Source organism: Dendrobates tinctorius, unplaced genomic scaffold (genome assembly GCF_039654945.1).
Source record: "Dendrobates tinctorius isolate UK_male_01 unplaced genomic scaffold, ASM3965494v1 ptg000351l, whole genome shotgun sequence".
In the NCBI taxonomy this organism is placed as follows: Eukaryota; Metazoa; Chordata; class Amphibia; order Anura; family Dendrobatidae; genus Dendrobates; species Dendrobates tinctorius.
Window position 1 is genome coordinate 2,707,943 of NW_027362017.1, and position 144,179 is coordinate 2,852,121.

Sequence of the window (144,179 nt, forward strand, 5' to 3'; positions counted from 1 at the left end):
CAAGGGGGAGGTACTGTTGTGAGTTCATTTTCCCCTTCATTACTGAGGCCCGAGGAACTCCCTCTTCTGGTAAAGAAAGGTAGTGAGCCTGATTATCAAACACCTGGGGCTGATGATGATGACTGGCTGAGTGGAGTTACTGACTGGATATAAGGCTGCCGACGCCCTTCTGCCCTGAGGGTGATTTCTCTGTGGGATCCTTGGAGTCCAGTCTGAATTCCTGCTCCTCTCAAGCTAAGTTTGCTGCTCGGCTTTCTGCTTTTGTGCTTTACTTTGTTTTGCTTTGTTTTTCTGGATTTCTGCCATTCCCTGCTGGGGTGTGCTGAATTCCTTTAGCTCTGTCTTCTGAAGATACCTGAGTGCTGATTTAGTTTTTGAGGCCTGGCTGCTTCAGGGCCTTTTTTCATATCAGCTTGTTGGCTTATGTCTTTGATAGGGTTTTGGCAGATTGCAGACAGCAGCCTTCCTGTCCTTTCCTATTTAGGTAGTTTGGGCCCCTCTTTGCTTAGTCTGTCTTTCTGTCTGTGTTAGTGTTTTCATCTTGCTTCGCCGTCATTGTGTGTTGGGGGCTGCCTATTGCTTTGGGGTCTGCTCTGGGGCAGTTTAGATTTCCCCTTTCTTTCTTTAGGCCTGTTTAGTTCTCCGGCTGTGATCGAGGGGTATAGGGCTTCGTAGGAACCCCCCACGGCTACTGCTGGTTGTGTTGATAGGTTCAGGGGTCTGCAATCTGATAGTTGCCAACTTCTCTGGTTTTCGGGACTTAGCTTGTATTTCTGTTTTTGCCTCCTACGGTGACTCATTCATAACAGCTACCTTTTCTGGGAGTAGGTTAACCACTTTTAAAGCTGGAGCATGAGGAACTGGTTTGGGCTTACATTGCCAAAACAGACTCCAGCAAATATGCCCTACTCTCTCTGAAGTTTCAAAAAATGCAAGCACTGAGTCTTCAAGTGCTGGCTCCTGGTCAGGAAGAACCCCTTTCCTTGTGTCCTGCGCCCCCACCCAAAGTGAATGATGCAGCAGGCCACACTTCACATTAGTCCATGTAGCTCTTTCTATCATACCATGCCTGAGTTATCAAGTCAAATCGAGAATTCCCCAGTCCAAGATGAATCTGACATGGAGTGTGGGTGACCAGCCAGGGCAGTGGGGTTAATCGGCACCAGGCCGGTGTCTCACAGGGATGTGTCACGGTGGTGGTGACCCGTTCCGTGGCCCTGGGCATCCATGCAAAGGGGTGAATTATGTTTATAGGTGAATGATACGTGACGACACCTGTGGTTTCTGATTAGATTGAACAGCGCTGCAGTGGCGCTTCTCTGGGACAGATGTTGTGGTGCAGCTAAGATGTAAAAGCCCTGCACAGGTAGGGCCGTTGTCGCAGGGCAGATGAAAGAGTTGGTAGATGGTGTGTAGTGCAAGATGTAGCAGAGCCGTGCGCCAGGCGCAGGAGAAAGAGGACAGACACAGTCGTGCAGTTCCTTTGCCTGTACTTGGTAAGTGCCGTCCAGGACCCAGAGTACAGATGGAGAAGGAGTTGGTCAGCCTGGAAGCCAATTTGGAATTCTCTCTCTGTAGATAGGTAGTGTGGCCTCCGTTCTAGTGCTTATCTGAGGTACTCGCAGTGCTGAGTTCAATGAAGTTCCCCCTGTTACCTCTCTCTTGGAACTTTCTCGTATGGCAGGCAGCCGTAGCCTTTTCCTTCTGTCTCCCACACGTCGCTGCTGGGGCCTCCGAGCCTTAGTTGGGTACAGAGCATTTACAGCTGCTACTTCCTCCGGTTTCTGCTGCAGGAACGTCAGTGTCCCTACAAGCTCGGAGACCGGAATCCGGACCATGCGCTCCAGCTAGGAGTGAGCCTTAACTCTGCTCATCCTCCAGCTCCCCTTCTCACGTCCACACTTCCCCTTCCCTTCACAGACTGCCCTAACTTACCTCCTCCCGACCACAGAGAGCAGCTCCTCAGCAGTCAGGTTCAGAGGTCTCCCTGCTGGCCTGGAGTGGAAAATGTGTTGTGTGTTGGTTTAACTGCTAGAGAGATCCTTCGTTGCTCCCAAGCATGACATCACAGTCCCTAGGAGGAAGGTAATGCCACTGTGGCGACCGTACTCCTGGGGGCGCCACAAGTGCACTGATGCCCAGCCACTGCTAGATGATTCTGCTGGTACATTGACCCAGACGACTACATTCCCCTCGCACTCTACACAGTCAGAATCTGACCCTGATGAAACTCAGGTTACCCTTCCCATTTACTGTACCACCTTAAACGGTGACAAAGAGGAAGGTGCAGATGAAAGTGCAGGTTCGGCCCACGCGCCGTCAGACACACCGCTGTACTATGAGGGGCCCTGTGCCAGTGCCGTCGCCAATGAGTGGGCCCCCCTGCTTGCTCAGGATCACAACACTTGCAAAGTTGAAATACTTACCTCTCCCTGCTCCACCGCCATGATGTCTTCCGCGTTTCCTGACAGTGATATTCTGATCAGAGAGCGCAATGACATCACGTCTGTACACCCAGACTAGTACAGGGATTCCCTAGCGAGGAGACTTATTTGAGGAGACTTATTTAATTGTTTTCAATGTTGGGACAGCAACATTTATGGGGCCCACCATACACTGGAGCATTCCAAAGGTGGACATCAGACACTGGAGCAGCATTTACAGGGCCCATTAAACACTAGAGCATTAGAAATGGGGCCCATTATATATAGAGCATTATTTGGGCCCATAAGACAGTGGAGCTTCATCCATGGGGACCAACATATACTGTAGCATTATGTGGAGCTCATCATATACTGTTTCAAACATGATATGGGACCAATGATTCTGTATGGAGAAATATATGGGCCTCATTACTCTGTATGGCGCACTATGCAGTGGCCATAATACTGTATGGAGTAATATACTGTCCGTTTTTGGAGCTATTGGAGAATTTAAAATGGATATCAGTCATGAGATGTGGAAAGTGAAGTATTTTTCATTGTACTATACCACTATTTCTCTGCCGTATCGGAGCATCATGAGTTGTGCTATGTGTTAAAGGGGCGCTCTTTGGCCCAGGGCACATGAAAACCTGGAGCCAGCCCTACCCCCCCACAAATTTAGCAAAATAACCCCCATTTTTCAGTGCGTAACTAGTATTATGAAGTAAATTAAGGTTGACAAGCTTCAGTAATAAGAATTGATGTTTTTGGCATTCAAAAGGGCACTGTAGGTGTGTTTCCTGTCCTCGACTCACTGCCGACCTTGGTTCCCCATTGACTTCACGAAACCCGACTCGACCCGAAAAAAGGCAAAGTCGCTCATCTCTGTAGCATGTTGTATGTATGTTGTATGAATGTAGTATATATGTAGTATGTATGTATAATGTAGTATGTATGTATGTTGTATGAATGTAGTATATATGTCGTATGTATGTATGTATGTACAGTATGTTGTATGAATGTAGTATATATGAAGTATGTATGTAGTATGTATGTTCTATATATGTAGTATGTATGTATGTTGTATGAATGTAGTATATATGTCGTATGTATGTATGTACAGTATGTTGTATGAATGTAGTATATATGTAGTATGTATGTAGTATGTATGTTGTATATATGTAGTATGTATGTATGTATGTATGTAGTATGTATGTTTTTTTGTTTTTTTTTACATTCAACACATTAGCCGGATGATGGGACTACTACTGTTCCATCATCGGCTAATGTGTCAATCACTGTCATTGTAGCAGGCATCGCCCGATGGGACTTGTAGTCCCATCGGACGATGCCTGCACAGACCCCCGGCAGGCCCGCACAGACCCCTGGCAGCCCGCACAGACCCCCAGAAGACCCACACAGACCCCCAGAAGACCCACACAGACCCCCAGCAGCCCGCACAGACCCCCGGAAGACCCACACAGACCCCCGGCAGGCCCGCACAGACCCCAGGCAGGCCCGCACAGACCCCAGGCAGGCCCGCACAGACCCCCGGCAGGCCCGCACAGACCCCCGAGAGGCCCGTACAGACCCCCGGCAGGCCTGCACAGACCCCCGAGAGGCCCGAACAGACCCCGCTCGCACACACAGACACGCACAGTCTCCGCCCACGCACCGCCCACACTCTTCCCCCCTCCAGAACTGGATGTGCAAGGAAAGAAAGGGTTTTTTTTCATTCCGATATTTCTGTCCCATAGACTTGAATGGGGCTTCCGGTATCGGAATCGGCGATACCCGATACTTTTTTGGTATTGGTCCGATCCAATCCGATCCGATATTTCAGGATATCAGATGGTATCGCTCAACACTAGTTGTAAGTAATAAGTGTACTCCTCCCTCATGGTTCTCCTCTATCTCATTGATCCCTCTTTTATGTCTCTTTTACATCCTTGTCTTCTCTTCTTCACTTTGCCTTTGGGTTTCCTCAGAGTCCCATCCTCATTTATCTCCATATAGTTACTGTTAAAGAACAGTACCATATCTACAGTACACTGAAGGCACCAAATTATATACTTCTTTTCATGACCTCTTCCCTGCATTCCTATAAAATATGAGTGACTGTCTCTCCCCCTTTTTTTCACATTAAGCTGTCTTTTAATCTGATACTAGATCTTTTAGTACCTAAGCTTCTTAGATTTTTTACTTGTGATGCACCAGCTCTCTGGAATGCTCTATCCACAGCTATCAGGTAAATTTCCAAATTTCCAATGTTATCAGCTTTAAACAAGCCCTATAAACACATCTTTTCAGCTAGGTTTATCACACTTACTATTGTTAATTTTTCCTTTTTCATTTTTTTTTAGAAACTGGTCTTTTTTTAATAGTATTCCCCATACGCCATGTACTTAAAGGGAATCTGTCACCCCATTTTAGCCCTATCAGCTGCCGGCACCGCCATCAGGGGCTAATCTACAGCATTCTTTAATGCTGTAGATAAGCCCCCAATGTAACCTGAAAGATAAGAAAAACAAGCTAGATTATATTCACCCTGGCGTCCGATCCGGTCCAATTGGGTGTCGCAGTCCGGTCCGGAGCCTCCCATCTTTATACGATGCTGTCCTCCTTCTTACTTCTGCCGCAGCTCCAGTGTAGGTGTGCTTTATCTGCCCTGTTGAGGGCAGAGTAAAGTACTGCACTGCGCAGGCGCCGGACCTCTCTGACCTTCCCCGGCGCCTGTGCACTGCAGTACTTTACTCTGCCCTCAACAGGGCAGAGAAAGTACACCTGCGCAGGAGCCATGGCAGAAGTAAGAAGGAGGATGTCATCGCATGAAGATGGGAGGTGCCGGACCGGACCGCGACACCCACCGCACCCGCCCCTCGGTGAGTATAATCTAACTTGTTTTTCTTCTCTTTCAGGTTACATCGGGGGCTTATCTACAGCATTACAGAATGCTGTAGATAAGCCCCTGACAGCGGTGCCAGCAGCTGATAGGGCTAAAATGGGGTGACAGATTCACTTTAATAGCACTTTATATTAGCTGATGATTTGCTTATTTAGATTTACATGTGCTACTATATTTATTTGAAAAGATTCTTAGCAATGTAACTGTATCCAAAGAAAGAGCCTGACATCAAATGCCAATAGTCTTCCGTTTCCTACACTGCATTTGTATATGTATTGGGAAATACTCTCATAAATGTCATAATAATTATGAAAAATTAAAGGAAGAAGCTATATTGATGTTTATTAATCCTCCTAAACTCACACAACGACAGAATGAAAAGTGTAATGACAGTGGTGACACCAAAATAATCTATTGTAAACAGCCACGAAGTTCCAATTCATCTGTAAACTGGTCTAATTCATCACATTGATTGCTGTACTCAGGTCTCTGGCATTCCCGTTCATTTGGCCACATCTCAATCCATGTGTCTTTAGTTATCATGTAGGAATATCTGCAGGAAGACCATGTTTTTTTATACTATCAGTTTTGGATCAGACAAAAATATCTAGGACAAAGCTATCATACAAAGAGAATATATCATTACTTTGTGACCTCTCGGTCAACCATCACTCTCAAAAATGAATGGTGCTGCTTCACTGGTTGAGGGCTAGTTCCCCTTCAAAGCTTTTCCAGGTGGAAGGGATGATGCCGTTAGCCCTATTCTAGTTTAAGGGGTGGGCTGAAGATCCCCTTGTAGAGGTTGGCCTCTTCAACTTTAAGATCAATGGAAGTCTCTTATGTCCTATCATAAAGTAGATTAAGTGCAGATCCTTAGTTTTGAAGGATCACAGCTGTAGTGTAGCACTGTATCCCATCGAAAATACTCCCCGAATAACCATGTTTATGCAAAGTAACCTGAGCATATAACTACACTTGATTTTACTTGCTTGAATGGATCCAGTTCAAGCTTCCTGTGATCATAGATCTACTGGACAGGGAAAAGCAGTGAAGGAGTTACAGCACTAGTAATACATAATCGGTTTCTATAATTGAAATATCCATTGAACTCTTGAAGGACAAGGCCACGTTTTGACTTGTGCAATAGAACATCAACAATAATTCATTTTTGTCTGTTTCTATTCTGATGGTCATAACATAAATCTTTTTGGTTCAACATAACAATAGCGGGCTATTGAAGATTCATTTTTATTATGAGAAAAATGTAGAAAAAAAGCAATTTGGACTATTCAATTATTATACTTTTTTGAGATGGGGGGACCTGCCGAAATTCAAATTTCACATTTTTCTTGAGTTGGCCAGAAACATTCAATTTTCTTTGAAGTTACATGATTCAAATCAAATGTTCCCTATTATGCTCTGGGATCTAAATAGACTCTCATCTCGACGCTCAGCTGTCCTGTTATTGCAGAATGAACCCTTTTTGAAGCTCTGTTTGGTGTCTTCCTTTCTTCAGCAGTCAACTTCTCTTCTGGTGCTGAGTAGTAGAGATGAGCAAATTTGTTCGGATTTTGGCCCCGAATCTGACTTTGACATATTCGGACCATATTCGTACACTATTCATGTCGAATGTATGCTTATGATTGATTACGAACATATTCAGTAATTTCTACTCCTATTAACTCTAATGACGTTCAGCTGTGTTAGACGAATATTGCAAAAACAATATTCGATTCTGAACGTATTCGGAACCGAATCCAAACAAATTCGCTCATCTATACTGAGTAGGCCTCTGATGTCAATATATGCATTGGTACTGTCTAAGGCTCAGTCCGCACCTCAGGTGATGCACATCATGATATCACAAGCCTACTTGATAGCAGAAGCCGTTGAATAGAGTAATGATGCCTGAAGAGAATGCCATGCGAGCAAGGAAGAAAGAACTTCACGAATCATCCAAAGGAGGGCTGTGGCATCAGTGGCATAGGTGGGTGCCAAAGTATCAACTTTTTTAACCCCTTTCCTGGTTCTCTACAATTCAGCAAAATGGCAGGCAGTGCATAATGTGAATAATCAGTCAGTCCAAAATTAAGAATAAGAGGAAATATTACAGTAAAGTGAATCCAAAATGGACTGGTGCAGGCCTCCACAGGGTCATCTTAGGTGTCCGAAAAATATAATAGAAAAAAGGAAAAAATAAGAAGAATAATATCCCAGCAAAAAATCAAATGTAACTGTCGTTTATGGCAGCCAAGCCACATAAGACAAAATCAGAGAGGTTTCAGCTCTTTCATAGGGCTGATTAAAAAAGAAATAGATAAATGATATAAAGGTACAGTAGATCGATCTTGTGCAAAACTAGATAGGTCCACCAGGGTCTAATCTGCTGATATCTTGATAGCATCAAGCCATCAGGTTGCTGGTTTACCTCTTCACCTTGCCCCTTCAAGTCTTCCAACCGTGATGTTCTTTTTCAGTGCTTTCTATGTATGATGTGTCCTAAATAGGCAAGTTGTATCTTGGTGATTCTTGCTTCGAGTGACAACTCTGGCTTGAATTGTTCTAAAATTGGTTTGTCTGTTCTTCTTGCTATCCATGGTACTGATAACATCCTTCTCCAGCACATTTTGAAGGGGTTGATTCTTTTTCGGGCTTGTTTCTTGATCGTTCAGGTTTTGCATCCATAAATTATGATGCAAAAGAACAATCAATGTACAAGACATGTCTTCATTGCCAGTGAAAAGTTCCTTGATTTGAAAACCTTGCCCAGTAACTTAATTGTTGATTTGCCCATAGCTATTCTCAAATTGACTTCCTGTGTCCTTGGTGCATCTTGAGTTATCATGTTCCCGAGTAGGTTGAATTCTTTTACAACCTTCATTTCAATGCCATTCATCTCAAATGTGACCCGATCATACATGGCAGTAGTCAATATCTTCATCTTCTTTGTGTTGAGTAGCAGTCCCATATTCGAGCTTCTCAGCTTGACACTCCGTAATAAGTCCTACATTCCATCACGCTTGTTGCTTTTAATGTTGAATCATCTCCATATTTAAGATTGTTGATGATTCGTACAACAATTTTGATTACTTCTTCTTTTTCAGCAAGTCCAGCCTTCCTGAAAATAGCTTTTGCATATAAATTGAAGAGAAATGGTGACAGGATACCGCCTTGTCTGACACCTCGCTCTACTTTGCACCATGCCGTATCACCATGTTCTGTTCGGGCTGTTGCTTCTTGGTTGATGGAAAGGTTGGTAATGAGGCTGATCAGATGGTTTGGCACACAAATATCTTTCATGGTATTATAAAGATTCTTTTAATCAAAACAGTAGAAGGCTTTAGTTGATGAAGCAAAAATAAATCTCCTTGTTGTATTCTTCTACCTTTTCCTTTATGCATCTTAGGTTAGCAATCTCTTCTTCCTCTGTCTATTCTGAATCCTGTTTATTCCTCTGGCAGCTCTTTGTCAAACACAATAGAGCACAGTTTAAATTGCCAAAAGGTAGAACATTTTTATTATGCACAATATGCTACTGAATAATATCATTAAAATACAATAACATCACAGGGATACTGCTGTCCAAACAGGAAGCCATATTGCACGTTTGCCCAGGAAATAATCATTATCCATTTTCAAACTGGCCTAGCCAATGAATAAGTACATATAAGGTGCAATGTTAAACATGCCATTAATTAGTACATATAGCAACATTTATGGGCAAAGGTAATAAACAATTGAATAAATCAGCTTTGTTCAATTCAAGGAAAAAACCTTTTTGTTTCAAACAGGCATAGCCTGTATACAAGTCTCTAAAGCTGGTGATAATTCGGGGCGACGGGGAAGCCAGCGTGACTCACACACACTATGTAAGTGCCCTCAGGAGTTTCTCCTTTTATTTTACTTGTTCATATAATTAGTAGCACACTATTGTATTACTTAAGGGCTTTGGTTGCATCCACAAATGATCGCCAGCTTTAGAGACTTGACTCTTTATGTACTTGGACAGCACACGCCAGCGCACGACCAGTGTACCCAGCGCTAAATATAGGGTATGCTGATCGCAAGCAGCATCATGCGATCAGAGGAGGAGATGATCGGAGGAGGCGCGGCCGGGGGCGGAGCTTAGCAGCAGCCCTGCGCTGCGCCTCCTAACGCTAGTGTGAAACTAGCCTAAGGCAGTAACCGTCCTTGTAGGATTTTCAGTAATATTTTTCTGGCATAGGTATGAGCGCAAAAGTCCAATAGTTTCCACATTAGGTAGTATCTGCCTACTTCGGAATAGGAATAAACACTGATTTTGACCAGTGTTAGGCGTCGGGTTCCTGCCTCTGCACAGGAGGAAGCCTGAGCCTTGCCTTCTGCGATCTCCCATTCAGTCCCAGCCTCAGAGGAGGCTGCTCAGCAAAGACGTCGATCCCGGCGCCTTGCTCAAACTAGTGCTGTCAGGTTGGTTGCTGCTGCCATCCCTGGCTCAGCTATAGCAACCTGCACTAGCCAGCAGCCAGCAGTCCCTCTTTTGCTCCACTGAGCATGCCCGTGGCTCAACCTTTCATTGGAGTTCAGGGGTCACATGCTCAGGTCCCGTGGCTGTTCCGATTGGACCACAGGGAAGGTCCCGGAAGGTCGCCATTATAAAAGACTCGCATGGCTGCTCGGCCATGTGCTAGTATAGACTCTTATTGCTATTTGTGTGTGTGATGATGGATGCTTGAAACTGGTGACTGACTCATTAAGACTCCCTCCCTCTGGTTGTGCTTGTTTGTAGGGTTTAGGGTATAGCATCAGCGCCTAGTAGTGGCATTGTCTTGCGCCACTGTGCTACCTAGTCACAGCACCTCACTTAGCGCCACACGGTGCCGTTCAGCTCTACGCACCTCAGTACCGCATTAAGTACTTGCATTCACCAGTGCGGTGCCGTGTGCAAGTCTAGCACTTTCTTTCCCTAGTTTGGGTGGTTAGTGGCATCTGCCAGAGCGGTGCAGTGTGCACTAGGTGCACTTATATTTCAGTTACCCTCTTTCCGGCACCGCAGCTGCAGCGCTGAGGGCTAGTGGTTTAGAGGGACTCTAACCCTTTGCCTCTGGGGCAGAGTCCTGCCATTGTTTACTAGCACTCACCCGGCCGAGCCCTGTGAGGTTAATAGGCTTCGGTATTTATACTCAACGGCTAGGCGGTTCTGTGAAGCAACGGAACTCTCTTCAGTACACACCAGGTGACACTAAACCACGTGTGTTTGCCTGTTATTTTGCCGCGTAGCCTCCGCCATTACCGAGCAGCAGGAAACATCTTTGCATGGTGGACCCCGGGCTGCGAACGCACCTTTGTTACCATCCTTTATCCTAGCCCTAACAATCCTTGGGCCAGTTACCAGTTGTCCATATTTGTTGACACAGGCATGTGATGACATCTACTGCTGCTTCTGAAAACTTTGTTAACTCTATTGGAATATTGTCACATCCAGGCGCTTTGTTGTTTGACAGAAGCTTTTTAGTAGCAATGAATTAATCTTTCAGAATATTCATCTCTCTATCCTTCCCAGTCTCACTTTCTTCCCATATCACTGAGTGATTCTTGAAGAGGTGCTCCGTGTACTTTTTCCATCTTTCCTTGATCTGTTCTGGCATAGTTTGTTCCTGTTGGTATCTTTCAACATGCCCACTCTTGGTTAAAACTTTCATATTTCTTTGATCGTTAAGTATGCCTTCCTCAGATGTTCACTTTCTGTCTCTGTACATATCTTTTGCTAATAAAGTTCTTTGTCTGCTCCAATGTCTCTCTTTAGTCTTTTACTGGTTTGCATCCTGCTTGTCAGGGCTCTTTATATGAGCTTAAACTTCATGGTTTATTGCATCCAATTCATAGGAGTCACAATCGGCAGTTACATTGGATTCTTTTGATGGAGTGCTGCTCTTTTCATTTTTGATTAGTACAGTGCGTTACAGAGGTAGAATTTAGGGCAACCTAGCGACCATGCCTATTCCAAGGTTTGCTATTGGGTCCATGATTATCTTTCTCATGTATCCCAATATTATATTCTTAATTCACTATTTTTACTATCACTTACCCAGAAGAGCCAATGTTCCACAGATCTTTGTTAACTCCCCAGATAAGATAGTCTCTTCCTTTTTGCAAGTTTAAGGCTTTCCTACATTTGGAATGGCTAATAAAATTACGATTGCTATTAACGGCAACTATATCCGTCCCTGGAAATGGAAAATTGGAAAATAGTAAGTAACATATCCAATTGTGAACTTAATGTTATATTAGTAGTTTGGCTTGAAATGGGCAGCTAAGAAAAATAGGAATACACATTACTATCGATACAATTAAGGAAAGAATACAGACCTCTCATGTATGAGAGATATCAGTTAATATTGGAGATAGCAATCAAAACAACATATAGTGTACACTTTTTCTCAATGCTAATATTTTTACAGTAGAGTAAGGAGTTAGAAACAAAATGAAAGTTTGCAGAAAAGTAGGGATTTCTGTACAAGCCATGATCTTATTTTTCTTTTTGCTACTAATAATATATTTAAATATATTATTATTATTATTATATGCAGATAGTATAATTTACCTTCTTTAATGACCGTTTTGATTGTCATCACATAGTTGTCAAAGTTCTCTTTATTCTCTACGGCGGTCAGTGTCGCTTTAAAGACTGTAAATAACATAGTTGTAACCAATTTATACCATTTGATGAAGATTGCATGACATATATATTTAATCACAATAGGTATACTTCATACTTATGTTGACTTTTATAAATAATTTAGTTGTTGCATTATTTAAAATAAAACTTTAATTTTACAAATTGTTTCGATTAAAACAAAAACTTCTACGTCAGGGTCTGCTGATGTTTTGGCGAGAGGTCAGGCTCACAATATCCATTCTAGGTCGTCCCAAAGCTGTTGGGTTGGGTTGATGTCTGGGCTTTGGGTGGCCGGTCATGTTCATCCACCAAACTCCCCCAAGCATGTCTTTAGATACCTGCACAGTTATGGGGAAGAGAAAAGGGCCTTCTCTGACTGTTCCCAGAAATCTGGAAGCTACAAGTGTACAAAATGTTTTGGAGTGAAGCTTTAAGATTTCCCTTCACTTCTTCCACCAAACTGCACAACTGGCACAATGTAGACAGGATAGTAATGTTTTTATTAAACTCAACCAAACCCAAATTCATCCATCTTATGTCAGATAGAGAAGTGTGATCAGCCAATACACAGAACACATTTCCACGTTTCCCCTACCCTGGAGACTTGTGGTGGTATACAGCAGATATGACATTGAAATCGATCCCATAAAGCTTCCGAAGAATGTTGTTTATGTCCTGAAATTAAAGCTCGAGGAGGTCGCGACTTTGCAGTTATGAAGTTAACAGAGCGTTGGTGACTTTTAAGTACCCCAGCACTCGGCAACCCCTCTCTGTAACTTTTGTGGTTGAGTTGCTGCCTGGTGTGAGTTCAGATAAAACCTGAATTCAGTGATTGAGAAGTGTGACCCAACACATGCGTCCGTGTGGTAGGAGTCGTGGTCCTATTACAAATTTTGGTTTGGTTCACAGAGGCATCAAATACCCTTAGAATGGTAGAGAATATGTCTTTAGGGTTTGGCCTCACTACATTGAAAAATCCATAACTGTATGACAGTCAGTACATTTTCATTCAGATGCTATATAATAGACTTATTCTTTCTTATCCCTAAATGTTGCAGAGAAGAAGGCATTTATAGGATTATAGGATGCAAAAAAATATATATTTTTTTTCATTAGTGTAAATAAAAAATATAATTAGAGATGAGTGAATCTTTTAAAATTCAATTTTGCCGACTTAGCAGAATTTTCCACTAAAATTTGACTCATGGTGAATAAATTTGTGCGAATCCCAAAATTGGAAAATTTTGTAATTGCTCAGAAAATACATATGGGGAGAGAGAATGGAGTTTATGGAGTTTACCATAAGAGCTTACACTATATGTATGAGACGGAGAGAGAGCGAAAAAGGGAGAGAGAAATAGAGAGAGAGGACATCGCTGACCATGCACTCTACAGGAGAGACAGAGGAAGGACTTCACTGGTGATAAAAACTGGTGACCATAAGAGCTTATACTCTACAGGAGAGATAGAGGACCCACTGACCATAAGAGTTTACACTCTATAGGAGAGAGAGAGGGGACCCTGCTGACCATAAGAGCTTACACTCTGCAGAAGAGAGTGGACCCGCTGACCATAAGAGCTTACACTCTGCAGAAGAGAGAGGACCCCGCTGACCATAAGAGCTTACACTCTGCAGAAGAGAGAGGACCCCGCTGACCATAAGAGCTTACACTCTACAGAAGAGAGAGGACCCCACTGACCATAAGAACTTACACTCTACAGGAGAGAGAGGACCCCGCTGACCATAAGAGCTTACACTCTACAGGAGAGAGAGGACCCCACTGACAATAAGAGCTTACACTCTACAGGAGAGAGAGGACCCTGCTGACCATAAGAGCTGACACTCTACAGGAGAGAGAGAGAGGACCCCACTGACTATAAGAGCTCACACTCTGCAGGAGATAGATAGGACCCTAGTGACCATAAGAGCTTACACTCTACAGAAGAGAGAGGACCCCACTGACCATAAGAACTTACACTCTACAGGAGAGAGAGGACCCCGCTGACCATAAGAGCTTACACTCTACAGGAGAGAGAGGACCCCACTGGCCATAAGAGCTTACACGCTACATTAGAGAGAGGACCCCGCTGACCATAAGAGCTAACACTCTATGGGAGAGAGAGAGGATCCTGGTGATCATAAGAGCTTACACTCTACAGGAGAGAGAGGACCCTGCTGACCATAAGAGCTTACACTCTACACGAAAAATAATAAATAAGTGTTCAAATTTGTGTGAAAAAGCGAATTTCAGTAAATTCGACTAAAGTTTTATCCTACAAGAATCGATCTTCTCTTTGATAATTATAGTAATATTTTTTGTACTTATATTAAAAATTGAATAATACTTAAAGTTGAATATGTAACCAAGTAATAATATCATTACTATGATCTCACCGTAATCCACCCCGGGTTCACAAGCCTTGTTTAATCGAACAAGAGCGTCCACTTCCTCCAGCTGTTGCTGCATAAAGCAATTCTCTGGAAAGTGGAAGGGAAAATGTGTAAATACTTTACATTGACAAAATAAGTTTCAAATCTTAAAAAAAATATATGTATCCTTCATACAGTAAGGTAATGTACAAAATCTTTGGCCATCTAAACTATATCAAGTTCCAGGTTAGAAAGTACAACTGATTGCTGAAACCATTGTTTCCATAAAACAAGTCTACTTGTTTTAGGTTCCCTGTTACCTTCTGCACAGCGGCACACGTCTCCTTTGCAGATTTTGCCTAGTAGTTTGCTGCCTTCTTCCAAATGGTAGAATTTAGTACAACGGTTTTCTGTTGGGTAAAAAAAAAAATATATATATATATATATATATATAATAATACTAATTCTGATGAATCAAGATCATTTGTAAAAATAGGCTGATTGCTGATCATAATGGGATTTTCTCAAAATATCAATGGCTCTAAAAATGAAATAAAACAGCCCATTGATTTGCTGATTACCAGTGGTCCAAGCTGGGTAAGGCCATGCTTTATTACAGAAATAATGTAACACTACATAATATGACCTTTCAAAAGAATAGCCAACCGTGTAATACATGATCAAGCATGGTCAACGATGATTGTGGCTGAAATACATGATCGAATCTAGTCCACCGGAGTCAAAGTGGCTCATTTTTAGTTCTTCTTTTAGCTGAGAGATCTAGAATGGGTAAAGGCATTTTGGAAATATCTGTGCAAACAGCAGGGTAAATTCGAACCATCTCTGATATTATCTTATTGAATTGGTTTTGATGTTGAAAAATCACTTGGGGCCAATTCATCAAAACTGGCATAGGACATCTTTCCCTATGCCAGTCTTGACAAAGTAGGTGGCACCAAATTCATTGCGAGGTGCATATCACTTAAAGAATTTGGTGCCTTTTTTCTGCTTGTTTGATGAACTTGATGGGAGCATGATCACCCCTTGCACTGGATCCTCCCCATTTCCGCTGGGCTGATCCAACGTGGTGTGAAAACACCAATAGTCAAAACATTTTGAAGCAACTTCACGCTGTGCAAAAATTTAAAAAATGTCCAAAGCTTTTACGCCACATTTCTGGCTTTCCCATAAGGCTAAGCCATTGCAGTCATGCCCCTGCTTCTTTTAGAAATGCAATAAAACTGTGTGGCCATTACAATTGGCTGTGCGGACTAATAGAAAAGATGATTGTAATCTTTGGAGATTTAAATAAAAATGGCAGACTGTGGTGTTAGGTGGTATTTTACCTGGAGAGTAATAGTCGTAAACTGTAACCGATCCGGGCTGAATAAGTCCTACTTCAAAGTATTGATGAAGCAAGAATTTTAGACACTCATCTTCCACATGAGAAACCTAAAACAAAGTAATAAATTAAACGCAGCTCAAAAATCATACATTCTTAAGATATGGTTACGGGGGTGGTCGACTACTAGGACGAACCCTTCCAATTCCTCGTGTTTGGCTAACATTAAAATAAAAACACCTATACTCACCTCCTATGCTAATGCTGTTCATGGGGTTCAAGTGAGGTTGTCACGTCACACGAGCCCTGTGCCCTGTCAGCACCACCTTCACTCTCCCCGCCTTTGGACATGTTGAACTTAAACTGGAAGTCAGGGCTGCTGTCGCTCTCTGACATCCTCTCGATTTTTAATTGGCCTGAAGGGACAGTGACGCCAGGGTTGAATGGACGCAGAGCTCGTGTGATGTAACAACCTCACGTTAGCCCCAGAAATGCGAGTATCCACACCGCTAGAATGGCACCAGAATGGGAGGTGAGTATAGATGTTCTTATTTTAACAGGGAAAACTTGAGAAATGAGAAAAGGTTGTCCAAGTAGTGAACAACTCCTTAAAGAATTGACTACTCTAGATTTTTTATAACACTTCATTAAAGACATTTCTATGCTCTTATAAGTTGCTGCTGAATCAGTGTTTTTTTCATAATAGATTTCAACAATACATCCAAAAACATATGTTTTACCCCCTGTTACATAGAATGCACATGGTCACTCTTACCTCCCCATACCATTTAAAACAGTTTTTGGAAAATCCCTTAATATAAAAAAAGGCTAACCCAACTGGTCTATGCAAAAAAAAAACAACTTCTTACCCGATCAATGTACAAGATCAATGTGCCTTTATCAAACGCTCCTTTGTTGATCTCAAAGTTGGAGATGTATCTGTCCACTCCTTTTTTAAGCTGTAAATGGAAGCCACATTTACATTTTAAAAATCCTAACATAAAAACATCTAAAAATAACAATAACAATAGACTGAGGTAGTGTTTCACCCACGCATGTGATATAATAATCATATAAGCTCCAAATGTAAAATTGTTATATAAAGGGGATATATGGCATGCTATTGATTAACTATTCTTATGATAAATCATAAATCTCACATTAAATTGGATCAGCTCTAATTTGGTACTTGACATCAGCTACTACACATTGAATGGAGTAGGTGATCGGTTTGTGGCCTGAGGTGGGACCCCCATTAATCTGATAGTAAGAACTGTTCCTAAGGATCTCAAAGATAGATAATCAACATTACATGCCCAGAGAACCTGATTTAAGATAATTATATTAAGCTCTCTCCTACTTACGATGAATATATATGGCGCAAATTGGGAGTGGATGTGTGGTGCAGGCTCAGGCTAAGTGCACACATTGTGGAATTCCCGCAAAAACTTCCTCGGGAATTCCGGAATTCCATTCCGAGGAAAAACTAGTGATTTGCAAGCGTAATTAGCTTGCAGAATGCTAGCGTTTTCCAAGCAATCTGTAGCATCGCTTGGAGAACTGATTGACAGGTTGGTCACACTTGTCAAGCATACTGTTTGACGAGTGTGACCAACTTTTTACTATTGAGGCTGCCTATGCGTCATCAATAGTAAAAAGATATAATGTTAAAAATAATAATAATAAAAAAAATTGGGTTATATTCACCTTCCGGCGTCCCGCGCAGGCTTCCCGCCCTCAGCGATGGTCCCGTTCCCAGTAATGCCTTGCGAGACCTTTGATGACGTCGCGATCTCACGATACTCACGAGACCGCGACAGTATCGCGAGACCACGACGTCATCAAAGGTGTCGCAAGGCATTACTGGGAACAGGAGCATCGCTGAGGGCGGGAAGGCTGTGCGGGACGCCGGAAGGTGAATATAACCTGATTTTTTATTTTTTTTTCTATTTTTTACAGGGATATGGTACACAGAGCCTGGAGGACAGTCTCCTCTCCTCCGGACCATGGGTATCATCCGCAAATATTCTGCTTACTTTTCGCATGGTGGGCACAGCCACATGCGGAAAGTAAGCAGAACAATGCATTCCTATGGGTGCGGGATCGCAGCGATTCCGCAAAATTAATGAGCATGTTGCATATTTTTCCGCAATGCGATTCCGCGCAGCATTAGCACAGCATTGCGGAATCCCATAGGAATGCATGGGATGCTGTTTTTTGCGTTAAAAAAGCCGTGAAAACGCAAAAAAAAACGCAATGTGTGAACGCAGCCTCAGGGTCTGAAACCACCTCATATGCAGAAGATAATGGCAGAGATAGAAGGTCAGGATCTGTCTCTTAAAGGTGGAGCTAAGCTGTTAGCCATATTAATGCTACTGTCAATCTCTTTCAGCAGCACTTAAAGTGTGTGAACTGGGGGAAGGTGGCACAGTTCCACAAAACCATCAGCCCTCTGTGACATGATTTTGGAGGGCTGATGGGTTGCTTATGGTATCCGAGAGTCTACTGAAGACCTTAATGTCTGCCATTACAGTGCCCCATTGAAGCTAAGCCTTTGGCTGGGCTTCAAAGAATATTGTGCTTTTTTCTGCGTATAGTCCAAGCATTCAGATGATCTCAGGTTAAAGTTCTCTAAGGGGACAAAAATTAAAATTACAAATTAAAAAATATCATATTAGAATATTCATAACACCAAAATTGTTGTTTTTCGGTAGTCGTGATACCACAAAACTTTTTTTTTACAATCACACTTGCGTCGCGCCTCTGGAGTCCATTTTGCCGAACACCACCTCCTACCAGCCTGGGACCCACAGCATCGCCCCACTTCTACTCTGCTGAACAGCACCTTCTACCGGCATGGGGCCTGCAGCATCTCATGCTTCCGCCACCGCCAGCATCCTGTAGCAGCAACCCTGCCACCTGGGACCCTGTTCCACCACCGCCATTCCCACATAAGCTACCATAAAAGCGGATTATAAGACACACCACCATTTCATTAAAAAAAAATTTCCTCCCCAAAATTTGAGGTGCATCTTATAATCTGCAAAATACAGTAGGTTCTAAGTGGTAGCCAGCTAACAAACTGGTCCAATGAGGCAGACATCAAATCAAAATTATGTACTGCTATAGCAGGAAATGGAAAATAATATATAGACAGAAGGGAAATACAGTAATTAATCTAAACTGAACCACCAGGAGACACCTAAGGTGGGTCATGTACGCTTTCATTGCCCTGGACTTCCTGGTAGTTTTAGGCATTATTGGGATACTGATCTATATTTGTATTTGTGCTTTGTATGATAGAATTGTGTAGGTTATACATGGCTGAGATATGTGCCGACTAAATTATAATTTAGTCAGAGATGACACTGGAATAATTATGGGCAAATCAACAATGAAATTACTGGATAATGTCTTCAAATTTAGGAACATTTCACTGGCGATGAAGACATCGCTCCTACATAGTTTGGTATTTTCTATGGTAACATATGGAAGCGAAACCTGGACGATGAAGAAGCAAGACATTAGAAGAATTGCTGCCTTCGAAATGTGGTGCTGGAGAATGATTATATCAATACTATGGATGGCAAATGATGAACAAACAAATCAATTTTGGAACAAATCAAGTCAGCTATGTCCTTCGAAGCAAGGATCACCAATCTACGACTTGCCTACTTTGGATGCATCATACGAAAAGAGCAATCACTAGAAAAAGATGAAGAAGGGAAGGAAAAAGACAAAAGGGAAGACCAAAACCCAACGGCTTGATGCTATCAAGATATCTTGTCACAAAGCGGTCATCCATCAAGTCACCATGATTCGAGATCGAGATGAATGCTGTTAAATAATGAATTGTAATATTTTTGGAATTCTATGATGAGATATTAAAGTCATTGTATTTTGTAAAACATATCAATAATTGGTGGCTATTAGAGATGAGCGACTTTGCCTATTTTAGGGTCGAGTCGGGTTTCATGAAACCCAACTTTCTCAAAAGTCGAGTCGAATGAAATCGGCCAACTATCGATCGGGAAAAGACGGAGGTCCGACTGAAACACGAAACCCAATGCATGTCAATGGGGAAGCAAAGTCGGCAGGGAGTGGAGGACAGTAAACACACCTACATGCCGGACCGCTTTCTTACAGTGTGTGAAAACACTCTCTCTCTCTCTCTGGACGCTGCACGTGTCATCTCGTTGAACACAGTGTACGTCCTTGCTCTGTGGCTGAAAAAAGTCACGTGCAAGCATTCTGGGAAATCTGACTGGCGCTCGTTTTGCCGACCGCACGGCCGACTTCACGCTGTGGTCGGGTTTCGGTCAGCAAAACCCGACTTTGCCATAAGTCGGCGACTTATGAATCTGGCCAACCTGTTTCGCTCAACTCTAGTGGCCATTATATAGAACCTTTGGCTGATAATTACAGGGTTTTTTTTTTACATATTTTTCAGCAAGCTGCGTCCCTAATTGTTTCCAAGACTTAATTTCTATTGTTTGTATACATTATGCAAGCTTTATGTAGCAGCAACAAGAAAGGATTTTTCAGTTATTATTTGGTATATTTCATAATTACCACTATGTATGTTTGTCTGATTCCATTTGCATTGTTGTAAGGGTATAAACATTATTAGAGCTCCCTGAATTGTCTTAGGTACTTTTTATTATAATGAGACACATACTGTATGTCTTTTTTATTGCAGGATTTACTCTTAAGATCAGATTGGAGCACATTTTTAAGGGGCAAGAAAGGAAATCTTTTGATTTTCATTGTAACCTCGATTGGAGCTCACCTTATTAAGCTCGTTTGTATCTGGCGCATAGCCAGTCATCATGGAAATCTCTAGGATGGTCATGGTGGCATCTTGGTTCTTAAGGAACCTGCAAAGTAAAGAACAGATTCAATGTTTAGTCTATAGATATCAGAGCAACATATAAGTAAAAATGTACTCTCTTACTAAAGATATAAACCCTCTCCCCCAATCCAGCAAGTTGAACATTTTCTCACTGAGGAAACAATACAACTAAAAGTATATTTTTCAGAATGCTAATTATTTTTTTCCCCGTAGATCATTCTTTTGATTTGCATTATTGCAATGTTATATTCTTTTTAGATGACAGCAAAAAAAAAACCTTGAAAACAATATTGTGTGAGTATGATTTTTTTTTAGCTAGCTCCTTATGAACCTAGGAAAATAATCACAAAAAATTGGATTCGGGAGATCAATTCTAAACAAATTGAATTCTCAATAAGTTGTCAATATTTCAAGTTGCACTTATTTATTTGAAAGTCATTCGCAACGCAAAAAAGTGCATCGCAAAAATGAATGAGGGCAGCTGATAACATTTGGTCTCCACTTTTTTGAAGAATTGTAAAAAAAAGCCCAGGCGCCAAATACTCATATACGTCACCATCACTGAACCATCTGCCAAAAGGAAAAGATCCTAAGCTGCATCTTTGGTTATTATTGTGGATTAATGAGTTAATAGACCAGAATTAGTCTTCTTGTTTCTGTATTTTTGCCATGTTCAAATTAACAATATTAACAAATTATGTGTCACGATCCATTTTAGGATCTGTGTCAGAGTCTGGACTCTTGTATATAAATCTTTTTCCTTTCTGGTCCTCGGGGGTTAATATGGGTTTTTGCCCCCCCAGTGGCCGCTGGTGTTACTGCAACTGTAGTTGGTCGGCTGCTGGGTTTTCCCCCCCGGTGGCCACTGGTGATACTACATGTTTAGTTAGTCAGCAGGTGGTCACTACTCCCACTTCCTATAAAGGGTCATCAGGTGCTGCACTCACTGTTGGTGATATTATTCATTTGGAGACCAATCAAGCTGGACTCAGGAGCAGACTGTGTTGCAGTGGAGCTCCAGCTATCCACTTGTTCTTGTGCCTTACTCTGCTGCTCGGAGCATTAGCAGCAGAGAGAAGCTAAGTCTTGTTTTTTAGTTTATTTTACCCCTAGGTGTCTGTCGTATCTATCCTTGGTTGTTATTTGGTGTAGTACATGTTTTCCCTGTCTCACCTCCTGGGGAGGGGGTTGGGGCTTTAGCTCAGGGCTAAACAGGAGACAGGGACAGGTCGGGGACTTGGGCCTCACTACCATTAAGTGTACCCCCAAGTTAAGGAAAGTCAGGGCACCCCCCTTAGCCTGAGAGGCAGTTCAGGGGCCCAGGTTCCACATTTCCTGTTTTCCCCCTACTGCCCCGTGACATTATGTTACTTACTTGGTACAAATTTCCATAGAAACTGTCGACTTGGCCCCTTCGGGTCTCTTAACTGGGTAGAAAATTGAAGCATAAATTACATTTCACATGATTTCACTTACTATTGATCATACATAACAGCGGTCAGTTTAGTTACTAGAAATACAGCGTCTATTGCAGCCAATTTCCATTTTGCTCCTGGAAAGAGCAGACAGTGATAAGCAATTTTAGGGCCTATTGGTCAATGTAAAGATTTAAAGATTTTTTTACGCTGATATTGAAGATGTAACTAGATAAATATATATATTTAATTGAAAAAGTTGATTTAACCCCTCCCACATTAGTACATTAATAAACATCTGTTACGGATCTGCAACTCAGGACTAGGACAGAAGGGGGAGAAGCTGACCCTGCACTAGGACTAGGCTGAAGCCCTACGATGGAGTGGGCAACCTATTCCTTGTGAATAGACCCACCGACGTTTCCTAGACTAAACTCAAACAAAGACATGTAGGTAGGGAGAAGGGATCCCTGAAACAAACTAGGGACTGGGAGCGAAAAACAGGTAACCTCCTAGTAGGAAAATAGAGGAAGCTGCAGAAACAAAAGGAAAACCAAAAAACAAAGCAGGCCGAACTAGAGATCCCAGAACTGCACGACATCAAACACAGAACGCCATCAAATCTCCTAGCCAGAACTCTAGTGCATTAACACTGTTGTCCAGCAAGGACTGGGAGGCGGGTGCTGAGTAATAAAGGGTGATACAAACACCTGACCTCAGACAAACCCAGCACCAGGGGAAAAAGACCAGCGGCCAGGAGACCACAACAAGATGGCGGATGGTCAAAACGAAATAGATTCTAACAACATCCTTGGCAAGGGTCCCGAAGTGTAGAGGGCATTCAAGAGCTAAGTTCTCTCCACATGCAGTAGATAGCAGCTAGCTAAAATCACACACACAAGATCCAATCAGCCCCAGCGACATGTTCGGGGGGCATCGACGGGTTATAATGACAAACAGGGCCGCCATCAGGGCATGACAGCCCTTACATGTGTATGGGGCCCGGTGATTAGGGGGGCCCGAGCACGCTGGCAGCCTGGTCCGCGCTAGGGCCCCCCTAAATTTTGTTCAGGGTTCTCCAGCATTATTTATAATCAAAACCCAGCGCCTGCTGGGCCCCCTGGGGCCCCCAGGGCGGGCCCCCCCACACCATAGTCCAGCCAGCGCCGCAATCTCCCCCCTTCACAATGGTCCAGGCCAGCCACAGCGCCGCCCTCACCTGAAGTCACACACTGCTCTGCGTCTGCTTCACTTCCTCATTCCCAGAGCAGAGGAGCTGCAGTGTACCACCACGTGGGACTGGGAGGCCGTGGGAGCAGTTGGACTTGCAGAAGATGGTGGACGGCGAGGCGCAGACCAACGGCAGGCAGATCCATGAGGCAACGGCAGGGTAAATAGTCTGTCTGTGTCTCAGTCTGTCTCTCTCTCTCTGACGTCTCCGGTGGTGTGTGTGGGCCCAGGTTCATAATGGATGGGGCAGGAGTGGGGCTGTGGGGGACAAATCTCCAGCGTCCATAGGTATGCCGCATGTTGACTGAGTCCTACATGCCTGGTGCAGACACAGGCGAGGGCTCTGCTGTTGCTACCTGACACACACAGCTCTGCTACATGCCTGCCAGACATGTAGCAGAACTGTGTGTGTCAGGTAGCAGCTGCAGAGCTCTGTCCATAATGGGACAGGCATGTAGCAGAACTGTGTTTGTCAGGTAGCAGCTGCAGAGCCCTCTCTGTATAGGCCAGGCCAGGCATGTAGCAGAGTTGTGTTTGTCAGGTAGCAGCTGCAGAGCCCTCTCCATAATGGGACAGGCATGTAGCAGACCTGTGTTTTTCAGGTAGCAGCTGCAGAGCCCTCTCTGTACAGGCCAGGCTGGCCAGACTTTCTCCACCTGCAGCTCAGCTGTTGTCCTATCCATTTAGCCAGCACAGACTGTGCTGCACAGTGGCAACATGCTGACTGTCTCCACCTGCAGCTCAGCTGTTGTCCTATCCTTTTAGCCTGCACAGAGTGTGCTGCACAGTGCCTGCATGCTGACTGTCTCCACCTGCAGCTCAGCTGTTGTCCTATCCTTTTAGTCAGCACAGACTGTGCTGCACAGTACCAGCATGCTGACTGTCTCCACCTGCAGCTCAGCCATTGTCCTATCCTTTTAGCCAGCACAGATGCTGCTGCACAGTACCAGCATGTTGACTGTCTCCATCTGCAGCTCAGCTGTTGTCCTGTCCTTTTAGCCAGCACAGACTGTGCTGCACAGTACCAGCATGTTGACTGTCTCCATCTGCAGCTCAGCTGTTGTCCTATCCTTTTAGCCAGCACAGACTGTGCTGCACAGTACCAGCATGTTGACTGTCTCCACCTGCAGCTCAGCCGTTTTTCCAAGAAAGGGCGGTGGGATTTTGGAAGGTTCGCATAGTGGAGGAGGAGCTAGGGTGGAGACGGAACTGGGGTGGAGCCTGGGTGGAGTCTCAAGGGGGGCCCCATAAATTTTGCCAGTATGGGGCCCCGAAATTCCTAGTGGCAGCCCTGATGACAAACAGGGGCTTGCTAAAGATTTAAAAAATATAAAATAATAATTCAAAAATACAAAAATTGAAATCCCTTTTCTTTTTTTAACCCATTAAACTTAAGGGTAATTTTTAAAAAAAATAAACATACAGTATTTAGTAGCGCTGTCACCATCTGTAACAGTCATCATATAAAAATCTAAAACAATAAACCCACATAACAAACACTGTAAGGAGAAAAAAAAATAGACGCTCCAGAATTGCATTTTTTTGGAAACGAAGGTCAGTAAGAAAGGAGATCAGGGCTTTTTTTTTTAAGATATTTAACTCAATTTTTTGAGCAACTGACAGGACCTCTTCAAGAGGAGAATAATAACAATCATATGATACCAGTAATCTTACCATTAGGTTCTTCCTTAATTGTAACCGATAGATCAAAATTGTGGCATTTCTTCTCTTTCTCTGTCTCAAGAGCATGATAGACTGATAATACCTAGAGGTCACATGGAATTTTATAAAAATTAATCATAATCACAAGAATATAAAAAAAAATAAAAATAATTGCAATATTAATCATGATGTTGTGTAGAGTATCTTATTGATTATTTCCTGTAGGTTATCTAAAAGACCTGTCGGGAATCAGTGATAAGACCTCTAAACACAGTAGACTATGGTTGGGTGAACTCACCAATATTGGCAGGATCAATATATGGATGGTCTCCAGGCTCTCCACTGACAGATGATGATGGGGGAGATAAGGGTCAGGAAGCTTGAATTTTAATGCCTGACATATTTGGTACTCGGAAGATGAGCCGCTGCTACAGTTGTCTGGCAGTGGCTTTCCCCACTCTCCCTTTGAAAGATGTCAAGAGAAAGCTAATGGCCAAATAGGGTCTTGACTGTCAACTATCCCATGTGTATGGAGGCCCTTAATTTAAAGTCCATCTCCCATCTGTCACAAAACCAAAATGATAATCTTTCTTTTACGTTGTGTACTGTCACTCTACCTCATAGTCAATGGTGAACAACATAGCTGTCTAACTATACTGGTGTCATGTCGGACACGGTTCGCACCAGGTTGTCCGGCAGACAGCAGTAATACCCCATCCTACCACTTTATTCTCAGCGGCGCCGGTTGGTTTTCTGATCCGGCTTTGATTGGGTTAACCATGTTGTTAGTCTCGGTGAGGGCTTAGCCATGCCCCCTGCCTTTAAATTGTCCTGAGTGACTATGGGCGTCGCAGACTATAGCTCTTGCCTTGTGCTAGCGTTACCGGTCTAAAGGGGGCGTCTTAGGAGCATACAATATCTGGTGTAGTATATTCCGTTGTTGCCATTATTTCCTCCCTGCGTGGTATTATTTGGTTGCCCTTGCACCTTATTGTTTTCTCTTGTGTTGTACGCAGTGTGGTGCGTTTCCCTTACCCTTGTCCATACTTATTTGTGGGGTCTGGTGTTTGGTCTCTTCACTGGGTGGAGGGTGGTGGGTTCAGCTTAGGGCTGGACAGGAGACAAGGACAGGGTGGAGGCCCAGGCAGGCATACCTTCAGTGTAAACCCTGGGTTAAGGGAAAGTCAGGGTTTCCTCTAGTCTGAGGGACACCGCAGGGGCCCCGGGGTTCAGCCTAGAGTTACCTAAGCTTCCCGTGACAACTGGAAAGCGAATCAGACTAGGCTTTCGTATACAAAGGGCCAATAATCTGAAATGAGAGCCATGGGATATATATTTCTCCATGGTGGTTCACAATGGTGTACTGATGCCATGGCATCCATCCTGACTATGCACACTGTTGGGCACATACGTCCTGAGTGTATGCATATGACAAGGTGGACATATAGCGAAGATTAAGCCTTAGATTCCAATGTAAAGTAATAGAAGAGAGTAGGTAAATTGGGGCCCTGACTGTGTGACCTCTCTATGGTACAGGACAATGGGTTATGTAAAAAGTATAACTTCTTGTAACATCGGCATAATACACTTATTAACATTGAAATTGCAGCACCAAGAAGGAGAAGTCTTGGAATTATAGAAATCGCAGGATGGATAGACATGTTAATAATATGCAAATGGTAAAAAAGAAAATGGAAACCAAATTACCAAACATCCAGATTTATTTAGTATTGCGTCATGCGCAGATATACACTCCCTTATAGAGATGTTGTTTCCATGTGTTTATCATTCGCATGTCATTAACAAGTCTACTAATCCTGAGATTTCCATGACTCCATGGCTTTCCTTCTTGCTATTTCAAATTTTAATATTGAGTAATTATTTTTTCCTTACCCTCAAAGTGCCTTGACCCTTCCCTTTTGCACTGACTATAAAGTCTCCAAGTTGACTTGTCTGCAAGGTAAAAGATTAAGTTATGACAGTCCAGTTATGTTTTTCTTTTACCCAACACCAGTACAGCTTCAGTCACTACTGACCCTACCGTATCTTTGGTTTCTTACCTGTTCTGATCGGGCCAACAAAGCATTATTAAGATTAAGACGAATAGTCGTACTTTGGGATCTCCCAGGGAGCTTGAAAGAGACATCCATGTCCAAGTCTTTAAAACTTGGTACATCTGCCTGATACTGAGCAAGAGCTTCGAACTGCAGCATAGTAGACTAAAATGCAAGAGTTAGATAAAAATGTAGACATGGTCAATACACCACCCCTAATATCCAACATATCAAAAGAAGTTTAATTAATCAGAAAAAGCTTTTATTTTATAATGCTTGTGGACTGTCAGAAGATACTAAAAGCCCAATAAAAAATAAACCAGTTTAGAGTCCTACTCCTGTTCATTGCTTGGTTAATGACCCGTGACAGTCATAGTCATACAGGTAGTTCCGGTTTTACGAACACCTGATTTACTGTATGTATGACCTATAGTTACAAATGTAAGATGTAAGAAAGAGTAATACTAACTTAATCACTCACTACTGTTGCTCACCATCCGGTCGACTTCTTTTCACCATCGTGGGCCGCATCTCTGGCCTCTTCGCCATATACCATGATTTCCAGGACTCACAGGTCATTGCTCATCATAAGATCACAGCACATGTTTTGATATCAAGACCTTGTGATCTTACAACATGTCGTGACTCTTGAGACCTGGACACAGCTGGAAGTCCTTGTATGACAAAGAAGCCAAAGATGTGGCAAGTGTTAGGAGTCTGATTTCTCCCTTCCCTATGGTGAGATCTAGACCCTTACATGCTGCAGTCTCCTGCATTTCATCTGCAGTAGAGGAGATTGCAGAGGAGAGTGCCTTGTCCTCTGTTCCCTCCACTGAGCATGCTCATGGGACGAGCTCCCATTGGAGTTCGGGAGTCACATGCTCAGGTCCTGTGTCTAATCCTATTGGCTCCTCCTGGAGCCTTGGAGATTTCCGGAAGGTCCCGTTTGGTATAAAAAGCGCGCATGGCTGTTCCACCATCCGCTAGTATTTCAGACTTGCTGCTGTATGTAAGATGATGGATGCTTGGACTGGTGACTGACTTATTAAGAAATCCCTTCCCTCTGATAATACGATTGTGTGAGTGTTTGGGTTCAGCCAGTAGCAGCGCTAGCGCCAGCGCGCATATGCTCCATCTTGCTCAGCAGCTTAGCGTCTGCATTGCGCCAGCGTTATTGCAGCGCCTTGCCAGCGGCTCAGTGGTTGCCGCACTGCAGTTGCAGCTTTACTCTGCGTCCGCGGTTGCGACGCTTCGCACCTTGGTTGACGGTAGGTCTAGACGGAGTAGTCCTGCTGTTTAAGGCTACTCCTGTGACCGCGAATACCGCGACTGTATCGCTGTGAGTCTGTGACTCTGAACAGACTCAGTGGCTAATTCAAGTTTATTAGCCGCAGCTCTGTGACTATAACAGAGCTTGCTTTTGTGCACTGGGTGCCGTCTTACCCTTGTGCACATTACCGCCTTGTGCTCTGCCTCTCTAGCAGCGGTCTTTCCATCCACCGCACGGTGGACCCCGGGTGGCGAAGGCACTTTATTTATTTTTTATTTAGTGTCTTCCGCCACTCCTAACAGCAAGAAACGGCTGAAAAGGGAGGACTGGACAGCAGGCAATGAGCAGTGAGGCATCCAGAGAGTTCAGTGATGAGGTGAGTATTAGGGATTTTTTGTTTGTTTTTTTCCTGGCCCTATTCCAATGCACATATAATCCTTTAACAGTAAGGACGATCAATGAGTGGAAAAGGCTGCCACTAGAAGTGGTGAGTTCTCCTTCAATGGAAGTCTTCAAAAAGACTCTGGACAGAGATCTGTCTGAGATGGTTTACTAAATCCTCCATTGAGCAGGGGGTTGGACACGATGACCCTGGAGGTCCCTTCCAACTCTAACATTCTATTCTATGATAAATTCAGGTTACAAACAAATCTACAAAACATATCAAGTTTGTAACACGAGGACTACCTGTCCAGCATCCCATTATTTCTTTCTACATTATTACTCATGTGCTGCTCCAGAACATTGAGTTCCAGTTACAGAAAAAACTCACTGCCCTGGAATATCAGACTTATTTTGACTGGTAGACAGTACTGTACTATTCTCACATTTAAGAGTATCATGAAAATTTACATGTATGTCTTTCCTTACTTTTACCCTTAGCACAAATTATCCAAAGATGTGTGTCTCAGGGTTTAACAAGTAATAAAATGAAACATGACGGGCAGCAGTGGCAAGACAGTATTACATTTTTATATTATTATTTTTTTTTACAGCATATAGTAATTATGTTTGTGATCTGCAGAGTGACCTGAGCAGAACAAGAAACATTCAATTTGCATTGAATAACTTTGATATTAATCAAATTATCTGCCATTTTAGAACAAATAGCTGAAATCGAAATTCGCTCATCTCGAGCAGACTTCTTTCCTGTACGTTGTCAAATTTTGGCCAGGACCTTCATTCTTTAGATTGTCATTTCTTTTGGGTAGGGATGTCTTCTGTAAATTATCAGCTCTTATGGGCAGGTACTTCTCTACTGTAAACTATAAGTTCTTTTTGACCGAGACTTTTTTCTTATAGACTCCATGCTCTTCTGCTCAGAGACTTTTTTGTTATAGACTGTAAGCTTTTCTGGGCAGAGACTTCTTTCCTATAGACTGTAAGCTCTTATGGGCAGGGACATCTCCTATAGAATATAAGCTTTTATGGGAAGGGGCTACTCCTCAAGAATGTAAAATCTTATGGGAAGGGGCATCTCTCCTTTTGTCTTATTGTTTGCTCCCGTGTTCAGATTACTTGTAATTTTAGTTGTTGAACCTTCTCAGTTTTGTCAACCACTGCAGATTTTGTTGGTGTTATAAAATTCTATAAAACAGCATGATTGTAAGTACTTGGATAAGAATACAGTAATTAACCATAGTCAGCATGGGTTTGTAGCAAACGAGTCAAGCCAGACTAATCTAATTTCCTTCTATGATGTAATCACTGACTGGGTGGATCAGGGAAATGCGGTAGATATAGTATATTTCGACTTCAGCAAAGCATTTGATAAAGTATCTCATACTATCCTTATAGAAAAAATGACCAAGTATGGGATTGACAAGGATATGGTTAGGTGGATTCATAACTGGCTCAGTGATCGTATTCAAAGATTGGTAACAAATGGTTGTATATCCCACTGGAACAGTGCTTCAAGTGTGGTACCACAAGGCTCTGTCCTGGCCCCAGTGTTGCTCAACATTTTAAAAAATGATCTAGATAAGGGAACTCAAGGTAAACTAATCAAATTTGCAGAAATTGCAAAGCTAGGAGTTAGAGCTAACACTAGATAAGACAGAGAAAGGATTCAGAAGGATCAAGACAACCTTGAACAATGGGCAGCAACTGATAAAATGGTATTTAACATGGAGAAATGCAAGATTCTACATCTGGGCAAGAAAATTGAAAATTACATCTTTAGAATGGGAAGAATATAGCTAAGCAACAGCACATGTCGAAAAGACTTGGTTATACTAATAAATCTAAAACTGCACATGAGTCAACAGTGTGATACAGCAGCAAAAAAAAGGCAAACGCAGTTCTGGGATGTATTAAGAAATGTATAGAGTCTAGATCATGTGAAGTCATTATCCCCCTCTACTCCTCCATGGTCAGGCCTCATCAGGAATACTGTCTCCAGTTCTTGGCATCACATTTTAAAAAAGACGTAGAAAAACTGGAGCCATTTCAGAGAATAACTACCAGGATGGTGAGCGGACTGCAAACTATGTCATATGACGAACAGTTAAAGGATCTGGGACTGTTTAGCTTGCAAAAAAGGAGGATAAGAGGAGACTTAAATAGCTGTCTACAAATATCTGAAGGGATGTCACAGTTTAGAGGGATCATTTTCATTTGCACATGGAAAGACTAGAAGCAATGGGATGAAACTGAATGGGAGGAGACACAAAGTCTTCAAACAGAGGATGGACAGACAACTGTCTGACATGGTTTAGTGAATACAGGAATGAGCAGGTGGTAGGACATGATGACCCAGGGTTTCCCTTCCAACTTTAACATTTTATGATTCTATAAATCTTATTGTGGCCACATAATGCAAAAACATTTACTATGCATTCAGAGAATATTTTTTCCTGGTGGGTGCAGGTAGACAAGTGTAAACTATCTGCCAAAATCATGGCTCATGACTTCCTTCCTCATCAGTCATTTTAGTAAAACCATTATGGTAGTCAAAGCCTAAGGTGGACAGTAAGTTATTTTCACAACCATTGAATCACATACCTGTGTTGACCCCCAAATTTCTCCATAGTATCTCTGCTCTGTTATCCATTTCACCAATGGTGCAGCTTTCTCAAATTCCTTCAACTTCAAAAGTGTAAGAAGTGCATAGGAGGTGGCCTCAAGGGATAAGAAGCGTGAGCCTGGTTCATCCCAGTGAGTATTAGCTAGAAGAAAATAAAACAAAATAATTGTTAAAAAAAAACTACTACTATTACTCAAACTGATTATATAAGCCACTAAAAATCCAATTACATATAAAAAAAAGTCCATTAGAAAAAATTTGAGATAACAATGGCTATAAAATTTAAAAAAATATATGATTTTTACAAAATGGGAACCTTATAAAGACGATTGGTGCACAACTACTGATATTTTACCTGTTGATGCAGACAATAGTATATTGATGTCCTTGAGCTTGTCAGCCTTAGCCAGCGCATAGGAAGTAATGGCTACAGAGTAGGGTGTCTTCAGGGATTGATAATGCTCATTCAGATATTGTATGGCTTTGTCAATGCTTCCAGGTAGACTCTGTATAAAATAAGTGAAGCTGTTAAATGTATGAATATTCAATTTATGTAAATATTATAAAGTAAAAATAATATTTTCTGTAGATGATGAAAGTTGCTCATGGGTGTGTTTTCACTCAACAGCATACTAAGTGGTTGGGACTGGAATTACGAATAATGCATATTCGTGGTTATTACGATTTCAAAGGTTATTTTGGGGGATGAGTTGCGATAAGTAATAAATCAGCAATAAGGAAAATACACATTGACCCTTGTCTATGCCATGTACATTCCTTCTCAATAATATTGATATATTATCAACTATATTGGGGGTGTTCAATAATTCATCTACATGAATATGAAAACAAAATTTTCTGAGAAAATTGAATTTACTACTTTTCAATGTAATCCCTTCCTGACTTCATTCAACATAGTTATTCCTCTTCGCATTCAGTGATCAGATGCCCACAGAATAAAAGGAAACTTCTTGCTACTGCAAGAACCCTGTTTGACTGCATCATCATAAGGAATTTGTTGCCCGTAAAAAAAAAAATGTCTTCAGGTTTTGAAATAAAAAGTAATCAATGGGAGCCAGGTCAGGACTGTTGGGTGGATGGTCAAGCTCCATGAAGCCGCATTGCCTGATAGCAACTTGTGATTTGGGAGACTTGTGATCTGACAAATTCAGTGGAGATTTCAACTAATTCTTGATGCAAACCTTACATCATAGGTAAAAAAGCTGAAGAAGAAAAGAGGATGGCTTCTACAAATGGAAATGATCCTAAACACGCATCAAAATCAACAATAGACGACCTCAAAAGGAGCAAGCTGAAGGTTTTACAATGGCCCTCACAGTCCCCTGATCTGAACATCATTGAAAATCTGTGGGTAGACCTCACAATAGCAGAGGATGGAAGATGACCCAGGAATCTCACAGAACTAGAGGAATTTAGCAAGGAAGAATGGGTGAAAATCCTGAAGAAGAAAAGAGGATGGCTTCTACAAATGGAAATGATCCTAAACACGCATCAAAATCCACAATAGACGACCTCAAAAGGAGCAAGCTGAAGGTTTTACAATGGCCCTCACAGTCCCCTGATCTGAACATCATTGAAAATCTGTGGCTAGACCTCACAATAACAGAGGATGGAAGACGACCCAGGAATCTCACAGAACTGGAGGAATTTAGCAAGGAAGAATGGATGAAAATCCGTCAAACAAGAAATGAAAGACTCTTGACTGACTACAAAAAAAGCTGTAATACTTGCTAGAGGGGGTGCTGCTAGGTACCAACCAAGCAGGTTGCCCAAAGTTTTACACAGGCCCATTTTCCTTTTTGTAATTTTTAAAATGTAAAAGAAGGAAAAAATATATATATAGATATACAGTATATACATATAGCCTAAAATACCAACGAATTGTGTCAGCTTAAGGCCTTTCAGAGATCATTTCATCTTCAAATTGCTTAACTGTTCACAATAACAGTAATTTTGACCAGGGGTGCACAAACTTTTACATGCCACTGTATCTGTAATTGCATTACCTAATGCTTTTGTTGCTGAAGTTCAGATGTTTACAGCAATTGTTGTTTTGTGTGGCATGAATTTCTAGTAATAAAATGCCTTCTATATCCCATAAAACCTGTTACCATGATCTTTCCACTTGACTGCTGGACACAAAATTTCTTTGGAGTTGGTGACCCTTTGGTCTCAGGATTATGGTGGTAGACCCATGTTTCATCACTAATAATAATTTGAAATATTTTTGATTTTCTCTAAGAATGTCTAAATTCTCTTAGAATTGCTGCCAACATGTTTTTGCTTAGGCGTCATCATTTTTCTACAGGTTGACCTGAACAGGAGTCATCTCCAATTGATATCCTACGCTATTTAAACTGTTACTTGGTAATATAATAGGAAGGTGCACTATCACCATGTACAGCAATCATCGCTTCATGGATTTCTTTCTTTTCTTCCTTTAAGGAATTTAATCATGGAATGAAGCTCCAAATCAATCACTTTCATTGTAGAGTCGCAATGTACTGCACTTGCCATCCTGTCACTTCCAGTGCTTTCTTCATACCGCCGGTATGAAGCTCTACAAAGAAAGGGACTCTACAAAGAAAGTGAGGGATTTGGAGCTTCATTCCATGATTAAATTCCTTAAAGGAAGAAAAGAAAGAAATCCATGAAGCGATGATTGCTGTACATGGAGATGATGCACCTTCACTTTTGCTTGCTCAGACGTATCTCGACTTGCACAGAAAAGCTCAGCTCTTTAACACTGACAGAGCATGCTGGGATAGATAATTTATTGAACACCACTCGTAGTATGATTTTGAAAAAGTGTGGAAGAGGTGACTGTCTGACGGGAGGAAAATAGAAGAACTTACGTCAACTCGATCATCGCAGTAACGTGAACTTTCCAGTAGGGCAACAAGGACAAAGGATGTGAGACTAGAATCCAGCTCAGCAGCACCTTTTTTTATACCACCCTATGTATAAAAAAAGAATACAATTACAAAATATTGTTTAAAAACATTAACAATTGTTTCTTACAAAGGTATGGATTTATTGTCAACTACCTGCACCTAAAAATTGTGTGTCTACCATGTGTCATTCCCTAAACTTTTTCAAAATGTCCAAATTGTCTCCCCACAGAATCAATGAGCTCTTTCGTGTGTAATGTCAGAAAATTCACTGAGCCAATCTGCCATTCCTGTGGTCCCTCCCATCCTAAAACACTAAAATACAGAGAATCTGCAGCTACATCTCCCTCCTCCTCTCTGTGTTCACACTCTGTGGATTCAGTTAGGACATAGGCACAGACTTTGCAACTAAACTCTGAAATAATCATCTGACAATGCATGTGAATAAAATATACTAATAACACTAGTTATTCAATCAACATAAATATAAGGGTGAAGAAAATTGAATGAGCAGCAGATTTTAGAATCCACACACTTATAATTGTTGTTGAGGATTCTAGGATAAAATACCACGAACTGCCTACATCAAAGGCAAATGTGGCTAATCTGTACCCTGATCAATTAACCAAATCATTGATAAAATCTATGCTTTAGCTATGGGTTTCTCCAGCAGAATATCTAACAAAACCTTAGCATTCTTGATGTTAGTTCCATGTGAACACAGTCATGCTTTTATTATGGCTACAAAAGAGAAGGTTGACTCCTCCTACGAGGTTGTCCTTCCGGATTAACAATATTACTGGATTATAAGTCATGAGAAAAAAGTTCCAATGTAATAACAATGTAATATTGTGAGGTTTTTATACATACCACCATCTCCTGGTGATAGACATGTGCATCTTCTCTAAATTCCCCATCTGGATTTTGCTTATTTAAAATGAGCCACTTCACTGAATCACAAATCAAATTTTTCTCAACATCGACCAGACTTGAAGCCAAGGAAAACATTTTGACGACATAAGCAGTGAGCCTAAAAAAAAATATCATAATGACAAACAGAAAAAAAATAATAATCAGAACCACTACTTGGACAAACTCTTCTCATTCTTCATGTTTGGCCTCGTTAAAATAAAAACACCTATACTCGTCTCCGATGCCGGCACCATTCCAAGGGTGTCAGCACTTACATTCCTGGGCCTCTTGCGCAGTTGTTATGACATGTGAGATCTGCACCCAGTTAGTGCTGCTATCACTTTCCCCGCCTTTGGACATATTGAGCTTCAACAGGATGCCAGTATTGTGGTTGCTCTCTGACTTCGTCTTGATCTTCAATTTGTCCGAAGGCGGGGACAGTGACACCAGCGCTGATTAGGCATAGGGTTCACGTGTCCTAACAACCACACGTGAGCATCGGGAACCCAAGTGCTGACACCACTGGAACAGAAATTGGGTATAGGTGTTTTTATTTTAACGGGACCAAATATGAAGAATGAGAAAGGAATGTCCAAGTGGTGGAAAAACCCTTTCACAGATGGCACACTAAATTCCAAGGTGAAAATAATACTGGCAAAGCCTTAGAAAAATTTTACCATACCATGTACTGGAAGGTGTGTTGATCCAGGCTCCATAAGAAGCATCTGGTTTTGCGAATGCCAATTGTTGAATTACACCTGTCAAAGGAGGATAAAAATCAATTTTGAAATCAAACCCAAAGCTGTGTTATCATGTAGAAGAAAAATATTACACCTGTGTCCATGTAGGACATAATGTTTAACACCAGAAGGTCCATGCTTGTATGATTACTAAATGGTCTGACAAGTTTGACAATTTCTAGTAAAGTCCCAGTGACCGGTGAGAAAATTGCAAAATTTAATTTTTTTATTTTTACCATAGGCCATGATGTAAAAAAAAATATAAAAAATCTTTTTAACACAAAAACCTGTTGTTTGATTGTTTTCTGATAATAGCTTCCTTTTTAAAATCCGTAACATGTATATAGAGTTATGCTGGCATATGAAATTGATGGCCCATCTTTATAATAATTAATGCATGATTAAGTGATTAGCTTTTGGCATCTCCTATGCGCTAACCCTTGACCTGAACATTTGCCTATCCATGACTCTAGTATTTGCCATATTCTATTCTTTCTGTTCCACGAGTAGTAATCTACGTTTGGTACTAGTTGCGAATGGTTTTTCCAAATGTATGGACCTTTGCCAATATTAATAAGTAAAAAAACTTTAAAAGTGCCCTCTACCCAATAGTGATGACTATAATTTATTGTTAAAATTTACAAATATGTAAACGAACCTTTTTTTGGTCAATCATATTTTCATTTTGTGACGAAAATCAGCTTTTTTGTGTTACAATTTTTAATGTCTCTGTCATTTTGTAATCTGGCATTGTAATTAATATTTGTGTTGTATTATCATTTTTAAGTAATGTCATTAGTCATTTTCATTTTTATTTCATAAATCAACAGTACACATGAAAATGAGCAACTTTGAAATATATCTTATCAGAGAAATCTGCTTCTTTATCCACCAGGATTGATCTTTCATTTTCAAAATTCTCAATTTACGGATAAAATCAGTTTTCAATGAAGACAGATTTTTACATTACTGAGATAGGAGGTGGTAGTTGTTGCTCATAAAATTTTATATAGCGGGGAGGAGCTGTATAAATTGAGAATTTTTAAAATGATCAGTCCTAGCTTTGTCCACCCTTGTTTCATCATCTTTATCCTGGGAGATGGCAGCAGATTTTTATAAAGAATGCCTCAGTAAATTTGTCCATTCATTCTTTCTTCAATTATATCACGTTTATCAGTGCCGTATGCTGTAAAACAGCCCCACACCATGATGCTTCCATCTCCAAACTTCACTGTTGGTATGGTGTTTTGGGGTGATATGCAGTACCTTTTGGCTTCTAAACATGGCGTGTATTATGGCATTCAAAGAGTTCAATTTTGGTCTCTTCTGACCAGACTATATTCTCCATATATCTCACAGGGTTGTCTAAATTTTGTTGAGCAAACTTTAAACACACTGGAACAAGTGTTTTGTTGAGCAATGGAGTCTTGCGTGGTGAGCGTGCATACAGGCCATAGAAGTGGCGTGGTGAGTGTGCGTACAGACCATGGAGGTTGAGTGCATTACCTACAATTTTCTTTGAAACAATTGTACTTGCTGATTACAGGTCTTTCTGTATCTCTTCACAGGTGGTCCTTAGCTCTAGGACAACTCTTCTGATAATTCTTTTCACTCTTCAGCCTGAACTTTTACACAGAGCACCTGGTATTGGTCGGTTTATGGTGAATTTATGTTCTTTCCACTTTTGGATTATGGCTCAAACAGTGCTCGCTGGAACATTCAGTAGTTTATAAATTCATCTTTAACCAATGCCATCAGTATGTTTTGCAACCATAAGGTTGCAAAAGTCTTGAGACAGCTCACTGGTTTTACACATCATGAGATGCTTCTTGTGTGGCACATTGGTAATGAGACACTTTTTGATAGGCCATCAGTTGAACCAGCTGATATTATTTTTCACTAAGTGGCAGGATGGCTTTCTAATTACTGATAGATTTCAACTGGTGTCAAGACATTTCAGGGCTTTGTGTCCCCCTCTTTCTTTATGTGATCAATACGTTTCCCTGTGTCATTTCTCATTATTACACATAATTTATGGACATCTATGGTGATTTCTTTACCTGTGTAGATTGGACGGGTTGTTACCGACATCTGGTGAGAATGTCATATCAATAGCACCATTAGAAATAGATTTACTTAGAAGATTGGTGACGTGTTCAATACTTATTTCATCCACTATATATTACAAAGTTGTTCATTTTCACTTGTATTATTATAAATGTTTTACAAAGAGATGTATACAAAAAAGACCATGCAATTTTTAGTAATACACCCATAGCAAAGTATCAAAGATGAAACTAAAATAATAAACATCTCAATAAAACAACCGCTCCAGGGTTTCAATTTGTCAGGTTGTTGTGCTTAGCAGGAGGAGCTTAAAAAAGTTTGTCTTAAGAGCCACGTCTATATTATTGTGAGCATGAACCCATATCAGCCTGCATACATGCATTGATACATGTGATATAAGATGGAATAACACTGTCTCGAGATTGGTTTAGAATTGACATGATGGTAACTCTCTGATGACCTTCTAAATTTTTGATTCAAAAATGTTAACTTTCACCTGATAAAAGACTTGATCCTATATTTTATTAAAGAACTTAAAAAAATAGGAGAGTATCTTACCATTTTTGATGAACTGGGTGGCCTGTTCCCTGCGCTGTAGTCCTACTCTTTCCCATTGGTTGCTTAAATCCAAGTACTGTGTGGCTATCAGAGGACTTGTCATACTCATCATGTTTTGCTCTCCACATCCATGGGGGGCACTGATCAGGTGGTTCAGATTGATACCATCAATGGATTGCTCCACCATTTCACCAATTGGGTTTCCTGGATATTATAGACATATAAGGCAATGAGATAAACAAGAAACAGAACCATAGAATCGTAGGATCCTAGAATGTTAGAGGTGGAAGGGACCTCAAGGGTCATTGTGTCCAACTCTTTGCTCAATACAGGATTCACTAAAGCATCTCAGACATGACCAGTGTGTCACAGAGATTTTTCTTCATTGCATATGCCAAATAGAGATGAGTAGATCTTTTGAAATTCAAATTCACCGACTTTACCAAATTTTCCCCCCAAAAAAAATTAATATTGAAAAATTTTGCACAAATCTCAAAATTGGAAAGGCAGAGAACCTTGCTGAGAATAAAAGCTCCAACTCTACAGGAGAGTGAGCAAGAGGACCTTGCTGTCACTAAGAGCTTCCAGTCAACAGAAAAGACTTTGGAGATGTAAAACAACTCTGCCGTACAATCTGTGCTCCACTGAAAATCGCTGATCAGTGATGGTCCAGGTACTCACCACCTCTGTACAAGGTATTCTTAATACAATAGATGTCATAGGTTCAAGGCATTATGGAGAGGTCCACATGACCATGAGAGTTGACGTTAACCCACTCTCTGAAGATTCAGGGTGGTTTTTGTTTTACAAACCTCAAATTGAACTCAAAATGTTCAAATTCGTGTGAAACCATGATTTTCAGGAAATTCGACTAGCACTCGATCCTCCACCCATCTCTACCCATTATATATAACAAGTAGGACAGTTGGCCAGCTCAGCACTCACCTTGGATGGTAACAATCGTCTCAACATTTGTGTTGGGGACAATATTTACGGGATCTACGGTTGTGATCCGTTCTTCCTGTACACCACCTTCATAAAAAAAATTAGCAATTAGAAGAGATTCAAAGCAGTTTTAAGCTTTAACAAGAAATCTTTAAAAAAAAAGCACGATATAGATATCAGACATATTAATTTCATTGAAAAAAAGTGACTAATTTATATGTGTGTGAAATAACAACATCACCTAATACAATATACAAACCTCTTCCTTGTGGCTCCAAAACAACTGATTTTAGGGCCTGGGTCAGACGTCTTCCTTCTGGCTATAGATAAAAGAAGACAGTAAATGGAAATTGAATAATCGCTTGTATATTAAGAACCAAAACATGACCTGTGTATAACTAATTATTATTGCACTTTACTTAAAGTCTCGTCCAAGGACAACAAATGGTGCCTAAATTCTCCTTCCCACTGCAGAAGTCTTCACACTTGTACACAGAGGTCAATGTGGCACCAAACTACAAAGTACGATGCCCATAAAATTCAATAATGCTCAAAAACACAACTTTACTACTAGTAGGTTATGTGGCCATGTGCATGGGGAATTAATGTTGATCATGGTTGTAATTTGTCAAATTCATTACCCAACTTTAAGCTCTAGAGCATTGAGGGATATTATCAGGATTTGTTACTTACCACGACCTTTATTTTTTTCTTCACGCCATCAGATACAAATTGCCCCGCCGCCTTTACTTCGATGTCATGCTCTCCCAAGTTTAATGGCACAATAACAAAGGTAGCAGCCACCGATGAAGAAGGTTGGATCTTATATTCTTGACGATATTTCTTTTTGGCAGTAGAGTAACTGCAGAAATTCTCATTGTAGGTCCAGTCTACCCGCACCTTAACCAACGAGAACAAGAGGACCATGTAAAGATGTTGGAGATATCGGGTCCTTTAAAGAGTAAATATAACTTTTTTTTGCTAAAATTATCCTTTGGGTATTGAAAGTTTTGATTTTTTTTAATGCTTACTTTTCACCCAAACACTATATTGCTGTGCTGTTTCCATGCCATGTTAAGCTCCTGTAGAAGCTGCTCAGCAAGATCCGTACAATACAGTCAAACAGCTCGGTTACAAAATCCCCTGCAAGAATACATTGGTCGGGAGCAGAGAGGCATAAAAAGTCCCAAATACAGACTGTCTGGATGTCGTGCACAGATCTTTCTGAGCAGCAGTTAGAAGCAGTTTATAAAGGAGAACAACCTGGTCACTGATAAAATACTGCAGAATAGTGATTAGGAGAAGAAAAAAAAAAAAAAAAAGAAGGCAATGAAGTACAGTCTGAAAATTTTTAAATTTGTCATGATTGATTTTCTCATTTAGGTTTACTCCACGTTTTTCACTTGCCTTAATTTCACTGTTGCCGTAATTATAGAGAATCGCCCGGATCTCTACTTGCTCATTTCTCACCACGGAATATGGAAGCTTCAGGTCAATAAAGAAGTTCATCATCACCTGAATGTCATGTGGTTTAGACACACAGATACCTGTCCAGACAAGAAAAAAGCAAATGAGAATGTCAAACCCAGTTTGAATGATCACAGAGGCAGCAAAGGCTAAGGCTAGTTTCACACTAGTGTTACCTGGCGCAGCGCACAGCCGCCGCTAAGCTCCGCCCTCGGCCGCGCCCTCTCCGGTCAGCTCCTCCTTTGATCGCATAACGCTGCATGCGATCAGCGTACCCTATATTTAGCGTTGGGTACGCTGGTCATGCGCTGGCATGATTTTGTGCACAAAAATGCAACACAGTGCGTTTGGCGCACGTTGTCGCAGCGCCAAAAGGGCGCATTCGCCGTCTAAAGTTTACCAGCGCATGATCAGCGTACCCAATGCTAAATATAGGGTACGCTGATCATATGCAACGTCATGCGATCAGAGAAGGAGCTGACCGGAGGGGGTGTGGCCGGGGAGGAGCTTAGCGGCGGCTGTGCGCTGCGCCCGGTAATGCTAGTGTGAAACTAGCCTAAATCTGTCATTTGGCACAATTCGATGCAGTTTTTTTATACACTCCTCAACATTGAAATTGCAACATCAAGAAGGACAAGCCCTAAGGGTATGCACATTGGAGAAAGAAGATGGATAGACGAAAAAAAAACCTGAAGTCTAAACTGAGGAAATAAATTAATGTGTATGCACAATGTAAGTGCATATTAACACATGACCATTAACCAGAGAAAACAAAAAGCAAAAAACACACAAATAAAAAGTAAAAAATAAACTGCAAATAATGCATAAAGGTAATAATAATAATAAGGCTATTTAGTAAACATAATTTTGATCAAAATAATGTACAAGCCATCCCGCCACGTCACGGCAACCCTTGTGGGACAGTCCTACTAGCCCGATCAATGAGCTTATGGGTGGGGGAATTAGAGGATCAGATTAGAGACAGAACCCCCAGAGAGGAGATCCTAAAATCACTACCTCTCCTGAAAATGGCTACTGACTTCATGGCGGACGCTTCGGCGGAATCAGTCCGGTTTGCCGCAAGAAATAATGCCTTATCTAATTCAGCAAAGCGGGCACTGTGGCTGAGATCTTGGACAGGAGACACTCAGTCAAAGAACAAACTGTGTTCTATACCCTTCTCTGGGCTCCACATTTTCGGGCCCGTATTAGATGAGCTGCTCGAGAAAGCTTCCGACAAAAAAAAAGGCTTTCCGGAGGAAAGGCCTAGATGAACGCCTTTTTTTTGGAGGACCGGGCAGGCAGGCTAATTGTGTCAGATGATTCATTACTGGTTGGAGGGCCTCCGGGTCCTGGGAGACAATCTTTGTCTTCGTCCGGGTCCCAATATACGGAAGACGGTTCAGATGTCGATGGGATAGGCTCCGGTTGCTTCGGGTCGGAGGAAGTACATGGGCGTAACATATTACGATGCACAACACGAGTGGGCAGTGTTTCATCCTCTTCAGGTCGTATTCCGTACACCGGTCCGTCAGGATGGATACGGCGTAAGACCCGATAAGGACTTTCTTCCCAACGCGGCTCCAGTTTGTTCTGGGGGCGTTGATCTAGTACAAGCACCCGGTCCCCGCTTTGGAGGTGAGGAGGCGGGGTTGCATTCTTCCCTGGGTGCTCCCAGTCTTGGAGCTTGGTGTGTACAATCCAATGAAGAGTTTGCAGCCGATGGCGATGATTTTGGACCCAAGACGACACTCCAGTCCAGGGCTGAGGCTCTTCAGGGTCTAACTCCACCTCCGTGATCCCTTTATCTTCCCGCCCAAACAACAGGGAATAGGGGGTATAGCCAGTCACTCGATGTACCCTATTGTTATAGACCCAAACTAATTCGGAAACATATTCGGGCCAACGGGCCTTCTTGTCACTCTCCAGAGTGCGCAACATCTGAATCAATGTCCTATTAAATCGTTCACAAGCCCCATTAACTTGCGGGTGATACGGTGTGGTCCGGGATTTGTCAATTCCATAGAGGTGATGTAATTCTTCCATGACTTTTCCCAAAAAACATGCTCCCTGATCCGAATGTATTCGTTGAGGACAGCCGTATACTTGTATAAAGTTTCTACAAATTGCGGAGGCAGCTGACTCTGCGGTCTGATCCCGAGTGGGGGTGACCACAGCGAACGGTGAAATGATCTACCATAACGAGACAGTGTTCATATCCCTGAAATGCGGGTCCAATGGTCAGATAATCCACCGTCAGGAGCTCAAGGGGTGCTGAGGTCACAATAGTCTGTGTTGCGGCTCGCTGAGCGGGTGGTTTGGCTAGTTCACACAGGCGGCAGGTCCGGCAAATTTCATCCACAACAGCCAGCAAGCACGGATGGTAAGCTTTCTGTTGCAGCCATTGCAAAGTTTTTTTTGTTCCGAAATGGGCCACTTTTTCGTGAGCCTCCCGAGCCAGTACATGAAGTTGGGCTCCTGGCGTAACCACCTGCCAAACCGTCATTGAGGTTGTTTGTGATGTTATTTTACGATACAATAATCCCTTTCGGATAACCAACCTCTCCCATTGTCGCAGCATAAGCAACAGGTCTTGGGTCAAATTTTGCCGTTGAGAGTCTGGGTAATTGCCCAGCGGCGACCCATGTCCTGAGAAGGCCAACCTCTTCGTCTTCTTGTTGCTTATCCCGGGATTGTTCCAGTATGCCCCTTGGGGTCTCAGAGGAAGATATCTTTTTATTGTTGGTTGTGAGCATGATGGCAGTGAGAGCGAACGGTATTTCCTCTCCTTCCAATTCTTCGTCTCGATTCTGCCCTGGAGTTGTATGTCGAATCCTGGAGAGGGCATCTGCATGGATATTCTCGGCCACTCTTTTGTAGATAATCTTATAATTGTACTTTGCCATCCGGGCCACCCATCGTTGTTCCAGAGGCCCCAATTTGGCGTTTTCCAAATGAGCCAGCGGGTTGTTTTCAGTTCACACTACCACCTCGGAGCCCGCTAGGTACTCTGCGAATCTCTTCGTCATAGCCCACACCACTACGAGGAGCTTGAGCTTAAAAGAGCTGTAATTGTCAGGGTTACGCACGGAGTCACGGAGTGAGCGACTTCCATATGCAATCACTCTCTCCCGGCCATCCTGAACCTATGACAACACAGCCCCCAGCCTGTGAAGACTCCCGTCAGTGTGCAAGATGAACGGTTGAGAGATATCCACATAAGCCAACACTGGGGCATCCGAGAGCGCAGCCTTGAGGTCTCGGAAGGCCTCTTCCTGAGGGTGTTGCCACTGGATCTTTCGCCCATGAGCCCCAGCGGGAGCCCCCTTCAGCAGGTCGTGCAGGGCTCGAGCTCGACATGCAAAATTCTTTACGAAGTGATGGTAATATCCGGCTAACCCCAGAAAAGCCCGCACATCTTTCACCGTCTCGGGGGGTAGGCCATTCCTGGATAGCAGCCACCTTCTCCCGGGATGGCCTCACACCCTCCGCCAAAACGACATGACCCAGATACTCAATCTGAGAGCGAAATAGGTGTCATTTCTGAGGCTTCACCTTCAACCCGTACATTTGCAACCGGCTGAGTACCTGTCCCATCCGCTTCAGGTGGTCCTCAAAGGTGGCGGCATAGACGATGATGTCGTCCAGATGGATCAACATAGCCTCAAAATTGAGATCTCCCAGACACCGCTCCATCAATCGCTGAAAGGTCCCGGGGGTGTTGGCCAGCCCAAACGGCATCCGATTAAACTCAAACAGTCCCATGGGCAATATGAACGCCGTCTTGTCTCTATCTTCCTCTGACATGGGCACCTGCCAGTACCCACTGGCCAAGTCCAGGGTCGAAAAATATGTTGCCTTCCCCAAGGCAGACAGGGATTCTTCTATGCGGGGCAGTGGGTATGAGTCTTTAATAGTGCAAGAATTCAGTTTACGATAATCCACACAGAATCGTAGTTTACCATCTTTCTTCAGGACCAACACGATTGGGGCCGCCCAGGGGCTTTGACTTTCCCGTATCACCCCTTTTCACAGCATTTGGGCCAGCAAAGTTTTCACCTCTTGATAGAGTTGTGGCGGAATCTGTCGATATCGTTCCCGGATAGGGGCCGCTCCTGCTGTGGGGATTTCATGAGTGATGACGGTGGTACACCCAAAATCGTCCTCATGACTAGCAAATACTTCATGGTACTGTCCCAGCAATGTTTTTATCTGTGAAAGCTGGGCTGCAGTTAATACAGAAAGCTCGGCCCGCATCTGCTCCAAAATATTTTGGCCCTTCTCTTGTGCGGAGACTTCGTGGGCCTGTAAGGTTCGTATTGTTACTTCCAAAGGATCCTCGGGGTGTACTCATAATTGAACCGCAGGGGCTGGCAGCACTTCTTCTAAAGGCCTTTACTAGTTTGGCCAGTACAGTCCGTGCTTTTAGAACAGTGTCTCAAGGTTAACGCAGCGCACCAGGAGGGCTCCTTTTTGCACAGTAGCCAGGGAATGGGCCACCAGTATGCCGGGAGGTAAGCGCTCTGAGTGACACGGCTCCACCTGCATCTCCACACCCTCCAAGGGTATCGGGGGCTCGAATGGGCAGGGCCACCACAGTCTGTCCAGGAGGTAACACAAGCAGGGGAGTCGCTGGCGTGATGACCGTACCCAGAGCCTCGCCTTCCTGACGGTCCTGATGTACCCGTGCTCCCCGCACCAGCTGCTGGAATACCTGTCCCTGGGCTGTGCGAGAACCCCACTGCTTCAGAATCCTCTGTGTATTGTCATTGAGCAGTAGGTTGCTGAACTCTCATAGGACATTCATGCCTAAGGTGACGGGGTGTTGCTTATCAGCTTCTCCTTGAGTCAGTACCACCCCTCTGCGACCAAGGGATTTACCGCACAGCGTCACTTGCACCCACACCACCCCGGCAACTGGGACCGGCAGTTGGTTGGCAGTTACTAGTCTGATCACGGGCCCCCACTGAAGCCTGGCTGCTTCCGGGAAGTTCTGTTGAAAGTACATTGCAGGCATAGTGGTTACTTGTGACCCCGTGTCCACCAGGCACCGGACGGCCCGGCCCTCCACTTCTGCCCAAACCACCGGACATTTTGCTACCAAATCTTCGGGACTTCCACCACCCCTAGTTGTGGTTTTCGGCTCCGAGCGGCGTCCCCCCAGCCCTGAGCCCTTTAGTTTAATGGCCGCCGGGGTGGGTATTTCCAACGCCGCGGACACTCTCGGGCAAAGTGGCCTGGTTCTCCACACTCAAAACACTGGGCCTGTGTAGGCTGACCACCCCGCGGGGAGCGTGATCCCCAGGAGCCGGGGTTAAAGCTAGGTCTTCCAGTCCCGGTCTCGGTTCTTCTCTTTACTTCGGCCAACTCGCCCTTAATACTTTTCAGCTCTTGCTTCATCTCTTCCACCCACTGAGGCTCCTCGACTACATTCGCGGAGGCCCCCACACCTCGGACTTTCCCCACGGGGACCGCCATCCCCTGCTCCTGCTCTCGAGCACGTGCCTGACTTCCCACCTCTGAATAATCTATTCGGGGATTCATTCTGATCTGTTCCCGCAGTGCCTGTTTGACTAATGGATCTCGCAAACCAGTCACCAGTAGGTCACGTAGGGTAATGTCAACAGGTCCTGCCCCTACCCCGTCCTTTCTTTCTATAGACGTATGCAATTCTTGGAGGACATTCATATACTATGTGATCGTCTCCCCCTCTACTTGCATCCGACTAAACAAATGGGTTCTTAACTCTCCCACATCAGTAGGGTCCCCATGGGTCTGTTCTACTATCTGTAACACTTTTTCAAAAGTGTTACGGTGCCCCGGAGGTTTCAACATCACTGACCTCCACGCCTCCCCGTCCAGTGCCATGAGTGCCACCTCGGCCTCCAGATCAGGGGTCATTGGGTGCATCCGGAAGAGCCCCTGCATCCGCTCTGTCCAGCTCCATAACATAGTATTGGAGCCGGAAAATCTAGGCAGGTTGTTCAGCATGGCCCCCAATGATATGCTGGTACGGGGAACCTCCTCATTTGTAGAGCTTACAGCTCTACCCTGATCTAGGGCACCACTGTCTGTGCTCGGAGACTGCATCCTGCCGACTACGCCAAGTGTAGTGACCAGTAGATTCTCAGGATGCAGTGACAAGACACCAGACTGAGTGTGATTGGTAAAATAAATATTTATAAATTGGTGCCGCTGGGGCTGTGCTGAACAAATCAAATGGACAACAACAAACTGTCCTCACAGGGACTCAATAACATTTACAACTCTTTTCCTTATACTAAATGCGACTAATCCGGCTAGTCCAGGTGTTGTAGGCCACGCACGGCCGAACTAAGGGTCCTTATTTCCTATGGACAACTTATCCTTCCAGGCGTCGTTCAGGATTGCAGATGCGGCAACTCAGAGGTCACTGATGCGGCTGCCATGTCCCGGGATGATTTGGGTTCGACGGGCCCTGGAGGATCTGTGCTGGTGGGGCACGACAGGCCCTGAAGAATCCGTGCTGGCGGGGCACAACAGGCCCTGAAGAATCGGTGCTGGTGGGGCACAACAGGCCCTGAAGAATCGGGGCTGGTGGGGCACAACAGGCCCTGAAGAAACGGTGCCGGTGGGGCGCAACAGGCCCTGAAGAAACGGTGCCGGTGGGGCGCAACAGGCCCTGAAGAAATGATGCCAGTGGGATGCAACAGGCCCTGAAGAAATGATGCTGGTGGGGCACAACAGGCCCTGAAGAAATGATGCTGGTGGGGTGCAACAGGCCCTGAAGAAATGATGCCGGTGGGGCGCAACAGGCCCTGAAGAAATGATGCTGGTGGGGCGTAACAGGCCCTGAAGAAATGATGCCGGTGGGGCACGGTGATGAGGAAGTCTCTAAATCTACCGTTCACCAGTCTCTGCCCAGAGTCCCTCAGCAAACCAGACGGGGGCCTCTACTTCCGCCTGTAGCGAGGTGGCGCCCCCTGGGGCTGGTGATGACAGGGCCGCAGCTGTGGAAGAAGGCACGGGGGCAGTGTCCCGACCGCTGTAAAGGAATGGTCTATAGTCGCAGCCGTCAGTGGAGGTCGTGGACTTGTCACAGCAGGACGGGAAACAGCGGGGGCGGCTGTATGCGACCGTATGAGGGGAGCGGCCAACGGTGCAAGGCTCTCACGTGTCACTACTCGGTAAGTCCACGGCTTTCCTTTCACAGGGCCCTGTCGGTCTCTCCACAACACACCGTTCGCTCCCTTGGTCCTCTCTGTCTCACCCGACTTCCTGTCTGGCTCTCTGTCAACTGCCACTTCAGCGCGCCTCCTGCTCCTGTTAAGCTTGCCCTGCCCCCTGTTTCCCTGACAACTTCAGTCAAGTCTTTTCTTTTACTGTCCTCCCAGGATCGTTCCCTCAGGAACCCTGATGGCGGTCCCCTGGGCACCTGCCCCTTCAATGTCTGGGAGTCCTCCTCCCCACACAGTCATACCATTAATAAAAAAGGACTCGGTCATGTGCACCCTAGATTTAAAAAAAGTGCCTACTATCATGTGCCCATCCACATACAGTTGTGGCCAAAAGTATTGACACCCCTGCAATTCTGTCAGATAATACTCAGTTTCTTCCTGAAAATGATTGCAAATACAAATTCTTTGGTATTATTATTTTCATGTAATTGGATATAATTCCACACCAAACATAAAAAACAGGGTGGACAAAAGTATTGGCACTGTTCGAAAAATCATGTGATGCTTCTCTAATTTGTGTTATTAACAGCACCTGTAACTTACCTGTGGCACCTAACAGGTGTTGGCAATAACTAAATCACACTTGCAGCCAGTTGACATGGATTAAAGTTGACTCAACCTCTGTCCTGTGTCCTTGTGTGTACCACATTGAGCATGGAGAAAAGAAAGAAGACCAAAGAACTGTCTGAGGACTTGAGAAACCAAATTGTGAGGAAGCATGAGCAATCTCAAGGCTACAAGTCCATCTCCAAAGACCTGACTGTTCCTGTGTCTACCGTGTGCAGTGTCATCAAGAAGTTTAAAGCCCATGGCACTGTGGCTAACCTCCCTAGATGTGGACGGAAAAGAAAAATTGACAAGAGATTTCAACGCAAGATTGTGCGGATGTTGGATAAAGAACCTCGACTAACATCCAAACAAGTTCAAGCTGCCCTGCAGTCCGAGGGTACAACAGTGTCAATCCGTACTATCCGTCGGCGTCTGAATGAAAAGGGACTGTATGGTAGGAGACCCAGGGAGACCCCACTTCTTACCCCGAGACATAAAAAAGCCAGGCTGGAGTTTGCCAAAACTTACCTGAAAAAGCCTAAAACGTTTTGGAAGAATGTTCTCTGGTCAGATGAGACAAAAGTAGAGCTTTTTGGGAAAAGGCATCAACATAGAGTTTACAGGAGAAAAAGAGGCATTCAAAGAAAAGAACACGGTCCCTACAGTCAAACATGGCAGAGGTTCCCTGATGTTTTGGGGTTGCTTTGCTACCTCTGGCACTGGACTGCTTGACCGTGTGCATGGCATTATGAAGTCTGAAGACTACCAACAAATTTTGCAGCATAATGTAGGGCCCAGTGTGAGAAAGCTGGGTCTCCCTCAGAGGTCATGGGTCTTCCAGCAGGACAATGACCCAAAACACACTTCAAAAAGCACTAGAAAATGGTTTGCGAGAAAGCACTGGAGACTTCTAAGGTGGCCAGCAATGAGTCCAGACCTGAATCCCATAGAACACCTGTGGAGAGATCTAAAAATGGCAGTTTGGAGAAGGCACCCTTCAAATATCAGGGACCTGGAGCAGTTTGCCAAAGAAGAATGGTCTAAAATTCCAGCAGAGCATTGTAAGAAACTCATTGATGGTTACCAGAAGCGGTTGGTCGCAATTATTTTGGCTAAAGGTTGTGTAACCAAGTATTAGGCTGAGGGTGCCAATACTTTTGTCTGGCCCATTTTTGGAGCTTTGTGTGAAATTACCAATGTTTTGCTTTTTGCTTCATTCTCTTTTGTGTTTTTTCATTTAAGACAAATTAAATGAAGATAATAATACCAAAGAAGTTGTGTTTGCAATCATTTTCAGGAAGAAACTGAGTATTATCTGACAGAATTGCAGGGGTGTCAATACTTTTGGACACAACTGTATGTATGTTGTATGCATATAGCATGTTGTATGTATGTATGCAGTATGTATGTAGTATGTAGTATGTATGTATGTTGTATATATGTAGTATGTATGTAGTATGTATGGTTTTTTGTTTTTTTCTTACATTCAACACATTAGCCAGATGATGGGACTACTACTGTCCTATCATTGGCTAATGTGTCAATTACTGTCATTGTAGCAGGCATAGCCCGATGGGACTTGTAGTCCCATTGGACGATGCCTGCACACACACATAAGCCCCGGCAGGCCCGCGCAGACCCCCGGCAGGCCCGCACAGACCCCCGGCAGGCCGCACTGACCCCAGGCAGGCCTGTACAGACCCCCGGCAGGCCTGCACAGACACCGGCAGCCCGCACAGACCCCTGGCAGGTCCACACTGACCCCTAGAAGGCCCGTAAAGACCCCCGGCAGGCCCGCACAGACCCCCGGCAGCCCGCACAGACCCCTGGCAGGCCCGCACAGACCGCGCATCATGATGACATCATTTCAGCAGCCAATCACAGCCATGCCATTAGTTAACATGGCTAACACAGCTGGCTCATTGCATTATGGGAACTTCCGATTCCAGTATTAGATATTGTAAAAATATCGGAACTCAGTATCGGAACTCCGATACAGCGAATATCGGCCGATACCCGATATTTGCAGTATCGGAATGCTCAACACTACAGATGACAGATCGATCGATAGATAGATAGATAGATAGATAGATAGATACTTTATACAACCAACCAAGGAGCAATAACTTACCTTTATTTTCAGATAGACTCACAGCCAAAACCTCCCATGTGGTGATTGAATCTTTAAGGAAAATAGTAAAAGCTTTGGTGGAAATTCTGTAAAAAAGAAAAAGCAGAGAATCAGGGTGTGCATTCCCCTTTAATTAGAAAGAATAGAGGCTGTTTTCGTAGTTTCTGGAAATGCACAGGTACATTAGCCACAATGGTCACACCCAGAACCCTATCTTTTGTATTGAGGCATCTAATGAGTGTGTGCAAAAGTCGCTGTGAAGGGAGGTGGAGCGCGGGAACGAGTGAAAATGCTTATTAGGAATGGTGGATCTTAGGGTTGTGTATAAAGAGGTTATCAGTAGGAGTGTAAAACAGTCGCAATGGCTGGTGTAAAATTAGCAAGATTACCTTGTGATATGAGAAAATAAACATTGACATATAAAGTTAAAATACATGTTAGGCCAAAAAAAATGATAGGTTTTTCTCTGATAACAGCTGCTCTTATTATTATAATTATTATTATTTACTGTGCAATTTCTGAGTGTCGTGATATTCTTTCATGGAGACTTGGTCTAGTGAATCTTCCATGTAACTCCCACTATAAGTGTAGTTGTATCAAGTAATGACACTCCCTGGTGTGTCAGAACATACACCGAAGGGGATTTCAAGATAATACTACTCATAAACCTGAATGTAATAATCAGGCTAAGTGGTGTAAAACTAAGTAAAAGGGTTGCGAGTAGCGTTGAGCGAAACAGGTCGGCCAGATTCATAAGTCGCCGACTTATGGCAAAGTCGGGTTTCGCCGACCGAAACCCGACCACAGCGAGAAGTCGGCCATGTGGTCGGCAAAACGAGCGCCAAAGTCGGATTTCTCAGAATGCTTGCACCTGACTTTTTTCAGCCACTGAGCAAGGACATACACTGTGGGCAACGAGATGACATGGGGAGAGAGAGATTTTGCGCACTTTAAAAAAAGCGGTCCGGCATGTAGGTGTGTTTACTGTCCTCCACTCCCTGCCGACTTTACTTCCCCATTGACTTGCACTGGGTTTCGTGTTTCAGTCGGACCTTCGACTTTTCCCGATAGTCGGCCGATTTCGTTCGACTCGACTTTTGAGAAAGTCGGGTTTCACGAAACCCGACTCGACCCTAAAAAAGGCAAAGTCGCTCATCTCTAGTTGTGAGCACTTAAAAAAATTAGGTTTAGTTTCTCTCTAATAACAGCACTCCTCCTGTCTAGGTGCTGTGCCTGTTGGGAATATTTGAATAGATTAAACTGCAGTATGATACAACACCCATAAATAAAAGTGTCATTATTTCTGAAAAAAAAAAATTAAACCCTTCTATTTCAATACATTGGAGTTGATCATTCACTTATGTTACACTCACCCTCTAGCATCTGGTCTGTCACTCATTAATTCTATCTTCCAGAGAAAACTTTCTTGGAACTGTGACCTGGATATGATATCAGCATCGTCAATATATTCACTATCCTCATGACCTGATTAAAAGAAAAAATATCAACCTTAACAAATACACCACATCAGGCTCGGACTGACGCAACAGGGAACCGATGAATTCCCCGGTAGGCCACTATGCAGGAAAGAACTCCTCACTACCTTCTATGGGTAGTAATTGGCACGATAAATTTGATTTTCTATGTACAGACAATGACAGCATGTCATCTAATATTTGATAAACTACCCAGTTACTTATTATATAGAAGCAGAGGTAAATTTGTAAATGAGGGTGATGTAATATATACATGTAGCTGAAGAGAGTCAATGTAGCTGCTGGGCCCTTGGCTTCCAGTCCAGCGCTCAGCCTCATCACATAGTATGTAAGGTTTGGAGAAAGTATGTGCCCAAGTTCAAGGTTCCTCCATGTCAGCATATATTATCTTCAGGTTAAATCCACTTTCAGGGTTACGAAATCCCTTGGATTTTACCGGAAACCTTTCAAAGGACATACAACACTCTTCTTCAGATCCAATGATTTGCCTCTATTCCTTTATTTACACAGTTAATTGCTCCGTGATGACAGAATACTGACGCTACTACACTCCCACCATACATATAGAATCATAGAATCATAGAATGTTAGAGTTGGAAGGGACCTCCTGGGCCATCTGGTCCAACCCCCTGCTCAAAGCAGGATTCGCTAAATCATCCCAGTCAGATGTCTGTCCAGCCTCTGCTCTTCTACTGATCTCTTGAAACAAGGCCCTCAGTGGGAGGTAAGCATGAGAGTCCTAAAAATCTCCTGTACCGTGATGACACTCTAAAATGTAGCCAATTTTCCACAAGCAAACATGCAACTCAAGATCCTCTACATTTGTGATAGGAACATAACGTTTAGGACAAACTAGGTGCGACTTATGATCCTTTTGACTATCATTTATCCGATCTCCTTACTTCTTGCATTTGGATCATTTTCTTTTAGTTTCCTCTCGACTTCCCTTTGCTTTGTAATGTGTTTGCAGCAGTCCAGGAAAGCATCAACACATTTCTGTCCATCCAAGATATTACGAGAGCGACGTTCACAATTGTGGCCCATGGAGTTGTCATTCATACCATCTTCACAACATTTCTTCTCAAACGCTATGTATTGTGATGCTAAAATGATAAATCAGATCATTGTAAGCTTGGTAAGTCTTAAATAACCCTCAAAAGATTATCAAGTAACCACTCACTGCTCTATCTTTACCTTTTTTGTCACGCTCTTGAATCAGTAGAGCTGATGAACGTCGTCTACGCTTTAGTTTTGGTTCGCATAAAGGCTCTGTTGAAAAATAATACCCAAATTGTAGATTTTACAATTTATTTATGACCAAATTTTCCAGCTAGCATCCCTCTTTCTTTACTGCAGAAAGTCTTTTCAAGACTCGGTGTTCCTCTCAAAGAGGATAGTTAGGGATGAGCAAGTATACTCGCTAGGATTCGGTACTCGGCGAGTAGTGCGGTACTCATGGTACTCGAAACATAGCGAGTTTTTCACTACTCGCCTCGCAAAATTTGGCACAGCCCGCACAGTCCCCGCACAGCCCAGTACAGACAGTCCCCGCACAGCTCAGCATAGTCCTGCACAGCCTGGCACAGTCCCCGCACAGTACAGCACAGTCCCGCACAGCCTGGCACAGTCCCGCACAGTCCCGCACAGTCCCGCACAGCCCAGCACAGTCTGGCAAAGTCTCGCACAGCCTGCACAGTTCTGCACAGTCTCACACAGTCCAGCACAGTCCCGCACAGCCTGCACAGTCCCACACAGCCCGGCACAGTCCCGCACAGCCTGCATAGTTCCGCACAGCCCGGTACAGTCCCACACAGCCTGCACAGTCCCGCACAGTCCAGCACAATCCCGCACAGTCTGCACAACCCGCACAGCCTGCACAGCCCGGCACAGTCCCGCACAGTCCCGCACAGCCTACACAGTCCCGCACAGCCAGCACAGTCCCGCACAGCCCAGCACAGTCCCACACAGCCCAGCACAGTACCGCACAGCCCAGCACAGTCCCGCACAGCCTGCACAGTCCCACACAGTCCAGCACAGTCCCCCACAGTCCAGCACAGTCCCCCACAGCCCAGCACATTACCGCACAGCCCAGCACAGTACCGCACAGCCCAGCACAATCCCGCACAGCCTGCACAGTCCCACACAGTCCAGCACAGTCCCCCACAGTCCAGCACAGTCCCCCACATTCCAGCACAGTCCCCCACAGCCCGGCTCAGTCCCGCACAGCCCAGCACAGTACCGCACAGCCCAGCACAGTCCCGCACAGCCTGCACAGTCCCACAAAGTCCAGCACAGTCCCCCACAGTCCAGCACAGTCCCCCACATTCCAGCACAGTCCCACACAGCCCAGCACAGTACCGCACAGCCCAGCACAGTCTCGCACAGTCTGCACAGTCCCCCACAGTCCAGCACAGTCCCCCACAGCCCGGCTCAGTCCCGCACAGCCCAGCACAGTCCCACACAGCCCAGCACAGTACCGCACAGCCCAGCATAGTCCCGCACAGCCCAGCATAGTCCCACACAGCCCAGCACAGTACCGCACAGCCCATTATTCGCATTTCCCATAGACTTACATTGGACTCGTTACGAGTACCCGAGTATTAAGAGGTACTCGTAATGAGTACAGCGAGTCCGAGTATTTCACTACTCGCTCATCCCTAAGGATAGTCTGTATTCCTATTATGTGACAAAATTGGTTGGTAGGAAATCCAGTCTAGGTAAAGGTGAGGTCTTCTTAAATAGCTGTGTTTTTTAAGAAGTTTTTTGTTTTTTAAAGTTCCTCAAGTATGTCCTTAGATTTTGAGACTGGCACAAAAGTTATGCCAGTCACTGAATCTACAAAGAAAATATGTTGGAAATAATGTTCAGACAGAACAGACAATTTTTACTCTTCTATGAGTGTTGACCATTGCTTAATCCAGAAGTTCTTGGGTAAATAGACCTAAAAAAAATTGGTAAAAGTGTTTGTGACGTATTTGACTCTATGGGTGTTTTGAGTATTGATCAATCACATCATGGTGCGTAACTATCTATCGGTAGCAGTTGCATCAAGACCCAGATGATTAAGGGGCAAATAGGCCACTCTGTCACATAAGAAGATACCATTATTATAAAGAGTACTTGGTGGGTTGAGGCCATGAGCTACAGATTTTAGAGTTGTTCCCATGATCTTAAAATTAGCATGAAATTTACAGTATGATTAGTGTTAACATATAATTGAGTGGGTTTTTTTAGCTACGATACTATAATTCCATACAATTACATGACAGTTGTTAAAAATGTTGTCTAGGACTTTATCATTGATGGCCTATTGGTAGGATATGTCATCAATGTCTGATTGGCAGGGATATCTGGAACCACCATCGACCAGCAGTTCCCAATGTCGGAACTGCTTAGTTATGGAGTTGCACAGCACAGTTCCATCAAAGGAATGGTGGACGCGATCAGGTACATGTTCATCCACCCCCTATTGATTTAAATAAGGGGTGGGTGCGCAGTACCCAGCCGCAGCCACTATACAGATGACTGAGCTGTGTTGTGCAACTCCATAACTGTGCATTTCCAGCGGCCGACGTCACCGGGAGCAGATGACTGGCAGGGGTGCCGAGTGTCACACACCCACCCATCAGATATTTATGACCTATTCTTGGGAGAGGCCATCAATGAGAAGGTCACAGACAACCTCTTTAATCTAAATGGATTCTTTTTCACTATGATTGACTATTACATTGCAAAATATTTATTCCCTATTCACTAAGGATCTGACTGACTTCTGTGGTATTGGATGTTTGTGTCAGTGTCATAGAGTTTGAAAAGAGCCAGAGAATTTATTAACATCTGCTGCTCCATTAAAACTTTTCCAAATCATGGCCAAGAGACAGGGGTCTCCATTCTAGTAATTGCTGGGTGTCAGACTCATCAGTTGGATAAGGGGGCACTCTATGATTGACCCTTCAATCTCCACATCACAATACTGGATGCTGATGATGCTATCATGGCAGCTCGGCCCTTACGGAAGACCGCCATGTCTGGCCTGCTCGAACTCCAATAAAAACATAAAAATGCAGAAACTCAAATCAGCCCTCAAACATAAATTTTAGAAAATCGAAAAAAGCAATACATTCAGTACTTCAGCATCTAAAACAGAATAAATAATGTATTAAAAAAGCAAAGAAAAAATGGCAAAGCCAATATTTTTTGGTCACTTTGCTTCCCGAAAAATGAAAAAAGGAAGAGATCAGATAGTAATATGTATCTCAAAATAGTCCTAAAAAATAAATAGTCCTAGATATGTCTTCATACAACTTTCAAAACCTAAAAAGCCACATCGACAGTAATTTTATATTATTATAACCATGCTAACCCATGATAGAGCTAAGATACAATACAATAATGTGTAATAGATAGTGTAAAAACGAAATCCTAAAAGATTGGAGAAATTGTTTTTTGTTTTTTTTTGCCATTTCACCTCACTTGAAATTTTCAGTACATTATATGGTGATAGTAATGGTGTAATTCAAAACCCGATCCACAAACACAAAACCTGGAGTGAATATGTCTATGCAAAAATAGGAGGAGAAAAAAAACAAGGCAAAAAAATAAACAAAAATGGCTGTAACTACAATAAGTTTAGATTAGGAGTCATTTCCATGTAGTGTATTGTGGCCGTTCAGGATCTAAAACTAGTCTTTTGAAGTGACACATATTCTATCTCTATTTGTTTAAGCTCCTTTATGATCAGTGATGATCTTCATGATGGTACATTTAACAAAGTGCTACCCATATACCATGCCATAAAAGAATAGAGAACACTATGGTTGAAAAAAAATTTAATTGACCTGATCTTTGAGGAGTTGTGATCTTGAAACTCGTGTGCAGGGCGAGACCAGCATCATAAAATACTCCCGGTGCATCGGCACCACTCCCGGGTGTGCAGCCAATGTCGTATTGTTCTACTGATTCCCAAACCTTAATGGACAGAGAGATAAATTTTAGAGGAAATTGTACAATGAATATATAATAGTTTTATTACTTTCCATGATTACTTTTCACCTTTTTCTGGGTGATCTTCAGATTGCTGTTAATCACATAGACAGCTTTGTCCACAGCTACCAGTCCGACAGCAGCATTATGGTCTGCTTGTAGCTTTAGCTTCATGGAGCCACCAGGTTGCTGTATAGCATTGTCTCTATCTTTGTCTCCTGTTACCACCAGCTATATGAAACAATTAAATATTAAGATCCTGTAATCCATTTCCTAGTTCTAACCGAATCCTACAAAACAGAGAAGTAGTGGGAAGAGCTTTTTATACATTTGCCCTAGAAGCTGAGTAAGTAGAAGAAGGTTTGAACAAGTTATTTTTCATTGGCCGGGCAAATGCTTCTATCTTCACGGGAAGGCACCAGCCTTGTTCTCTAAGTGAAGCTTTGTCTGTCACTACTATAGTTTGGTGTAATAGATAAAAAAGAGGCATATGGTCTCTTTTACATAGACCATATATTTTCTGTGAACATATTATTTATGGCTATAAATTTTGTAATGGTTTTGATCCAGTAGTCTTCAACTTGTGAGTTAGAAGTCACATGTCAAATTTCAAAAGGAAAGGGAAGTTGAAGGGAAAAAAGTAATAGAATAAAAAAGAAAGGACAATAAAGGAGCCTGTAGAGGAACACTGTAGATAGAAACCTGGCAGATATTAATTGGGCTTTCATGTAGAGGCTTTGCACAAGCCACTCTGAATGGTCGGTTACAGGGGAACCATGGTCTAAACCTTCAAGTTTTAACTTCCAAGACAAGAATCTGGACTCATACAGGGCCCTCTGGGTTACATCCACGGAGTGGCTGCTGGCCGAAGGAGTGAGCTTGCAGAAACGGAGTCTTGAAGGTTGGTCATTACCAGAAGGTTAAAGTCAGGGACACAATTGTGAGACATTTGGATTATAAGAAAATTGAGCCAAGTTGAAATTTTTAATCACCAGAAGATTCAGGATAGTACAATAGACCAGGGTGGTAAACTATATGTCATGTCGGACGCTGTTCACACCACAGCATCCGGCAGGCAGAGGTAGTTCCACCTCCAGCCACTATAGCCTCGGTGGCGCCGGCCTGATCTTCAGGCTCTCGGGGGTTAATCCTGCTGGAGACCAGGTTGGATGGTTAGTCACGCCCACGGTCTTTAAATAGTCATGCTGGCCTATGGGCGTCGCCGATTATAGCTTGTGTTTCATACCAAGTGGTTCCGGTCTGGAGTGGAGGTGTTCAAGAGAGAGAGATTCATATCTGGTGTCGTATGATCCGTCGTTATCCTTTCTCCTTCCCATATTTGTGTTTAGTTGTGCCCTGTTCACATTACTGTTTATTCCTGTGTGTGTGCGGCGCAGTGCAGTTTAAGTTCTCCCTGTCTGTCATTATTTGTGTGGGAGCTTTGGTGGTGACTTCTCACTGGGTGGAGGGTGGAGGGTTAAGTGCAGGGCTGAGCAGGAGATAAGGAAAGGTCGGAGGCTCAGGCATTTGCACCTTCAGCAAAAACCCTGGGTTGAGGGTCAGACAGGGTTTCCCCTAGTAAAGGGACACCACAGGGGCCCCGGGTATTTCAGCCTTAGTTGAACTAAGCCCCCGTGACATTATAATCGGCCCACATTTTTTCAGGAGTCCATGGATCCATTAGATTCCATAACCCGCCAGTTGGCGGCGCTGTCCATACAGGTCTCCGAGTTGAATGGGGCAGTTCAGCAGCAGGGCCTGGTAGTAGCAAAGGTGCAAACGGCATCTGCAGGTATCGGTGCAGAGCCGAAGTTTACGCTGCCAGAACGATTTTCAGGCGATCGCAGCAAATTTGTCGTATTTCGGGAGGCCTGCAAATTATACTTCCGCATGCGGCCAATATCCTCAGGTAATGAGGCCCAGCGAGTAGGGCTGGTGTTGTCATTACTGAGTGGTGACCCCCAAGCATGGGCATTTTCCTTACCACCTGACTCTGCTACATTTCATTCGGTCGATAATGTTTTTTCTGCCCTCGGGCTCATTTACGATGACCCTGACCGACTGGCTCTAGCGGAATCTAAAATCCGCGCCCTCCGCCAGGGGGAGCGCTTGGCAGAAGACTATTGTTCGGAATTTCGCCGCTGGGCTGTAGACACACAGTGGAATGACCCAGCACTGCGGAGCCAGTTTATTCATGGGGTATCAGGGAGGGTGAAACAAGCCCTCCTGATGTATGAGACTCCGGCATCATTGGAGTCTGCCATGAGTTTGGTGATACGTATTGATCGCCGTTTTCGTCAGGGGGCACAGGAGACGCTACCTCTGGGGGAAAACAGAGGTGCAGGTGTGGTTGAAGTAGATGAGTCCCCTGAACCTATGCAGATTGCTGGCGTGGCACAGGTTCAGCCTCGCGCTCCGGGAGTCCGGAAGTCCGGAGCATGTTTTTACTGTGGTAAAGGTGGTCATTATGTTAACGTTTGCCCGGTACTACCTAAGAGGGTCACACCGGCGGAAAACTGTTAAGCTCAGAGGGTATGGAGGAGACCCAACTGAGCGTATGCATATCCTCCATGATGGTATCTCAATGTATGCTCCCTGCCAAGGTTATTGTCGCCGGCAGAGAGCTACCTATATCAGTGTTTGTGGATAGCGGTTCCGCTACCAATCTCATAGATGAGGAGTTTGCACACACCGCCGGGTTTAAGATTGAAAGACTTCCTCACCCCATACAAGTGGTGACCATTAATGCTGTTCCCCTCCCTCAAGGGGAGATTACTGAGTTTGTGGCAGAGGTGAAACTCCACATTGGGGTCCTACATTCTGAGTCGGTTACATGTAGGGTCCTCCGTAATCTCCCAGCTCAAATGGTCCTGGGTTTTCCATGGCTGTCCAGGCACAACCCGGTAATTGATTGGAAAACTCAGGACATAGTACAATGGAGTGGTTTCTGCCAAGACAATTGCTTGGCCACATGTGTGTCCGCCGTGACGCCCAGCCTGCCGGAGGCTTTGCAGGATTTCGCGGATGTTTTCTCTGAGAAGGGTTGCTCAGAACTGCCTCCACATAGAGCCTATGACTGTGCTATTAGGTTAAAACCCGGGGCCAAATTACCTAAGGCCAGGATGTTTAATATTTCTGGTCCTGAGAGACAAGCTCTGAAAGACTACATCGCGGAGAGTCTGAGCAAAGGTCACATCCGGCCTTCGTCCTCGCCTGTAGCCGCGGGGTTTTTCTTCATTAAGAAGAAAGATGGGGGGTTACGCCCGTGTCTGGATTTCCGAGAGTTAAACCAGATTACTATCCGTGATCCCTACCCAATGCCGTTGATCCCGGATTTGTTCAACCAGGTAGCGGGGGCAAAATGGTTTTCCAAGCTGGACCTCAGGGGGGCGTATAACCTCATAAGGGTCCGTCAGGGGGATGAGTGGAAGACGGCGTTTAACACTCCTGAGGGTCATTTTGAGAGTCTGGTTATGCCGTTTGGGTTGACCACCGCGCCTGCCGTTTTCCAACATTTTATTAATGATGTCTTTGCTCATGTCCTGGGGAGATTTGTGATTGTATACCTGGATGATATCCTCATTTATTCTAGCGATCGGGACACTCATTTGCAGCATGTTAGGCAGGTGTTACAGTTGCTCCGGGAGAACCAGCTCTATGCTAAGCTGGAAAAATGTTTATTTTTTGTCCAGGAGTTGCCCTTTTTGGGATATATTGTGTCCGCAGCTGGTTTTAAAATGGACACCGCTAAGGTGCAAGCGGTGCTGCAATGGGAGAGGCCGGAGAGTCTGAAAGCACTCCAGCGGTTCCTTGGGTTTGCGAATTATTATAGGAAATTTATAAAACACTTTTCGACTGTCGCCAAACCGCTCACGGACATGACAAAAAAGGGTGCCGATCTGGCGAACTGGCCTGAGGTGGCTATACGTGCATTTGAGCGTTTGAAGAATAGTTTTGCTTCAGCCCCCATTCTGGTGCAACCAGACGTGTCTAAACCTTTTGTGGTAGAGGTTGATGCGTCGGAGGTGGGAGTGGGGGCAGTACTGTCTCAAGGCTCGTCCTTGAGCGAGATGCATCCATGCGCCTACTTCTCCAAGAAGTTGTCGCCGGCCGAACGGAATTATGATATCGGCAACAGGGAGTTGTTGGCCATCAAACTGGCTTTTGAGGAATGGCGACACTTCTTGGAGGGGGCGGCTCACCAGGTCACAGTTATCACCGACCATAAGAATCTGCTCTACCTGGAGTCGGCCAAGCGTCTGTCTCCTAGGCAGGCTCGCTGGGCATTGTTTTTTACTCGTTTCAATTTTCTTGTGACGTACCGTCCCGGGGCTAAAAACACCAAGGCGGATGCTTTGTCTAGGTGTTTTCCGGGGGGAGAACCTCGGGAAGAGCCGGTACCCATCCTCCAGAAAGGGGTAGTGGTCTCGGCTCTCACGACTGAGGTAGAGGCGGAGATTGCCGAGGCCCAAGAGGAGGTACCACCAGGACTTCCCACCAACAAATCATTTGTACCCCTGCATCTTCGGCCTAAGGTGTTGAAGGAACACCACGATTCGGTACTGGCTGGTCACCCAGGGGTGAAGGGCACCTTAGAGCTGGTATCGCGTCGTTTCTGGTGGCCCAAAATCCGGCAGGACGTGGTCTCGTACGTGGCAGCTTGCATCACGTGCGCTAGGGCTAAGTCACCCCGAACCCGTCCTGCTGGCACGCTACAGCCTCTGGGGGTACCCAATAGGCCATGGACAGAAATCTCCATGGATTTTATCACTGACTTGCCAGCCTCGGCAGGGAACACGGTCATCCTGGTGGTGGTTGACCGTTTTTCAAAGATGGCGCATTTTGTGGCGTTGTCCTCTTTGCCCAATGCTAAGACGTTGGCTCAGGTATTTGTGAAGGAGGTGGTCAGACTCCACGGAGTACCGTCTGACATAGTATCTGATAGGGGTACGCAATTTGTGGCGAGGTTTTGGAAAGCTTTTTGCTCAAGGTTGGGGATCAAGTTGTCACATTCATCGGCGTTTCATCCACAGTCTAATGGACAAACTGAGCGCATGAACCAAAATCTAGAACAGTATTTACGATGCTTTGTGTCCGACAACCAGGAGGAGTGGTCTACTTTCCTTCCTCTGGCCGAATTCGCATTAAATAATCACCGCCAAGAGTCATCAGGAGAGTCTCCATTCTTTTGTGTGTACGGTCAACATCCTCAGTTTTGTACCTTACGTCAGGGTGACTCCGGGGGTGTCCCGGAGGAGGATCAGCTAGGAGCCCAATTGTCATCAGTCTGGAGGCGGGTGAAACAGCGTTTGTTGAGCATGAGTGCCAGGTACAAACGGGTGGCTGACAGTAGACGCGTGCCAGGTCCGGACCTGTGTGTGGGTGAATGGGTGTGGTTAGCAACGAAGAACATAAAACTCAAAATCCCTTCTTTAAAACTGGGTCCAAGGTTTATTGGGCCTTTTAGGATTTCTGCCATCATTAACCCAGTGGCTTATCGGTTGGAACTTCCCGCAGTGTACAAGATACACAACGTGTTTCACAGGGCTTTATTGAAAAAGGTGGTAGGCTCTGTGGACACAACGCCGATGCCACCTCCAGTCATGGTGGATGGCGAGTTAGAGTTCGAGGTCGCCAAGGTAGTGGACTCTCGAGTAGTACGCCGTACTCTTCAGTATTTGGTGCACTGGCGGGGGTATGGTCCAGAGGAGAGGTCTTGGGTTCCAGCCTCAGACATACATGCGGATCGGCTGGTCAGTTCTTTTCACCATCGTCATCCGGACAAGCCGGGTCCTAGGAGTCTTGAGGGCCCTGGGGTCCCTCGTAGAAGACGGGGTACTGTCATGTCGGACGCTGTTCACACCACAGCATCCGGCAGGCAGAGGTAGTTCCACCTCCAGCCACTATAGCCTCGGTGGCGCCGGCCTGATCTTCAGGCTCTCGGGGGTTAATCCTGCTGGAGACCAGGTTGGATGGTTAGTCACGCCCACGGTCTTTAAATAGTCATGCTGGCCTATGGGCGTCGCCGATTATAGCTTGTGTTTCATACCAAGTGGTTCCGGTCTGGAGTGGAGGTGTTCAAGAGAGAGAGATTCATATCTGGTGTCGTATGATCCGTCGTTATCCTTTCTCCTTCCCATATTTGTGTTTAGTTGTGCCCTGTTCACATTACTGTTTATTCCTGTGTGTGTGCGGCGCAGTGCAGTTTAAGTTCTCCCTGTCTGTCATTATTTGTGTGGGAGCTTTGGTGGTGACTTCTCACTGGGTGGAGGGTGGAGGGTTAAGTGCAGGGCTGAGCAGGAGATAAGGAAAGGTCGGAGGCTCAGGCATTTGCACCTTCAGCAAAAACCCTGGGTTGAGGGTCAGACAGGGTTTCCCCTAGTAAAGGGACACCACAGGGGCCCCGGGTATTTCAGCCTTAGTTGAACTAAGCCCCCGTGACACTATAACTGGAAGTTATTAGTAGCTGTTGGGTGTTTAAATATAAAGAGCTGCCCCACACAAGGCATACAGCAAGGAACTAAGTTATTGATCCACATGCTTTCCCTGTGGACAGTAGGAAAAGTCCTAGAAATCACTTAACAAAACTGCTCTTCCTTTGTGGAGCATTATCTGCAATGAAAGTGTGGCATCGACAGATGCAAAGGTACTAGGGGGAAGTTCATATATGAGTGTTAGAGAGTTAAAGAACAACTGGGAAGATGCATGGACAGGATGGAAGGGTATTAAATTAAGAGAAAAGAGAACTCAAAAAAACATTAATCAGTGGTGGAATATTTTTCAACCATTTGATGTTTAAAATGATCCTCTATTATATGGTGTTGGAAAATCCTTCGCAAGTCCCCTTTTGGCACTTTTCCTGTCTTCTTGGTCCCATCCTCAACAGCCTATAAATGGCCGTAAATACCTTCTCAGCCAATCACTGGCTGAGGGAGGTGATTACTAAATCAGTGATTGGCTTATCCAACATTTTCAATGTGTCCATAAAAGATTATAACAATTGCTACTTACGAAGCATTGTGCTTGATTGAACAAAAAATTGATTGGCAATAGCTACGGTATATTTACAAAAGACTTGAACAGTTCTACATCTCCCCAAACTGTAGAATAGGAAAACATAAAATAATACTCATACAATTAAACTCAACAAAGAATTTTCTTACCGTCCCCATACAGGTATCTTCCACATCAATCCAAATAGAGTCAGACACAATTTCCCGGCCTGCCCCAGTTGTCACAGTATAGTACGCCAAAATGCGGAATGATGGGATAAATTCTTCTGTTATTGGTAGTAACATAGTCACAAGAGCCTGGCCATCCTCTCTTGCTTGTGTTCCCACTCTCATTATTCTTCCTTTGTTCATTATCTAAAGAAAAAAGACGATCAATATCCGAGAGAAGGAACTCAATACTATGACCTTTGTTGACTACATCTCATGAAGAGGCTACTTACAAAACACGTAAGTACAACTTATCATTCACCCTATGAATTCACATTAATGATACATTTTTTTCTAGGTTTAGGGATTATGCCAATGGCTAGATCCATGTTGTGCAGACACTAAACGTGACACTAAAAAAAAAAATCTATGGGCCGATACTAGGAATAATTTTATGCCACGACATTAGGAGGCTTTCAAAACAACTAGGGCATGTCTCAAAGTTGATGAAAGATGATATATGATATTTATGTGGTTCAAAAATGGTTGTCCATGTAATACATTACATTAATACAGATCGAGATCTAATACTTGCAATGTTTCCATGTTAACATGGGGGGTCTCAGTCAGATTATCATCCTATACTAACACATCACAGTATACCAAAGGATATATAACCCTTTAGTTGTTTCCTCTGCCTGTGACTTCTGGACAGCTGTTGTATGGGCCCTGATAACAATATGAAATATGGGTAATAGCACTGTTGTTCACTATCCTTAAAAGGGTTGTCTAGTTCATAAAACACATTTTAAACTGTAGGATTATGACATTCTGATCTAAAGAGACAGGCCACTATTTTTTTATGCATGGCTTATCTTTAGGATAGGCCATCAATATCTGATTGGTGGAGGTGCATTAACCGGCATCTCCACCGGTCAGCTTCTGGTGGAAGACGAAAGTTCTTGGATGCTACCGTACCAGCAACTCTGTCATTTCTATGGAGGCTGTGACTGAGTACGGTAGATCCCCCAAAAATGGGGAGGATCTGCAGTATTCGATTGCAGCCATTATAGTTTTGAAGGAGCTGCTGTTGTTCTGGCAGCATCAGAGAACCTCTAGCCGACGCTGGTAACAGCTAATCTGCAAGGGTTGGTATCCACCTCCTCTGATCACATATTGATGGACTATCCTTAGGATAGGTCATCATTAAAAAATAATGACTAACCCCTTTTTATATAATGGCTTCCAAACTGGCTAGATAGATCAACTGTCTCTATGGAGGGTATGACATGTACATTTACATATATAATATGAATTGTGTTTTTAGTTTAACATTTGCAATTCTTAACTTTTCGTGAGGTGGTACAATAATGAAACTACACAGTGGCTGTCCTGTTCTACCATAGTTTACAGCAGATCACCGTGTGTTCCAGAAGCAGGACACCCTGCGATCATCTAATTATTGGGGTCCTGTTCTAACAAAAAGTAAATGTCCAAATCAGAGAACCACTTCATTGATGATTCCCAATGAAATTGTTGACGTAAAATATAAATATAATAACAGAATGTAATCTTATCATGTGAATGTGTCATACTCTAGGTGCAATTGTCAAAGCTTAATCATAAAAATCTAGATTTTTATAAGGTTTTGGTCTACCAAATGATAAAATAAGGTACCACATAGTTGTATTGCTTGATCTGGTTTTGAACAGAGGCGTCATTGTTCCGGATAATGAAATTGATAGCCACATTTTCGCCTATATTCACTTCTCCTCCAGCGACACTGAGATGTAGGTAATTGCCACCAATCGGTTTGTATGAGGAGGCCACCATGGTAGCAGAAGCTTGTTGGTCCTTAGTTAATTTTAAATCAGTTGTTGATACCTAGAAGCAAAAAAATTAAAAAAAGTCTCAGTAAAATATAATATTCATATTTGGTCCATGTTAGTTACCGTACAAGTTCCCGCTCATCTTAACATTTTGCCAAATCAGTCACATGGCATATCTGATAAGGTATCTGACAGTGCTCTATTAAGCCTTCCACCGTTTGCCATCAAAATTTATGGAAATCTTGACCAAAAGTCAGAATAAAGATGTGAACAGAGACTGAATAATCATCACCAAGTCAACACTACACCCCAATAGTCTTTCTTTTTTTACTAAAATGTAATTTATATTAATCAAATATGTATTGCTTTATCAGTTTCTTCCGTATGGCAAAATTATGATTATTACTGTAATCTGCAGCAGGTTTTGGTCTGAGCGGGTATTCAGGGTCAGCCGAACGGTTCCATCTTCCAGAGTGGTTCCTTTCACATCTCCTGGTTCTGCTACAACTGGGACACGGTGAGCCGGAGACCCGTCAGGATTAGTTACAAACACCTAGGATGGATAAAGATAAAAATGAGTCTTCTTTTTTTTTTAAAAAAAAATGGGATTGTAAATGCTCATCTTCTGGGCTCAACGAGCCTCAACATTGTATTTTACATTGATAAACTAGTCTACCAAAACACAAATACATTAATTTGCTCGAATTTGACCAGAAAGTTGATTTGCATGTATCTCATGCTTTAGATTCTTTCTAGAACCCAGAATATAATAAATGTAGGGGATAAAAAAAATAGATAATAATACTCATCACTCCTTGCTCTTAACGTCTCTGAGTAGTTGGAGACTTGGTCATACTAGCTTACTCTTCATTCAAAGGACCATCAAGTCTTTGGGGCCTCTAACAGTCACAAGACTTTTGCGAATTTGCAGCTTGACACATGATGATGCCACGTAAAGCCTGAAGCTTATTGTGTAGGCATCACGTGATGCTATAACGTGTGTCGGGATGCGTCATCTTGATGTTATGAAACCTAGTGGCCAACAAAGTTCCTGAAGATGTTACGGGACACTTAAAGAAAGTTGGTGTCCTGTGAATAAATACTGGACCACCACAACTGAGCATGGACAAAGTAAGGGCCGGGGAATGGGAAGCATTAATTTTTTTTAATTCTTATCACTTTATTGGCCCTTTTAAAGCCAGTAAAATAGCATCCTGCAAGATACAATTTTGCTGGATTTGAGCAATTCTACTCTCAAAATGATTGGATTCTAACAAAGCAAAATTATTTGATAAAATTTAGCCCAATTTGATTGGCCTCACGTCTAATATTTTGTAATCCTTTGGCTATACTGAGTGGGGCTTCTCTTGATGCTTTAAAATTTTGTTTGTTTGTTTTTACCACTTTTATTGTTTTAGGCAGATAATGGTGCTAGATTAATTTTTTTTTTATATAAAAACACAATTCAATGATACAATTTAATCTATCTAATTAACACACTTACCATAAGATCGAAAGGCATTCCAGGCTTAAAATACTTGGATGTTTTTGTATAGAGAATTTTAAATGGAGATGTCACAATATGAATATTTTCCAGTTCGGATTCCACCAAATCACTTCCTGTAAGAGAAGTAGTGGTAAATTTATAAGATGGTAGATCATAATTAGGGACATCGTTCCAGCATGAAATGTTAGGATTTGCTTTTATGGACAGGGAATGCTCTAATGCACTAAGATGGTTCTAATAGCCAATGATGTGCCAATCGGAGCTAATATTTTGAAAAAGAAGCACCTTTTTGCTCCATCTAAACCAATATCATGAAACCATTTGTGGTATTATTTAGGAACTGTATAGCAGTATTACTTGAGCACTTCATACTAAAACAGGTTTAGACAAATCCAAAAAGCAATAAAAAGGAGCTTGAGTGTACGGTCAAAAGCCTTCCTAATTCACTTTCTGGACCAAATATTCTGGAAAAACAAAAAAGTTTACCAGCTTCCATAAAAAGAGCAGAAAAGCTTTCGTGGAAACTCATAGCGTCACCCTGTATCGGCCTACACAGAATCCTATCTCAAGTGAAGCCGATGGTGGCTATGTGGTTTCCATTAAAGCTTTTCTACACTTTCTATGGATGCTGGATAACTTTTTTCTTGACTTGAGCTCTACATGGAATGGACATGTGAAGATCACCATAGGTTATAAAGGGAATGTGCGGGATACGTGAAAAAAAACGGATGCTACACACACCTGAAACATGTACATGTGAAGGGGGCCTAATGTGAACATTTGAGAGGGAAGTCATTAGGACATTCCCGATGGCAGATTTTCAGGTTTCCTAAAAGCATTTGACAAATCCGTGTATATCAAGGTCGATCGTCTTAGTGGATTTAGTCTGCATATATAGAAGAATATAGTCATTTTTTTGTCTTTCTTACCTGAATCGGTAATGACAGTAACTGACACATATAGACTGTATTTTGTCATGTCTTTCTCATCTTGAAAATTCTTTGCCAAATCTTCTCTTTTTAAAATGGCAAAACCCTCACCATCACTGATCTAGTTGAGAGATAAAACCACAACAAGTCAACTTTTCATACAGTATTTCTAATTTTCTAAAGAGGTTCATTCATGAAGGTGTCCCCTTCATATCCCCTTTCAGACTATAATCATGTCCTATTTAGAGCCATGGTGAAAATGCAGCCCATTCCTGGGGGACTCCAGTTATCAATCCATTCAGGTAAATAGCCGCTATGTTATGCTACTTATAAGTGTCTTATTAATGCGTGCCCTGCAGTATTTTAATCTATGAGGGCAAAGTGTGTTACAATTGGTGATGTTTGTGACCATATTTTAACCTATCTTCGGGTCATTGATCAGGTCCTCCTGTGTAGTTCTGGGATGATTCCTGACCTTTCTCAGAATGAGCCTTACCCCACGAGGTGAAATCTTGCATGGAGCCCCAGAACGAGGAAGATTGACTGTCATCTTGTGTTTCTTCCATTTTTTAACAGATGTTGCCGTCTCACCAAGCTGCTTGCTAATTGTCCTGTAGCCTGTCTCAACCTTGTGCAGGTCTACAATTTTGTCCCTGATGTTCTTAGAAAGCTCTTTGGTCTTGGCCATGGTGGAGAGGTTGGTGTAAAATGGATTGAGTGTGTGGACAGGTGTATTTTTTACAGGTAACGAGTTCAAACAGGAGCAATTAATACAGATAATGAGTGTAGAGCAGTAGGGATTCTTAAAAAGAAAATTAGCAGGTCTGTGAGAGCCAGAATTCTTACTGGTTGTTCGGAGATCAAATACGTATTTCATGCAATTAAATGCAACTTAAATATGTAAAAATTATACAATGTGATTTTCTGGTTTTTATTTTTAGATTCTGTTTCCCACAGTTGAAGTGTGCCTGCGATAAAAATTATAGACTTCTTTATTCTATGTAGGTAATAAAACTTGCAAAATCGGCAGTGTATCAAATATTTATTTTCCCCAGTGCATCTTTGAAATGGAGGGGCACAGACAAAAAAGAAAAACTGCTCCAGAGCCAGTGGATCAGCTGCAATTGGAGGAGGTTTTCGGTTTAAATAAAAAATAGTAAAAAAATAAAATAGTTAAATGTCCTCTTAAATTTGTTTACTGAGAATGATGAAAGGGAAGCTTTTTTTTCAGGAAGCTGAACCACCCTTCTCATTGGTCTGTGTATGGCACTACACTTTAACTTCATTCGCTTAAAGATTCAGTATTAGTCCAAGTCCAGGGACAAGGCTGGTGGCGATGCCAGAAAAAAAATGCCTGCTCTTTTCAGGCAAACCTTTAAATTATTTTTTTTTCAATACATTCATTTAGAAAAAAAAATAGTAGCAATATATTTATATTACTTTTTAGTTACAGTTTGAAAAAAAAATTATTACCGGAACACTCCTTAAGGTATCTGGCAGACTTTTCTTCTCGTTGTCTCTTTTGACTCCAAAGATCACAAAGGCCTTCCCTGTTACAGGTTTACCATAGAGATAACTGACGAGATACAATATAGCAATGTTTTACATTACGACCTTGCACATTGTTAAAGGGGTTGTCCGGGCCAAATCGGTAAGTCTGCAGTCATTCTGTGTGACCGCAGATTTTATGAATCCCCCAGCGCACGCACTGTGCGCTGTAGGGTTTCGCCGATTTCTGAACCGACACCGGAGGGCATGTATGTGTTATACATACTCCCAGCCAAGGCCCATCTAGTGGGAGTGTCCTAGCGCCATACGCTTGTATTGAGTGAGGCCGCTAGAGGGCGTGACCTCACTCCACACAAGTGTATGGAAGAGAGGCCTCGCCCACTGGCCGGGAGTATCTATAACTCATACATACCCTCCAGTTCCAGCTCAGAAACTGGCGAATCCCTGCAGAGCACAGTGCATGCACTGGGGGGATTCATGAGTCTGCAGTAACACAGAGTGACTGCAGACTTATCGATTTGGACCGGACAACCCCTTTAAAGCCTCTACACATGTAAATGATAGCTTTGAGAGAAACGTCACAAAAACATCTCTGCAACAGATAGAAATTCAATACTGTCAAATTTTTCTACTCACTTTGCCTCTATGTTTACTCTTAGCTCTTGATCCTTAATGTAGAAATATTTTTGGGATGGTTTTATTTTTATTTCAAAGCTTGGTAGAACTGAAATAAATTTAAAATAGAACATGAAATTAGAGCAATTTTAAATCCTTCTTAAAGTGGTCAGTCTTGCAATACCACATCCAACCATGTGGTGTGCTGTTCAAAGCAAAAATGTCCAAGAGCAACATAAGGGAAAAAAAACGTTTTCAGAAAAAAAATCAAAACTCTACAAAGCCAAAGGTAAAAATATTCACTGCACTAATCTTCAATTTGCTTCAATTTTGATAAACTAATTAAATAATTTTGAGTTGATGTAGGTAATTTTTTATTGGGAGGATAAATAGGCAGTGGTTCCATTAATTAGCCAGAATGGAACCACTCCCTACTTACCCTCCCAGGAGGATCCAGAAAACCAACCAATTCATTTTAATGGACACTATGTGGTAAGTAATTTTCCTTTTGGTGAGTCTAGTGGGGATTTTCACATTTGCTGTCAAGTTTTCATGCAGATAAAATTTGCTTATGGTCTCAGCAGTGGAACATCCTGAGATCATCTTATTTTTGGGCGACCTTTATTTCCAAAAGGTGAATGTTCAAAAGAGAGTATCAAGGCCATGAATCAGGTAGCAGGAAGATAACACAAAGGCTTTGGATTTGCTTTGTTCTTTGTGTTGTTCTTACCATATTCCTTTACTTCAAATTGTGCGGTATAATTCTGTATCAATGTGTCCTCAAACTTTGCCGAAATAGTCCACAGTCCAAAACTGTAAAATAAAAAGCATAAACTAGTAATTATCATCATCATCACATCATTTTCATTGAAATCACCATAATTGTCAAAATCACCATAATTATTTGTAACTAGTCAGAAAATTTTCCACAAAAATCGACTTGCAGTGAAAAATTTGGGCCACCATATCTGACTGACCTCCAATGTACAAGGCATGCTAGTCTGCTAGAAGTCACAGCTGCTTGGTATTATGGGAAAGCCAGCTTGGCCATTCCAAACGACAATAGCATGTTCTCTGGTGCTTCAGCATTGTGGAAAATGGTGGCAAGCTAAATTTTTGGACAATAATCACAAATCAAATCTAAAAGTGTTCAAATTTGCGTGGAACCACAAATTTCAGGAAATTCAACCCAAATTCAATCCTCTGTGAATTGATCGACCATGCTATGCTGTTTTCAACTTCCATCCTTTTTTCTCTCACCTTACAAGATCGGTCAGCTTATGAGACAAGGACATTATTCCAGTTTTGCTCGTTTGTTGAATCACATCTTTTTTGACTATGACACTTTCTGGAGTCTGCGGAGAAAGTAGAAGATCTTTATCATATAGGCATTGTCTATATTAATGGACTAGCTTAGCTATCAGCTTTACATCTTCATCTTTATTGCTAAGAGATCCTTTGTCTCATGAGCACAATCTCAGTCCATATTCCCTACTGGGGCATATGAACATCATGTGGAAGGCCTTTCTATGGTTCTCTGAGGAATGGCCAGAACAGAGGGTCACATTGTATGAGCAGCTCCTGTATGGAGCTCCTTTATGAGCTGATCATAATTTCATTGGCTGGTTGTGGCCCCTTGCCAAGGTTGCCAGAAGTGGGTTCTCAGAAAGGTAGATGATTACGTTAGGTGATTGGTTTTTCAAACAGTTGTCTTTGATGGTCCAATGACCAACTCTTTTTTCTTCCAACCTTGATTCATCAACAATCTTATGGAAATGTGTGAGATTCTTATTCAAATAAAAAGGTTTGTCCATGAATGATTGATGGCCAATCACATGAACCGGAATACTCATCAGCGGCCACTAAACAATGTAGCTGCAATGTTCTTCTCTGTTAATCGCTTACATCCAGCTGTTGTTGGAGCAGATATCTGATATCTTTACTACAGGCCGCCTGTGCATGCTGAAGATATGGATGAACTCTTTATGCATCAAATGGCCAAGTTCTCCAAAAAGTATGACATAGTGGTCATGGGAGATTTCAACTATCCAGACATTTGTTGCTATAGGATTTTTACAAGATGAAAATGATGAAATGGTAAGAAAGGCTGTTGAGAAGGCTGAACTTTTAAATTCCTATTTTGCATCTGTTTTCTCTCAGAAAGGAAATGTAACATCAGCTGATCTTCACTGTCCTATTAAAGGAATAGAAGAATCCAGGCTATCTATAAACAGAAAGATAGTGAGGGAATAGTTAGCTAACATAAATGAATTCAAGTCTCCAGGTCCAGATGAATTACACCCCAAAGTACTGAAGGAGATAGCAGAAGAAATTTTTGAACCACTCTCCATAATCTTTGAAAATTCTTGGAGATCAGGAGAAGTCCCAGAGGACTGGAGAAGAGCAAATGTTGTTCCTATCTTCAAAAAGAGGAAGAAGGTGGACCCAGGAATCTATAGGCCAGTGAGTCTGACCTCTATACCAGGAAAGATGTTTGAGCAAATTGTTAAGCTGATGACACAAAGTTAGGAGGGATAGCTAATACTAGAGAAGAGAGAAAGGATTCAAAAAGAAATAAATAAACTGGAGCAGTGGGCAACTAACAGAATGGTTTTAAACAGGGAAAAATGCAAAGTACTACATCTAGGCAATAAAAATGAAAAAAGCATATACAGAATGGAAGGAATAGGGCTAAGCAACAGCACATGTGAAAAAGACTTGGGTATACTAATAGATCATAAACTAAACATGAGTCAACAGTGTGATGCAGCAGCAAAAAAGGCATATACAATTCTGGGATGTATTAACAGAAGCATACAGTCTAGAACACGTGAAGTCATTATCTGTTGTGAGTTCATTTTCCCCTTCACTACTGAGGCCCGAGGAACTCCCTCTTCTGGTGAAGAAAGGTAGTGAGCCTGATTGTCAAACACCTGGGGCTGATGATGATGACTGGCTGAGTGGCGTTAATGACTGGATATAAGGCTGCCGACGCCCTTCTGGCCTGCGGGTGATTTCTCTGTGGACTTCTAGGAAACCAGTCTGATTCCTGCTCATCTAAAGCTAAGATTTCTGCTTTGCCTTTAGTGTTTTGTTTTCCTTGCTTTTCTGGATTCTGCCATTCCCTGCTGGGGTGAGCTGAATCTCCTTTTGCCTGTTGCTCTGTCTTCAGAATATTCCTGAGTACTGACATAGTTTTTTTGAAGCCTAGCGTCTTCAGGGCCTTTTTACTGTCAGTTTGTTGGCTCTTATTTTCATAGGGGTTTTCACGGATTGCAGACAGCAGCCTTCCTGTCCTTTCCCATCTAAGCTAGCGTGGGCCCCATCTTTGCTCAGTCTATCTTTCTGTCTGTGTTTTGTTCTTTCTTCTTGCTTCACCGTCATTATATGTGTGGGGCTGCCTTTTACTTTGGGGTCTGCTCTGGGGCAGTTTAGATTTCCCTTTCTGTCTTTAGGCTATGTAGTCCTCCGGCTGTGATCGAGGGGCCTAGGGCATCGTAGGAGACCCCCACGGCTACTGCTAGTTGTGTTGATAGGTTCAGGGGTCTGCAATCCGATAGCTGCCAACTTCTCTGGTTTTCTGGACTTAGCTAGCATTTCTATTTTTGCCTCCTACGGTGACTCAATCATAACAATTATCCCTCCCTACTCCTCTTTGGTCAGACCTCATCTGGAATACTGTGTCCAGTTTTGTGCACCACATTTTGAAAAAGACATCAACAAACTGGAGCAAATTCAGAGAAGAGCGACCAGAATGGTGACCGGTCTACAAACCCTGTCTTATGAGGAATGGTTACAGGATTTGGGAATGTTTAGCTTGCAAAAAAGAAGACTGAGAGGAGACTTAATAGCTGTCTACAAATATCTCAAGGGATGTCACATTGTAGAAGGATCATCTTTATTCTTATATGCACAAGGAAAGACTAGAAGCAATGGGATGAAACTGAATGGGAGGAGTCACAGATTAAATATTAGAAAAAACTTTTTGACAGTTAGAGTGATCAATGAGTGGAACAGGCTGCCACGAGAGGTGGTGAGTTCTCCCTCAATGGAAGTCTTCAAACAGAGGCTAGATATACATGTCTGGGATGATTTATGGAATCCTGCTTTGAGCAGGGCGTTGGACCAGATGACCAAGGAGGTCCCTTACAACTCTACGATTCTATGATTCTATGATGATCAATAGTCAGACCCCTGCTGATCTAATATTAATGATCGATCTTACAGATCTATTAAGTTGGATTCGGACAACCGCTTTAAACATAGATATTCATTGGTATCATCCACTGTATTTTTTAGAGTGTCCAAGTCGCCAAACAGGCTGATTCAATATGTGTTATCAAAAATATGAAAATTTCATAAAGGAATCTATTTGTAACTCCGCCCATTAACAAAAATAGGGTTTATTTGACTAAATCAACATTAGTTTCCAAGCCATGTGTTCTCATGCTCGGACTTAGGCATGTGTAACCTGTTTAGTAATTGCACATATTAATAGGGAATTTATTTATAACCGGATGGCAGTATTGATAAAATATATATATAAGATATATAAGATAAGATATATCTAGCATTTCTATCCATTTACTTTATGCTTTTGGTCACTGTATGTTGGCATTGTTTGAACACTGTATGGTGGTGGTTGTTCCTTCTGCATTGTGCAGCACTGTTATATGGTATATGCTTTTGTAGCGTATGGTGGTGTTAGCCCTGAATGGTGTTGTTGTGTAGAAAACCATGTAAAGGTTTTTTTTCCCAACATACGACAACGTTGTTTGGTTACCATAGAGAAGGCTGCTGGTATTAATATCTGTGCAATATATGACTCTATACCACATAGGGGGCTACAACAGGACACCCTCTGATGTAACGCCAGCCTTGAATCTGCCATCAGATTGATTTAGAATGCATGATTTTTTTTATTTCTGAACTAAACATAATTTTACTATTATCTCATACATCAGAGAAGAAGACTCTCTTACCAGGAATTCGATGACCACCGGTTTGTTCACTGGTTTTAGATTTGGGGTCATGGTAAAAATTCTGTAGAGAACTTCAGAAGAAAGAAAGTGCATCAACATGTTGATGAGATATAAAAAATTTAGTAATATAATAATTATACTCTATGTTGATATCACGGATATGCTTCATTTAATATTTACGGACACAGTAGGACCCAGGTCCTTGGTGCCACTGTATATGGTTGTCTTTGGCATGGTTTTCACCACTCTTCCAAGACACATGTGATTCTGTTCACACAAAGCTCATCACACTACACTTTAGATAGCTGTCAGCTGAACAATGATCTGGCTGATTGTTCTGCTGGCAGCTATCTTCCAACACTCTAATAAACAGGAGCGTTCTCTCTGCCGAGTGTTCCTAGCCTTGATGGCTGCACTATCATCACTTCCAGGACTCCTCGTTCATCTTTACAATGAAGATCATTCTTAATGACATTGGTTGTAGGTTTGGGGTTGTTGTCCTGATGCTCAATAAACTAGAAGCTAATCAGATGCCTTCTTGATGGTATTGCATGATGTATAAGTCTCTGCCTGTATTTCTCAGTATTGAGGGTGTAGGTACATGTGCCGACTGGGGGGTGCTCCACTTTCTGCCGCAAACAGACTTGAGACAGAGACAGGTGTGCATCCAACAGGTCCTCTTTATTGGCCGTCCTCTCGACGACCACAGCACCACACACAGTAGCGTGACACCTTCCGCACACAGGTCCGGGTACCTTCACTTCCTCCCTTCTCCTGATTGATGTCCCTCACGGCTCTTTCACTGTGGCTGCCCTAGGCCTACCACCACAGTGCTTCACCTGTCTGAGTCCACCCCCCTGTCTCTGTTGTCAGTCCCTTCCGGAGCTTCTGTCTCCTGCTTCAGTCTTCTCCTTGCCTGAGCTCCTCTCCCTGGACTGACCGTTCTGGAACTCTCTATCCCCTCTTATATCCCCTCTCTCTCTGGGAATTCCCCTCTAGAGTTCCTGTAACCCCGCCCCCCATGACTGCAGTTTCGTAGCCATAAGTGATGTCAAGCCCTTGTCTCACTGCTCACGACTCCCATCTTGTGGCCAAACTGTAGTATTACACTGCCTTCTGCTGTCCTTGGTCTCCCCCTAGTGGCCAAACCTGGTATTTCACCATTCCTTCATTATCTCCAGCTGTTTCCCACCTTTATACACAGCAGTCTATGACAAGCACAGTATACATTCACCCTCCTGCTGCAGACAGGTCCATAGGTCAGTCCACTTCCCCTACATCAGCACCAAGAAATGAACAATGTAGAGCGAGATTGTGATTTCTGCTAATATAGCAGTCCTAAAGCCCTGATATGTATAGCACAGACGATCAGACAATCAAAGCTTCAAGTCTCTTAAGGAGACTATTAAATACAGTAGGAAGTGAAAAAAAAATTAAGTATATGAAAAATTAAAAAAAAAACACAAAAGTTCAAATCCCTTTCTTTTTGCCCCATTGGAAATAAAGCAAAAAAAATAGACATATTTGGTATCACTGAGTTCAGAAATGCCCGATCTATCAAAATATAAAGTGAATTGATCCTTTCAGTAAAGAGTGTAACGAGAATGACATCGAAACGCCAAAATTACGTTTTTTGACTGCCACAACATTGCAATAAAATGCAATAAGAGGCGATCAAAGCATCATATCTACCACAAAATAGTATCAGTAAAAACGTCAGCTCTGGGCTCAAAAAATAAGCCATGTCCCAGACACACATACCGGAAAATGAAAACACTATTGAGCTTAGAAAATGGTGAAAAATATAAAAACTTTTTTTTCATTTACATTTCAGTTTTTTTTTTCCGCTATTTAAATTAAATATAAACTATACTAATTTAGTATCTATATACTCGTGCTGACCTAGGGAATCATACTGCTAAATTAGTTTTACCATATAGTGAACATAGTAAGTAAAAAAACCCCAAAAAAACAATTGTAGAACTACACTTTTTTTTTGCAGTTTCACCGCACTTTGAATTTTATTTCCATTTTCCAGTACACTGTGTAGTAAAATCAATGGTGTCATGCATAAGTACAACTCTTCCCGAAAAAAAAAGCTCACATACAGTTACCGGTATATTGATGGAAAAATATATAAAAAAAGTAGCAGGCCCTTGAAAGAAGAAGAGGAAAAAACAGGGGAAAAAAAAAAAAAATAGTGCAGGGGTGAAGAGATTAATAATGTCACAGCACTGTACCTGTAGATCCTGGGGTGTAGATGGGTTTGTCGGTCTGTATGAATATATATCCACTTTGAAAGGACACCAGGACAACTTTCTCCAGAGAGCATTGTGGAGACTTTACGGCCACGTATACAAACTGTTTTTTATTTGGGTCTTTTTCCAAATTGGCAGAGGGGATCTGAGGGAAACAAAAAGCATATCTGTCAGCCTAGGGGGATGGGGCCGAGACCTATTTCTTGGACTAGTCACCTATTAAGCCTAGTCCTGGCTTTTCAAAGCATTTTTTTATGAACCGCCACACTGCTTCAGAGTAAAATATACATAGACTCTGATTCATGCTGCCCGTGGCTCAGGAGGGATACATTGGGTGACATGCTCCCTTTATTTCCATTGCTTCACTGGGAGCTCCCAGAGCTAAAAATGTAAAATTGATGTTTCATAATTGGAGACTACAGGATACAGAGGTCTAGTGTCAGATATTGTCATGGGTTTACTGCGATATAGCAGAGCCAGAAGACCGCAGCATTTGATTTCTCCTACTCCTGCACTGATTAGAAGCACTTCACCTTCATATTAAACGGTATAAGCTTCTTTTAGCAGCGCAGGGGTTAATCTGCTCAGCTGAGAGCTCCTGGAAACTTTCCTGCATTAAGGCTCTCAGCTGTGCACTGTTAGCCACTCCACATTTCTATATAATCTGGGCCCTGGTTAGCACTCATTTTCAAGCGAGCTTTTGCTGAATGGTTGGAGATTGTTGCTGGTTGTTATTGGAGAAGGTGTTTAGTGGATTTATCTGTGATTGTTGCTAGTTTTTGAGTGTGTGATAATTCCCTTTCTTCTCCTACTTTGGTTTAGCCCCATCCTTCACTCCCTGGGGCATTCCCTTGTTATACGTGTGAGTATATTTGTATGTTTGGTATTTTCCTTTATCCCCTTTGAGCAGGGGGTTGGACCAGATGGTCCAGGAGGTCCCTTCCAACTCTACCATTCTATGATTCTATTACCTTGTTATTCTTGTTGGTGTATTATGGTACACTACTATTCCCCTCTTCCCTGGGTGGGGGGAATGGTACAAACTGAGGGTGACTCCAGAAGCTAAGACAAGATATGTAGCCCTGGCGTCTTCACCTTTAGAAGATAAGTGGGAAAGTGAGTGAGCTAGAGTGCTCCTAGCGTTAGGGACAGGGAAGTTGCCCCTAGTCCTGGGACACCTGACAACAGATCTGTGACAGATAAGCAGCTGGATTATCAAAAGCTATATTATGATGAAATTGTGTCAAATTATTGTTGAACTAAAGTCATAAACCTAGATATAGAGGACATCAAGTCACAAATTGTAACCAGTAGAAACATCTAGACGGGAACTGAAGCAAAAACTAAAGTTGGATCCAGAATCAGGAGAAACATGGAATGAACATTGACAATACAAAAAAAAAAAAACACCTAACGTAGGTATTTAGACATTGTATAAAAATCTCACCACTGATGGACATTAGTATGGGCTACCACTGCAGAAAAGAAAGTATAACTAAATGATGAGTAACCTAGTGATGACTGGATATTGATTGGAACCGTAATCTTACCGTCAACTTATTGGATCCAAAAAATTTATTATCGCCATTTACTGAGACTCTGCTTGTTACTAAAGTGAATCTTTTCCGGGGAAAGTCATGGATTGAGATGTCAGCATCAAACCCAGTACCATGTCCATCTACTATAATGGTCTCTTCACTGTCCACACGCAGCACATTGGGAGTTATCAGGCTGCATCTAATAGAAAACAAAATGCATGGAGAAAAAAGGTCAATATTTAAAATCTGCCACAGAACATTCCCAATTCTATTACCTGGCCCCATGAACAAAGATTAAATTAAGCCTTTATGTATTTATCAAGAGAACAATTCCTTATCAAAACCAGTTGTACGATCACCGGGAGAGATCATATTCCCTATCGAAGGGCTCTCCTAGAAACAAATCCTTGCACTATTGAATTTGATCTCGTCCAATGACCATACAACTGGCTTTGAGAAGAACGTGGCCCGCAAGGAGATTTTCCAAGGGTTTTTCCAAAAGTGGGCAAAGAGAATTTGGCTCGTGACCCTATATGTATAATTTTGCCATCGGGCAAAAACATACTGTTAGATCCCTTCTTAGCTGTAGCTGTGCATCTAGGATTAGAGATGAAATAATCGATCCAAAGAGGCTGAACGCAAATTTGAAATAGTTAAATTGTTAATAACCATAATAAATTGTTGTAATCACGTCCGGCCCAAAGTGGTACCTCCCCGTCTACGGCTATTTTGACAGAGCCGCTTCACCCTGGCTTGAAAACAACAAAAGTTTCAAAATGTTTACGCAGCTCAATGTTGCGCAAACATGTGGCGGCTTTCTAAAGGTTTTTCTGCCAGTTTTCCAGAGAAAACACTTTGATGACTCCCTCACATAGTCAGATAGATTTTTTGCCTATTCTTTTTTTTATAATTAGGAAAAATAATCCAATTTTTAAAAACAAAACCAAATTTTGGATCATAAAGGAGGAGAAAGTTTAAGGCAGTGAATCCCATCTACAAAACCTCAACTTCCCCCAATAGGTCATGTTCTCAGCATTTACTTGGAATGGCACCAGGGATGTAACTACGGTCTATGCCGTGATTTTATCATGTGCTTTCTCCAAACGGGATGCCCTCCAACCGTCACCTGTTGGGGTACCGGAGCAGTTGAGAAGCACTGATAAATATACATACCCCTTAGTATCTTTGTTATCCCCTTTTGGTTTAGGTTTTTTTCACTACATTAAAATAATATTTCTCCCCAAAAAATCTGCTTAAAACTTGTACACAAGCACTATTATCTATCTCTATCTATTATCTATCTATATACTGTATATATATATATATCGGTCTAAGTCTTTATTTCATATTATCTATCTCTTATCTGGACAAGTAGAAGCAGCACACCATCATAGTGTGAGGTGAAACATCACATGATGGGCCATTAAACCTGCTTTTTTTTTTGCTCTATGATGCTCTGCTGCTTCATTTTTCTATATATTACAAGATCTGGAGGCTTTTGCACCCAGCTATTTATACCAGGTGCTGTCCTTTGCTTCTTTTCTCTTATCTGTCTGTTTGCCTGGTTTCCTCCCACACTCCAAAAATATCCTGATAGCGAATTTAGATTGTGAGCCCCAATGGGGACAGAGATAAGAAAAGATAATCCTTTAATCGTCCCACCATGGGGAAATTAAGAGCATTGCAGCAGCAAGGCCGGAACAAGTACAGATACAGATGCATAAAGGCATTACATTGACAGTAGGTAGGTACATATACGAAGAAAAGAAAAAAAATGTAACCGGACTGTCACCGGACAGATGATGATGTCTGTAAAACGCTGCGGAATATGATGGTGCTATATAAGCAAAGCAATGATAGATATACCTATAAATCTCTATATAAAAAATCTATATTTAAACAATATGATAACAAGAAATGCCTTTTTTTCTTCCACTTCATTGCCCCCTCAGATGTTGTGTTTCCATTTACAATGAGTGTATATATAATTATATGTGCGGCTCTATACAGTCAGTATATATATAGTAGATGTAAGGTCAGCGTATACTCACGGGGGCTGCGCGTACGACCCGATGAGCCCATATAGCAGGATGAGACACAGCGCTCCGGGCCCCATGATGCTTCCTGGGGTATGTGCAGATGAGGGCTGGCGGGGGCTTATAAAGGTATTTCATCTGCACTCTCGCATTCTGATCCGATAGTAATATTAATCAGTAACAGAAGATATTGAAGGATTAAGGTATGTAAACATTTGGCGGCCGGACAAATACAGGCAAGAGTATTACAAAATCACGGCTGCTGGGAAATGACACAAGCCCAGTATAAGGGATCAGTGTACAATGCAGAGTGGATTATAGAGGTGATTGCCCAACAGAGGGGCTCAGCTGAGAGCCAGCGTGTTATATTGTGACACCGGGACCAGTGTTTTTTAGGCATTTTTGGTGAATGCATTATTAAACATGCACCGTAGACAAATCACACATGTAATTCACACCCAAACAACACTGCAAAAAAAAGTGTCAAAAATGCCGAAAAACAGACACAGTCACTTTTATCACTTTTATGTATTCATCTCTATTTATTACTAGCTGAAGTGCCCGGCGCAGCCCGGACATAGTAACTAACTACGGTTAGTTATAACAAATTATAATGATTATATCTATAAATATATAAAGCTGAGTGTACAGCCCCGCCCACTCCGCATAGCCACATTTACTATAATATCCCACATCGCCCCGTCAGCCAGAACTACCGGACTACTACCCCAAATATCTCACATCATCCCGTCAGCAAGAGCCACCGGACTACTACCCCTAATATCCCACATCATCCCGTCAGCCAGAGCCACCGGACTACTACCCCTAATATCCCACATCATCCCATCAGCCAGAGCTACCGGACTACTACCCCTAATATCCCACATCATCCCGTCAGCCAGAGCCACCAGATTACTACCCCTAATATCCCACATCATCCCGTCAGCCAGAGCTACCGGACTACTACCCCTAATATCCCACATCATCCCGTCAGCCAGAGCCACCGGACTACTACCCCTAATATCCCACATCATCCCATCAGCCAGAGCTACCGGACTACTACCCCTAATATCCCACATCATCCCGTCAGCCAGAGCCACCAGATTACTACCCCTAATATCCCACATCATCCCGTCAGCCAGAGCTACCGGACTACTACCCCTAATATCACACATCATCCTGTCAGCCAGAGCCACCAGATTACTACCCCTAATATCCCACATCATCCCGTCAGCCAGAGCAACCAGAATACTACCCCTAATATCCCACATCATCCCGTCAGCCAGAGCCACCGGACTACTACCCCTAATATCCCACATCATCCCGTCAGCCAGAGCTACCGGACTACTACCCCTAATATCCCACATCATCCCGTCAGCCAGAGCTACCGGACTACTACCCCTAATATCCCACATCATCCCGTCAGCCAGAGCTACCGGACTACTACCCCTAATATCCCACATCATCCCGTCAGCCAGAGCTACCGGACTACTACCCCTAATATCCCACATCATCCCGTCAGCCAGAGCTACCGGACTACTACCCCTAATATCCCACATTATCCTGTCAGCCAGAGCCACCGGACTACTACCCCCAATATCCCACATCATCCCGTCAGCCAGAGCCACCGGACTACTACCCCTAATATCCCACATCATCCCGTCAGCCAGAGCTACCGGACTACTACCCCTAATATCCCACATCATCCCGTCAGCCAGAGCCACCGGACTACTACCCCTAATATCCCACATCATCCCGTCAGCCAGAGCAACCGGACTACTACCCCTAATATCACACATCATCCTGTCAGCCAGAGCCACCAGATTACAACCCCTAATATCCCACATCATCCCGTCAGCCAGAGTCACCGGACTACTACTCCTAATATCCCACATCATCCCATCAGCCAGAGCCACGGACTACTACCCCTAATATCCCACATCATCCCGTCAGCCAGAGCCACCGGACTACTACCCCTAATATCCCACATCATCCCGTCAGCCAGAGCCACCAGACTACTACCCCTAATATCCCACATCATCCCGTCAGCCAGAGCCACGGACTACTACCCCTAATATCCCACATCATCCCATCAGCCAGAGCCACGGACTACTACCCCTAATATCCCACATCATCCCATCAGCCAGAGCCACGGACTACTACCCCTAATATCCCACATCATCCCGTCAGCCAGAGCCACCGGACTACTACCCCTAATATCCCACATCATCCCGTCAGCCAGAGCCACCGGACTACTACCCCTAATATCCCACATCATCCTGTCAGCCAGAGCCACCAGATTACTACCCCTAATATCCCACATCATCCCATCAGCCAGAGCAACCAGAATACTACCCCTAATATCCCACATCATCCCATCAGCCAGAGCCACGGACTACTACCCCTAATATCCCACATCATCCCGTCAGCCAGAGCCACCGAACTACTATCCCTAATATCCCACATCATCTCGTCAGCCAGAACCACCGGGCAACTATCACTAATATCATCCCGTCAGCCAGAGCCACCAGACTACTACCCCTAATATCCCACATCATCCCGTCAGCCAGAGCCGCCAGACTACTATCCCTAATATCCCACATCATCCCGTCAGCCAGAGCCACCAGACTACTACCCTTAATATCCCACATCATCCCGTCAGCCAGAGCTACCGGACTACTATCCCTAATATCCCACATCGTCTCGTCAGCCAGAGCCACCGGACTACTACCCCTAATATCCCACATCATCCCGTCAGCCAGAGCCATCAGACTACTACCCCTAATATCCCACATCATCCCGTCAGCCAGAGCCACCGGACTACTACCACTAATATCCCACATCATCCCGTCAGGCAGAGCCACCAGATTACTACCCCTAATATCCCACATCATCCCGTCAGCCAGAGCTACCGGACTACTACCCCTAATATCCCACATCATCCCGTCAGCCAGAGCTTCCGGACTCCTACCCCTAATATCCCACATCATCCTGTCAGCCAGAGCAACCAGAATACTACCCCTAATATCCCACATCATCCCGTCAGCCAGAGCCACGGACTACTACCCCTAATATCCCACATAATCCCGTCAGCCAGAGCTACCGGACTACTACCCCTAATATCCCACATCATCCCGTCAGCCAGAGCCACCAGATTACTACCCCTAATATCCCACATCATCCCGTCAGCCAGAGCTACCGGACTACTACCCCTAATATCCCACATCATCCCGTCAGCCAGAGCCAGTGGACTACTACCCCTAATATCCCACATCATCCCGTCAGCCAGAGCTTCCGGACTCCTACCCCTAATATCCCACATCATCCTGTCAGCCAGAGCCACCAGATTACTACCGCTAATATCCCACATCATCCTGTCAGCCAGAGCCACCGGACTACTACCCCTAATATCCCACATTATCCCATCAGCCAGAGCCACCGGACTACTACCACTAATATCCCACATCATCCCATCAGCCAGAGCCATCGGACTACTACCCCTAATATCCCACATCGTCCCATCAGCCAGAACCACCGGGCAACTATCACTAATATCCCACATCATCCCGTCAGCCAGAGCTACCGGACTACAACCGCTAATATCACACATCATCCCGTCAGCCAGAGCCACCGGATTACTACCCCTAATATCCCACATCGTCCCATCAGCCAGAGCCACCGGACTACAACCGCTAATATCACACATCATCCCGTCAGCCAGAGCCACCGGATTACTACCCCTAATATCCCACATCATCCTGTCAGCCAGAGCCACCGGACTACTACCCTTAATATCCCACATCATCCCGTCAGCCAGAGCTACCGGACTACTACCCCTAATATCCCACATCATCCTGTCAGCCAGAGCCACCGGATTACTACCCCTAATATCCTACATCATCCCATCAGCCAGAGCCACCGGATTACTACCCCTAATATGCCACATCATCCCGTCAGCCAGAGCCACCAGACTACTACCCCTAATATCCCACATCATCCCGTCAGCCAGAGCTACCGGAGTACTACCCCTAATATCCCACATCATCCTGTCAGCCAGAGCCACCGGATTACTACCCCTAATATCCCACATCATCCCGTCAGCCAGAGCTACCGGAGTACTACCCCTAATATCCCACATCATCCCATCAGCCAGAGCCATCGGACTACTACCCCTAATATCCCACATCGTCCCGTCAGCCAGAACCACCGGGCAACTATCACTAATATCCCACATCATCCCATCAGCCAGAGCTACCGGACTACTACCCCTAATATCCCACATCATCCTGTCAGCCAGAGCCACCGGATTACTACCCCTAATATCCTACATCATCCCATCGGCCAGAGCCACCGGATTACTACCCCTAATATGCCACATCATCCCGTCAGCCAGAGCCACCAGACTACTACCCCTAATATCCCACATCATCCCGTCAGCCAGAGCTACCGGAGTACTACCCCTAATATCCCACATCATCCTGTCAGCCAGAGCCACCGGATTACTACCCCTAATATCCCACATCATCCCATCAGCCAGAGCTACCGGAGTACTACCCCTAATATCCCACATCATCCCATCAGCCAGAGCCATCGGACTACTACCCCTAATATCCCACATCGTCCCGTCAGCCAGAACCACCGGGCAACTATCACTAATATCCCACATCATCCCGTCAGCCAGAGCTACCGGAGTACTACCCCTAATATCCCACATCATCCCGTCAGCCAGAGCTACCGGACTACTACCCCTAATATCCCACATCGTCCCATCAGCCAGAGCCACCGGACTACAACCACTAATATCACACATCATCCCGTCAGCCAGAGCCACCGGATTACTACCCCTAATATCCCACATCATCCTGTCAGCCAGAGCCACCGGACTACTACCCTTAATATCCCACATCATCCCGTCAGCCAGAGCTACCGGACTACTACCCCTAATATCCCACATCATCCTGTCAGCCAGAGCCACCGGATTACTACCCCTAATATCCTACATCATCCCATCAGCCAGAGCCACCGGATTACTACCCCTAATATGCCACATCATCCCGTCAGCCAGAGCCACCAGACTACTACCCCTAATATCCCACATCATCCCGTCAGCCAGAGCTACCGGAGTACTACCCCTAATATCCCACATCATCCCATCAGCCAGAGCCACCGGTCTACTACCCCTAATATGCCACATCATCCCGTCAGCCAGAGCCACCAGACTACTACCCTTAATATCCCACATCATCCCGTCAGCCAGAGCTACCGGACTACTATCCCTAATATCCCACATCGTCTCGTCAGCCAGAGCTACCGGACTACTACCCCTAATATCCCACATCATCCTGTCAGCCAGAGCCACCGGATTACTACCCCTAATATCCTACATCATCCCATCAGCCAGAGCCACCGGTCTACTACCCCTAATATGCCACATCATCCCGTCAGCCAGAGCCACCAGACTACTACCCTTAATATCCCACATCATCCCGTCAGCCAGAGCCACCGGACTACTACCCCTAATATCCCACATCATCCCGTCAGCCAGAGCCATCAGACTACTACCCCTAATATCCCACATCCTCCCGTCAGCCAGAGCTACCGGACTACTACCCCTAATATCCCACATCATCCCGTCAGCCAGAGCCACCGGACTACTACCACTAATATCCCACATCATCCCGTCAGCCAGAGCCACCGGATTACTACCCCTAAGATCCCACATCATCCCGTCAGCCAGAGCCACCAGACTACTACCCCTAATATCCCACATCATCCCGTCAGCCAGAGCTACCGGACTACTACCCCTAATATCCCACATCATCCTGTCAGCCAGAGCCACCGAACTACTACCCCTAATATCCCACATCATCCCGTCAGCCAGAGCCAGTGGACTACTACCCCTAATATCCCTCATCATCCCGTCAGCCAGAGCCACGGACTACTACCCCTAATATCCCACATCATCCCGTCAGCCAGAGCCACCGGACTACTACCCCTAATATCCCACATCATCCTGTCAGCCAGAGCCACCGGACTACTACCCCTAATATCCCACATCATCCTGTCAGCCAGAGCCACCGGACTACTACTCCTAATATCCCACATCATCCCGTCAGCCAGAGCCAGTGGACTACTACCCCTAATATCCCACATCATCCCATCAGCCAGAGCTTCCGGACTACTACCCCTAATATCCCACATTATCCCATCAGCCAGAGCCACCAGATTACTACCGCTAATATCCCACATCATCCTGTCAGCCAGAGCCACCGAACTACTACCCCTAATATCCCACATCATCCCGTCAGCCAGAGCCACCGAACTACTACCCCTAATATCCCACATCATCCCGTCAGCCAGAGCCAGTGGACTACTACCCCTAATATCCCACATCATCCCATCAGCCAGAGCTTCTGGACTACTACCCCTAATATCCCACATTATCCCATCAGCCAGAGCCACCAGATTACTACCGCTAATATCCCACATCATCCTGTCAGCCAGAGCCACGGAATACTACCCCTAATATCCCACATCATCCTGTCAGCCAGAGCCACCGGACTACTACCCCTAATATCCTACATCATCCCATCAGCCAGAGCCACCGGTCTACTACCCCTAATATGCCACATCATCCCGTCAGCCAGAGCCACCAGACTACTACCCTTAATATCCCACATCATCCCGTCAGCCAGAGCTACCGGACTACTATCCCTAATATCCCACATCGTCTCGTCAGCCAGAGCCACTGGACTACTACCCCTAATATCCCACATCATCCCGTCAGCCAGAGCCATCAGACTACTACCCCTAATATCCCACATCATCCCGTCAGCCAGAGCCACCAGAATACTACCCCTAATATCCCACATAATCCCGTCAGCCAGAGCCACCGCACTACTACCACTAATATCCCACATCATCCCGTCAGCCAGAGCCACCGGATTACTACCCCTAATATCCCACATCATCCCGTCAGCCAGAGCCACCAGACTACTACCCCTAATATCCCACATCATCCTGTCAGCCAGAGGCAGTGGACTACTACCCCTAATATCCCACATCATCCCGTCAGCCAGAGCCACCGAACTACTACCCCTAATATCCCACATCATCCCGTCAGCCAGAGGCAGTGGACTACTACCCCTAATATCCCACATCATCCCATCAGCCAGAGCTTCCGGACTACTACCCCTAATATCCCACATTATCCCATCAGCCAGAGCCACCAGATTACTACCGCTAATATCCCACATCATCCTGTCAGCCAGAGCAATCAGAATACTACCCCTAATATCCCACATCATCCCATCAGCCAGAGCCACGGACTACTACCCCTAATATCCCACATCATCCCGTCAGCCAGAGCCACCGGACTACTACCCCTAATATCCCACATTATCCCATCAGCCAGAGCCACCGGACTACTACCACTAATATCCCACATCATCCCATCAGCCAGAGCCATCGGACTACTACCCCTAATATCCCACATCGTCCCGTCAGCCAGAACCACCGGGCAACTATCACTAATATCCCACATCATCCCATCAGCAAGAGCCACTGGACTACTACCCCTAATATCCCACATCATCCCGTCAGCCAGAGCTACCGGACTACTACCCCTAATATCCCACATCGTCCCATCAGCCAGAGCCACCGGACTACTACCCTTAATATCCCACATCATCCCGTCAGCCAGAGCTACCGGACTACTACCCCTAATATCCCACATCATCCTGTCAGCCAGAGCCACCGGATTACTACCCCTAATATCCTACATCATCCCATCAGCCAGAGCCACCGGTCTACTACCCCTAATATGCCACATCATCCCGTCAGCCAGAGCCACCAGACTACTACCCCTAATATCCCACATCATCCCGTCAGCCAGAGCCACCAGACTACTACCCCTAATATCCCACATCATCCCGTCAGCCAGAGCTACTGGACTACTACCCCTAATATCCCACATCATCCCGTCAGCCAGAGCCACCAGACTACTACCCCTAATATCCCACATCATCCCGTCAGCCAGAGCCACCAGAATACTACCCCTAATATCCCACATCATCCCGTCAGCCAGAGCCAGTGGACTACTACCCCTAATATCCCACATCATCCCGTCAGCCAGAGCCACCAGACTACTGCCCCTAATATCCCACATCATCCCGTCAGCCAGAGCTACCGGACTACTACCCCTAATATCCCACAACGTCCCGTCAGCCAGAGCCACCGGACTACTACCCCTAATATCCCACATCATCCCGTCAGCCAGAGCCAGTGGACTACTACCCCTAATATCCCACATCATCCCGTCAGCCAGAGCCACCGGACTACTACCCCTAATATCCCACATCATCCCGTCAGCCAGAGCCAGTGGACTACTACCCCTAATATCCCACAACGTCCCGTCAGACAGAGCCACCAGACTACTACCCCTAATATCCTACATCATCCTGTCAGCCAGAGCCACTGGACTACTACCCCTAATATGCCACATCATCCCGTCAGCCAGAGCCACCAGACTACTACCCCTAATATCCCACATCATCCCGTCAGCCAGAGCTACCGGACTACTACCCCTAATATCCCACAACGTCCCGTCAGCCAGAGCCACCAGACTACTACCCCTAATATCCTACATCATCCTGTCAGCCAGAGCCACTGGACTACTACCCCTAATATGCCACATCATCCCGTCAGCCAGAGCCACCAGACTACTACCCCTAATATCCCACATCATCCCGTCAGCCAGAGCTACCGGACTACTACCCCTAATATCCCACAACGTCCCGTCAGCCAGAGCCACCAGACTACTACCCCTAATATCCCACATCATCCCGTCAGCCAGAGCCAACGGACTACTTATATCCCACATCATCCCATCAGCAAGAGACACCGGACTACTACCCCTAATATCCCACATCATCCCATCAGCCAGAGCCACCGGATTACTACCCCTAATATCCTACATCATCCCATCAGCCAGAGCCACCGGTCTACTACCCCTAATATGCCACATCATCCCGTCAGCCAGAGCCACCAGACTACTACCCCTAATATCCCACATCATCCCGTCAGCCAGAGCCCCCAGACTACTACCCCTAATATCCCACATCATCCCGTCAGCCAGAGCTACTGGACTACTACCCCTAATATCCCACATCATCCCGTCAGCCAGAGCCACCAGACTACTACCCCTAATATCCCACATCATCCCGTCAGCCAGAGCCACCAGAATACTACCCCTAATATCCCACATCATCCCGTCAGCCAGAGCCAGTGGACTACTACCCCTAATATCCCACATCATCCCGTCAGCCAGAGCCACCAGACTACTGCCCCTAATATCCCACATCATCCCGTCAGCCAGAGCTACCCGACTACTACCCCTAATATCCCACAACGTCCCGTCAGCCAGAGCCACCGGACTACTACCCCTAATATCCCACATCATCCCGTCAGCCAGAGCCAGTGGACTACTACCCCTAATATCCCACATCATCCCGTCAGCCAGAGCCACCGGACTACTACCCCTAATATCCCACATCATCCCGTCAGCCAGAGCCAGTGGACTACTACCCCTAATATCCCACAACGTCCCGTCAGACAGAGCCACCAGACTACTACCCCTAATATCCTACATCATCCTGTCAGCCAGAGCCACTGGACTACTACCACTAATATGCCACATCATCCCGTCAGCCAGAGCCACCAGACTACTACCCCTAATATCCCACATCATCCCATCAGCCAGAGCTACCGGACTACTACCCCTAATATCCCACAACGTCCCGTCAGCCAGAGCCACCAGACTACTACCCCTAATATCCCACATCATCCCGTCAGCCAGAGCCACCGGACTACTACCCCTAATATCCCACATCATCCCGTCAGCCAGAGCCACCGGACTACTACCCCTAATATCCCACATCATCCCATCAGCCAGAGCCACCGGACTACTACCCCTAATATCCCACATCATCCCGTCAGCCAGAGCCACCAGACTACTACCCCTAATATCCCTCTTCATTCCGTGAGGCTGAGCTACCGGACTACTACCCCTAATATCCCACATCATCCCGTCAGCCAGAGCCAGTGGACTACTACACTTAATATCCCACATCATCCCGTCAGCCAGAGCCACCGGATTACTAATATCCCACATCATCCCATCAGCAAGAGCCACTGGACTACTACCCCTAATATCCCACATCATCCCGTCAGCCAGAGCTACCGGACTACTATCCCTAATATCCCACATCATCCCATCAACAAGAGCCACTGGACTACTACCACTAATATCCCACATCATCCCGTCAGCCAGAGCCACCGGACTACTAATATCCCACATCATCCCATCAGCAAGAGCCACTGGACTACTACCCCTAATATCCCACATCATCCCGTCAGCCAGAGCTACCGGACTACTATCCCTAATATCCCACATCATCCCATTAGCCAGAGCCACCGGACTACTAACCCTAATATCCCACATCATCCCGTCAGCCAGAGCCACCGGACTACTACCCCTAATATCCCTCTGTGGAGGAACACACACAGACCCGTTCCTCCCGCGTCACCACCGTGACGTAACTACACAGGCACAGCTCTCCGGCGCCCCCTTTGTCTCTCAGGTCAGTAAGGGAACTGCACCTAGAGCAAATTGTCGCCGGGGAGGAGGTCCTGTTACCCGCTGGGGGTTCTAAGGTTCGTGATCAGAGTAAAAGCATCAGCCCAAGATTAAGTTTATATTTTAATTGCCTTAAGGGCGCACTAGATAATTTCAGAAATATACAGTAAATTTACAGTCAGAAAAAAGATATAACAATAAGGGTACAAGACTTAAGATATTAAGCTGGAGGTCAATTTACCAGATTGTAGGGTCATGTGGGTGCTGGGGAGCTCTGCAGTCCACAGGTACAAGAATCTTAGTTGCCGGACAGACCCCCAAAGCATGGGCCGCTGCTCCCCTCGGCAGGTCTGTCCCCAAGTCCTTCTTAGATAGTCATCGTCCGGATCTTCTGTGTGAAAAAGAGGATGTCTGCCAGGGGCGGCTAGTCCTTAAACACACTAGGTTGCTCCCCCTGTGTTAGAGGGTGGGCTAATAATCCATGCTCCTAGGATGGAGCCAAAGCGTCTGGGACACACAAAGGACGTTTATTCCTGCGTCTGCTAGCAGGTACATTCTAATTGAAGCCCTAGGCTTTTTTCCGGCCCCCTGCTGGCACGGCTCCGTACCTGAGCTTTGAAGCTCTGTTTTGGGCCTATCCTCATTATCACACCAATGGCCCTGGCTATTTACCATTGGAACACTAAATCCTGCTTGTATTTACTAATTACACAGCACCTGGGGGTATAGAAACCGTTAACTGCCTGTAATTCCTGAACTTAGACCAAAATGGATGCCAAGCTCAGACATGTGGCCCCATATCTAAGATGGCGGCTGCTCCTTCATCACACCTCCCTGCTTTAAAGGGCGCTAGGGGGTATCACATTCCTGTGATCCACCATGCGCCCTTCCGCACCCTCTCCTTGCCGGGAAGGTTGCACACTGGGTGGGCACAAGCCTCCCGCTCATGATGGGCCTTCATCATGTTCACGTGGAAGGACTTCCTCCTTCCACGGGCGTGGTCCAGGGTGACCAGATTGGTGACAGCGTGGAGCCGCTGGTGCACGAGGTATGGACCCTCCCAGGCCGCCCGAAGCTTGTTTTGAGGTACGGGGACCAGTACCCACACCTTTTGACCCACCTCGTAGGTCCGCTCACAAGCATTCTGGTCGTACCACCGCTTCTGTTCAGCCTGGGCTTGGGCCAAATTGTCATGCACCAGCCATGTCAAGGCCGTCATTCTGTCCCGGAAGTGCACGACATACTCAGTGACCGACACTCCAGGGGTAGCCAAATCCCCTTCCCATGCTTCCTTCACCAGAGCCAGGGGCCCCTGTACACGTCGCCCGTACAGGAGCTCAAAGGGGGAGAACCCTGTTGAGGCCTGTGGGACCTCTCGGTAGGCAAACAGCAGGTGTGGGAGATACCGCTCCCAGTCTCTCCCATGGGAGTCGACCAACATCTTCAGCATCTGCTTTAAGGTGCCATTGAACCGCTCACACAGGCCATTGGTCTGTGGGTGGTACGGGCTGGCTACCAGATGGTGCACCTGTACCAGCTTACAGAGAGACTCCATCATCTGCGACATGAACTGGGTCCCTCGGTCGGTGAGCATTTCCTGGGGAAACCCCACTCTGGAGAAAATCTCCAGTAAGGCAGTGGCCACTTTTTCGGCCCGAATGGACGACAAAGCTACCGCCACCGGGTACCGGGTGGCATACTCCACTACCGTTAGTATGAAGCATTTCCCGGACCGGCTGGGAGTGGACAGAGGTCCAATGAGATCCACAGCCACCCTCGAAAAAGGCTCTTCGATGATGGGCAGAGTTACCAGTGGGGCTTTGGGGCGCCGCCGCGCCTTCACCACCCTCTGACAGGTGTCACACGAACGGCAGTAGGCAATCACCTCGGTTCTCATTCCTGGCCAGTAGAAATGCTGAGCTAGCCTGGCCCTGGTTTTAGCGATCCCTAGGTGTCCGGCCATGGGAATCTCGTGTGCGATCCGCAACAATTCTACCCTGAACGGATAGGGTACCACTAACTGTCGGTCCCTGGGCCACGCCTCCGGTGAACCCTGCTGGACCGTTACCCAGTACAGCCGTCCCTGGTCCCAGACCACTCGCTCGCGGTCGGACTCCAGGGGAGGCTGTGCCGCCTGCTCCTTGAGAGCTTTCAGGCTAGCGTCAGCTTCCAACGCTGCCTGAAATCCCTGACTCGATGTGGCAAGAATTGACGAAACTGCCACCTCCTCTGTCAGCTCCCCGGGATCTGTCTCCTGGCCGCTGTCTGACTCAGCAGCCACTTGGTTGGAGAGAGGTGAACCGTCGGACCTCCGGGAGGCTCCTTGGGCTCCAGCGCTTCTACTCCTGGTAACAGCGGCCACAACCGCTGAGACCACAGGTAGCGCCTGCTTCCCCTCGGCCCCCGACCAAGTCGCCGGGTCAGGCAGACTTCCCTGGCCTCCTGACATCCCGGATGTGGGGAACTCCTGCCCTGGGGTCTTACCTGGTGGCTCCTCTCCTGGGACGCCCCCTCCCCCCATGGCCTGTTCCTCTTTCTGCAGAGGCCCTCGACTCAGCAGGCTGGATTCACTTAGAGGCCCTACACTGCCCATAGCAGCCCCTCCCTCCACCTCTGAGCTCTCCCCTGCAGGCTTCTCACCTGTCCTCACTGTGAGCCCTGCGTGTGTAGTGTCAGTGCATGGCTTACCATCAGGTTTCACTCCCTCCACTGTTGGAGGCACATTCAACACATTAACATTAGCATTCACAGTAGAGTCATGACATTCTTGGGGAGCCGGACTTGGGGGTTCAGTGGTCACCCACTGAGTCACTAGCCGCCCCAAATCGGTCTCAAGCAATACATTGGCAGGAAAATTTGGCATTACTCCCACCTCCATTGTTGGAGGCACATTCAATACATTAGCATTGGCAGTCACAGTAGTTGGCATTACTCCCACCACCATTGTTGGAGGCACATTCAATACATTAGCATTGGCAGTCACAGTAGGGTCATGACATTCTTGGGGAGCCGGACTTGGGGGTTCAGTGGCCACATACTGAGACACTAGCCACCACAAATCGGTCCCAAGCAACACATTGGCAGGAATATTTGGCGTTACTCCCACCTCCCGCATTCCCCTCCCGGCGCCCCAGTCCAAAAACACCTTGGCGACGGGCAGCGCCGGTTCAACACCTCCAATTCCGGAGATGGAAAGGGTTTTCCCAGGCACCAAGTCTTGAGGGGACACCACCTCAGGACGTACCAGGGTTCGTTCAGCGCCTGTGTCCCGCAGTACTATGACCGCTGAGCGGCCGATGGTGATGGGTTGGTAATTGTCCAGGGACCTCCCACCACCCCCTCCCACACACAAAACAGTGGACGGTTTCTGGGACAGGGTTGGGGCCTTATGGCGCTGGGGACACGCAGCCTTAAAGTGTCCCGGCTGGTTGCAATGATGACAACGTCTGGGTTCTGCTCCTGGCCTGGAGAGGGCAGCAGGGGGGTACACCCCTTGCACTCTGGGGGCTGGGGGGACAGGGGCAGGACTGGGCTTACCCCCTCTCCAGGTGCTGCTGGCAGGCTTCTTCAGCTCAGAGGCCCTATTGTTGGCATACTCGTCTGCCAGGGCGGCTGTAACAGAAGCCCCCTTTGGTTTCCGGTCACGGAGGAACAGCTGGAGGTCCTCTGGGCAGTTCCACAAGAACTGCTCCGTGACAAACAGTTCCTGGACCTCCTGGCGGGTGGTGAGCTCTAGACCCGAGGTCCAGTGCTCCGCAGCTCTCAGCAGTGCCCACATGTGGTCGGTCCAGGTGTCCTTTGAGCCCCGCTGCAGGTTCCGGAACTTCCTGCGGTACGACTCCGGGGTGAGGTTGTAGTGCTGGATCAGGGCCCGCTTGATGCTGTTGTAGTCCTGCTCCTCCCCGGCAGGTAAGTCCCCCAAAACTGCCAGGAACTTACCCCTCAAATGGGGGGTCAGGTACCTTGCCCACTGATCCAGGGCCAGATGGTGTTGGAGGCAGGTTCTTTCAAAGGCCAGCAGAAAGGAATCCAGGTCTCCATCCTTTTCAAGCAAGGGAAAGTCCTCCGCCCGGACCTTGGAAGCCTTGGTCCCTGGTGGGGCTGGAGTGTCCAGCGGGAGCCCGTGCTCAGCCATCTCCAGTCGGTGCCGGCGCTCCGCAGCTTCAAGGCGTTCAGTATGCTCACGCTCCGCTGCTCTCTCGGCCGCCGCTTGCTCACGCTCCGCTGCTTTCTCTGCTGCCGCTAGGAGTCTGTCATGGGCGGCGTCATTACCAGCCTCGAGCTGTGCCATAGCTGCTTGGAAAAGGGCCTCCAATCTGGACAGGCTGGGGTGGGCAGGTGGTGGGCAGTCCACTGCGGGACTGAGCACGGGGGTGTGGCTCCTTGGGAGCCCTGGCTGAGCTCCCCCTCGCCTTCATTGGTATTGCCCACCACCTCCTCATAGACCATAGCATTGGCCTCCCCCTTTGTCCTACTCCTGGTGCCTTCCGCCATCTTGGGAACCGCCGGTTACTGACACAGCTTCAACCCTGGCCTCGCACACAACTTATTATATTTGCACTCTGACCGTCTAGTGCTGGGCTGACCTTAAGACCCCAGCAGTGAAAGTTACCGCTGGTAGTCTCTAGTGTCTGGGAGTAGGGGTCCCATGCACACTATTACTCTGATCCCACCGCTTGCCACCAAGTGTGGAGGAACACACACAGACCCGTTCCTCCCACGTCACCACCGTGACGTAACTACACAGGCACAGCTCTCTGGCGCCCCCTTTGTCTCTCAGGTCAGTAAGGGAACTGCACCTAGAGCAAATGGTCGCCGGGGAGGAGGTCCTGTTACCCGCTGGGGGTTCTAAGGTTCGTGATCAGAGTAAAAGCATCAGCCCAAGATTAAGTTTATAGTTTAATTGCCTTAAGGGCGCACTAGATAATTACAGAAATATACAGTAAATTTACAGTCAGAGAAAAGATATAACAATAAGGGTACAAGACTTAAGATATTAAGCTGGAGGTCAATTTACCAGATTGTAGGGTCATGTGGGTGCTGGGGAGCTCTGCAGTCCACAGGTACAAGAATCTTAGTTGCTGGACAGACCCCCAAAGCATGGGCCGCTGCTCCCCTCGGCAGGTCTGTCCCCAGGTCCTTCTTAGATAGTCATCGTCCGGATCTTCTGTGTGAAAAAGAGGATGTCTGCCAGGGGTGGCTAGTCCTTAAACACGCTAGGTTCTTCCCCCTGTGTCAGAGGGTGGGCTAATAATCCATGCTCCTAGGATGGAGCCAAAGCGTCTGGGACACACAAAGGATGTATATTCCTGCGTCTGCTAGCAGGTACATTCTAATTGAAGCCCTAGGCTTTTTTCCAGCCCCCTGCTGGCACGGCTCCGTACCTGAGCTTTGAAGCTCTGTTTTGGGCCTATCCTCATTATCACACCAATGGCCCTGGCTATTTAGCATTGGAACACTAAATCCTGCTTGTATTTACTAATTACACAGCACCTGGGGGTATAGAAGCCGTTAACTGCCTGGAATTCCTGAACTTAGACCAAAATGGATGCCAAGCTCAGACATGTGGCCCCATATCTAAGATGGCGGCTGCTCCTTCATCACACCCACATCATCCCGTCAGCCAGAGCCACCGGACTACTACCCCTTATATCCCACATCATCCCATCAGCCAGAGCCACTGGACTGCTACCCCTAATATGCCTCATCATCCCATCAGCCAGAGATACCGGACTACTACCCATAATATCCAACATCATCCCGTCAGCCAGAGCTACCGGACTACTACCCCTAATATCCCACATCAAACCGTCAGCCAGAGCCACTGGACTACTACCCCTAATATCCCACATCATCCCGTCAGCCAGAGCCACCGGACTACTACCCCTAATATCCCACATCATCCCATTAGCCAGAGCCACCGGACTACTACCCCTAATATCCCACATCATCCCGTCAGCCAGAGCTACCGGACTACTACCCCTAATATGCCTCATCATCCCATCAGCCAGAGATACCGGACTACTACCCATAATATCCCACATCATCCCGTCAGCCAGAGCCTCCGGACTACTACCCATAATATCCCACATCATCCCGTCAGCCAGAGCCACCGGACAACTACCACTAATATCCCACATCATCCCGTCAGTCAGAGCCACCGGACTACTACCCCTAATATCCCACATCATCCCGTCAGCCAGAGCCACCGGACTACTACTCCTAGAGCCACCGGACAACTACCCCTAATATCACACATCATCCCGTCAGCCAAAGCTACTGGACTACTACCCCTAATATCCCACATCATCCCGTCAGCCTGGAGTCAGTACCAGAGCGCTAAGTGGAACGGTCCTAACTTCCATATTGGGGATCCCTTTAAGAGAGCCTGGGATCAAAACCAGAGCGCTAAGTGGATTTGCCCTGACTTCCATACCAATGATCCCTTTAATAGAACCCTGGGGTCAAAATCACAGCGTGGAGGGATTTGCCCTAACTTCCATACAGGAGATCCCTTTAAGAGAGCCTGGGGTCAGTGTCAGAGCATTTGAAGGCAATTGTCCTGACTTCCATACCGGGGATCCCTTTAAGAGAGGCCTGGGGTCAGAATTAAAGCACTGGATGGATTTGCCCTGACTTCGATACCGGAGATCCCTTTAAGAAGGGCCTGGAGTCAGTACCTAAGAGCAGAGTGGATTTTCCCTAAATTCCATACCAATGATCCCTTCAAGAGACCCTGGGGTCAGAACCACAGAGCTGATTGGAACTGTCCTAACTTCCATATCGGGGATCCCTTTAAGAGAGGCCTGGGGTCAAAACCAAAGCATTGGATGGATTTGCTCTGATTTCCATACCAATGATCCCTTTAAGAGGGAAGATGTGCCTATGGGATGGAGGATGTGTGATGGATATATGGGAACGGGAGGGGGGATTCATTTCTGTCATGTGCTCTGTGCTCCTGTCTGGGGAGCAGACAATGGCTGGGAGCTTATGTTCCCAGGGATTCTATATTTCTCCCACCATGTCAGTGTCTGCTGAGGTGTTGTCAAGTGGGAAAACTGTTGGTCATAGCAACCAATCACAGCTCAGCTTATTGTAACCAGCTCTGGTGAAATGATAGATGCTTAGTGATTGGTTGCAAGGAAAACTGTTGCTCATAACAACCAATCACAGCTCAGCTTCTTTTGAACAGCTCTGGTGAAATGAAAGATGCTTTGTGATTGGTTGGTGATACACACACATTCATTTTTATATATAGAGATAATTAATACTTGTGTATTTATCATGTCTTGGGATAATTATACCCTTAATCACTTATTCACTTGTGTTGCCAATAAACATATATTTTATTATTCATTTGTCAATAGCTTTCTATCAGCATCAAGTTGATTTTAATACACTTTTAACACTCTTTGCTCTTGTTTTGGTACACTACTACCTTTACGATCCTATGTAATATTAATCTAAGTCAGGGGGTATAATAGTTTTGCTTTACTTAATAGTTCTTGGTTAAATACGGTACTTTATGTAATGCTGTTTGTAAAGTTGTAATGTTTGGAATTCTGTTTGTAATGTTGCTTGTTGTGAACACTTTTGACCTGGCTTCTGAGTTTGGGTTCCCTCTGGTGGTTGCTGCTGGTAATGGAGCTGGTCTGGCTGACAGAGGTCAGGAGTTACAGACTGGAGAGATTTAAGTGAGCAACCTTCCCTCAGTGGTTGCCGGTGATTTGGCTTTCTTCCTGAGCATTTTGGAAGTCTGCTTGCCTCCTGCTTTGTCCTGCATCTTTCAGATAAGTTATTTGTCTGCTTGAATCTTTTTGCATTTGATCCATTTTTTGCTTTCCTCTGATTTCTGCTTTCATGTTGTGAGTTCAGCCTTGTTCCCTGCTGGGACCTGTGCTGGACTATGTTCCATATGCCACAGCTCATGTCAGTCTTTTCAGTATTTCTAATCCCCTGCTATATCAGTATCTTTTGTTTTGCATACAGTTCACACCAGAGTTCTGATTAGTGGGGGAGAGGTCGTGTGGCCTCAGTATTTTTGCATATCAGACGTGTTGGATTTGTTCGTAGGGTTTTTTACGTGATTGGCGACAGTATCCTTTCCTGTCCTGTTCTATCTAGACAGTTTGGGCCCCATCATTTGCTTACTCTATTTTCTGCCTGTGTTTTGTGCCTCATCTTGTCTCACCGGCAATATATGTTCGGGGGCTATCTATTCCTTTGGGGTCCTACTCCGGGGCAGTTTAGCTTTCCCTCTTCTCTCTTTAGGCTTAGTTAATTCTTTGGCTGTGCCAAGGCGTCTAGGGCATCGTAGGTACGTCCCATGGCTAATTCTAGTTGTGTTGTCAGTTTAGGGGTCTGCAATCCGCTAGGCTACCAACCTCTCTGGTTATCTTGTTGCCTAGTCTATTCCCCTGCTATCCTCCTTGGTTACCTAAGAATCCAATTAACCTGATTGCAAGCAATACCACAAAGAAATGGTAGAACATAAATAATAAAATAGAATGTGATTTAATAAATTACCATTTCTAACTACCTTTAAGGACCACTGGTGAATGAGCAACAACCCCCTGATGAAGGATTTATTCCGAAACGCGCGTTGGGGCTGTGTTGCTCATTCACCAGCGGTCCTTAAAGGTATACACCCTCAATTGTCCTCCTTCACCTCTCTTGCTATTTTGCACTAAGCACTTTGCACTTTATATATTGGTTGAAATTTTATTGCTGTTGGCTAGATTACACCTTTATATTTTGTTTTTTGTGCGCAGTCACTTTCTTTTGAGCCTAGATACATTTGGTCCTGGCTCCTTATATATTTCATGTCACTTTCTTATAGGGCAAATATATAGAGGGTGTAATCACATGCTTCATACATGAGGACCTTTGTGTTTATTAAACCTATATAGGTGTATATTTTAAATAGTTTGAGCACACAAAGCTTTTCATATATATGTACCACTATTGTTAAATAAAGGTATTTTAATCTCACTTATGTTGTATTTATTATTTATTATTTAACCCCTTCACCCCCAAGGGTGGTTTGCACGTTCATGACCGGGCCAATTTTTACAATTCTGACCACTGTACCTTTATGAGGTCATAACTCTCAAACGCTTCCATGGATCCCGGTGATTCTGACATTGTTTTCTCGTGACATATTGTACTTCATGATAGTGGTAAAATTTCATTCAAATAACTTGCGTTTATTTGTGAGAAAAACGGAAATTTGGCGAAAATTTTGAAAATTTCGCAATTTTCCAACTTTGAATTTTTATGCCCTTAAATCACAGAGATATGGCACACAAAAAACTTGATAAGTAACATTTCCCACATGTTTACTTTACATCAGCACAATTTTGGAACCAAAATTTTTTTTTGTTAGGAAGTTATAAGGGTTAAAAGTTGACCAGCGATTTCTCATTTTTACAACACCATTTTATTTTTAGGACCACATCACATTTGAAGCCACTTTGAGGGGTCTATATGATAGAAAATACCCAAAAGTGACACCATTCTAAAAACTGCACCCCTTAAGGTGCTCAAAACCACATTCAAGAAGTTTATTAACCCTTTAGGTGCGTCACAGGAATTTTTTTGAATATTTAAAAAAAAATGAACATCTAACTTTTTTTCATAAAAAAAATACTTCAGGTTCAATTTTTTTTATTTTACCAAGGGTAACAGGAGAAATTGAACTGCAAAAGTTATTGTGCAATTTGTCCTGAGTACGCAGATACCCGATATGTGGGGGGGAATGACTGTTTCGGCGCATGGCAGAGCTCAGAATGGAAGGAGCGCCGTTTGACTTTTTCAATGCAAAATTGGCTGGAATTCAGATTGGACGCCATGTCACGTTTGGAGAGTCCCTGATGTACCTAAACAGTGGAAACCCCCTACAAGTGACCCCATTTTGGAAACTAGACCCCCCAAGGAACTTATCTAGATATGTGGTGAGAACTTTGAACCCACAAGGGCTTTACAGAGGTTTATAACGTACAGCGGTACAATTAAAAAATCATATTTTTTCCACAAAAATGATCTTTTCACCCTCAATTCTTATTTTTCCAAGGGTAACAGGACCCTAAAAGTTATTGTGCAATTTGTCCTGAGTACGCTGATACCCCACATGTGGGGGTAAACCACTATTTGGGCGCATGGCAGAGCTCGGAAGGGAAGCAGCGCCATTTGACGTTTTTGGCTGGAATTGAGATCGGACACCATGTCGCGTTTGGAAAACTCCTGATGTACCAAAACAGTGGAACCCCCCCACAAATGACACCATTTTGGAAACTAGACCCCCTAAGGAACTTATCTAGATGTGTGGTGAGAACTTTGAACCCCCATGGGCTTCACAGAAGTTTATAACATAAAGCCATACAATTAAAAAATCATATTTTTTCCACAAAAATGATCTTTTCACCCTCAATTCTTATTTTTCCAAGGGTAACAGGACCCTAAAAGTTATTGTGCAATTTGTCCTGAGTACGCTGATACCCCACATGTGGGGGTAAACCACTATTTGGGCGCATGGCAGAGCTCGGAAGGGAAGCAGCACCATTTGACGTTTTTGGCTGGAATTGAGATCGGACACCATGTCGCGTTTGGAAAACTCCTGATGTACCAAAACAGTGGAACCCCCCACAAATGACACCATTTTGGAAACTAGACCCCCTAAGGAACTTATCTAGATGTGTGGTGAGCACTTTGACCCCCCCAGTGCTTCACAGAAGTTTACAACGCCCGGGCGTGAAAATAAAAAATTCGTATTTTTTCCACAAACATGATCTTTTAGTCACCATTTTTTTATTTTCCCAAGGGTACCAGGAGAAATTGGACCCCAAAAGTTGTTGTCCAATTTGTCCTGAGTATGCTGATACCCCATATGTGGGAGAAAACTACTGTATGGGCACACGTCGGGGCTCGGAAGGGAAGTAGTGACGTTTTGGAATGCAGACTTTGATGGAATGGTCTGCGGGTGTCATGTTGCCTTTGGAGAGCCCCTAATGTACCTAAACAGTGGAAACCCCCCACAAATGACACCATTTTGTAAACTAGACCCCCCAAGGAACTTATCTAGATGTGTGGTGAGCACTTTGACCCCCCCAGTGCTTCACAGAAGTTTACAACGCCCGGGCGTGAAAATAAAAAATTCGTATTTTTTCCACAAACATGATCTTTTAGTCACCATTTTTTTATTTTCCCAAGGGTACCAGGAGAAATTGGACCCCAAAAGTTGTTGTCCAATTTGTCCTGAGTACGCTGCTACCCCATATGTGGGAGAAAACTACTGTATGGGCACACGTCGGGGCTCGGAAGGGAAGTATTGACGTTTTGGAATGCAGACTTTGATGGAATGGTCTGCGGGTGTCATGTTGCCTTTGGAGAGCCCCTAATGTACCTAAACAGTGGAAACCCCCCACAAATGACACCATTTTGTAAACTAGACCCCCCAAGGAACTTATCTAGATGTGTGGTGAGCACTTTGACCCCCCCAGTGCTTCACAGAAGTTTACAACGCCCGGGCGTGAAAATAAAAAATTCGTATTTTTTCCACAAACATGATCTTTTAGTCACCATTTTTTTTATTTTCCCAAGGGTACCAGGAGAAATTGGACCCCAAAAGTTGTTGTCCAATTTGTCCTGAGTACGCTGACACCCCATATGTGGGAGAAAACTACTGTATGGACACACGTCGGGGCTCGGAAGGGAAGCAGTGACGTTTTGGAATGCAGACTTTGATGGAATGGTCTGCAGGTGTCATGTGCGTTTGGAGAGCCCCTGATGTACCTAAACTATTGAAACTCCCCACAAGTGACCCCATTTTGGACACTAGACCCCCCACGGAACTTATCTAGATGTGTGGTGAGCACTTTGAACCCCCAAGTGCTTCACAGAAGTTTATAACACTCGGACGTGAAAATAAAAAAATCATTTTTTTCCACAAAAATGATATTTTTGCCCCCAATTTTTTATTTTCCTAAGGGTAACAGGAGAAATTGGACCCCAAAAATTGTTTTGCAATTTGTCCTGAGTAGGCTGCTACCCTACATGTGGGGGTAAAACACTGTTTGGGCGCATAGCAGAGCTTGGAAGGGAAGGAGCACCATTTGGCTTTTTCAACTCAGAATTGGCTGGAATTGAGATCAGACGCCATGTTGCATTTGGAGAGCCCCTGATGTGCCCAAACAGTGGAAACCCCCAATTCTAACTCCAACCCGAACCCCAACACGCCCCTAACCCTAGCCCTAACCCTAGCCCTAGCCCTAACCCTAGCCCTAACCCTAGCCCTAACCCTACCCCAACCCTACCCCAACACACCCCTAGCCCTAACCCTAGCCCTAACCCTAATGGAAAAATGGAAATAAATACATTTTTTTTATTTTATTATTTTTCCCTAACTAAGGGGGTGATAACGGGGGGTTTGATTTACTATTTATGGCAGTTCTTATGTTTGGCGGCTGTCGCACGCTAAAAGACGCTTTTTATTGTAAAAATAGTTTTTGCATCACCACATATTGAGAGCTATAATTTTTCCTTATTTTGACCCACTGAGTCATGTGAGGTCTTATTTTTTGCGGGACGAGTTGACGTTTTTATTGGTACCATTTTCGGGCACGTGAAATTTTTTGATCGCTTTTTATTCCGATTTTTGGGACGCAGAATGAACAAAAACCAGCGTTTCATGAATTTCTTTTGGGGGGGTGCGTTTACACCGTTCCGCGTGTGGTAAAATTGATAAAGCGGTTTTATTCTTCGGGTCAGTACGGTTACAGCGATACCTCATTTAGGTCGTTTTTTTATGTTTTTGTCGGTTTTATGCAATGAAAACTATTTTATATAAAAAATAATTATTTTTGCATTGCTTTATTCTGCGAGCTATAACTTTTTTATTTTTTCGCTGATGATGCTGTGTGGTGGCTCATTTTTTGCGGGACAAAATGACGTTTTCAGCGGTACCATGGATATTTATATGCGTCTTTTTGATCGCGCGTTATTGCACTTTTTGTTTGGCGGTATGATAATAAATCATTATTTTTTGCTTCGTTTTTTATTTTTATTTTTTAAGGGGTTCGCTAAAGGGGTTAACTAATGGGACAGTTTTATAGGGCGGGTCGTTACGGACGCGGCGATACCTAATATGTGTACTTTTATTGCTTTTTTTTTTATTATTTTCAAAAAATGAATTTATTGGGGAATATTTTTTTTTTTTTTTACTAATTTATTTGGCGATTTTTTTAAATTTATTTTTACACTTTTTTTTAATTTTTTTTTTACTTTATTACATAGTCCCAGGTGGGACATCACTGTCCTGTGACAGATCGCTGATCTGTCACATCACAGATCACTGTGACAGATCAGCAATCTGTCACAGGCAGTGCACAAGGCTTCCTCATGCCTGCGCTTTGCAGGCACTGAGGAAGCCAGCTTCCCCAGGCCCCCGAAGGCCCCCGAAGGCCCCCGTCGCCATCTTGGATTCGGGGGCCTGGAGGAAAGGAGCCCCCCGCAGCAGCGCTGCACATTGCGCTGCCGTGGGGGGCTCAGGGAAGCACGGAGGGAGCCCCCTCCCTGCCGATGCTTCCCTTTAACTCCCGGTACACCGCGATCGCGTTTGATCGCGGTGTGCAAGGGGTTAACGTGTCGGGGGCGGTCCGTGACCGCCCCTGACACATTGTGCCGGGTGTCAGCTGTGATAATCAGCTGACACCCGGCCGCGATCAGCGGCGCTCACCACGTGGGCGCCGCTGATCGCGGTAGACGTACTATCCCGTCCCCGGTCATACGGGCCCGGGTACCGTGGACGGGATAGTACGTCTCATGTCAGGAAGGGGTTAATATTTTTTATTACTTTTATTCTTTGACCATAATTTCAGGTTTTATTTTGGTCCGGTATCCTTGGTTATCTAAGCATAACAGCTGCTGTAATACCATAATTTCCCTCGGGATCAATACAGTGTATCGTATCATATCGTATCGTATATACACACACACATACACACTATACACTATATATACACTCACATACACACTATATACTGTATATATTCACACAATATACTTTATAATTACATAGATACTTTGTATGCACACTACACTGTATATACAGTTTAATGTTGTGAGTTCATTTTCCCCTTCACCGTTGATGTCTGTTGAACTCCCTCTTCTGGTGAAGGAAGGTAGTGAGGCTGATTACCAAACACCTGATCTGGTAGATGATGACTGGGTAACAGGAAATTCTGACTGGATATAAGGCAGCCGACGTCCTTCTGAGTTGCTGGTGATTTCTCTTCTGGATTCTTGGAGACCAGTCTGATTCCTGCTTCTCAAAGATAAGTTTTTGCTCTGCTATTGAACTTATTAGTTTTGTTTTCCTTGTTTTTTGGAGTTCAGCCATCCCCGGTCGGGGGTGTGCTGAGTTCCATTTTTGTCTCTGATCAGTTTGTCTCTTTGCTCTGTCTTCAAAATTTACCTGAGTGCTGATATAGTCTTTTTGAAGTCCAAGCGACTTCAGGGCCTGTTTTTTCTATCAGACGGTTGGGACATTTTTTGGTAGGGTTTTTTTACGGATTGCAGACAGCAGCTTTTCTATCCTGTCCTTTTTAGTTAGCTTGGGCCCCATCGTTTGCTCAACCTATCTTTCTATCTGTGTTAGTGTTTTCATCTTGCTTCACCGTCATTATATGTTGGGGGCTGCCTATTGCTTTGGGGTCTGCTCTGGGGCAGTTTAGGTTCCCCTTTCTTTCTTTAGGCCTATTTAGTTCTCCAGCTGTGATCGAGGGGTCTAGGGCATCGTAGGAACCCCCCACAGCTACTGTTAGTTGTTGTGGATAGGATCAGGGGTCTGCAATCCGATAGCTACCAACCTCTCCGGTTTTCTGGACTTAGCTTGTATTTTTGTTTTTTCCTCCTTCGGTAACTCATTCATAACAGTTTACACACAAAAATTCCTTTGTTCCTCTGCTGGATCTATCACTCCTCACTTCTTGTAAGTTCCTATTTCACAACCTCTTATAACAGGGCAGTAGGGGATAGGATCAGACATCATTAAGAGGAGTAAGAGACAACATAGACACAGATGGAAGTGCATGTGATCAAAGTATGAGGCAGTTATAACATGGCAGTTAGAAAGGGCAGGAGACAGGTAAGACATTTATATACATCTATTCCCTGTACATTTGGATTACAACAAATATATACCATATGCATTTGTGTAATTTACATCCTGGCCGCTGCATTCACACACATGCATCCATATCGGCCCGTCACTCCTTTCCTCTCCTATGTATAGCACTCATGCTCTTTTCATATTCGTAAATTGCACAGATCCATTTAGTCCCACCATTCAACATCAGAGACGCTCTCACAAATCACTTTACCATCTGCTCACTCTTTCTATCCTCCTCCTAGTCGCAGGAGACATTGCTCCCAACCCTGGTCCCCCATGTTCTAGAAAGTCAAACCCCCCAACTGCTAATATTCCCTGAATGCCTTCTGTCTCTCTAAATTGTGCATTTGGAATTCTTGCTCAGGGTGTAATAAAATCTCCTTTATCCATGACTTCTTCCTTTCAAATTCTCTTAACCTTCCGGCTCTTACTGAAACCTTGATCCAGCAGTCAGACACTACCGCTGCTGCTGCTCTTTCATATGGGGGACTACACTTTTCTCATACCCCAAGATCAGACAATAGAGCAGGTGGAGGCATTGGTCTGCTCCTATCACCAAAATGTACCTTTCAGGTTATCCCTCAAGTACCCTCACTTGTCTTCCCTTCTTTTGAGGTCCATGCTGTCAGACTCTACACCCCCTTCTCCATGCGAGTGGCGGTGGTGTAATGTCCTCCCGACCCCTCCCATCAGTTCCTGGATCATTTTGCCACTTGGCTTCCACATTTTCTCTCCTGTGACATCCCTACCCTCATGATGGGCGATTTCAACATCCCCATTGCTCTTACCCTCTCCCCATCTGCTACTCACCTTTTATCTCTAACCTCCTCGTTTGGCCTTTCGCAGCTTACTAATTCTCCAACGCATGAAGACGGAAACTCCCTCGACTTGGTCTTCTCTCGGCTCCCGCTCTCTGACCACAACCTTCTTTCATTCTCTATCAAGAACTGCCAGGTCGCTCAGGTCACCCCCACTATCCATCTACTATATCATCGTCTAACTAATTCTGTCTGTCTGTAACGGAAATCCCGCATCGCTGCTGGTCACGCCCGGCCGGCTGCGACCAATCAGGGACAGGCGCAGTCCGGCTGTGAATTGGCTCGGAATTTGAATGACACATGCCACTGCTACCATCGGGGGATCCGCGGCGCTAGCCGCTGATCTCCTGATGAATGCCGCGGGTCATCTCCTGCCGCACGGAGGTCAGCGGCGACGCAGCCGGGAAATGACTGGCGCTAGCCTGATTGGTCACGGTCACGAATCCCGTGTCGCTGATTGGTCGTTCCCAGTCGGCTTTGACCAATCAGCGACAGGCACAGTCCGGCCGCGAATCTCGCGTCGCTGATTGGTCGCGGCCGGCGGGATTAGACATATTCTAGAATACCCGATGAGTTAGAATCGGGCCACCATCTAGTACTTATAGAAACATACAGGCCATTAACACCCAGAAACTTATGATGAACTTGCAGTCTTCATTGGCCCCTATCTCCTCCCTCTCATGTCATGATTCTGCATTACATCTGTTATGAATGAGTCACCGTAGGAGGCAAAAACAGAAATACTAGCTAAGTCCAGAAAACCAGAGAAGTTGGCAGCTATCGGATTGAAGACCCCTGAACCTATCAACAACAACTAGCAGTAGCCATGGGGGGTTCCTACGGTGCCCTAGACCCCTCGATCACAGCTGGAGAACTACATAGCCTAAAGACAGAAAGGGAAATCTAAACTGCCCCAGAGCAGACCCCAAAGCAATAGGCAGCCCCCAACATATAATGACGGTGAAGCAAGATGAAAAAACACTCACACAGATAGAAAGATAGGCTGAGCAAAAGATGGGGCCCAAGCTAACTAGATAGGACAGGATAGAAAAGCTGCTGTCTGTAATCCGCCAAAGCCCTATCAAAACAAGAGCCAACAGCTGATAGGGAAAAAAGCCCTGAAGACGCTAGGCTTCAAAAAGACTATCTCAGTACTCAGGTATTTTCTGAAGACAGAGCAAAAAGGAATTCAGCTCACCCCAGCATGGAATGGCAGAAATCAAGGAAAACAATGCAAAACAAAACCAAAACACAAATGCAAAAAGTAGAGCAGAAAACTTAGCTTTAGAGGAGCAGGAATCAGACTGGTCTCCTAGAATCCCTCAGAGAGATCAGCAGCAAGGCAGAAGGGCGTCGGCTGCCTTATATCCAGTCAGTAATTCCCATCACCCAGTCATCATCATCCTACCCAGGTGCTTGGTAATCAGCCTCACTACCTTCCTTCACCAGAAGATGGAGTTCATCAGACCTCAATGGTGAAGGGGAAAATGAACTCACAACAGTACCTCCCCCTTGAGGAGGGGTCACCGAACCCACATCCACGCCACCAGGGCGATCAGGATGAGCCCGATGAAAGGCACTCACCAATCTTTTGGCATGAATATCAGAGGCAGAGACCCAGGAATTATCCTCCTGACCATAACCCTTCCACTTAACCAAATACTGGAGTTTCCGTCTAGCCAGACGGAAATCCAGTATCTTCTCAACCTCATATTCCATGTTACTTTCAACCAATACAGGGTCCGGAGGTGCCACCCCAGGAACTACTGGTTCAACAAACCTCTTCAACAAGGACTTATGAAACACATTATGGATTTTAAATGTAACAGGAAGAGCCAAACGAAAAGAGACCGGATTAATAATCTCCAAAATCTTGTAAGGTCCAATAAATCTAGGCTTAAACTTAGGAGAAGCCACCTTCATAGCGATATTTTTTGATGATAACCAAACCATATCACCAACCTTAAACTGGGGACCAATGGTCCTATGTCGGTTGGAAAACCGCTGGGCCTTTTCCTGGGAGAGAGATAACTTATCCACCACTTGGTCCCAGATCTGGTGCATTCTCTCCACCACAGTGTCAACACCTGGGCAGGCAGAAGGCTCCACCTGCCCTGAAGAAAATTGAGGATGAAACCCAAAGTTACAAAAAAAAGGTGACATCAAAGTGGCAGAACTAGCACTATTATTTAAAGCAAATTCGGCCAAGGGCAAAAATGAAACCCAATCATCCTGATCAGCGGAAATAAAACATCTCAAATACGACTCCAAGGTCTGGTTTGTTCTCTCCGTCTGCCCATTGGTCTGAGGGTGAAAAGCAGAGGAGAAGGACAACTGAATTCCCAGCTTGGAACAGAAAGTCCTCCAAAATCTAGACACAAACTGAACTCCTCTGTCAGATACAATGTTCTCAGGAATCCCGTGCAAGCGAACCACCTGTTGCAAAAACAGGGGCAACAACTCAGAGGAAGATGGCAACTTAGGGAGTGGTACAAGATGAACCATCTTAGAGAACCTATCACAAATAACCCAAATAACAGTCATTCTCTGAGAGACAGGCATATCAGAGATGAAATCCATTGAAATATGGGTCCATGGCCTCCTGGGAACCGCCAAAGGCATCAACAACCCACTAGAGCGAGAACAAGGTTTAGACTGGGAGCAAGTCCCACAGGACTGCACAAAATTCCTGACTTCACGAGACAAGGCGGGCCACCAAAAAGACCAACTCACCAGATCTCTAGTACCAAAAATACCTGGATGACCAGCCAATGCAGAGCAATGAACTTCAGACATCACTCTCTTCTTCCACTGGTCAGGAACATACAACTTTCCACTGGGACAACGCTCAGGTTTGTCCTCCTGGAACTCTTCCAGAGCACGTCTCAAATCGGGTGAGATGGCAGAAAGAACTACCCCTTCGCCTAAGATGGTAGCAGGCTTGGTCACCACAGGAGAATCAGCAAAGAAGCTCCTAGAGAGAGCGTCAGCCTTGACATTCTTAGTGCCAGGAAGAAAAGAGACCACAAAATCAAAACGTGTAAAAAACAAGGCCTGTCTAGGGTTCAAGCGTTTGGCCGACTCCAGGTAAATCAAATTCTTGTGGTCAGTGAGGACCACGACTTGATGTTTAGCTCCCTCCAACCAATGTCTCCACTCCTCAAATGCCCATTTCATGGCTAACAGTTCCCGATTCCCCACATGATAGTTACGTTCAGATGGAGAGAACTTTTGGGAAAAGAAAGCACAGGGATTCATTTTAGATGTTACAGGATCCTTTTGGGACAAAACAGCTCCTGCACCAATCTCAGAAGCATCCACCTCTACCTGGAATGGGAGTGAGACATCAGGTTGCCACAAAACCGGGGCAGAAGTGAATCTTTGCTTCAGCTCCTGAAAGGAAGAAACAGCCTCCGGAGACCAATTCAACACATCAGCACCCTTCTTAGTCAGATCAGTCAATGGCTTGGCAATACTAGAAAATTTTGCTATAAATTTCCGACAAAAATTAGCAAAACCCAAACACTTCTGGAGGGCCTTCAAAGAAGTGGGCTGAACCCAATCATAAATGGCCTGTACCTTGGCCGGGTCCATTTCAATAGTTGACAGAGACAAAATAAATCCCAAAAAAGAAATCCTCTGTACCCCAAAAAGGCATTTCGATCCTTTGACATACAGGGAATTCTCCCTCAAGATCCGGAACACAGTCCGAACATGTTCCACATGAGAATCCCAATCCTTGGAGAAGATCAAAATATCATCCAGATAGATAATCAAAAATTTATCCACAAAGTCTCGGAAAATATCGTTCATGAAGCACTGGAAGACAGAAGGGGCATTAGTGAGCCCAAAAAGCATCACCAAGTACTCAAAATGTCCCTCCACAGTATTAAACGCTGTCTTCCATTCATCCCCATGCTTAATGCGGATAAGATTATTCGCCCCCCTGAGGTCAAGCTTGGTAAACCAGCAAGCACCTTTAACTCTGGAGAATAGATCCGAAATCAGGGTTAACGGATACTGATATTTAATAGTAATTTTGTTGAGGGCACGATAATCAATACAAGGCCTTACTGAACCATCCTTTTTGGCCACGAAAAAAACCCCAGCACCTAAGGGTGAAGAGGATGGTCTAATATGACCCTTCTCCAACGCCTCCTTAATATAGGATCGCATAGCCTCGTGCTCGGGTACAGATAAATTTAAGAGCCGACCCTTGGGAAATTTACACCCCGGGCTCAGTTCAATTGCACAGCCATAACTCCTATGAGGAGGCAAAGACGCAGACTCATTCTCACTAAATACATCATAAAAATCCGCCAAATAATCAGGAACATCATGCGACTGAGGAGAGGTGGAAAAAACCGGAGCCTCACTAAGGGCACACCGACAACCCCAACTCACCACAGACACAGATTTCCAATCCAAAACTGGATTATGAATTTGCAACCAGGGAAACCCCAGAACAATGGTATCATGCAAATTATGCAACACCAACAATCTGCAATTTTCTTGATGGTCTGGGGCGACCCGCATTACCACCTGGGTCCAAAACTGAGGTTTATTTTTCACCAAAGGAGTAGCATCAATCCCCCTCAAAGGGATAGGCGTCCGCAGAGGTGTCATAGGAAATCCACAACGTTTAGCATAATCCAAGTCCATTAGGTTCAGGGCTGCTCCCGAATCCACAAAAGCCTTGGTGGAAAATGTGGACAGGGAGCAGATCAGAGTAATTGCCAGAAGAAACTTAGGTTCAACACCACCCACAGAAAACATGTGTGCAAAACGTTTCTCTCGTTTAGGACAGACAGAAATAATATGCGAGGCATCTCCGCAAAAAAAACACAGCTTATTACGCCTTCTGAACTCCTGACATTGCTCCCTGTACAAAATTCTATCACATTGCATAGGTTCAGACATTTGTTCAACAGGTGGCAACACCTCTCGTGCAGTCCTGCATTCACGTAAACGCCGATCAACCTGAATGGCTAATGACATAGAATCGTCAAGACCAGAGGGAACAGGAAATCCCACCATAGTATCTTTTACGGCTTCTGACAAACCCTTCCGAAAGAGAGCTGCCAAGGCATCATCATTCCAGGTAGTAAGGACCGCCCACTTTCGGAATTTTTGACAGTACAATTCTGCAGAATCTCGACCCTGGCTCAATGCCAACAGGGACTTTTCAGCCTGATCAATAGCATTAGGTTCGTCATACAACAACCCCAAGGCTTGAAAAAATGCATTCACATTAGTCAGAATAGGATCATCTGGTTTCAAAGAAAATGCCCAATCCTGGGGATCGCCACGCAGCAAAGAGATGACAATTTTAACCTGCTGCGCGGAGCTCCCTGACGAGTTAGGCTTCAAGGCAAAAAATAATTTACAATTATTTTTGAAATTTAAAAATTTAGGCCGATCCCCAAAAAACACATAAGGAGTAGGGATCTTTGGTTCAGCAGCAAGTGAATGAGCGAGGTAGGCGGAAATTCCCCACACTTCCGCAGCGAGCTGCTCCACACGAGCAGACAATTGCTTTATCTCTATTGAGAGAAAAAAAAAATTCCCCCTACGGCCTCAGAGATATAGAGGAAAAGATATACACACTTTTTTTATTTATTTTTTTTTTTACAATTCTTTCCTGCTATTGAGGACCCTAGGATCTGCGGTATGGCTGGTGATTCTGTTATGAATGAGTCACCGTAGGAGGCAAAAACAGAAATACTAGCTAAGTCCAGAAAACCAGAGAAGTTGGCAGCTATCGGATTGAAGACCCCTGAACCTATCAACAACAACTAGCAGTAGCCGTGGGGGGTTCCTACAGTGCCCTAGACCCCTCGATCACAGCCGGAGGACTACATAGCCTAAAGACAGAAAGGGAAATCTAAACTGCCCCAGAGCAGACACCAAAGCAATAGGCAGCCCCCAACATATAATGACGGTGAAGCAAGATGAAAAAACACTCACACAGATAGATAGGCTGAGCAAATGATGGGGCCCAAGCTAACTAGATAGGACAGGATAGAAAAGCTGCTGTCTGTAATCCGCCAAAACCCTATTAAAACAAGAGCCAACAGCTGATAGGGAAAAAAGCCCTGAAGACGCTAGGCTTTAAAAAGACTATATCAGTACTCAGGTATTTTCTGAAGACAGAGCAAAAAGGAATTCAGCTCACCCCAGCAGGGAATGGCAGAAATCAAAGAAAACAATTCAAAACAAGACCAAAACACAAATGCAAAAAGTAGAGCAGAAAACTTAGCTTTTGAGGAGTAGGAATCAGACTGGTCTCCTAGAATCCCTCAGAGAGATCACCAGCAAGGCAGAAGGGCATCGGCTGCCTTATATCCAGTCAGTAATTCCCATCACCCTGTCATCATCATCCTGCCCAGGTGCTTGGTAATCAGCCTCACTACCTTCCTTCACCAGAAGATGGAGTTCATCAGACCTCAATGGTGAAGGGGAAAATGAACTCACAACATACATCACTTCAAAGTGCCCTGGTTGAATGTGCACCTCCTATACATACAGCAACACAACACAGACGGTGTCAACCCTGGCACACCCTGCAAACACGTTTCCTGCAGCGGTGCACCAGGTGCGCCGAACATCTGTGGAGAAAATCCAAGCTACACAAAGATTTCATCCATTATAAGTTTATGCTTCGAACATACAACACTGCCCTTCACCTCTCCAAACAAATCTATTTCAACACCCTCATCACCCACTGTCCAATAACCCTAACCATCTCTTTGACACTTTTCATTCCCTGCTCAACCCAAGAGTGCAGGCCCCAACCACGGAGCTTTGAGCTGATGATCTGGCCAATTACTTCAAAGAAAAAATTGACCAGATCCGACAGGAAATTATCTCCCAATCATCTCATACCATGCACTGTCCTCCCTCCCCACTGCATCTAGCTCACTCTCTGATTTTGAACCAGTCACAGAAGAAGAAGTAAGCAGGCTCCTTGCAACTTCTCACCCAACCACTTGCACCAGTGACCCATTTCCGTCACATCTCCTCCAGTCGCTTTCCCCTGCTGTCAAAATTCACCTAACTAAAATATTTAACCTCTCTCTCTCTGGTATCTTTCCCCCCTCATTTAAGCATGCCATCATACATCCACTACTTAAAAAACCATCCCTTGACCAAAACTGTGCCGCTAACTATAGACCTGTCTCAAATTCTTCCTTTAATCTCTAAACTCCTGGAACGCCTGGTCCACTCCCATCTGATCCGCTATCTCTCTGATAACTCTCTTCTCGACCCTCTCCAATCCGGTTTCTGCTCTTTACACTCTACTGAAACTGCCCTCACTAAAGTCTCTAATGATCTACTAACAGTTAAATCTAATGGTCATTACTCTTGCTAATTCTCTTGGATCTCTCTGCAGCATTCGACACTGTGGATCATCAGCTCCTCCTCACTATGCTCCGCTCCATCAGCATCAAGGACACCGTTCTCTCCTGGTTTTCCTCCTATCTCTTTGACCGCTCCTTTACTGTATCTTTTACTGGTTCCTCCTCCTTTCATCTTCCCCTTACTGTTGGGGTTCGTCAAGGATCAGTCCTAGGCCCCCTCCTCTTCTCTTTGTACACTTCCCCTATTGGTCAAAAAATCAGTAGATTTGGTTTCCAGTACCATCTCTATGCTGATGACACCCAATTATATGCTTCTTCTCCTGACATCACGCCAGCCTTTCTAGAAAACACAGGCGATTGTCTAAACGCTGTGTCTAATATCATGTCCTCACTATATCTGAAACTGAACCTGTCAAAGACTGAACTCCTTGTGTTTCCTCCCTCAACTAATGCACCTATACCCAACACTGCCATTTCCGTGTGTGGTTCCACTATTACTCCCCAGCAACATGCCCGCTGTCTTGGGGTCATACTTGACTCTGAGCTTTCCTTTGGCCCCCACATCCGATCACTGGCTCACTCTTGTCATCTGCACCTCAAAAACATTTCTAGAATTCGTCCTTTTCTTACTTTTGACTCCGCAAAAACTCTTTCTCTCTTATTCATTCTCGTCTGGACTATTGTAACTCTCTTCTAATCGGTCTCCCTCTTACCAAACTCTCCCCCCTCCAATCTGTCTTGAATGCTGCAGCCAGGATCATATTCCTCGCCAATCGTTACACTGATGCCTCTACTTTGTGCCAGTCATTACACTGGCTACCCATCCACTCCAGAATCCAGTACAAACTTATTACCCTCACCCACAAAGCTCTCCAAGGCTCAGCACCACCTTACATCTCCTCCCTTGTTTCAGTATACCATCCTACCCACGCCCTCCATTCTGCTGATGACCTGAGGTTAGCATCCTCAATTATCATAACCTGCCACTCCCGTCTCCAAGACTATACACGTGCTGCACCAATTCTTTGGAATGCACTTCCCAGGTCAATACGATTAGTCCCCAATCCCCACAATTTTAATCATGCCCTGAAAACACATTTATTCAGACTGGCCTATCGCCTCAACACATTAACCTAATCTATCCCTGTGTGGCACAGTCAAAAGTTTTACCATGACCAGGTTCCCCGCATCATGTTCCCACATGCTTTATGCATCCATTAGCCCTCTGTGTTTGTACTGTTACACACTTAACATTATGGCTGGTCCAAACAATCAGGGCAATTGTTACCACCCACCTTTCGTGTCTACCTCTTTCCTCATAGATTGTAAGCTTGCGAGCAGGGCCCTCATTCCTCTTGGTATCTGTTATGATCTATGTGATTATTGTTATGCTGTAATGTCTATCGTCTGTACAAGTCCCCTCTGAAATGTAAAGTGCTGCGGAATATGTCGGCGCTATAGAAATAAAATTTATTATTATTATTATTATTATTAGATGGAGGTTGTTTACTGTCCTGTCTGGACACTGCTGTGCTGTGAAGACCAGACTTTAATAGATCTCTGTTCTTAAAATAAACCATGTCGCCCACTCACACCTAATTGTCAACCCATTGACTGAAAACACCAGATTTACCTTCAAGTTAACTGTCAATCTTAAAGGTACACATACTTTGGCTACTAATAGACATATGAGATTGGATAATTTTCCTCAATATAAAAATGACAAACACTCATATTTTTTATTTGCTTGATCTGCTTCTTTTATCTATTCGTAGGAGTTTTGTGAAAAAATAATGTCGTCTTAGGTCAAATTTATGCAAAAATATGCAAAAAACTTAAAGAACTCACAATCTTTCAAGCCCCACACCAAGACTTCCAACAGAGGCTGGACAGACATCTGTCTGGGATGGTTTGGTGACTCCTGCATTGAGCAGAGGGTTGGACACGTTGACCCTGGAGGTCCTTACAACTATAACATTCTATGATCCTAGGATTTCTTTCCCTCATTCTTTTGTTTTCCATTTAGCTAAAAAAAATTTTACCATACAATATAAAATCTAGAGAAAATAAAGGCGCCTGAATCTTACAAAAGAGGAATAGACTTCCTTGATTTATTTACAAAGTGATCAGGAAACATGATCTTTAGATATGCAGAAAATAGTTGAGTCAGAATGAATGGAGAAGCAAGGAATTTAAACACCTTACAGATTAATTGTCTCCAATGTTATTATTGAGCAAGCTTTAATTTTTCTGAAAGCCTTGACCAGTGTTAAATTCACATCTTAACAAAACTCTACATGACCTTATACTATCACATAAAAGAGAGGTGGATGTATATGTGCTTGGCTTTTTTTTCCCAAACTAGCTTCCTTTGACTGTAAAGGGAATCTGTCACCTGGTTTTGCCGGGCTATTTAAATGAAGTCTGCCTGGTCCGATGGGCGGTGTTTCAGATCTTTGCCGCCTCCCCATCCTTGGCCGCCGTATGCAGTTTTTTCATGAATAGGAGTAGGTGTCCGCCATCTTTTGCGCATGCGCTAAGCATTCTTTGCTCGCGCATGCGCAGTATGCTTTGCTCAACTGCGGGAAAAGTCGAAAAGCCTTACTGCGCATGCGCCGGTTAACTAAGCCCCAGAAGTATTTTGCTGTGTACCGGGGCTTAGTTAACCGGCGCATGCGCAGTAAGGCTTTTCGGCTTTGCCCGCAGTTGGGCAAAGCATACTGTGCGTGCGCGAGCCAAGAATACTCCTATTCATGAAAAAACTGCGGACGGCGGCCAAGGTTGGGGAGGCGGCAAAGATCCGAAACACCGCCCATCGGACCGGACAGACCTCTTTTAAATAGCCCGCCAAAATCAGGTGACAGATTCTCTTTAAAGGCTTATTCCTTAAAACACAAGTTTCTGATCTCTGGGAACACAACCACTGAAACAGAAAGGGTTCGCTCACATCAGTGTTTAAATTAGGCGAGTGCAATGTCAAAAAACCCCGCATTGCACTCGTTGGAATGTTATTCAATTAGGCAATGCTCATCTGCGATTTTTTTTTCCTCCTCTGCAATTGGGGTGAAGTAAAATTCGCAGCATGCGGTGTAAAATGGTCGAAACTCAGCAAATTAACATCAATGAGTGCGTTAAAAAAAATAGAGCGGCACAAAGGCCATGCAAGTGCCATGCAATTTTTACACACCCATCTCATAGGAAACCCAACATTTCAAATGCCAAGTACAGTAAATTCCCAGTGTAAACTATCAGAATAGAGTAGAAATATAAAAACAGTAAAAGAAAAAATGGTGTGGGGTCCCCCATATGTTTATTAACCAGCTAAGGGAAAGTCGACAGCTGAAGGGCTGATGTTCATAGTCTGGAAAGGGATTAATAAACATTGAGCTTCTAAGGCTATTAATATCAGCTCACAGCAGTCTGCTTAGCCATTACTACTGTAGCTATTAACAAAGGGTGATGCCCCAAAAAATGACGTGGGGTTCCCCTCGATTATTAATAACCAGCAAAGGCAAAGCAGTCTGCTGTTGGCTGTTGGCCTCCTCCCAAACTAAGAACATCAGCACTCAGCTGATGGAACATCCATTAATGTAGATGCGTCAATTCTGGCACTTAGCCTCATTCTTTCTATTTTCCCTGGTGGGGTGGCAAGTGGGGTAATAGAATTGGTGTTGATGTCAGCTTTGTAATGTCAGCTGACATTAAGCATTCGAGTTAGTAGTGGGGAGATGTCTATAAGACACCTCCATTACTAACCCAGACAGTTTAAGTAAATAGACACACACAGAGCAAAGTCCTTTATTTGAAAAAAAAAAAAACACTCCCAACCCTCTTTTACCCATTTATTGATACCCTAATAAAAGTAAAAAAGCAAATAAATCCTCACCAATAATCCATATGTTCCACAAAGAGCCCAACTGAGCTACATATGGAGCATTGCTGAGTGGTGACATAAAATGACGTCGCTCAGCCCAGTATCCAGGAGACATTGAGCTGAGTAGGAGAATGTAGCTTCAGTGCTAAGCACTGACATCAACAAGGTGACCGGAGTTCACAGCCGATGGAGTCTGGTCACCTCGCTGATGTCACTCCGGCAACGCGTCAGAGGGTTAACATGGAACTGCACATCTGATTTTTTGTTAATGAAGATATCAATAATGAAAATTTTTGCCATTTTTGTTTTTGTTTTACTGTGCTGGCACCACGGGGCTTTGGAAATAGTGCCTACAAACCATTACATAACTAATTTATGCTCTAAAAGCTAAATAGCTAAAAAGCATAATAACTGTTGCCGTATTTGTGAGAATTTGCTTTATAAATTTTGTGGTCCATTTTCTTCTATTACTCCTTGTAAAATGAAAAATTTGAGGCTAAAACAAAAATATGTTTAACTGTTTTTTATTTATTTGAAATTTCTTTTTTATTGGTGGGGGGTGGATTATATTTGGTCTTCTTCCAGTGATAACAAAAAAGGCTTAACAATAAATAAAGATGTTGCTATGTTGGTACACGTATGGAAAGTAACTTGTGGCAACAACTTGCATTATTGTTGCAGCCCCTACAATTTTTAAATGTGATTACAGTGGCATGTAAAAGTTTGGGCACCCCAGATAAAAATGACTGATTTTGTGAACAGATAAGTAAGTTGAAAACTAAATGATTAAGGATGAGCGAACGTCTTCCTCGGTGATACTTGGATATCACTCGAGTATCTGGGAGCTCGGATATGCTTGGAACTCGTCAGATTGAGTAAATTCAGGACCTTACTATAGCTAGAGACCCTGCACATGCCTTTATATTAAAGGAAATCTGTCACCCCTTTTTTCGAATATGAGCTGCCGGCACTGACATTAGGGGCTTATCTACAGCATTCTGTATTGCTGTAGATAACCCCCCGATGTAACCTGAAAGATAAGAAAAAAGAGTTAGATTATACTCACCCAGGGGTGACCCGGGTCTGGTTTTGGTCCGATGGGTGTCGCGGTCCGATCCGGCGCCTCCCATCTTCGTACAATGCCATCCTCTTCTTTCCTTCCCGTTGCGGCTCCTGCGCAGGCTCTTTGCTCTGCCCTATTGAGGGCAGAGCAGAATACTGCAGTGCGTAGGCGCCCTTATGTCGGTGCCAGCAGCTCATATTCGAAAATGGGGGTGACAGATTTCCTTTAAGTTCTGTGGCTGCATATTTAACTTAATTTAATTTATACTATCTTTGTCTGGATATCATCTGTGTCTTCTGCTTCCTCTTTGTGTATAGAGAGATATGTGCAATATTGGGGCTTTACAATTCTACCCCCTATCTTCATGCATGTGCTTAGCCAGGTTATTTAATGCATACGGTATATATACTTTGCACTTCGGGACGCCCATTTACTATTATTGACTCTGATGTTATCCATCCCCTGGCATTGACACATTTGCTGTTTCTAGACTGTCTTTATTGCGTGGTTATCCCTGCTCTCACAAATATGGGCTTTTGGTCATTGCACTATACACTCTGTTTGCACATTACTCCGAAACCAGGGGTGTTGTTTATTGGTATCACTTTAGGACTTTTTCACACCTAGCGGAGACACTGACACCATAGACTCATTGAAATCTACGTTGCTGTGCACAAGTCCGTGTGTTTCCACGGACCGTATGTCCGTGTGACCCACACGTGGACATGTCCATTTTTTACCGGCAGCACGGGCCGCAAAATGTCCCATACACGTGCACATGGATGACACACTGGGATGTCATCCATGTGACACTTCCTGGCGCCTGAGAAGCAGCGGTACAGTAAGCGCTGTTCCCCTACGCTGGGTGCTGAAGACGGCTCTCATCATTCTCCCCTGCTCTGCTGGCGATCAGCATAAGCAAAGCAAAATGATGAGAGTTATATTCAAGTGATAACAATGACAGCAGATGGCAGCTGGCAGAACTATTATTCCCATCAGCCTACACCTGCTGCCACTAATAACTGTGACAGCAGGAGCCGCTGACGGGAGTAGTCATCACCCGCTACCTGCGCTATAAATAAATAAATAAAAAAAAACTGCATGGGTTCCCCTGTTTTTCTATAACCAGCCAGACAAAACTCACAGCTGAGGCTGCAACTGTCAGCTGTCAGCTTCAGCAAGGCTGGTTATCAAAAATAGAGGGGTCCTCACACTGTTTTTTTAATTATTTAAATAATTAAAAAAAAGGCATGGGATTCCTACCATTTTCGCCAACCAGCCTTGCTAAAGCAGACAACTGGGGGCTGGTACTCTCAGACTGGTAAAGGGTAAGTGATAAAGGCCCTCCCCAGCCTAAAAATAGCAGCACGCAGCTGCCCAGAAAAGGCACATCTATTACATGCACCAATTCTGGTACTTTGCCCGGCTCTTCCCACTTGCCCTGTAGCGGTGGCAAGTGGGGTTTATATTTGTGAGGTTGATGTCACCTTTGTATTGATAGGTGGCATTAAGCTCACAGATTAGTAATGGAGAGGTAGTGAGGTGACCAGAAGGAAAAGGCAGGCAACTGTTCCACAGAGCACCGACACTCATGCATTTCTCTGTCAAAGAGTTAGATATTCCCCAGTCTGGGACTTTTTTAAAGAGAGTTCTGAGAAGAAAAAAAAATGGTAATTTGCGACCTGTGCCATGCCAAGATCACCAGGAGCCTTTCAACTAAGAGCCAGCCACCACTAGCATGATTAGGAACTTGTCATCTAAGTACCCAAATCGGTGGGCCAAATGCTTGGCTCTACAATAGGTGCCTCTTCCCCTGTGCTAGGTGCTTGCCAATCCCCTGTCCATGACATTGGTGCAGATACTTCCTGCCCTTCATCTGTCCTTGCACATGTTGAGGTATGAACATGAGCACTTCCAAATCGCTGTCCCAGCACAGCGTTCAGCTGTCCCTACCCCAGACCCAAGAAAGTTCCCATCCACCCACACTCAGGACCAAATGCTAAACAGGCACATTTCTAGGCTGCTTGCCATGGAAATGTTGTTTTGGATTGTAGACATGGAGGATTTCCACCGACTCATGGCAGCAGTCATCCCTTGGTGTTCGATCCCCAGCCGCCACTCTGTCTCCCAGAGTGGTGTCCACGCCTTGTACCAGCATGTGTCCAGAAATATCAACCGTGCCCTTACCAATGCACTTACTGAGATTGTCCATTTAATGACCGACATGTAAAAAAAAAAGGTTTGTGGCCAGTCCTGCTACATTTCCCTGATGGCACATTGAGTGAACATTGTGGTGGCCGGGGCCAACATCCTGGCATGGCAGATGTGCTACTGATGCTGAGGATTGCTGGCCCTACTTCTAGCAGGGTCTCCTCCACCTACTACACCAGTTCCTGCACCCCCTCCTGCTCCTCCTCATCCTTCATCTCAGATGTGCCATCTCAGAGCATGTCATTCACACCAACAGGAAGCTGGAAGCTCTGCAGCACTGCCTCAGCAAAGCGTCAACAGGCTATGCTGAAGCTAATTTGTCTAGAGACAACCGTACACCAGGCAGAGTTATTTAAATAAATAAAAAAAAACGGACAGATCTGTGGCTCTAACTACTGAATCTACAACCAGGCATGAATGTGTGTGTTAATTGCCGTAACCCGGCGAAGGTTGTGAAGCTTGGCAAGCACACACACGTACCATGCTTCGCCCTCATGTTCAACTTGGTAGTTCAGTGGATTCTGAAACCTACCCACAATTACCTAGAGTTTCTGGTCAAGGTATGCCACGTCAGCACCTATTTCCGCAAGTCAACTACAGCTGCCGCCACTTTGGCTGTGCTGCAGCAGCACATGCAAGTACCAGCTCACTGGCTGGTGTGCGACCTCAACATGGGCTGGAACTACACACTGCACATGCTGGCAAGGCTTTGTGAGCCACAGAGGCCAGTTGTGGAATACCAACTCCAACGCGACCTTCACTATTCTGGTCAGCCTCTGCATATTACAGCTGAAGAGTGTGCATGGATGTCTGACATTTGTGAGATTCTTCAAGACTTTGTGGACTACATAAAGATGGTGAGCGATGGTGATGCCATAATCAGCGCAACGATCCAGCTTCTGTGCCTGCTTAATTAGTCAGTGCAGAAAATGAAACATGGATGGGTTGAGAAGAGGAATGAGGAGGATGAGAGGAAGGTGGAGATTGAGAGTCATCATCATGGTGAAGACAGGGAAATGTTGGCTTTAGGGTCCTTAGCACATATGGCCGACTTTAGGTACCACCACCTTTCCCATGACCCTCGCGTTATATTCATCATGGCCACAAAAGAGTACTGGTTGTCCAATCTGCTAGATCATGCTTCTTCCTGAGGTGGAGAGATCAACTAAAATTGTGCTGTACCAAAATGCCATTATGGAAAATATATTGAAAAAGTTTCCATCAGACAACACTAGTGGCAGGGGACTAGCTTCTTTGCCCAATCAAGGAGGAGAGGGAGACACACACCAAGTACAGCAGAGGCAAGGGTACACTGTGAAAGGCCTGTGATAATTTGATGAAATCCTTCTAACATCTAGGCCCTGATGACCAGGTGTTGTGAGTTCATTTTCCCCTTCATTACTGAGGCCCAAGGAACTCCCTCTTCTGGTAAAGAAAGGTAGTGAGCCTGATTATCAAACACCTGAGGCTGATGATGATGACTGGCTGAGTGGAGTTACTGACTGGATATAAGGCTGCCGACGCCCTTCTGCCCTGCGGGTGATTTCTCTGTGGGATCCTTGGAGACCAGTCTGAATTCCTGCTCCTCTAAAGCTAAGTTTGCTGCTCGGCCTTTTGCTTTGGTGCTTTGACTTTGTTTTGCTTTGTTTTTCTGGATTTCTGCCATTCCCTGCTGAGGTGTGCTGAATTCATTTAGCTCTGTCTTCTGAAAATACCTGAGTGCTGATTTAGTTTTTGAAGCCTAGCTGCTTCAGGGCCTTTTTCATATCAGCTTGTTGGCTTATGTCTTTGATAGGGTTTTGGCAGATTGCAGACAGCAGCCTTCCTGTCCTTTCCTATCTATGTAGTTTTGGGCCCCGTCTTTGCTCAGTCTATCTTTCTGTCTGTGTTAGTATTTTCATCTTGCTTCACCGTCATTATATGTTGGGGGCTGCCTATTGCTTTGGGGTCTGCTCTGGGGCAGTTTAGATTTCCCCTTTCTTTTTTTAGGCCTATGTAATTCTCCGGCTGTGATCGAGGGGTCTAGGGCATCATAGGAACCCCCCACAGCTACTGCTAGTTGTGTTGATAGGTTCAGGGGTCTGCAATCTGATAGTTGCCAACTTCTCTGGTTTTCTGGACTTAGCTTGTATTTCTGCTTTTGCCTCCTACAGTGACTCATTCATAACAGAATCACCCGCCATACCGCAGATCCTAGGGTACTCAATAGCAGGAAAGAATTGTAAAAAAAGAGTGCATATTTTTTCCTCTATATCTCTGAGGCCGTAGGGGGAATTTTTTTTCTCTCAATGGAGATAAAGCAATTGTCTGCTCGTGTGGAGCAGCTCGCTGCGGAAGTGCGGGGAATTTCCTCCTACCTTGCTCATTCACATGCTGCTGAACCAAAGATTCCTACACCTGATGTATTTTTTGGGGATCGGTCTAAATTTTTGAATTTCAAAAATAATTGTAAATTATTTTTTGCCTTGAAGCCTAACTCGTCAGGGAGCTCCGCGCAGCAGGTTAAAATTGTCATCTCTTTGCTGCGTGGCGATCCCCAGGATTGGGCGTTTTCTTTGAAACCAGATGATCCTATTCTGACTAATGAGAACGCATTCTTTCAAGCTTTGGGGTTGTATGACGAACCTAATGCCATTGATCAGGCTGAAAAGACCTTGCTGGCATTGAGCCAGGGTCGTGATTCTTCAGAAATGTACTGTCAAAAATTCCGAAAGTGGGCAGTACTTACTACCTGGAATGATAATGCCTTGGCTGCTCTCTTTCGGAAGGGGTTGTCAGAAGCCGTAAAAGATACTATGGTGGGATTTCCTGTTCCCTCTGGTCTTGATGATTCTATGTCATTAGCCATTCAGGTTGATCGGCGTTTGCGCGAACGCAAAGCTGCACGAGAGGTGTTGCTACCTGTTGAACAAATGTCTGAACCTATGCAATGTGATAGAGTTTTTTCCAGAGAGCAGCGTCAGGAGTTAAGAAGGCGTAATAAGTTGTGTTTTTTCTGTGGAGATGCCTCGCATATTATTTCTGTCTGTCCTAAACGAGAGAAACGCTTTGCACACACATTTTCTGTTGGGGGTGTTCAACCTAAGTTTCTTCTGGCTATTACTCTGATCTGCTCCCTGTCCACATTTTCCGCCAAGGCTTTTGTGGATTCGGGAGCAGCCCTAAACCTAATGGACTTGGATTTTGCTAAACGTTGTGGATTTCCGATGACACCTCTGCAGACGCCTATCCCTTTGAGGGGGATTGATGCTACTCCTTTGGCTAAAAATAAACCCCAGTTTTGGACCCAGGTGGTAATGCGGGTCGTCCCAGACCATCAAGAAAATTGCAGATTTTTGGTGTTGCATAATCCGCATGATACTATTGTTCTGGGGTTTCCCTGGTTACAGATTCATAATCCAGTTTTGGATTGGAAATCTGTGTCTGTGGTGAGTTGGGGTTGTCGGTGTGCCTTTAGTGAGGCTCCGGTGTTTTCCACCTCTCCTCAGTCGCATGATGTTCCTGATTATTTGGCGGACTTTTATGATGTATTTAGTGAGAATGAGTCTGCGTCTCTGCCTCCTCATAGGAGTTATGACTGTGCAATTGAACTGAGCCCGGGGTGTAAATTTCCCAAGGGTCGGCTCTTCAATTTATCTGTACCCGAGCACGAGGCTATGCGATCCTATATTAAGGAGGCATTGGAGAAGGGTCATATTAGACCATCCTCGTCACCCTTAGGTGCCGGTTTTTTTTTGTAGCCAAAAAGGATGGATCATTAAGACCTTGTATTGATTATCGTGCCCTCAACAAAATTACTGTTAAATATCAGTATCCGTTACCCCTGATTTCTGATCTATTCTCCAGAGTTAAAGGTGCTTGCTGGTTTACCAAGCTTGACCTCAGGGTGGCGTATAATCTTATTCGCATTAAGCATGGGGATGAATGGAAGACGGTGTTTAATACTCCGGAGGGACATTTTGAGTACCTGGTGATGCCTTTTGGGCTCACTAATGCCCCTTCTGTCTTCCAGTGCTTCATGAACGATATTTTCCGAGATTTTGTCGATAAATTTTTGATTATCTATCTGGATGATATTTTGATCTTCTCCAAGGATTGGGATTCTCATGTGGAACATATTCGGACTGTGTTCCGGATCTTGAGGGAGAATTCCCTGTATGTCAAAGGATCTAAATGAATTTTTGGAGTACAGAGGATTTCTTTTTTGGGATTTATTTTGTCCCCGTCAACTATTGAAATGGACCCGGCCAAGGTACAGGCCATTCACGATTGGGTTCAGCCCACTTCTTTGAAGGCCCTCCAGAAGTTTTTGGGTTTTGCTAATTTTTATCGGAAATTTTTAGCAAAATTTTCTAGTATTGCCAAGCCATTGACTGATTTGACTAAGAAGGGTGCTGATGTGTTTAATTGGTCTCCGGAGGCTGTTTCTTCCTTTCAGGAGCTGAAGCGAAGATTCACCTCCGCCCCGGTTTTGCGGCAACCTGATGCCTCACTTCCATTCCAGGTAGAGGTGGATGCTTCTGAGATTGGTGCAGGAGCTGTTTTGTCCCAAAAGGATCCTGTAACATCTAAAATGAATCCCTGTGCTTTCTTTTCCCGAAAGTTCTCTCCATCTGAATGTAACTATGATGTGGGGAATAGGGAACTGTTGGCCATGAAATGGGCATTTGAGGAGTGGAGACATTGGTTGGAGGGAGCTAAGCATCAAGTCGTGGTCCTCACTGACCACAAGAATTTGATTTACCTAGAGTCGGCTAAGCGCTTGAACCCTAGACAGGCTAGATGGGCCTTGTTTTTAACACGTTTTGATTTTGTGGTTTCTTTTCTTCCTGGAGCAAAGAATGTCAAGGCAGACGCCCTCTCTAGGAGCTTCTTTGCTGATTCTCCTGTGGTGACCAAGCCTGCTACCATCTTAGGCGAAGGGGTAGTTCTTTCTGCCATCTCGCCCGATTTGAGACGTGCTCTGGAAGAGTTCTAGGAGGACAAACCTTAGCGTTGTCCCAGTGGAAAGTTGTATGTTCCTGACCAGTGGAAGAAGAGAGTGATGTCTGAAGTTCATTGCTCTGCTTTGGCTAGTCATCCAGGTATTTTTGGTACTAGAGATCTGGTGAGTCGGTTTTTTTGGTGGCCCTCCTTGTCTCGTGATGTCAGGAATTTTGTGCAGTCCTGTGGGACGTGCTCCCGGTCTAAATCGTGTTCTCGCTCTAGTGGGTTGTTGATGCCTTTGCCTGTCCGCAAGAGGCCATGGACCCATATTTCAATGGATTTCATCTCTGATATGCCTGTCTCTCAGAGGATGACTGTTATTTGGGTGATTTGTGATAGGTTCTCTAAGATGGTTTATCTTGTACCACTCCCTAAGTTGCCGTCTTCCTCTGAGTTGGTGCCCCTGTTTTTACAACAGGTGGTTCGTTTGCACTTCATTCCTGAGAACATTGTATCTGACAGAGGAGTCCAGTTTGTGTCTAGATTTTGGAGAACTTTCTGTTCCAGGCTGGTAATTCATTTGTCCTTCTCCTCTGCTTTTCACCCTCAGACCAATGGGCAGACAGAGAGAACAAACCAGACCTTGGAGTCATATTTGAGATGTTTTATTTCTGCTGATCAGGATGATTGGGTTTCATTTTTGCCCTTGGCCGAATTTGCTTTAAATAATAGAGCTAGTTCTGCCACTTTGATGTCACCTTTTTTTTGTAACTTTGGGTTTCATCCTCGATTTTCTTCAGGGCAGGTGGAGCCCTCTGCCTGCCCAGGTGTTGACACTGTGGTGGAGAGAATGCACCAGATCTGGGACCAAGTGGTGGATAAGTTATCTCTCTCCCAGGAAAAGGCCCAGCGGTTTTCCAACCGACATAGGACCATTGGTCCCCAGTTTAAGGTTGGTGATATGGTGTGGTTATCATCAAAAAATATTGCTATGAAGGTGGCTTCTCCTAAGTATAAGCCTAGATTTATTGGACCTTACAAGATTGTGGAGATTATTAATCCGGTCTCTTTTCGTTTGGCTCTTCCTGTCACATTTAAAATCCATAATGTGTTCCATAAATCTTTGTTGAAGAGGTTTGTTGAACCTGTTGTTCCGGGGGTGGCACCTCCAGACCCTGTATTGGTTGAAGGTAACATGGAATATGAGGTAGAGAAAGTACTGGATTCCCGTCTGGCTAGACGGAGACTCCAGTATTTGGTTAAGTGGAAGGGTTATGGTCAGGAGGATAATTCCTGGGTCTCTGCCTCTGATATTCATGCCAAAAGATTGGTGCGTGCCTTTCATCGGGCTCACCCTGATCGCCCTGGTGGCGTAGTTGAGGGTTCGGTGACCCCTCCTCAAGGGGGAGGTACTGTTGTGAGTTCATTTTCCCCTTCATTACTGAGGCCCGAGGAACTCCCTCTTCTGGTAAAGAAAGGTAGTGAGCCTGATTATCAAACACCTGAGGCTGATGATGATGACTGGCTGAGTGGAGTTACTGACTGGATATAAGGCTGCCGACACCCTTCTGCCCTGCGGGTGATTTCTCTGTGGGATCCTTGGTGACCAGTCTGAATTCCTGCTCCTCTAAAGCTAAGTTTTCTGCTCGGCCTTTTGCTTTGGTGCTTTGACTTTGTTTTGCTTTGTTTTTCTGGATTTCTGCCATTCCCTGCTGGGGTGTGCTGAATTCATTTAGCTCTGTCTTCTGAAAATACCTGAGTGCTGATTTAGTTTTTGAAGCCTAGCTGCTTCAGGGCCTTTTTCATATCAGCTTGTTGGCTCATGTCTTTGATAGGGTTTTGGCAGATTGCAGACAGCAGCCTTCCTGTCCTTTCCTATCTAGGTAGTTTTGGGCCCCGTCTTTGCTCAATCTATCTTTCTGTCTGTGTTAGTATTTTCATCTTGCTTCACCGTCATTATATGTTGGGAGCTGTCTATTGCTTTGGGGTCTGCTCTGGGGCAGTTTAGATTTCCCCTTTCTTTCTTTAGGCCTATGCAATTCTCCGGCTGTGATCGAGGGGTCTAGGGCATCGTAGGAACCCCCCACGGCTACTGCTAGTTGTGTTGATAGGTTCAGGGGTCTGCAATCTGATAGTTGCCAACTTCTCTGGTTTTCTGGACTTAGCTTGTATTTCTGCTTTTGCCTCCTACGGTGACTCATTCATAACAACCAGGTATTTTTGACAAGGAGGGAAAAGTTTTTAAAGATGGTCAAGCAATACCTGGCCAACAAAACCAGCGTACTCCATAATTGCTTTGTGACCTACTATTGGGCCTGGGCACATGGCATGAGATGTTGCTCTATGCTTTGGAAGTGTTGTTCAGCCCTGCTGCTAGCTTTTTGTCTGAGCGAGTTTTAGTGTCGTCTGGGGAGTCAAAACAGACAGACGCTTTTGCCTGTCAACAGAAATTGCTGACAGGTTCACTCTGATAAAAAGGAAAAAAGCCTGGATCAACGCCGACATTTTCATACCACCAGATGATATCAGTACATAAAGTGTTTTTAATATTCAATATTTGAATGAGTCCCTGCATGTATGCACATATGGATGGCCCTGCTTGTATTTTTTGGCAGGCTTTGCACAGTGTGCAGAGCTGTTATGAGTGTAGGAGTACCACAACTACACATTGTTCACAATATTATTTGAATAAAGTACTACAATTGGTGCCTTGAAAGGTGTATGGATGACCCTGCTTTTAATTTTTGGTAGGCTTTGCATTAGGTGCATAGGCTTTATGAGTTTAGAAGTACCATTACAAGACAATTTGAACAGACTGTGTGTGAGGTCCTCCTTTATTTCTAACAAAGGGTATATCTTTTTTATTATTACTATTATTATTATTATGTATATTTATTTATATAGCACCATTGATTACATGGTGCTGTATCTGAGTCCTTCTTCCATCAAAAGTTTGGCAGTTCTTGCTTCCTTCATAAATTTCACTGAAATTTAGAATTTTTAACGTCAATTTAGATTTTGGTTTACTTAAATTATACTTTTTTTAAATCCTTTTTAACAAAAACTCTCACTGTCACCTTCATCTACTCCCGTCTGGACTATTGCAATACTCTATTAATTGGCCTCCCTCTCACTCAACTTTCCCCTTTCCAGTTCATCATTAATGCAGCAGTCAGGGTGGTCCATCTAGCTAATCGATATTCAGATGCATCTCCTCTTCGACTGTCGTTACACTGGCTGCCCATTCATTATAGTATCCAATTCAAAGTAATTGCTCTCACCCACAAAGCTCTCCACAGTGCAGCACACCCCTACATCTCCTTCCTCATTTCTGTCTATCAGCCTTACCGACCACTGTGCTCTGCAAACACCTTTTGACTAACCTCTGCACTAATCCGTACCTCCCACTCCCGACTCCAAGACTTCTCCTGTGCGGCACCAATCCTATGGAATGCTCTACCCCAAGAAATTAGGACCATCCACAATTTGCATAGTTTTAGGTGCTCCCTCAAAACACATTTGTTCAGATGGCCTATCATGTTCCCTAATCAAAATCATTCTATGTGTAAGTGTGCGTGAGTTGCCCATTCACTATCTTCATCCATCCCTCACTCCCACAAGATGGCTGGACAATTATTGTAAACTAGCTGAAGAGCCCGGCGCTGCCTGGGCATAGTAACTAACTGTGGTTAGTTATAGCAAATTATAATTATCCTCCATCCCATAGACCCGTGCCCATATACCCATCATGCATATCCTCCATCCCATAGTCGAGTGCCCATATACCCATCACACATCTTCCATCCCATAATCCCATGCCCATATACCCATCACACATCCTCCATTCCATAGTCCCATGCCCATATACCCAACATACATATTCGCCATCCCATAGTCCAGTGCCCATATACCCATCACACATCCTCCATCCCATAGTCCCGTGCCCATATACCCATCATATATATCCGCCATCCCATAGTCCCGTGCCCATATACCCGTCATACATATCCTCCATCCCATAGTCAACCATTATGACATCATAATGAGCGGTGGGGCTTGCAACCTATGATGACATCAGCGTCACCATGGCAACCATTATGACATCATAATGAGGGGCGGGGCTTGATACACACACACACTTTTTCCCCATTATGTAGATAGGGGCAAAATTGTTTGGTGAACTGGAATGCGCGGGGTTAAAATTTCACCTCACAACATAGCCTAGGACGCTCTCGGGGTCCAGACGTGTGACTGTGGCAAATTTTGTGGCTGTAGCTGCGACCGTGCGGATGCCAATCCCAGACATACACACATACATACACATATACATACATACATACACACACTTGAGCTTTATATATTACATACACCATTGTAAATACACACCTGTACTTTGTATGTCCCCCACCTCATTGTAGATTAGTGCGATCCGCAAACCCTAACAGTATGTAGGTTTAGTAGTTTATAAAAACTCGGCCTCCTCTAACCTTGTACCAAAAAACAGCAGCCATGGGTTCTTCTAAGCAGCTGCCTAGAACTCTAAAAAGTAAAATGCTTGAGGCCCACAAATCAGGAGAAGGCTAGAAGAAGATTACAAAGTGTTTTCAAGTTACCCTTTCCTCAGTATGAAATGTAATTAAGAAATGGCAGTTTGACAGGAAGAGTGGAGGTCAAGACAAGGTCTCGAAGAGTAAAGGGCCTGTCACACTAAGCGATATCGCCAGCAATATCGCTGTAACGTCACTGGTTTTTGTGACGTAGCAGCGATATTGCTAGCGATATCGCTATGTCTGATACTTAACTCCGACCGGCTCCCCCACTGATTATCGCTGATCGCACGAGAACGTCCTGGGCCATTTCTCGTCGGGCGCTTTCTGCTGGGCTTCCTGTGGTGCCGACGAGCGACGCGTGGACGCGGGCGGGAGGAGGTCAGGATCGCCTCGTCTGACAGGTAAGTAGCGACCACCGACCCCTGCTATGTTGCTGGTGAGATCTGCCTGTGTGGCAGCTCACTAGCGACCACTTAGCGAGGCACCAGCTCCTGACCGCGTCATATCGCTGGTCGGGATCGCTGGTGCATCGCTAAGTGTGACAGTACCTTAAGGAAAATTCCAGTGAGATCTGCTCATATGATTGCTGGATAGGCAAATCAGAACCCCCGCTTGACTGCAAAAGACCTTTAGAAAGACTCTAGAGTTATGGTACCTTGTTCTACTATTCAGAGATACCTGCACAAGTATGAGCTTCATTGAAGAGTGATCAGAAAAAACCTCTCCTGCATCCTCACCATAAAATTCAGCATCAGAAGTATACAAAAGAACATCTAAACAAGCCTGATGCATTTTGGAAACAAGTTCTGTGGACTGATGAGGTTAAAATAGAACTGTTTGGCCACAAAGATCAAATGTATGTGTGAAGAAATGGCACAGAATTTCAGGAAAAGAACATCTTGCCAACCATTAAGTATGGGGGGGATCAACCATGCTTTGGGGTTTTGCTGTAGCCAATGGCACAGGGAACATTTCACTTGTTTTCACGTGTAGAGGGAAGAATGGATTTAATGAGATTTCAACAAATTTTTGATGCAAACATAACACCATCTGTAAAAAAGGTGAGGTTGAAAAGAAAATGGCTTCTACAATTGCATAATGATCCTAAACACACGTCAGAATCCACAATAGACGACCTCAAAAGGTGCAAGCTGAAGGTTTTACAATGGCCCTCACAGTCCCCTGTTCTGAACATCATTACAAATCTGTGGCTTGACCTCAAAATAGCAGAGGATGGAAGACGTCTTTTTTTTGTAAGCTAAACAAACCCAACTTTGCAACCTCTCATCATGGGAGAGGCCTTGATCCCATGTAGTAATCTAGCTGCCTGGCTTTAAACTGATTCTGTCTTCCCATTGTTCTTTTTGAAATTAAAATCCCAAACTATATCCCATATGGTAGATTTGGCCTTACAAGTGATTTATAGATGGGTAATAATACATTGGGATCACAGGATTTTATCTCTGTTTTTATACACCCTAAAATGTTGTTTGCTTTTGCAACTGCTGCCTGATATTGAAAACGTTCCTTGATTGGGAGAAATGATCTATGAAGAGTAAACGATCATCGTTCTCGGTGGAGAATTTGAACTGCCGAGATCAATGGCAGCCTATGCACACTGAGTGGTCTAGTATCAATGGGATACACATTTTATATGTAATAATAGGTGAACTTTAGGTCTTATCTGGAAGGCTCAAATACATTTTTAATATTCTGTTAGCAATCCTCTACTTATAAGCAATTTCTTTATTTACCCACAAATTTTAAGGATAAAATTTGTCTGTGAAATGATATGTAGTGGTAATGATATGATCATATGGTCTAAGTGTTTACTGGAACAGACTCAATGAATGATATGGGGCTGAGTCTAGCTGACAAGTGTTACCTAATATTTACTTGTTTCTTGGTTGACTAGAGATAACAGAGAGTTCACTTGATAAGCAATTTCAATGGAAATGGAACAAAAAAGCAAAATTACACCACCAGACTATCAGAAAGAAAAAATCTCATTGAAATGTACTGAACCTAAACGGTCATAATATTCATCTTCTAAGCTCTTCATTATCAGATCACTCACCTCTTTGATTTCTGATTTTGCTGTACCATCTAAATAATTATTTCTCAATATTAATTATAATAATTATTCATAAATATAGCGCTATGTGCATACTTTGCGGATTTTGATACGTTTCCGCAGCGTTTTTGGACTCGCGGAATTGCATCAAATCCGCAGTGTAGCGCACCACCAATGTATTTGGGAAATTGAGAATTGGTGTGTACATGCTGCGGGAAAAATGCTTGCGGATTTGAAGCATTCTATTTCCCGCAGCATGTCGATTCTTTTTGCGGATATGCGGTGTTTCTGCACCCATTGACATCCATTGAGTCAGGCAAATCCACAGCAAAACCGCAGGTATAAATAGATCTGCGGTTTTGCTGCGCAGTTGCGTGCGAGAAACGCTGCAGATCGGGAGGAGGAAGAGTGTGTGGATGGAGACTATGTGTGTGCAGAGAAGATGTGCGTGTTTGTGTGTGGGTGTCTGCGGGTGTCTGCAGGTCTGTGTGTGTATGTGTGTGTGTGTCTGCGGGGGTCGTGGGGATCTGCGGGGCTGTGTGTGTGTGCGGGTCTGAGTTTCTTATATGTATTTATTTATATTTTTTAATATTTATGGATGTCTTTTAATATTTATTTTTCTGTGGGAGTTTTTAAAGAATTTCACCATAAAATACCTGATGGGTTGATTATTTAATTGTTACAAAAGATCTTATTCATGTTTTATAAGGGAAGTATTTTTAATGTGCTTTTATTATATTTATTTCCATCATACTCCTTTATGTCTAGTAAGCCCTTTAAATTTAGAGACTTATTAACTATTAGTGCTCCATAGTAATAGGAATAAACCGATGGTGCTGCGGTTAGAAAATTAGGTGAGTAACCTAGACCCTGTTTTTCTTTTTTTTTTTCTTTCAATTTTTTCTATTCTATCTCTGTAGGGTTCGAGCAGGCTCGCAGGATGCAGTGACGAGACACGAGACTGAATGTGGTTTGAAATAAACTTTTATAAATCTCAAGCCGCTGAGGCTAAGCTGAAGCAACAAAAGGGGTATCAACTATTTGTCCACGCAGGGACTCAAAAAAACATTGTAACCATAAAATAATACTCTTATCTTAACTGGAAAACAACCCGGCTATTCCGGGTGTCAGAGACCACGATTGACCAAAATAGGAGTCCTTATTTTCTATAGCGCACTTCACCTTCCAGGCGTCACTCGGGTTCGCAGACGCGACCGCTCAGGGGCCGCTTATTTGGCTGCCTTGTAATCCTCGATTTCCCGGGTGGATTTGGGCTTGTCCAGCCCTGAAGAATCGGTGCAAGTGGGGCACAACAGGCCCTGAAGGACTGTGACGGTGGGGCGCAACAGGTCTGAAGAAACTGGGACGGTGGGGCGCAACAGGCCCTGAAGAAACTGGAACGGTGGGGCGCAACAGGCCCTGAAGAAACTGGGACGGTGGGGCACAACAGGCCCTGAAGAAACTGGGACGGTGGGGCGCAAAAGGCCCTGAAGAAACTGGGACAGTGGGGCGCAATAGGCCCTGAAGAAACTGGGACAGTGGGGCGCAACAGACCCTGAAGAAACTGGGACGGTTGGGCGCAACAGGCCCTGAAGCAACTGGGACAGTGGGGCGCAACAGGCCCTGAAGAAACTGGGACGGTGGGGCGCAACAGGCCCTGAAGAAACCGGGTCGGTGGGGATCTCCCAGGAGTCCTTTTTAGAGGTTCTCGTCCCCCAGCCTGGTCATGACGCAGTTCAAAAAAACATAAACGTTACCAGACTTCGCTCAGTGCCCCCTCAGTGACCGGGACGGGGCTCTACGGCCACCTATAGCGAGGTGGCACCCCCTGTAGCCGGTGATGACAGGGCCGCAGCTGTGGGAGAAGGCCGGGGGGCAGTGTCCTGGCCGCTGTACCCGATTGAAGTCTTGTCACAGCGGTCGCCTGTGGTCCCGGTCCTGTCACACCACGGAGAGAATCAGCAGGTGTCACCTTATCTGAACGTAAGCGGGGAGGGACTCCCGTAGAGAGTCTCTTACGTGTCACTTGTCCGTGAGTCTGAAGTTTTTCCTTCACAGTCTCCTGCCTGTCTCTCCTCAACACACCGTCAGTTACCTCAGTCCTCTCTCCGTCACACAGCTTCCTCTCCCCTGACAGACTCTCTGCCAACTGCCACCTGAGCGCGCCCCCTGCTCCTTTTGTCCTAGCCCCGCCCCCTGTTGCCCTGACAACTTCAGTCGCATGTCTCCCTTTGTAATACCCCTGGTGTGGTTCCTTCAGTAACCCTGATGGCGGTCTCCTTGGTTCCGGCCCAATCACTATATGGGGGTCCTCCTCCCTACATTCCTCCACCCTGTAAGCTCGCCAGTCCTCGGGCGAGGGCGATATTGAGATTGGCCTGTAAGGGTGTCAATGTTCGTTGCCATATGAACTGGTCTTGTTCATACTGTTAGGGGGGTTTGCCGGCGGTTGACCACTCGGAGCGTCTAAGTTCGACTGGGGTGGAATCTTCTGGGGTGGTGGACATTGGTGGGCTGCATAATGCAGGCGGGTTAATTGTGTCAACTGGCTCATTATTGAGTGGAGGGCCTTTGGGGTCTGGAGGGAAATCCTCGTCGTCCGAGTCCTAGCATATGGACTCCGGTTCGGATGTCAACGGGATGGGTTCCAGTTGTTTCGGGTCGGTGGAAATGCACGGGCGTAACATATTACGATGCACAATGCGGGTGGGCAGTGTTTCATCCTGCTCGGGCCGTATTTCGTACACAGGTCCTTCTGGATGGATACGGCGTAGTACCTGATAAGGACTCTCTTCCCAACGTGACTCCAGTTTGTTCTGGGGGCGTTGATCCAGTACAAGCACATGGTCCCCACTTTCAAGATGAGGAGGGGGAGTTGTATTCTTCCCTGGGTGTTCCCAGTCTTGGAGTTTGGTATGTACAATTCCGTGAAGAGTTTGCAGCCTGTGGCGATGATTTCGGACCCAAGACGACACTCCAGTCCAGGGCTGAAGCTCTTCGGGGTCCAACTCTACTTCCGTGATCCCTTTACCCTCTCGTCCTAACAGCAGGGAATAAGGAGTATAGCCCGTAACTCGATGTACCCGGTTATTAGTGTTGAGCGACTTTTGGTTTTTTAGGGTCGAGTTTCGTTTCATGAAACCCGACTTTTCCAAAAGTCGGGTCGAGCAAAATCGGCCGACTATAGGGAAAAGTCGGGGTCGTCCCGAAACACGAATCCCAATGTAAGTCAATGGAGAAGTCAAAGTCGGCAGTGAGAGGAGGACAGGAAACACACCAACAGTGCCCATTTGAAAGCCAAAAGCATAAATTCTTGTTACTGAAGCTTGTCAACCTTAATTAACTTCATAATACTAGTTACGCACTGAAAAATGGGGGTTATTTGGCTACAGTTGGGGGGGGGCTGGCTCCAGGTTTTCGTGGGCCCAGAGCCAAAGAGCGCCCCTTTAACACATACCACAACTCATGATGCTCCGATACGGCAGAGAAATAGCAGTATAGTACAATGAAAAATACTTCACTTCTTACATCTCATGACTGATATCCATTTTAAATTCTCCAATACCTCCAAAAACGGACAGTATATAACTCCATACAGTATTATGGCCAGCGCTTAGTGCGCTATACAGAGTAATGAGGCCCATATATTTCTCCAAACGGAATCATTATTCCCATATAATGTTTCAAACCGTATATGATGAGCTCCACATAATGCTACAGTATATGCTGGTCCCAATGGATGAAGCTCCACTGTCTTATGGGCCCAAATAATGCTCCACATATAATGGGCCCCATTTCTACTGCTCTAGTGTATAATGGGCCCTGTAAATGCTGCTCCAGTGTCTGATGTCCACCTTTGGAATGCTCCAGTGTATGGTGGGCCCCATATATCATTCACCAGAGTATAGTGCTCCCCAAAAATTGCTGTCCCAACATTGAAAACAATTACATAAGTCTCCTTGCTAGGGAATCCCTGCACTACTCTGAACTCCTTGTCGTCCCCATCTTCCATCTCACTGCACTTGGCTGTTTAGGCCCTCCCACTGGCAGAGACACTTTTGCGTACTATGCGGTGCCCTGTGCCAGTGCCATCGCCCATGAGTATGCCCCCCCCACCTGCTCAAGGAACCTGCACTTTCATCTGCACCTTCCTCTTTGTCACCGTGTAAGGTGGTATAGTATGCGGGAAGGGGAACCTGAGTTTCCTCTGGGTCAGATTCTGGCTGTGTAGAGTGCGAGGGGAATGTAGTGGTCTGGGTCAATGTACCAGCAGCATCATCCAGCAGTGGCTGGGCCTCAGTGCACTTGTGGCGTCCCCAAGAGTACGGTCGCCACTGTGGCATTGCCTTCCTCCTAGGGAGTGTGTTGTCAAGCTTGAGAGCAACGAAGGATCTCTCTAGCAGTGAAACCAACACACAACACATTTCCCACTCCAGGCCAGCAGGGAGACCTCTGAACCTGACTGCTGAGGAGCTGCTCTCTGTGGTCGGGAGGAGGTAAGTTAGGGCACTCTGTGCAGGGAAGGGGAGCTGGAGGATGAGCAGAGTTAAGGCTCACTCCTAGCTGGAGCGCATGGTCTGGATTCCGGTCTCTGAGTTTGTAGGGACACTGACGTTCCTGCAGCAGAAACCGGGGGAAGTAGCAGCTATAAATGCTCTGTACCCAATTAAGGCTCGGAGGCCCCAGCATCGACGTGTGCGAGGCATAAGGAAAAGGCTACAGCTGTCTGCCATACAAGTAAAGTCTGAGAAGCATCTGTTAGACAGGAGGCGTTTCAGTGAACCACGGTCCTGTGAGTGCTTCCCCTACAAGCGCTAGAAAGGAGACGTTCAGGAAGGTACATGTTGGCGGAGTGTTGGAAGGGAGCTTTCCATTCTGGTCCCGGAGGTTGGCAGAGGTCCTGACCCGGAGGACACAGCACGGAGGCAGGCATCTGTGTAACCTGTAGACTGTGAGTAAAGCTTTGGAACTGCACGCTCTGGTGTCCTACAGTTATTCCAGCACTGCTACATCTGGGTACCAGCACCTACACCTCCTGTGCCTTTCCCCCATCACTACATCTACACTTCCCTGGGACTCCAGCTCCACCTGTGGGGAGCTTCACCATCTTTGCTGCACAACACCATCAGTTCCAGAGGATCTGCATGCAGCGTCGGCCTAACATCTATGTTGCCGAACACCACAGGTGGCGTCAAACTATCTATATAAACTCTTTACCATTATACCACGCCATTTACATGGGCGCCCAGGGCCACCGTCTGGGTCACCGCTGCTGTGACACATCCCACTGACACCGGCCCGGTACCGAGTACCCCACAGCCCTGGGAGGGCGACCCATATGCCGACTGCTGATCGGGCGGCGTTATTCCCACGAACCTCCAAACAGCGTCCCTGAAGGCAAAGTTTTTGTTTCCGGGGGCAGTATGATTGCAAAGCTGAACCTTAAAGGAATGTCCAAAAGGGCACCACCAGGAGTGGAGCCTGTGGCTTAATTGGACTGCACCCGGGAAACCACTACCATACAAGCTACAGAAAAGATGGACAGATTGCAAGCTTTGTCGATTCTGTTTGTGGTGTGGTATGTCCGTTTGTAGTTCTACTAGCGATTTCTCAGCTTTATTCCGTTAACGACCGAGACTCCGGCATGGCCCCGCATCACGCTTACTAGAAAGATACGCGAGGCTGTGGCACGTGAGATCGAGCAACAACAGGTCTAGCATTCCAGTACATGTCCGGGGCTGCATGCACGCTACACTGAAAGGACCAGCTTTTGTCGCTTACAGGTGCAGATAACCTGCTGAACTCCGATAGTGATGGGGATCTGGGATTCAGATTATTCCCCGCGAACGATGATTTCCCAGTAAGTTCAGGTCAACCGCAATTCCGGAGTTAGGCCTAACCGTCATTCCTGAAAAAATTACGTGTCCAAACCACAGGTGCTGTAGCTTGCTTAACAGCTCAGCAGCCGTTCTCAGGCCCAGTATGGATTCAACAACATTGTAGAAAGTTGATAAAGGGTACAGTTTCACCGGATAACACGTATATACAGTATGTAGCCTAGTTTACACATTAAAAATATATGTCTATAGATCAGGAGGCAGACTCAGATGTTCTCAGGCCCAGTATGGATTTGACCAGATTGTATAAAGTTGAGAAAGGGTACTTTATCACTGGATAGCAGGTATATATAGCATAGTTTAAACATGTAAAATCTCCGTGTTCTCAGTATGGATTACACAGCAATCTAAAAAGTGGAAAAAAGGAAATGCATTTGAGGCGTAAACAACTATATACTTTTGGTGTTATTTTTAAATCTTCATGTATATTTCTGTCTCAGTAATACAGTCCAGCCTCTCCGCAATAGGAAATGAGATGCATACAATTAGTGACATAAAGGCTATTGATTGCAGAAATCTAGGAATTATTATTCATGGGAAAAACTTCCATCACAATTCTCATAGGCGATGCTGACCCACAATTAATTTGTGTGTTGAGACAGTGAAAACATTTTTATGTGAATAAAGTCTTGCTGTATCGCACTTCCGTTGATTCCATCACTGTTACTCATCTCAATCCAATTTTTATCACAGGGAGCGATGTAAACATGGTGCTCACTGGCTATCATGATCTGTCACGTAACTTTGGAGTGCAAAAGACAGAAGCCACAGGCCGTAGGCAATTCTATTTGATTGGCATGAGAGGGCACATTTTGAAATGTGCGCCGGAATGTCACACGTTTGTGAGTAGGAAAACTGTGAAAGCTGATGATAAACCACCACTGCATGTAATTGTGAGTCGACGTCCATAAGAAATGGAAGCCACTGATCATCTGGAGCTAGAGCCCGGCCAGCAGGACAGGGCATAGCTACATCTTAACCATCATCTTTCAGTTCAATCAATTTGTAGTGGCAGTCCCAGTGAAGGATTTGACAGCCCAGAATACACAGCGGAGGAGCAGGGAGAGGTAAACATTGCAAATGCTGGGGCCCTGCCCAAGCAAGGGGGGCACACTCGTGGGCATCGGTACTGGCACTGGGCCCCTCATAGTATGGCGGTGTGTCTGACGGCGGGTGTGCACCACCACTGTCAGAGACACTTGATTGCACTATGAGGGACCCTATGCCAGTGCCCGCGCCCAATAGTCGGCCTACCCACCTGTCCAGGGCAACGGCACTCGCACGGTTTTGTGCACTAGGTGGTGACCCCGGCCATGGGGGTGCCGCCCACTTTGGGAGGTTAACAAAGTGGCATATGTAGATGTGGGTCATTCAGCTGCTGCAAAAGGCGAAATAGGTCAAGTTCGCGGAATAGGAGGAGGACCAAAGCAAGCCATTTTTCTGGCAACCTATGTGTCATCAAGGGAAGGTGGGACAAAAACCTTGGAAACCCATGCATGGTTCATTTTAATGAAGGTTAGATCATCCACATTTTGGGTTGACAGACGGGTCCTTTTTTCTGTCAGGATTGATCCAGCTGCACTGAAGACTCTTTCCGATAGCACACTTGCAGCTGAGCAAGCGAGCTCCTGTAAGGCATATTGTGCCAATTCAGGCCAGGTGTCCAGTTTAGCGGCCCAATAGTCAAAGGGGAATGACCTGTGCGGGAGAACATCGATATGGGAGGAAAAGTAGTTGTTAACCATAGTTGACAGCTGCTGTCTCCTGTCACTTTCCATCGATGCAGTATTACCAGTTGTGTGAGCGGTCCATGAAAAATCAGTCCACAACATTGTCATGAAACCCCTGTCTCCAACGCCACTTCTGCTGTGTGCACCACGAACACCTCTGCCAAGCTGCCCCCGGCCCGTACGGCTCGTGTGAGAACCATCACCGCTGCTGTGTGCTGGGAATGCCTCAACCAACCTGTTAACCAGAGTTGCTTGTTTAGTAGCCAATATTAAGTCAAGGTTCTCCTGTGGCATGATGTTTTGTAATTTGCCTTTATAGCGTGGATCCAGGATGCTGGCCAACCAGTAGTCATCATCGTTCATCATTTTGGCAATGCGTGGGTCCCTTTTTAGGATCTGCAAGGCATAATCTGACATGTGGGCCAATGTTCCCGGTGTCAATGATGTACTGCGAGTGTTGGGTGGAGGAGCACTTTCTGGCAAATCCACATCCCTCCAGTCATGCACAAACCCTGTACCAGACCTTGCCATGCCAACATTTTCACTTGCCCCACGAGATGCATCCTCCTCCCCTAAGTAATCATCCCCATCATCATCCTCCTCCTCCTCTTCTTCCTCCACCTCGTCCAAGAGAGGTCCCTGAGCAGACAATGGCTGAATGTCATCAAGAATTCCCTCCACCTCTTCCTCCTCGTCAACATTGGCTGCAGACGCCTGCTCCTTAAGGTGCGTCAAAGTTTGCATGAGCAGACGCATAAGTGGGATGCTCATGCTTAGGATGGCGTCGTCTGCACTTACCAGCCGTGTGCATTCCTCAAAACACTGAAGGACTTTACAGAGGTCTTTCAGCTTCGACCACTGCACACCTGTCAACTCCATGTCTGCTCTCAAAGTGCCTGGCCGTGTATCCTCCCACAAATGCATTATGGCCTGCCTCTGTTCGCACAGCCGCTCAACCATGTGCAGGGTGGAGTTCCACCTTGTTGCAATGTCGATAATGAGGCGGTGGTTGGGAAGGTGGAGCAATCGCTGCAGCTTCTGCATACGAATGGAGTGTACAGGCGACCGGCAGATGTGCGCGCACAGTCTTCGCACCTTCTGGAGCAGGGCTGTTAACTCCGGATAATTATTAAGGAAGCACTGCACCACCAGGTTCAAGGTGTGAGCCAAGCAAGGTATGTGGCTGAGTTTTGAAAGGGCTATGGCTGCCACAAAATTACGGCCGTTATCACTAACTACCTTGCCTGCCTCAAGATGTACACTGCCCAGCCATGACTCAGTTTGTCGCTGAAAGTACTCGGCCAGCACCTCGGCGGTGTGTCTGTTGCCCAAACACATCATTTGCAACACAGCCTGCTGACACTTTCCACTAGCTGCTCGATAGGGGGACACCTCGTGTGCAACAGTGGCAGCTGCAGATGGAGTGCTCGTACGACTGCGCTCTGTGGATGAACTTTCGCTTCTGGAGGAGGAGGAGGAGGAGGAGGCGGGTAGAATGCCTACAGCTAACTGTTTCCTATACCGTGGGCTAGGCAGCACTGTCCCACCACCGCTGTCCCCTGTGGACCCTGCATCCACCACATTAACCCAGTGCGCAGTGATGGACACGTAACGGCCCTGGCCATGCCGACTGGACCATGCATCAGTTGTGAGGTGCACCTTTCCACTCACTGACTGCTTGAGTGCAATGCGGTCTTTCACATGATGGTGGAGGGCTGGGATGGCTTTGCGAGAGAAGAAGTGGCGACTGGGTAGGTCATAGCGTGGTACTGCATAGGCCATGAGTTCGCGGAAAGCTGCGCTTTCCACCAACCGATAGGGCATCATCTCTAACGAGATTAGTTTGGTAATGTGGGCGCTCAAACCCAGTGTACGCGGATGAGAGACTGAGTACTTTCTTGACCTACTCATAGTCTCTGGGAGGGTGAGCTGGACTTGAGAGCTGCATATGGTGGAAGTAGCGGTGGACAGGGCGGACTGAGAGAGGGTTGATGATGGTGATGGAGTTGGTGTTCTTTCTGATGGCCTAGATTCAGTCTTTCGTTGATATAACAGTGGAATTCCCTGACTGCTGTGGCCTTGCAACGACACCTCAACATTTGCTGCTGTGCTAACCGGTAGGCTTACAGTGGGGGAAACAATGTAGCATTGCTGACTACCTTCTTTGTGATCAGTTGCACATGTGGTACTTGAGGTTTGGTGTTGTGTCCACGCTTGCAAGTGCATGCTGGTTAAATGTCTAAGCATGCAACTGGTATTCAAATTTTTCAGATTTTTCCCTCGGCTAAAGGTCTTTGCGCACTTCTTACAGATAACCTTGGCCTGA

At 44.9% G+C, this 144,179-nt stretch overlaps 1 protein-coding gene across 1 annotated transcript; it reads right to left on the bottom strand.

Annotated features, from left to right (window-relative positions):
• Positions 1 to 5,644: 5,644 nt before the first annotated feature.
• Positions 5,645 to 81,715, bottom strand: LOC141075420 (complement C3-like). Its single transcript, XM_073562452.1, has 41 exons — positions 81,563 to 81,715; positions 79,524 to 79,710; positions 77,956 to 78,118; positions 75,716 to 75,786; positions 71,994 to 72,088; positions 71,464 to 71,546; positions 70,755 to 70,842; positions 70,083 to 70,185; positions 68,610 to 68,730; positions 67,678 to 67,793; positions 66,580 to 66,726; positions 66,022 to 66,228; positions 64,348 to 64,551; positions 57,254 to 57,415; positions 57,040 to 57,169; positions 53,396 to 53,470; positions 53,104 to 53,304; positions 52,079 to 52,190; positions 50,706 to 50,791; positions 40,749 to 40,888; positions 40,035 to 40,241; positions 39,601 to 39,661; positions 39,342 to 39,428; positions 38,397 to 38,600; positions 35,714 to 35,789; positions 34,990 to 35,149; positions 34,084 to 34,185; positions 31,563 to 31,713; positions 31,186 to 31,349; positions 26,919 to 27,077; positions 26,752 to 26,811; positions 24,871 to 24,961; positions 21,927 to 21,978; positions 20,489 to 20,576; positions 16,569 to 16,658; positions 15,704 to 15,809; positions 14,678 to 14,767; positions 14,382 to 14,465; positions 11,912 to 11,995; positions 11,396 to 11,534; positions 5,645 to 5,881 (listed from the first exon to the last, which is right to left on the bottom strand). Exons 1-41 carry the CDS (start codon positions 81,625 to 81,627, stop codon positions 5,740 to 5,742), a joined length of 4,953 nt encoding a protein of 1,650 aa, XP_073418553.1. The 5' UTR covers positions 81,628 to 81,715; the 3' UTR covers positions 5,645 to 5,739.
• Between the last annotated feature and the right edge of the window lie 62,464 nt (positions 81,716 to 144,179).

Bases quoted from the DNA above. Each gene is read 5' to 3' on its own strand.
- LOC141075420 (XM_073562452.1), bottom strand. From the start codon at position 81,627: ATGGGGCCCGGAGCGCTGTGTCTCATCCTGCTATATGGGCTCATCGGG. The intron at 71,547-71,993 runs GTGAGAGAAAAA...TTTATTTTACAG, and splicing joins AAGCTGACCGATCTTGTAAG to TTTTGGACTGTGGACTATTT. The intron at 27,078-31,185 runs GTATGTGATTCA...CTTGCATTTTAG, and splicing joins AAATTTGGGGGTCAACACAG to TCTACTATGCTGCAGTTCGA.